We start from the raw sequence: 126,237 nt of genomic DNA on the forward strand, positions 1-126,237 counted from the left end.
CTGCATAATTCATGAGTCTAGAGAAAACCTTTCGTTTTCTAACAATGAGTATCTGCAAATGAAAAAAAAAAATTGTGCATTCACATTTTAGTAACTGCTCGTGCCTGTATTAGGCGTGACTTGCTTTCCTTTCCACCCCGAAAATCTTAATTTGGGGTATTAATTGATGTCGTAGCCTGAAATATTACTGATGTCTTCACTAATTTTATTAGATAGTGGAGAGAAAGTATTCCTTGATGAAATTGTATTTAGCAGAGAGGAAGTTGTCATTAGGGACATGCTTCTTAAAAATGGGAGAAAAAGTTGTAATGCCTTTTTTTTTTTTTACGATGATACGTGCTATTTAAACAAATAAAACATTCTTCATTAGTTATAAAGATCTTGTCCGCTGCGACCTACAACATTAGTTGATTACTAATAAATATCCAGAGTTTGTTTCACAAAAATATTCAAGAAAAGAGAAAGCATAATTAAAAAGATATGGCACAAACAAAATATTACATACTATGCACAATAATTTTATTTATTAAGAAAGACAAATTGCATGAATACAAACAAAGAAAATCTCTTGCATATCTCAAGAGATCTTACTAATTAAACTAAAACAAACTGGCATTCACGCGAACCATCGACTGGTAATGACAACGAACGGTGCCCACCATTTATTCAATTATTACATATAACACATCCAAAAGAGTAACTCTGTTTATATTTAACCAGCGTGATTAGGGTTCCCTCTATATTGAGAAATCAGAAGAAAATCAAGATTGTGATCCACAACCTCATCATCAGCAACACTTCCAAGATATGGGTCACCCCAACTTTCAGTCCAATCGTTATTACCTGAAAAGTTCATATTATAAAATACACGTATTAAAATAAAAATTATAAATGATGTTCAATTAAAAATGCATGGCCTATATATAAACCTGCGCAAGGAGTTTCCATGATCTTCAAGTCAGAAAGAGAAAAGATCTTTGCTAGCTTCGGGTGAACCGTATTCAAAACTCAAAAGGTAAGTAGTTGAGTTTGAGCGATTTCTAATTTCTGGTTTGATCTTATAGATAGATCAAGTAGCCGACACTGCACTGCCAACGTAGCATATATATATATATAATCCATGGAAGACTCTAGATAATGGATCAACGGCTCAGGTTTCATCCTACAATAAGTAGGTAAGATTAACGGCTAGAGTTATTGCATGTGCGCAACATGGTCCACAAAACAAATAATTGGAATAAAAAAGACGGACAAAGTTATAAATACCATTGAACTCATTAATTAAATACCATTATCAACTACCAAAAAGAAGGGAAGCAATAGTGCATGTATAGACAACGGACCAACGGTTGAAGTTTTTTCGCAAAATAATTGAGTAAGATTAACGGCTATTATCACAGTATAAAATTTCATCTCAAATGATATGACATTAATCAATTGAATAATAAAAAAATGTAACTAAAATTATAAACAAGTATTAAGTAATTGGTAAATATATGACACATTATTTCCCATACCATTCGAGATGCAATTTAAAATAAAGTTTTTAGATATTTATATGTTGTTTAAATGATTGCGACAAGTGTGAAACACATGATCTGATGTTCCCAAGATTATATTTGTCAAAAAGAAGACAAACAAAGCAATTGATGATAAACGATCATTACTTTACTGCAACAAAACATGATTCCCAAAATTATTTTGAAAAACATGATTAATTAATTAATAATCACTTAATTAATGTATGTATGTTATAAACATATTATTTTAAAAAATAACTATATAATTGATAGTTATATTTAATTGAACTACTCATCTTATAGATACATTAATTGAATATAGTATCTAAGGTTATATATATATATATATATATAAATTATGTTCTTGATTTTTGTCCTAATATCAATAGGATCGCCAAACCATTGCATGATAGGTTAAAGAAAACTCCTGTTGCATGGTCGGAAGAACATACAAAAATTGTTAAACATATAAAGACTATAGTTAAAAACATTCCATGTTTATTTCTTGCAAATCCTGCATTGCCTAAAATTGTTGAGACTGATGCATCAGACCTAGGTTATGGTGGGATATTAAAACAAGTTAATAATAATAAAGAACAAATAGTACAATATGTTTCTGCACACTGGAATGAATGCCAGAAAAATTATTCTACTATTAAAAAAGAAATTTTATCCATTGTTTTATGCATTTCCAAATTTCAAAGCGATTTATTAAATAAAAAATTTCTGCTTAGAATTGACTGCAAAGCTGCAAAACACGTTTTGGAAAAAGATGTTCAAAACATTGCATCTAAACAGATTTTTGCACGATGGCAAGCCATTTTAAGTGTTTTTGATTTTGATATTGAATTTATTAAGGGAGATACAAATTCTCTCCCTGATTTTCTAACCAGGGAATTTCTTCAAAACAGATAATGCCGCCCAAAAGATGAGACAAAGGGAAAGGGATCCTCACAGAACCCTTACCCAAATCAACCCCTAAAGCCTCCCAATCCTCTCCACCTAAAGTAAAATTGCTTTCTTCAGCAATGCCTATAAAGTCTTGGATTGACGCTATTGAAGACCAAGAAGCCTAATCCAAAGCCCTTGCCTCCTGGGAGCAGGTAAATGAATGGATGAAATCCATTTCTAAATCCCCTGAGTTTCTGCTCGCCTTACAAAGTTTTTCTCAAATCCAGATTTCTCCTAAAGAAGAAAAACCTATTTCTAAAGAAATTTATAAACCTCCTTCACAAAATGTAATTCTTTCTAGTGAAAGTTCATCTTCTCAGATTGTTCTTTCCCAAACAAAACTTTCAAAGAAAACATCGGATTGGTATGATAAAACTCATTTCCAAAATATTTTATCCATAGAAGATGGTTTTTACCACACTGATCCTTTTCAAGCAATTTCAAATTTTTTTCCCAAAGGCTGGTTTTTCAAACCTTGGGATTTGACAAAACCTCAGTCTTATTACCAAAGCATTTTGGAGTCTTCTGAGTCTGTAAAATTCAAATACTTCTTCCTCAGTGAAACCCATACAAAACCAGCTTACTCCACAGCCACCATTCTAAAAGTTTTGAGCCCAAAACAGTGGGGAGACCAACTTCACATACTAAAGCCTTTCCCCGCCAATTTTCAAATGCGTTTACCACACTACCTATCCTATTCCTACTGGGATTATCAACAGGCTTGGTTTAATACATTTTTTATACAAAACCCAAAAAAGACCCATTCTTGGTTATTTTTATTCAACTCAAAAATAACCGTCTAAAGTCTTCCAAACTGGTTCCAACAGTGGTGGAATTATTTTGGGCCATGCCCTGAAATCCTCACCCAAAATGTCATCCAGTGCCTAAATCTTTTTAAAATCCACTATGTACCTACAGAGTCTGAGAAACGATTTCCTCATTTTCTCTGCTTCTGTACAAATTTCTTTCTCCCTTGGGTTTGGATGTGGAACTTTCGATACCATCCACAAGATGCCCAATTAATTCTACAAAGAACCTTCAAAGTCAAATGGTGGTCAAAATTTTATGAACAGTCCAAATTGACTGTTAACATGATCGAAAATTGGCTCTCCTCTAAAAGCCTTCTACAACCAACCATCAAAGACATTAAAGCCCAAGGAACCTTCCTTACCCAAAAATCCAAAGCCCAATATCTTTTGGCCGATGCCAACACAGAAGAAGAATATTTTAAAGTCATGGAACAGCTTCTCGCTTCGAGATCTGAGCCATCAGTTGCAAGTTCCGGTTCAAGCTCTTCTGGAGAAGCCGAGCCATTCATTTCCCTTGGAGATGATAATGAAGATGATTGCTTCGGCATCTTCCCTCCTGTAAAGCATTGTTAAGTTACTTCGGCATCTTCCCTCCTATAAAGCATTGTTAAAAAAAAAAATAAAAAGAGTACTAATTTTCTATTTTTCTCTGTATTTATCATTTGTATTCAATTTTATAATTCCTGTAAAATTCTACTGTAAAAATTACCTTATTACTTGGAATACTTTGGGTGGTCCCCTGGACACAAGTGAGAGCGCACATGTCTCTTCACCCGATTTTTCCCCTTTTATAATTCCATGTAATTTTGTTTTGCAAAGCCACTGTTTCAAGCTACAGTTGTGAAGCTACAGACTCGCTACAGTTGTGAAGCTACAGACTCGCTACAGTATTGAAAGCTACAGTTTCGCTACAATTAAAGACCCAGTCTTTGTATTTAAATCGGGAGGAAGACTTAGACTCCTCAGATTTTGGGGGGCATTCTGAGAATTTTCAAGATGGGACTTACTAAAGACAGATTGTGTTATAAATCTTATCTTTAGAAACTGCATTTGTTATAAATCTTATCTTTATAAACCTTTTCCACGATCTCGGATCTGTGTTGTTGGTATCAGAACACAGGGAAAGTAGGTGTAATATTTGGTAAAGCATCTGTGTTGTTTATTTCTTTTATTAAAAATCAGTGTGTTTGCTGAATTCTTTACTGGTAGTAAGTCCCATCTTAAGATAAGGTTTTCCGCTTAGGGCAGTAATACCATACCTGTAGGCATTCATATAGGTTTTAATTTAAGTTTTAAATTGCATGGATTCTCTACTGCATAGAACATAATCTTTCTCTAGCTCTTCTTCCGAGAAGACTAGTGTTTCAAAGAACGTGGTGAATTCAGAAGAATTCATTATTGAATATTTTAATAAAGCAATTGACAATTGGGATTTGTCAAAAGTTTCTAAAGATAAGATTTATAAAATGAAAAAACTTGATTTTCTAAAGACAGATTGTGTTATAAAGACAGAAGAAAGAGATATCACACTTTCAAAACCTTTTGAAACAATTCACTTGTTCTCTGAACATTCTTTAAAGAAATTAAAAAAAAAGAATTTCAATTATATTCATATCGGTTTAATTCAAGTCGGCATAAAACCCTTAACTAAGGTAGGACTAAATACTTCCATTCTTGCTGTCCTCAGAGATGGGAGGTTCATCTCCTTTAATGATTCCTTACTCAGTAGTATTGAATCTAGTCTCTGTAAAGGACCCATTTCTTTTTATTGTTATCCTAACATAACGGTTTCTTTAAAAGATAAGAATATTTTGAAAAGCATGATTTTACAGATCAAAACGCATAATTATCACATGTTAGAAGGATATGTTCCAGTTGCATTAATTTTCAAAATATCATATAAAGCCATGATTTCAACGTTCAATACGCAACATAAATTCCAGTAAAAAAGAGATGAAACTCTTCTCTTGCAGACTGATATGTCTAAAGCCAACACCGTCATTCCAAAACCAATCCAATGGAAAGATATCAATCTTCCAGATGAATGGATTCTTGAAGGAGCCACTCAACCAGTGATTCCAAAACAACTTGAGCCAAATACAGAATTACAAAATGTGACTCAGTATTCAGATGGTAAAGTCAAACTGTCTTTTAGGAGATCTATATCCTCTAGATTCTCCGATAAAGATTCAATTCCTCATTTACAAAAGAAATTTTAAAGAATACCCTCTGTTATAAATCTTCCTTTCCAACCTGTAAATAGTCAACTTAGGTTTTCCACCTCGGATATACCTAGTTCCTCCATACATTCAGTTGACTATGCAACTAGTGTTCCCCATCCTATCTACACTAGTCGCCAAAGCTAGGAAGAGAAGGAACCTTCTCCTCCAACTTCTCCTACATTTTCTGCTGTTACTGAAAATGTAATAAATGTTCTTGAAAAAGACTTTGAATTAGATAAAACTCTTCTTCATAATGAATTTTATTCTAATTCCAATGAAGAAAAAAAACTTTGGTTTTTTAAACATTTCTTAAACCAAAGAAAAGAAATTCAACAAGTTTATTATGAATTTGTAAATTTGCATAAAGTTCATATATTGTTTTTTGATTGGTTTGAGATGTATGCTTCAGATAACAATATTAACTATCCTTTTAAAGAATCCAATCCAATTACTGTCAGAAAGAAAACTACTGAATGGAACCTTTCTGGTAGCGGAAAAATCATAGAATCTGAGTATCCACCTCTTAGGAGTCTGACCATTGAACATGGTGAACCTCCTGTTGAGATTAAAGCCTCGCCCTATAAGATCCATAAAGACCCAGATACGGATTTAGATAGCATCATTCAACAGAATAATTTCTGTAATGCTAATCTAAATACAATAGGAAAATAGTTGACCCGTATAGAAAGTCAATTCCAGAAGTCAACCGTTATTGTCCCTACTTCTACTCAAACAAAGTCTGATTCCTTGAAAAAGCTTAAAGAACCTATTTTCAAACCTTTTCAAGTTTCAAAACATAGCCAAAAGCTTGTTCAAGAATCTAAATCAGATTTTGCTAAAGCCATTAAAGAACAACTTCATAAAATAGAAGCATCTCCTTCTTTCGCTTCTACTTCTAAAGTCCAAATTGCTCCTGATAGTGCTCAATCTAGTAAGATTGGTGTACTAGAACAGGATCAATCTTCTATAGCCTCTTCTGACATAGAAGCTTTCAAAGATGAGTCTATTCCCAAAGCCAATAAAATCCATTGGGAACTTGCTCTCCCAACTGTAAGAACTCCTCCAGACCTTGCCATCGATAATAGACCAAGTGGTATATCTGAATACAATATCCTAGGGTTGTTGCAACAGATGACCATGGCAGCCAATGCCTATAAAACTTAGTCGGGAACTTCTGACAAAGCCATTGCAGAAATTCTCATCGCTGGTTTTACCAGTCAACTAAAAGGATGGTGGGATCATCGTCTCACTAAACAGCAACAACTAGACATCCTAAATTCTGTCCAAGTAGACAAAAATGGAGCCCCCATTCTTGATGAATTCAATAGTCCAATTCAGGATGCTGTTGCTACCCTGATTCTGACTATTTCTCTCCATTTCATAGGTGACCCTTCTCACCTTAGAGATAAGAATGCTGAGTTACTACACAATCTGAGATGTAGGAAACTTAGTGAATTCCAAAGTTACAAAACCACTTTCTTTACCAGACTCTTCCTTTGGGATGATGCAAATCATACAACCTGGAAGGAAAAATTCCTTGCAGGCTTACCTACTCTATTGGGAGAAAAGGTTAGAAATTTCATTAAAGCCCTTTATGAAAATCACATTCCCTATGATGAGCTTACCTATGGTGAACTTGTCAGTTTTGTCAATAAGGAAGGATTAAAGATTTGTCAAGACTTGAAACTTCAGAAACGTCTAAAATGGGAGCTTAGGAAATCTAAGTAAGAACTAGGCAGTTTCTATAAGCAATTCAATTATGACCCCTTTAAAACCTCCACTTCTAAATATTGTAATGGTAAGTGTTCTTCGAAACCTTACAAGAAACATTACAAATCAAGAAGTTATAAAAAACCCTTCCAAGAATTTAGAGATCAACTTTCTTATAAGAAACCCTCGAGGCCTTATAAGAAGCCCAGCTTCTCTAAAAGGAAAGATTTCAAACCCAAACAAAGAACCCCTTTTAACTACAAAGAAGCCACATGTTACAAATGTGGAAAGAAAGGCCATACTGTAAAATTTTACAGAATGAACAAAAACCTCCATGAGCTTGGCCTTGATGACGATATCCTCTCTAAAGTTGCCCCTTTACTTGTAGAATTTTCTGATTCTGAGTCTTCCATGACGGGAGACAGTGAACCCCTACAAGTTGATGAGTTGAATGACTCTGATTCTATATCTTCCAGTGATTCTGACACTAGTAGTGCAGAATCTTACTTAAAGAAAATATATGTGTTGACTAAAGACCAAAAAACTTTTCTTGAATTGGTTAAACACATTTCTGACCCAAACCTTCAAAAAGAATACCTCGATAAACTTCTAAAAACTTTAGAACTTAATAAAGCAGAAACTTCTAAAGCCCCAATAATAAAAAAGAATACTTATGACCTTACAGAAATCTTGGACAAAAAGAAAACAAAGAAAACAATGACTCCCAATATCCAAGACCTTCAAAAAGAGATTAAAGATATTAAACTCGAAATAAAAGAATTGAAAGAAAAACAAAAGAATGATTCTGAAACCATTCAACTTCTCCTACAAAGACAATTACAAGAAAATTCTGATAACGAATCAGAACCAGATAATAATAATAATAATGAAGAACAAAATCTTGAAAACATTAAATCTATACCTAATGATTTTCTATTTGTTTTAAAATAAATTACCACAAGAAAGTATTTGATTAAAATTACCCTGACCTTTTCTAAAGATTTTGAAATCGACACCATTGCTCTCTTTGAGAATTCCACTTCTCTCTTCCTTCTTCTCTCTCTCTTTGGGAATCAGGAATCGGAAGACAACAAGGAATTTTCCTGTCTTCAGATTAATTTCTCATTTCTTCTGTAATATTTTTCCCTTTAAAGAAGAACAAAGCAAGAAGAATCAAATGTAAGATTTGTAATTCATTTTAAAGTTTGTAATAAATTTAAAGTTCTGTATGTTTAAATTTCTGCAGTTTAATTTCCGTAATTTATTTTAAAGCATTTAAATTTCAGTAATTTAAACTTTATGTATGCTTTACTGACTGATCTGTATTAGATCTGCCATATAAATTGTTACGTTCCTCAGAAGCAAAGAGACCAGATCTCTGTCTTCTGTTGTATCTTCTCTTCTCCCTCCAATAATTCAGAGTATTATTTCTGGGATCCAGATCTAATACTGTCTATGAGCCTTTAGATCTGTTGCTAGGCTTGCTAAAGAATAATTTTCTAAAGAATTTGGTATATAGGCTGGAAAACAAAACGTGCGGAATATTGATCTGTTCTAAGTCAGATCTGGTTCCAAAGGCAGATTAAGTTCTACATCGATATGGTAATAACGCCACGTACCAATTAAAATCCACGTACCCATTAAAATTGTTCATTAAAATCTTTGATTTTGTTCCTTCTCGAACACTCACACACTTTCCACGATCCCAGTTCCTTATTGGTATCAGAGCCTAGATTGGGTTTAAATTTATTACAAACTTAGTGAATTCCAAAGTTACTATAAACGTAACAGTTTATAGGGCAGAAAATCAAGTTTTTTCATTTTATAAATCTTATCTTTAGAAACTTTTGGCAAATCCCAATTTTCAATTGCTTTATTAAAATCTTCAATATTGAATTCTTCTGAATTCACCACGTTCTTTGAAACACTAGTCTTCTCAGAAGAAGAGCTAGAGAAAGATGATGTTCTATACAGTAGAGAATCCATGCAATTTAAAACTTAAATTAAAACCTATATGAATGCCTACAGGTATGGTATTACTGCCCTAAGCGGAAAACCTTATCCTAAGACGGGACTTACTACCAGTAAAGAATTCAGCAAACACACTGATTTTTAATAAAAGAAATAAACAACACAGATGCTTTACCAAATATTACACTTACTTTCCCTTGGCTCTGATACTAATAAGGAACCGGGATCGTGGAAAGTGTGTGAGTGTTCGAGAAGGAACAAAATCAAAGAGTTTAATGAACAATTTTAATGGGTACGTGGATTTTAATTGGTACGTGGCGTTGTTGCCAGATCGATGCAGAACTTAATCTGTCTTTGGAACTAGATCTGACTTAAAACAGATCAATATTCTGCACGTTCTGTTTTCCAGCCTATATACCAAATTCTTTAGAAAATTATTCTTTAGCAAGCCTAGCAACAGATCTAAAGGCTCATAGACAGTATTAGATCTGGATCCCAGAAATAATACTCTGAATGGTTGGAGGGAGAAGAGAAGATACAACAGAAGACAAAGATTCGGTCTCTTCGCTTATGAGGAACGTAACAATTTATATGGCAGATCTGATACAGATCAGTCTGCAAAGCATACATAAAATTTAAATTACTGAAATTTAAATGCTTTAAAATAAATTACGGAAATTAAACTGTAGAAATTTAAACATACAGAACTTTAAATTTATTACAAACTTTAAAATGAATTACAAATCTTACATTTGATTCTTCTTGCTTTGTTCTTCTTTAAAGGGAAAAATATTACAGAAGAAATGAGAAATTAATATGAAGACAGGAAAATTCCTTGTTGTCTTCCGATTCCTGATTCCCAGAGAGAGAGAGAGAGAGAGAGAGAGAGAGAGAGAGAGAGAGAGAGAAGAGGGAAGAGAGAAGTGGAATTCTCTAAAAATGAAAATCTAAGGAGTCTAAGTCTTCCTCCCATAAACATACATTACTTTAAATTTATTAAACTTTAAAATGAATTACAAATCTTACATTTGATTCTTCTTGCTTTGTTCTTCTTTAAAGGGAAAAATATTACAGAAGAAATGGGAAATTAATCTAAAGACAGGAAAATTCCTTGTTGTCTTCCGATTCCTGATTCCCAGAGAGAGAGAGAGAGAGAGAGAGAGAAGAAGGAAAAGAGAAGTGGAATTCTCTAAAAATGAAAATCTAAGGAGTCTAAGTCTTCCTCCCACAAACATACAGAACTTTAAATTTATTACAAACTTTAAAATGAATTGCAAATCTTACATTTGATTCTTCTTGCTTTGTTCTTCTTTAAAGGGAAAAATATTACAGAAGAAATGGGAAATTAATCTGAAGACAGGAAAATTCCTTGTTGTCTTCCGATTCCTGATTCCCAGAGAGAGAGAGAGAGAGAGAAGAAGGAAGAGAGAAGTGGAATTCTCTCAAAATGAAGTCTAGTTGTTGCTTCTCCTTCTTTCGCTTCTACTTCTAAAGTCCAAATTGCTCCTGATAGTGCTCAATCTAGCAAGATTGGTGTACTAGAACAGGATCAATCTTCTATAGCCTCTTCTGACATAGAAGCTTTCAAAGATGAGTCTATTCCCAAAGCCAATAAAATCCATTGGGAACTTGCTCTCCCAACTGTAAGAACTCCTCCAAACCTTGCCATTGATAATAGACCAAGTGCATTAAACCAATCTCGTTTTAATGCATCCCCTGTCTATGAATGGAACATAGATGGTATGTCTGAATACAATATCCTAGGGTTGTTGCAACAGATGACCATGGCAGCCAATGCCTATAAAACTTAGTCGGGAACTTCTGACAAAGCCATTGCAGAAATTCTCATCGCTGGTTTTACCAGTCAACTAAAAGGATGGTGGGATCATCGTCTCACTAAACAGCAACAACTAGACATCCTAAATTCTGTCCAAGTAGACAAAAATGGAGCCCCCATTCTCGATGAATTCAATAGTCCAATTCAGGATGCAGTTGCTACCCTGATTCTGACTATTTCTCTCCATTTCATAGGTGACCCTTCTCACCTTAGAGATAAGAATGCTGAGTTACTACACAATCTGAGATGTAGGAAACTTAGTGAATTCTAAAGTTACAAAACCACTTTCTTTACCAGACTCTTCCTTTGGGATGATGCAAATCATACAACCTGGAAGGAAAAATTTCTTCCAGGCTTACCTACCCTATTGGGAGAAAAGGTTAGAAATTTCATTAAAGCCCTTTATGAAAATCGCATTCCCTATGATGAGCTTACCTATGGTGAACTTGTCAGTTTTGTCAATAAGGAAGGATTAAAGATTTGTCAAGACTTGAAACTTCAGAAACGTCTAAAATGGGAGCTTAGGAAATCTAAGTAAGAACTAGGCAGTTTCTGTAAGCAATTCAATTATGACCCCTTTAAAACCTCCACTTCTAAATATTGTAATGGTAAGTGTTCTTCGAAACCTTACAAGAAACATTACAAATCAAGAAGTTATAAAAAACCCTTCCAAGAATTTAGAGATCAACTTTCTTATAAGAAACCCTCGAGGCCTTATAAGAAGCCCAACTTCTCTAAAAGGAAAGATTTCAGAGTCTTTTTAAAAGCCTTAGATTATGAAATATGGGAAATAGTTTGTGATGGTTCATTCATTCCTAGGAAGAATGCTTTAAATGAGTCGGATAGGAAAAATATGTCTTTAAATTCCAAGGCAATGAATGCTTTATTTTGTGCCTTAGATAAAAAAGAATTTCATAAAGTTTCAAATTGTTCGAATGCTTATGAAATTTGGAGAAAACTTGAAGTTTTGTATGAGGAGACTACAAACGAGGAGGAATCTTATGAAATGTCAAATTTGGCACTTATGACAATTGGAGATGAATCGGATGATGAACATGATGAGGTAAGTGATCTTCCTACATATGATGAATTACATGATGCTTTCAAAGAATTGCATGATGAGTTGATAAAAATTGGTAAAAAGAATGTATGTCTTAAAAAGAAAATGGTGGAGCTCAAAAATGAAAATGAATATCTAAGTGCAAAGATTACATGCCTAGAATTAGAGAATAAAACATTGCATGATAAAGTTGTATTATCAAATAAGAAACTTGGCACTTCACACGAGCATCTAAAATCACATGTAGATGACTTGAAAAATGAAAAGGATACTTTACGAAAATACAATGATTCATTAAATGAAAAGGTTAAAGGACTAGAATTAGAGAATAAAACTTTGCATAATAGAGTTGCATTATCAAATGAAAAACCAAGCATTTCACATGAGCATCTAGAGCCACATGTAAATGATTTGAAAAAAGAAAATAAAATGCTCAAGAAAACGAACATTGAACTTAGTGATGTTATGTTAAAATTCACAAATGGGAAAAAGATATTGGATAATTTGCTTAATTCACAAAAAATGTGTGATTGAGAAAGAATGTATTAGCTATAAGCCAAATTTAAAACAAAAATATTATAAGAATTATTTTGTGAAGAGTAGCTTCATTAACAATCAAGTCGTATGCCATCATTGCCATCAAGATGGTCACATGAAGAATAGATGTCCAATTAAAAGAAATGCATATTGTGGAGTAAAATGTGTTTGGGTTCCAAAAGGAACCATTACTAACACTCAGGGACCCAAGAGTATTTGGGTACCAAAGGGCACAACGTGAATGTTTTCTTTGTAGGTACCACAATCAAGGAATGGTAGACAGTTTCTTAATAAAAGCTTATGAGGATAATCACTTGATCATGATCTAAGAGAAAATGATGAGTAAGATAATTTAATTACTTTGGTGACAATTTTGCCATATTGATTTTTTTGAATGGATCATGATGGATAGATAATAGCTTGAATTTGGGAAAGCATGCTAGTATGTTACATAATTGAATTATTATTGTGTGTAATCATGATGTATGGATAGATATATATGATGGTAGCATGTCAACTTATCATGATGCCTTTGTTTGATTTTGATAATTGTATGATCTTTGATTTCATCTTTTTAATTGTCTATCATCATGTTTTATGTCATTTATTCATTTTCCTTATTTGTTCATCACTTATGTATATATGCATATGTCATATATCACCTATGTGAGCATTTGTAATAATGGATTTGACCACTTGTTCTTTAGCTCATAATGATGGTTTTTCTTAATAGTTATGTTGATTTTGATGATCTATATATTGCCATATGTTGATTTTGATGATCTATATATTACCATTATGTACTTATGTTTTACTTAAGTTTTGATGATAAAGAATATGCTTTGATGATTACATTGTATTTGATGAAATTTGATCTTATGCAATCTATGATTGGTGAATGGATGCATTTTTTGTCCTTTATCGATGTATTATTGATTATGCATTACTTGTTTTAAATGATGCCGAAAGGAGGAAAAATACATATACTTCGAGACTTTTAAGCATATAAGATATTTTAAGTTATATTGAAATGGCACATTGGATCTTGATGAGTTTAGTTGTCTTGATTTCTAAAACGTGATTAGTAAGTATGGAGCTTGGATAGTTGATAATATGTTCTTATAACCTTTGCATGCCAGTTTGGTAAAAAAATCAAAACCTCTTTGCTAATAACAATTTTCAAAAATTCGGCATAAACTTGGGATGATGAAATTTACTAATATCTCTAATCATGTTATTAATACTATTAAAATTGATTTCTTAATGATTTTGATGATTGATGATTATATGTGTGTTCCTTGATAAATTGATGGAGTTGTTGGTTTGTTATATTTTTTTAAACTTATATGGAAGTGTTTTTAACCATGTTGCATATTTGAGGATTTGTTCATTTTTAAGGGGAGACTCTGCCGAAATTTTTGCTCGCACAAAATGGGTAATATCTTCATCGAATTATTTTTTATGATCTTGTTTCGATTGCATCTATCTATCTTTTCTTTTCTTTTTATGATGAAGGGAGAGATAAATATGATATTTTTTGGATAAAATTATTTTGGTTAAAATTTTAAATTAGCCATATATTTAGGGGGAGCATACAATATAATTTTGGATAATATGTATTTTGAACTTTTTTGTTGTTCAAAGGGGGAGACAAAGTAATATATCATTTCGATGTTGTCAAAAGGAGAAGAATAATATGCACTTTGAATATTGTTTTGATGATTGATATGTGAATATGGTGATGATTTTGATGATTTTGGGATGTGATGATGATTTGATTACACGGTTGTTTTATATGATAATTTTATGTTATGAGTTGTTGATTTGGTAATTGATGGAATAATGGTTCATGATCTTTTTATGGTTGATGGATTGTGCGATGATTTGTATATGGAGTTGACTTGTATCATGATTTATAATAATTTGGGAGTAATATTACTAAACTTGTATTTGAGGTGATGCTTGTTGTTAGGGGGAGATTCTATCCAAATTTCTACTCAGACAACATGGATAACAAATTTGCTACTCTTTTTCTTTTCTACTAAGTTTTCTTTTTTCTGATGAAGGAAGAGAAGAATACATGTATTTAAATTTGTTAATTTAGCTAATTGGTAAATTGTAAAAGAAGCTTACATTTAGGGGGAGCAATTTGTAGAATCATTCTTTAAATACATGAAATGTTTGTCATCATAAAAAAAAGGGGAAGATTGTTAACATATATGTTTCCATAATGTTGATTTTGATGATAACAAACAAGATTAAGAATGATTAAGTTTTTAAAAGTTCAAATTATTTTTTATATATTTTTAATAAATCATTATTTTCACATTATAAAAGTTTTTTATTTAATAGAAAAATGATTTTATGAAATTGGTTGTTTTTCAAGTTTATGGTTTAATTGAAAGAGTTTTAAAAACTTTAAAATCAACAAGTATTGCTTGGAATTTTGGAGAAGGAACTTATTTGAAAAGTTTCCTAGGGTTTTAGGTCATATCATAATTTCATAAAGTTTTGGGAATAACAAGCATTATTTAGAAATTTTGAAATTGGATATTTTTGTAAAGTTTTATGACTTTTTGAGCCATAGTATAATTTTATAAAGATTGGGGCAAACTGTAATTTTGGAAAAAAAATCATTGTAGCAAAGCGGCTAACCGGATTCATGAAAGTGGCATACCGGATGTGCAAAAATTTAAAATTTTGAACATAAAGGTAACATGAAGCGGCTAAGCGAATTCACAAAAGCGGCAAGCCGGTTATCACCAAAAAGTCAATAATGGCTAGTTTTCTTCCTCAACTATAAATTGGCTCAAATCAAACTCATTCAAGATGATGCAACCATTGATATTTTGAGCATTTTCTCTGCAAATCTAAAAGAATAAACGTTGTGTATTTATTTCATTTATTCACACATATTGGGCTTTCATTTGTATTCAAACACATTGTGTGAGAGAAATTTTTATAATCCTTTTTGTAAAATCAAATTGAGAGGTTGTAAGTGTTGGGATACACTTGGGTTAAGAGATTGTGGATAATCTCTTGTTGTAAAGGTCCATTGACACCTTGGAAGTCAATTGTAAGCGTTTAAAACCTTGGAAGGCTTGGATAATGAAATCCTCATGGATTTCAACTAAATTTGCTTGCTTCAATAATAAAATTTACAATTATATCGACATTATGTGTTAAAATGCTACATTTGGCTATTGACAACAACAACAAAAATTAATAATTACCAAAAATAAGCAAAAGCAAAAAATTTAAAAAGAAATACACAGAAAGGAATGAAAATTATCTTTGATTGATCAGGTCGTAGCTAAGGCGGCGATGGGCGGTTAAGTCCGGTGAAAAATCTGATCGTTGACGAGAAGGGGTTAGCGGCTAGCGGCAAAGCTTGCTCTTTGGCAAGAGGCAATATCGAATTTGATGGTGGTGGAGCTTGATTGTTGTTTGTTGTTCTTAATAATAATGGATAATGAACTGACAATGATTTAAATTGATGATGTATTGATGAACCATTGAATTAATATTGAGCGTTGGGGATGAGGAAGATGAAGATTGAGGTGGCAGCTAGGGCTTCTTTTACTCAATTTTTTTTCCCTAAGGTGGCGGCTGGTGTGTTTGTTTTCTTTTACTTTAGGGTTTCTAGGTTTGTTTTGTTTGCTTTTAAGCTTTGCAACAAAAATTAATTAATAAATGAATTATAAAAATAGTGTAGTCTGGGTCTGGGTTCTGGAAATTCGGGTTCACCCAAACCCGGAACCAGACCCGGATATGTCCGGGTTTTAAAAAAACAAACCGGATCCGCATTATTAATGCATTCGGTACGGGTTGAACCCAGATCGGATCGTTCAGGTATTTTCGAGTCCCAGCCGGGTCCAAAAACATTTGCCATCCCTAACGGCAGCACCACTGGAATTGGCAGCGAAAAGCATAAAGGAATAAGGGGTTTCTTTTGGATTTTTTTCATTAGACACCCTACTGTCTTACTAATTTATGTTTGCTGCCAAAGTTTGAAATTGTGTTGCATTTAAGTCCAATAGTATATGTTGGTGGCGGCTGGAAGAAAAATAAGTGATTTAGGGTTTTGGGTTTATACCCCATGGCACCCTACAATTTCATTATTTTACGGTTCCGCCTAAGTATTTTGGGTTTTGGGCAGAAAATTTCAAAATTATTTATATTGGATGCAAGCCCATTATTGACTATCAATTGGATAATATAAATAGAAATTTGATAACCCCAATTGTTATTATTTGTCCAAATTTATTTATATTGGTCCCAAGCCCATTTAAGGAATTTCAAAATTGGGTTATATAAATGAAAATTTGGTAGATCAATAATAAAATTTATTTGGCATACGAATTTTTGAAGATAAATTTGGGCTTATTATATTAAACTAATTGGGTCTGGATTATATTTATAAAAAAAGGTATTTAAAAATAAGACCCAATAGAATTTTTATTTAAAAGGTGGCCAAATTTAAATTTAAAAATTGAACCAAGGATAAAATTTTAAAAGCCTAAAAATCCCCAAGCCAATAATTATGGATAAGAACAATACAAGGAAAAGAAAGAAAGATGGATATTGTCTTGAAGCCCAGTAGATATTAGGCTTATAGATTAAGTCGATTTTTTCTTAGGAAAATCATGAATTGAGATTGTTTAATTACTTTTATCTATATGCTATGTTTGGTTGATAACATGCCATGATAACATGTCATATAGAACAGGAAGTGCCACTCTATGCACCATAATACTAGTATCATAAAATATATGCCATCTATAAATTATGAATGTAGATATATATATATATATATATATATATATATTTCCTTCTGGTATCAGAACCAAGGGGAGGATTGAGTAATACAGTTTAAAGTTTTTGTGTTTAAAATCTTGTGTTTTATTTTGAAGTTTTGTTGTGTGGTGAATTTTTACTGGTAGTAAGTCCCGTCATAGGATAAGTTTTCCGCATAGGGCTGTAAAACCATACCTGTAGCCATTCTGTCAAGACCAGAAATAGACCATAGGGTTTTACCCATGGATCCTCTACTCTGTAGAACATCGTCCTTTTCTAGCTCTTCTTCCGGGAAGACTAGTGATTCAAAGCGTGTTGTGAGTTCAGAAGAATTCATTATTGAGAACTTTGATAAAGCAATTGATTGTTGGGAACTTCCAAAGATTTCTAAAGAAAAAATTTATAAAACAAAAAAGCTTGATTTTCTAAAAAATGATTATGTAATAAAAACTGAAGAACTAGATATAACTCTTTCAAAGCCATTTGAAACAATTCATTTGTTTTCAGAAAAGTCTTTAAAGAAATTAAAAGAAAAGAATTTTAATTATATTCATATTGGTTTAATCCAAATTGGAATAAAACCTTTGACTAAAAAAGGCCTTGATACTTCTATCCTTACTGTCTTAAGAGATGGGCGATTCATCTCTTTTGACGATTCTTTGCTAAGTAGCATTGAATCCAGTCTATGCAAAGGCCCAATTTCTTTTGATTGTTATCCAAACATAACAATTTCCCTTAAAGATAAAAATATTCTAAAAAGCATGATTTTACAAATTAAGACGCATAATTATAAAATGATAAAGGGATCAATCCCAATTGCTTTGATTTTCAAAATTTCTTATAAAGCCATGATCTCTGCGTTTAGTACGCAACATAAATTCCAGTCAAAAAGAGATGAGACTCTTCTCTTACAGACTGATCTATCCAAAGCCAACACTGTTGTCCCAAAACCAATCCAATGGAAAGATGTCAATCTTCCAGAGGAATGGATTCTTGAAGGAGTTGCTCCACCAGCAATTCCAAGACAATTTGAGCCTAATACAGAGTTACAAAATGTAACTTAGTATTCTAATGGTAAAGTTAAACTATCTTGCAGGAGATCTAATTCAACCAGATTTTCTAATAAAGAGTCGTGCTCAAATATTCCTTCATTAGAAAGGAAATTTACAAAAATCCCCTCAGTTATAAATCTTCCTAGGTTTTCAACCTTGGATGTACCCAGTACCTCTATTCGCTCAGTTGACTATACCACTAGTGTTCCTCACCCTATCTACACTAGTAGTCAACAAGAACAAAGACAGAAAGAGAATGAACCTTCTCCTCCGACTTCCCCTACTTTCTCTGTTGTCACAGAGAACATTATAAATGTTATTATAAAAGATTTTGAACTGGACAAAAATCTTCTTCATAATGATTTTTATTCAGATAATAATAAAGAAAAAAGAATTTGGTTTTTCAAACATTTTTTGAACCAAAGAAAAGAAATCCAACAAACTTATTATGAATGTGTGAATCTTCATCAAGTTCATATATTGTTTTTTGATTGGTTCGAAATATATTCTTCTGATAATGACATCTCTTACCCTTTTAAAGAGTTAAAACCTATCACTATTAGAAAGAAGACTCCTAAGTGGAAACTTTCTGATAATGATAGAACTATAGAATCTGAGCATCCGCCTCTCCGGAGTATAACCGTTGATCACGGCGAACCTCCAGTCCATATTAGAGCTTCACCTTATAAAATCCCTAAGCCAAATGATTCTGATGCAAATTTAAGTAGTATTATCCAACAGAATAATTTCTGTAATACGAACTTAAATACAATTGGAAAGCAATTGGCTCGTATAGAAAACCGTTTTCAAACTTCTGCCATAGCTCTCTCCTCTGTTCCGTCAAAATCGGATTCTGACAAAAAGCTTAAAAAGCCCATTTTCAAACATTTTCAGGTTTCGAAAACTAGTCAAAAGCTTGTTCAAGAGTCAAAGTTAGATTTTGCTAAAGTCATTAAAGAACAACTAGATAGGATTGAAACTGCTTCTTCCTCATCTAGCAAAGTTTAAATAGCCCCTGATACTCCTCAATCTAGCAAGATTTGAGTATTAGAACATGACCAAATGTCTATAGCCTCTTCTGATCTAGAAGCTTTTAAAGAAGAACATATTCCTAAAACAAACAAAATCTATTGGGAACTTGCCCTTCCTACTGTCAAGTCTCCACCTGATTTGACCATAGACAACAGGCCTAGTGCATTAAATCAGTCTTGATATAATGCATCCTCTGTCTATGAGTGGAATATAGATGGAATGTCTGAGTACAATATCCTAGGTGTATTGTAGCAAATGACCATGGCAGCCAATGCCTACAAAACCCAATCGGGAACTTCTGACAAAGCTATTGCAGAAATCCTTATTGCTGGTTTTACTGGTCAACTTAAAGGTTGGTGGGATCATCTTCTCACCAAGTTGCAGCAATTAGATATCCTAAATTCCATACAAGTTGATGAGAATGGTGCCTCCATTCTTGATGAACTTAATAATCCAATTCAGGACGCTGTTACTACCCTAATTTTGACTATATCCCTCCATTTTATAGGTGAACCTTCTCACCTTAAAGACAAAAACGCTGAGTTGCTACATAACTTGAGATGTAGAAAACTTAGTGAATTCCAAAGCTATAAAACCACTTTCTTTACCAGACTCTTCCTTAGGGATGATGCAAATCATACAACCTGGAAAGAGAAATTCCTTGCAGGATTACCTACCCTACTTGTAGAAAAGGTTAGAAATTCCATTAAGGCTCTTTATGATAACCGTATTCCTTACGATGAGCTCACCTATGGTGAACTTGTCAGTTTTGTCAATAAGGAAGGCTTAAAGATTTGTCAAGATTTGAAATTACAGAAACGACTTAAATGGGAGCTTAGAAAGTCTAAGCAAGAATTAGGTAGTTTCTGTAAACAATTCAATTATGACCTAAGACTTCTACCTCCAAAGATTGTAATGGTAAGTGTTCTACAAAACCTTACAAGAGACATTACAAATCTAAATTCCGTAGAAAACCCTTTCAAGACTTTAGAGAACTTCATTATAAGAAACTTTCGAGGCCTTATAAGAAACCCAGTTTCTCTAAAAAGAAAGAGTTTAAAGCCAAACCAAAAACTCCTTTCAAAACCCCGTTTAATTACAAATAAGTCATTTGTCACAAATGTGGTATGAAAGGTCATACTGCAAAATACTACAGAATGAGCAAAAAGCTTCATGAGCTTGACCTAGATGAAGAAACCCTCTCCAAAATTACCTCTCTGCTCATAGAGTCTTCTGAATCTGAGTCTTCCATGACGGGAGATAGTGACCCACTTCAAGTTGATGAATTGGTTGACTCAGATGACTCTGCATCTAGCAGTAGTGATTCTGAAACAGATTCTTATTTAAAGAAAATCAATGTTTTGACTAAAGACCAAGAAATCTTTCTTGAGCTTGTTAAACATATTTCCGATCCAAATCTTCAAAAAGAATACCTTGATAAACTTCTAAAGACTTTAGATTCTAATAAAGCAGAAACTTCTAAAGTTCCAATTGTTAAAAAGAATTCATATGATCTCACTGAAATTTTGGATAAAAAGAAAACAAAGAAGTCAATTTCTAATATCCAAGACCTTCAGAAAGAAATCAAAGATATCAAAATTGAAATAAAAGATTTAAAAGAAAAACAAAAGAAAGATTCTAAAACTATTCAACTTCTCATACAAAAGCAATTAGAAGAAAACTCAGAAAAAGAAGTTGAATATGAAGGTGATAATAATCAAAATGTTGACAACATTGAATCTGTGCCTAATGATTTTCTGTTTGTCCTAAAATAAATCACCACCAGAAAATATTTAATTAAAATCACCTTGATTTTTTCCAAAGACTTTGCTATTGATGCCATTGCCCTTTTTGACATTGGTGCCGATCTAAATTGTATAAGAGAAGACATTGTCCCCAAAATATTTCATGAAAAAACTAAAGAAAGGCTTTCTGCCGCCAATAATTCAAAACTTAAAGTCAATTCTAAAGTTGAAACATCAATCCATAACAATGGTTTTGAATTTAAAACTTCATTTCTTCTCACAAATGACATTCACCATACTGTCATTTTAGGAACCCCATTCATAAATTTAATCACACTATATATTGTCAACTATGATGGTATATCTTTTAAAGCAAAGTCCAAAAGACTTATTTTCCCTTTTATTGAGAAACCAAAAACAAGAAATTTGAATATTGTTAAAGCTTGTTCTATTTACCAGAATCAAATCAACGCCATACTTAAATCTAAACAAAATGACTTGTTTTGTTTAAAAAAGGATTTAAATTTACAAAGAATTGAAAGCCAATTACAAAATGAATTTATACAAAGAAAAATCTCTGATTTTAAAACCCTCATTGAAAAAGAAATATGTGCCGATTTACCATCTGCCTTTTGGGAAAGAAAACAACATTTGGTAGATTTACCCTATGAAAAACAAATACCAACTAAAGCTCGTCCAATCCAAATGAACATAGAATTGGAACAACATTGTAAAAATGAAATAAAAGACTTGGAAACTAAAAAACTTATTGTAAAATCCAGATCACCATGGTCTTGTGCCGCTTTCTACGTAAACAAAAATTCTGAGATAGAAAGAGGAAAACCAAGACTTGTAATAAATTACAAACCCTTAAACAAAGCCTTAAAGTGGATTAGGTATCCTATACCTAACAAAAAAGATTTGCTCCAGAAACTTTGCTCTGCGTTCATTTTTTCTAAATTTGACATGAAATCTGATTTTTGGCAAATCCAAATTCACCCTAAAGACCGTTATAAAACTGCTTTTACTGTTCCTTTCAGACAGTATGAGTGGACTGTTATGCCATTTGGATTAAAGAATGCACCCTCATAATTTAAAAGAATAATGAATGACATCTACAATCCTTATTCTGAGTTTTGCATTGTCTATATAGATGATGTCTTGATTTTTTCTCAAACTATTGATCAACATTTCAAGCATTTAAAGACTTTTTATTTTGCCACTAGAAAGGCTGGCCTAGCCCTTTCTAGTTCTAAAATTTCTTTATTTCAAACAAAAATCAGGTTCCTTGGTCACTATATTTCTAAAGGAACTATTACCCCTATTGAGCGATCACTTTTGTTTGCAGAAAAATTTCCTGATATGATTCTTGATAAAACTAACTACAAAGATTCTTAGGAAGTCTTAATTATGTTCTTGATTTCTGCCCTAACATCAATAGGATGTCAAAACCTTTGCATGATAGATTAAAAAAGAATCCTGTTGCATGGACAGATGAACACACCAAGACTGTTCGACTAATAAAGAATTCTGTAAAGAACATTCCTTGCTTATTTTTAGCCAATCCTGCATTACCTAAAATAGTTGAAATAGACGCATCTGATTTAGGTTATAGAGGCATTCTAAAGCAAAAAGAAAATGATAAAGAACAGATAGTACAATATATTTCTGTACATTGGAATGATTGTCAGAAAAATTATTCTACTATAAAAAAGGAAATTCTTTCCATTGTTCTATGCATATCTAAATTCCAAAGTGATTTATTAAATCAAAAATTCTTACTTAGAATCGATTGCAAAGCTGCAAAACATGTTTTAGAAAACGATGTTCAAAACATTGCATCAAAACAAATTTTTGCACGTTGGCAAGCAATTTTAAGTGTTTTTGATTTTGATATTGAATTTATTAAAGGTAATACAAATTCTGTTCCTGATTTTCTAACTAGAGAATTTCTTCAAAACAGATAATGCCGCCCAAAAGGAAGGACAAAGGTAAAGCTGTTCTTAAAGACACCGAATCCAAAGCAACCACTAAAGAACCCCAATCAACCCCTTCTAAAGAAAAATTATTTTCTTCTGCCATGCCCATCAAATCTTGGATCGAAATGGTTGAAGAACATGAAGCCCAATACAAATCTGTTTCCTCTGATGACCAAGTAAAGCAATGGATGAGTTCCATTATAAAATCCCCTAAGCTTATGCTCGCTTTGCAAAGTTTTTCTCAAAGCCAAATTTCTCCAAAAGAAGAAGAAAAATCTTTTTCCAAAGAGATTTCAAAACCCTCTTCTCAAAATATTGTTGTCTCTGGTGAAAGTTCAACTTCTCAGGTTGTTCTTTCCCAACCAACACCTTCAAAGAAAACTTCCGATTAGTATGATAAAACCCATTTTCAAAATATTTTGACTATGGAAGATGGTTTTTACCACACTGATCCTTTTCAAGCAATCTCAAAGTTTTTCCCCAAAGGCTGGTTTTTTAAACCATGAGATTTAACAAAACTCCAGTCTTACTATCAAAGCATTTTGGAAGCCTCTGAGTCAGTAAAATTCAAACATTTCTTTCTCAGTGACACCCATTCTAAGCCAGCTTATTCTACGGCTACTATCCTAAAAGTCTTGAGCCCAAACCAGTGGGGTGATCAACTTCACAAATACAAAGCATTCCCTCCAAATTTTCAAATGCGTTTACCACATTGTTTGACTTATACCTATTGGGATTATAAACAAGCCTGGTATAACACATATTTTATCCAAAACCCTAAAAAATCCCACTCTTGATTATTTTTCTTTAATTCAAAAATAGCCGTTCAAAGCCTCCCAAACTGGTTTCAACATTGGTGGAACTTCTTTGACCCAATACCCCAAATCCTAACTCCAAATGCCACCCATTGTTTAAACCTTTTTAAAGCCGATTATACTCCTTCAGAATCTGAGAAAAGGTTTCCCCCCTTTCTCTGTTTTTGTACAAATTTCTTCCTTCCATGGGTATGGATGTGGAATCTCAGATTTCATACCCAAGAAACCCAACTCATTATCCAAAGAACATTCAAAGTAAAATGGTGGTCAAAGTTTGATGAACAGACTAAATTGACGGATACCCAAATCCGTAATTGGCTCTGTTCTAGGGGCTTTCTTCAACCAACCCTAGCAAATCCAAAAGCCCAACAAACCTTCCTGACCCAAAAATCCAAAGCCCAATCTCTTCTGGCAGGCGCCAAGACTGAAGAAGAATATTTCAAAGTTATGGAACAACTCCTCTCCACAAGATCAAAGTCCTCAGTTGCAGACTCCTCTGATGATGATGATCAAGATGAAGAAGAACTGTTCATTTCTCTTGGAGATGAAAATGAAGACGACTGCTTCGGAATTTTCTCTCCAATAAAGCATTGTAAATAATTGCTATGAAAAAAAAAAGAAGTATTTTCGTTTCTTGTATTTTTACCCTTGGGTGGTCCCCTGGACACAAGTGAGAGCGCATATGTCTCTTCACCCGAATTAAATTCAGAAAAGCCTATGCATTCCAAAGATTACTGTATACTCAATATATATAGTTTGACATTTGCATGTGCTTAATAATATTATATTGCTTCTAGATAATATTATTTTGAGAAGCATGCAATTAACAATATAGGATATAATCTGTATATGTTTGAAAGGAAAAAAAAACCTTTAACATATTGAGTGGGAGAGGGAAAATTCAAGATAATTTTTTCCACGGGCTTCATTGTTAGTTCGATAATAAAATTATATATATATACACCTCGACTTCATGATATAGTGTTACTCCCTACGGAGGGTATATATATTAGACGTTTTATTTGATGAACTTCTTTACAGATAAGATCGAAATATTTTTCAATCTGTTGATCACCCTAACGGTCAAATTCATGGATTTCAACTAAATTTGCTTGCTTCAATAATAAAATTTACAATTATATCGACATTATGTGTTAAAATGCTACATTTGGCTATTCACAACAACAACAAAAATTAATAATTACCAAAAATAAGCAAAAGCAAAAAATTTAAAAAGAAATACACAGAAAGGAATGAAAATTATCTTTGATTGATCAGGTCGTAGCTAAGGCGGCGATGGGTGGTTAAGTCCGGTGAAAAATCTGATCGTTGACGAGAAGGGGTTAGCGGCTAGCGACAAAGCTTGCTCTTTGGCAAGAGGCAATATCGAATTTGATGGTGGTGGAGCTTGGTTGTTGTTTGTTGTTCTTAATAATAATGGATAATGAACTGACGATGATTTAAATTGATGATGTATTGATGAACCATTGAATTAATATTGAGCGTTGGGGATGAGGAAGATGAAGATTGAGGTGGCGGCTAGGGCTTGTTTTACTCAATTTTTTTTCCCTAAGGTGGCGGTTGGTGTGTTTGTTTTGTTTTGCTTTAGGGTTTCTAGGTTTGTTTTGTTTGCTTTTAAGCTTTGCAACAAAAATTAATTAATAAATGAATTATAAAAATAGTGTAGTCTGGGTCTGGGTTCTGGAAATTCGGGTTCACCCAAACCCGGAACCAGACCCGGATATGTCCAGGTTTTAAAAAAACAAACCGGATCCGCATTATTAATGCATCCGGTACGGGTTGAACCCAGACCGGATCGTTCAGGTATTTTCGAGTCCCAGCCGGGTCCAAAAAAATTTGCCATCCCTAACGGCAGCACCACTGGAATTGGCAGCGAAAAGCATAAAGGAATAAGGAGTTTCTTTTGGATTTTTTTCATTAGACACCCTACTGTCTTACTAATTTATGTTTGCTGCCAAAGTTTGAAATTGTGTTGCATTTAAGTCCAATAGTATATGTTGGTGGCGGCTGGAAGAAAAATAAGTGATTTAGGGTTTTGGGTTTATACCCCATGGCACCCTACAATTTCATTATTTTACGGTTCCGCCTAAGTATTTTGGGTTTTGGGCAGAAAAATTCAAAATTATTTATATTGGATGCAAGCCCATTATTGACTATCAATTGGATAATATAAATAGAAATTTGATAACCCCAATTGTTATTATTTGTCCAAATTTATTTATATTGGTCCCAAGCCCATTTAAGGAATTTCAAAATTGGGTTATATAAATGAAAATTTGGTAGATCAATAATAAAATTTATTTGGCACAAGAATTTTTGAAGATAAATTTGGGCTTATTATATTAAACTAATTGGGTCTTGATTATATTTATAAAAAAAGGTATTTAAAAATAAGACCCAATAGAATTTTTATTTAAAAGGTGGCCAAATTTAAATTTAAAAATTGAACCAAGGATAAAATTTTAAAAGCCTAAAAATCCCCAAGCCAATAATTATGGATAAGAACAATACAAGGAAAAGAAAGAAAGATGGATATTGTCTTGAAGCCCAGTAGATATTAGGCTTATAGATTAAGTCGATTTTTTCTTAGGAAAATCATGAATTGAGATTGTTTAATTGCTTTTATCTATATACTATGTTTGGTTGATAACATGCCATGATAACATGTCCTATAGAACAGGAAGTGTCACTCTATGCATCATAATACTAAAATCATAAAATATATGGCATCTATAAATTATGAATGCAGATATATATATATATATATATATATATATATATATATATATATATATATATATATATATATATATATATATATTGTTTGACATTTGCACGTGCTTAATAATATTATATTGCTTCTAGATAATATTATTTTGAGAAGCATGCAATTAACAATATAGGATATAATCTGTATATGTTTGAAAGGAAAAAAAACCTTTAAAATATTGAGTGGGAGAGGGAAAATTCAAGATAATTTTTTCCACGGGCTTCATTGTTAGTTCAATAATAAAATTATATATATATATACCTCGACTTCATGATATAGTGTTACTCCCTACGGAGGGTATATATATTAGACGTTTTATTTGATGAACTTCTTTATAGATAAGATCGAAATATTTTTCAATCTGTTGATCACCCTAACGGTGGCTACATGATATGAAAGATACGTATATTGAAACAATGGTTATACACTCAACAAAAATTTGTTATTAGCCTTCCTAACGAAGCTCTGTTAACAAATTTTGGCCCTAAAAGATAACGATAATTATTTATCATGTTTTTGACATGAAAGTAAATAATCTAGTGGTTAATTGTGTCTAATAAGTGTAGACATTTCTTCCCCAACGACTATCTTGCCAAATCGGTACTAGATTATTGTTACAAAAAAATAAAATGCATTTATGGTTTTTTGCATTTTAAATTATTTATTGTGGACATTATTTGTTTCGAAGTGTTTATGCATATCTATTTTATTTTTCAAAAAATGTCTTTCCTAAGCCCACTCACCATTATTATGAGTCGAAATAAACTCACTGGCGAGAACAACATAGATTGGAAATGAAATCTATTTACAGTCCTAACTGCTAAAAATTATAAATATATCTTAACCCAGCCATGCCCTTCTAAACCAATAGAGGATCCTAGTAGAAATCAAAGGAGGCTTTATGAGAAATGGCAAAATGCTACATTTTATCCTCGATTTCTAATATTCTGCAGACCAAACATCAGAACATGGAGACAGCCGCTAAAATAATAGAAAGTCTCCAATAGATGTTTGGGCAGAGTACTTATAACTTTATGAAATGAGAGTTATCATGACACTTTTAGACTTAAATCAATAATACTTAGAGAGTAAATGAGGCGTTTTCATTGTATTTTTGTTATATTTTGCATAAACATTCATTTTAATTTAGTCTTAATAAATTTTGCTTGATTTAGAGTAATTCGTGCCTAAATTGTGTGCTTAACTGTAGGTGTCCAGAAGCTTATCTTTCACGGAAGGGATGTTGTTGCAACAGGCTTGCAAAAATGAGGAAGAACATGGCTACATAAGAATTGAAACAAAATCTAGAACAATGTGGTGTTGTAGCCGAACAAAATCAGAATTAACATTGGAGAAATCAAAGGGAAAAAGAGAACAAAATCAGAATTCACGGGAAAGCAAGTTTGCACCAGTGAAGATAAACCAGCAGAGCTTTGTGGATTCAATTTTCATCGTTCTTTACTTGTTTCTTTACTTAGTCTTTGATTGAACCGATGTATTTCATGGCTAATATTTTGCTGCTTATTTTTCTTTTTCTAGGTATGAACTAAATTTGATTGTAGTTGAGTGACAAACAATCTAAATGGGTTTTGATTGTTCTTATGAGTTGCTGCAAGATTGCTGTAGTGTTTTACTCTAATAGCTATTATTATAATCATTATTTCGGTTGACCACCCATTTAATGGTTCAAGTTAAGATAGAGCCGCAAAAGGGCATGTCTTAGTGGAAATTATTAAAGTAATACTTGATCTTAATTTAAGTTTCCTGGACTAAGATTACTTGAGTCCCAAAAGGGCTATATTTGAGTTAAGATTTGTAAAGAACTAGACATATGAATTCACCTTGTAAGATAGAAAGAGTGTATGCTCATAATGCCATACCGTATGTGGCTTAACAATTGGTCATTATTAGGGTGCTTAAGGGTATGAGAAATCTGATATGCGACAGCTGAGGATGCAAAATAATTATGCCCAGTGTCGTACGAATTGTTGTAGCAACTGGTGTTAATTTAGACAAAGTCCATCGAGAGAGTTTGATCACTTAACTACCTCATTCCCATTTAAATCTTTTTACGCAATTCATTTAATTTGTTTTATTACTGCATTGATTTATTTTATTTTTTCTTTTATTGTCTATTTCGGTAGTAATTTACTTTTAATTAGAATCTTTTTGGAACAAATGAAGTTTGCACTATCATGATTGTTGTAGCCTTTCTAGTAATATCAATCCCTGTGGAGACGATCTTGAATATTAATCACTTTATTACTTATTGTGTCCACTTGCACATTGATGTCAATAGCAATTGAGTTAAAAAATAACCAACAAGTACTCACTCTGCGAGACAAGCGATGCTGAAAGGTGTTATGAACTCCAAGATGGGAAACGGTATAAGAGTTCATGATCATGTCTTGAAAATGATGGACTATTTAAATGAGGCTGAGATTCAGGGTGCACAGATCGATGATAATTCAAAGATTGAGATGGTGCTAGAATCTCTGCTTGAAACATTCAAGCAGTGTAAGGTCAATTATAATATGAATAAAAGAAATATGACCTTAACAGAATTGGTGAACGAACTTCATTCAGGTGAAGAGATTTATCTTGCTGAAAAATCTCAAGGAAGCATTAACCTTACTAAAAAAATACTTTTTCTAAGCCTAAACCAAAAGGCAAAAAGAAGAAAGCTGGGAAAAATAATGTCTACTAAGAAAGATGGCAAGCCGAAAGGCAAGTGTTTCAAGTGTGGACAAAATGGTCATTGGCAAAAACAATTGCCCTAAGATTATAAAATCACGTATGGGAAATCTTTTAGTCATAGAGACCTGTTTTGTTTATAATCCTGTTGATGTTTGGGTCTTGGATTATGGAGCAACTAATCATATTTGTAAACCAGGAAACTAAGTGAATGAAGTGTCAAGTTGCAGTTAGGGACAGGCCAGTTTATTTCAGCGGTGAAAACTATATCTGTTTTATTATCTTTTAATAGTAAGACTTTAATTTTAAATAATTGTCTTTATGTTCCAGACATTAAGAGGAATTTAATTTCAGTAGCTTGTTTGTCTAAACAATGGTACACTATAAATTTTAGTTCCTCTCTTTCTATTTTGAAAAATAATAGACTAGTATGTTCTGGTACATTGGAAGATAATTTATATCATTTAAGTCCTCTGATCCATTCTATGCATGACACAATGATTGAAAATAATGAGCATATGCACTTATCTAAGAAAAGAAAAATTTCTTTTAACCAATGTTACCTCTTGCATATACTCTTAGGTCATATAAACCTAAATAGGATACAAAGAATGATCAAAGATGGACTTTTAGGTCCATTGGAAAATAAATCATTGTCATTCTGTGAATCTTGTTTAGAAGGAAAAATGACTAAAATGCCTTTCTCGCTAAAGGAATACATGCAACAGTACCACTTCAATTAGTATATATAGATGTATGTGGACCAATCAATGTACAAGTTTGAGGAGTTTATGTGAATTTCATCATATTCAGTGATGACTATTCAAGATACGGTTATGTTTATCTAATGCGTCATAAATCTGAAGCTCTTGAAAAATTTAAAGAGTACAGGATTGAGATCACCAGCACATGTGCTAAAATCAAAGGCAGACAAAATGGATTCACGTTCTGAGGTTTGTATGTTTGTTGGGTATCCCAAAAGAACAATAGGAGGTTTATTTTATAGTCCTCATGGCAGAAAAGTAATTGTGAGTACACATTTCACTTCTTTTGAAGAAAACTATATGAATAACTTCAAACCAAAGAGTAAGGCAATACTAGAAGAGTTATCAGGAGATAATGTTAATGCTCAGATTTCGGTACCTATTAATCAACAAGAAGAAGACCAATAATATGAACATCGCAATATTACCCCTGAACAGTAATCATCTATAGAACCTCGTCGTAATGAGAGGGTAATTAGATTACCAACACGGTACATGTTACTAGGAGAAACTTATACAACCATCTCAGATGGACAAGTACAGGATCCCACTAGCTATAATGAAGCTCTATTAGATGGAGATGCTGAATTATGGAAAAACACTAAGAACCAAGAAATGGAATCTATGAATTCCAATAAAGTTTGGAAACTTATAGAGGCACTAAATAGGTTTAAACCCATAGGGTGTAAGTGGATCTACAAGAGAAAAATGGGAGTAGATGGAAGGGTGGAAACATTTAAAGTAAGATTAGTAGCCAAATGGTATGCTTAGAAAGAGGGAATCGATTATGAGGAAACATTTTCACCTATTGGTTTGCTTAAATCCATTAGGATTCTGCTCTCCATCGATGCAGTGCTGGATTATGAAATTTGGCAAATGGATGTCAAAACTGCGTTTCTTAAGGGGCATTTTGAAGAAGACATCTATACACAGCAACCATATGGGTTCATTAAAAAAGGCCAAGAACACATAGTATGTAAGTTACAAAAATCTATTTATGGATTAAAGCAAGCATCTCGATCATAAAATATCAAATTTGATCAAATAATTAAAACATTTGGATTCATACAGAATATTGATGAGCCATGTGTATATAAGAAAATTTAGGGAAAAACTATAGTTTTTCTTATTCTTTATGTAGATGACATTCTCTTAATTGGAAACGGTATCGAAGTATTATCATTAATAAAGAATTTGTTGGCTAAATAGTTTGATATGAAAGACCTATGAGAGGCAAGCTATATTCTTGGGATTAAATTGCTTCAAGACCAGAAGAATAAAACTTTAGCCTTATCCCAAACTGCTTACATTGATAAGATACTAGCTAGATTTGGCATGGAATTACATTCTCCAAAGATCAGTCGCCTAAGACACCTGAGGAAAGAGAAAAAAAAAATAAAGCGAGTTCCCTATGCAAAAGTTGTGGGAAGTCTCATGTATGTCATGCTATGTACTAGACTAGACATTTGTTTTGTAGTACGGATGGTCAGTAGATATCAATCTAATCTTAGTCCTGAACACTAGACTGCAGTCAAGCATATGATTAAGTATTTGAAAAGAACTAAGAATTATATGCTTGGGTATTCTGGTGATGATCTCATTCCAGTGGGTTACACTAATTATGACTTCATGTCAGATAAAGATTTCAAAAAATCAACTTCCGATTATGTGTTTATATTATGATATGGAGCTATAAGTTGAAGAAGTGTGAAACAAAGTTGTATCGTAGACTCCACAACAAAAGCTGAATATATGGCTGCATCTGAAGCTGCTAAAGAAGCTGTTTGGCTCCGTAAGTTCCTACAAGATCTTGAGGTGCACCTTTTAAACTATTTTGTGATAATAGTAGAGCAGTGGCTCAGTCTAAGGAACCAAAAAACCACAGGAAGCAAAAACATATTGAAAGGAAATACCATCTCATAAGAGAAATAATGCAGAGAGGTGATGTAGAGGTTACCCAAATAGACCTAAAAAAAAATGACAGATAGTATCAGAGCAGCTCCTCGTGTCCTCTTGAGCGATATTGGGGCAAACCTCAGCGAGGACGCTGAGTCCCTCAAGGCGGTGTATGTAACACCCTAAGCGAATCCCACATCGGCAAATCACGGGAGAGATGTTGGGTTTATAAGGGTGATCCACACCTTAATTGGCAAGACGCGTACTGGGGTGTATAGGCGCCCCAGAAACAAAACCATGCGGGCCTTGTTAAGGTCCAAAGCGGACAATATCTTGCCAAGATTAGGTTGGGTCATGACACTAACAACATCTTCGAAGCTCAAAACCACTTAAAGTCTACTCCAGAGAGTATTATATCCTGCACTAACATATTTCAAGTGACCCATTGTTTTTATATTCTCCTAGTTCTTTAGTTTGTCTTCCTAGAAAAATCATAATAATGCCTATATATATACATATTAGTATACGAATGCTCTCTTCTCTAATCAAGCTAAAAACACTGACAAACAAGTCGTTGCTTCCTTGTTCTATTGTAAGTTGTAATTTGTTATTGTCGTGCCAAACTTGCATAAATATAATTTTGGAAAATATGTTGTTAAGCAAAACTAATAAAAGGTAGGTTCTTTATTCCTCTATTTCTATCGGCCTATTATTAAACATGATGTGAAACTAACTCATTCATTGGCTGAGTTTTGTCAATTCAAACTATCTTTTAATGTTTTTGCATAGATGAAATCCAATTTATCAATAGAAAAGAAACTTATAAACCAATTTTATAAATGACTTAACTTAAGTATTTCCAATCAAACAAGCTTAATTTTTATAAGTTAAACCCTAATTTAGAAATAAAAAGTAAATTGAGAATCAAACCTGCAGCTTGAAGATCCAAGAGCAGTATTCTTGCGCAGCGTAGTGATTAATGGGCTATGGTGTCTGACAGCGTAGTGTTAGCGAAATTGTGGTTCGTATGACAGGATGGTAATAGAGTTGGTGTGTCTCACGGCAAAGCCAGCTAGCGTGATAGTGATAGAGTAAAGCTAGCTGGCCAATTTTGTTGGCAAATAGAGATGAGCAGTGATCAAGTGTTTTTCTATTTTTTTCTTTGTTTTTGTTTTGTTAAATGGCAAGAAACATGTATAAACCCAACCCCCTATGGGTTTACTTTATGCAGGTTTTGCCACATCATAATGTTACAATATCTAATAAAGCCCAAACATGATATAGTAATTTATTAATACAATACAAACTCTTAATACAGCATTATGAGTGCTACCAAACATGCCTGTAGAACATTATATCCATCTTTATCTGTCAAAAACTTAAGAAGAGGAAGTGAATATCCACATTTGTAAAGTTGATTATCCATTATCACATACCTTGCAATTTGGTATCTCACCTTCTTATATTCATTCTTGTCCTTAGGTAAAGTTCCATTCATAAGCTAACTTATGATTGGATCCATCCAGAAAATTCAATGGTCAATGGTTACTTTTTCATTTTGTTCGAATTTGATTATGCTTGGCTTTGGGATGATGACTACTGGAACTAATCTTCGAAAGGTTTTCTCAGGCAAGAAAGCCAGTTGAGCCAAAGCATCAAGTCGTGTGTTTTCCTTCTAAGAAATTTGTTTTATCTTGTCGTTAAAGTCCCTTAGTAACTCATTACCTTCATCAAGATATGTAATCAAGTTGAAATCCCGAGCTGTATAGTTGCAATTCACTTGATTAACCACTAATTATAGTCACTAAAAACAAGCAAATCATTTGCATGCAATGCTCGAACTAACCTAAAGTTGGCAAGAAGAGCCTCATACTGTACCTCATTCTTAGTAACATTGATGCGATATTTAAAAGCACATCTAATCTCAATGTTGTTTAGGGTGATCGCTATAAATCCCTCACCACATCATCATTTCCTAGAGGATCTATTACCGTAGAGAGGCCATTTATCATGATGTTCTTTTTCAATATCAAGTGATATGATCACTTCTTTAATAAATTCAGCAATAAAGTTTGTCACTACTTGCTTTTTAATGATGTCCTACGATAATACAAGATATCAAACTCTCCAAGCTCAATAAGCCACTTCGTCATCAGGCTTAGCCAAGACTTGTCGAATTAGTTGATTAGTAAGAACAATTATGATATGAACATACAAGTAAGGTCTTGGCTTTCTTGCTAAAACAATCAAGGTTAGGACAATCTTATTAAGACTTATGTAGTATATAGGCCTTTGCACTCCATTATCTTCTCAGATAAGGATAAAGTTAGTGGTGTGTTTAGACATCACAAGATAGAGAAGAATGATTCATCTTGGATTAGCTTAACAAGCAAAAAGGGACTTCTTAAATATTCTTTAAGTTTTTTAAAAGCTTTTCCATATTCCTTTGTCTACTTCATCTCGTTTCATTTGCTAAGAGCCTTGAAGAAATGAAAGCAGTTATCTATGGCTCGAGAGACAAAGCAATTCAGGGCTGCTACTTGACCCGTCAACCTTTAAATTTCTGTAACATTCTTTGGAGACTTCATGTTAACCAATGCTTGAATCTTCTCAAGATTGATCCCAATACCTCTTTGATTTACCATAAAGCCGAAGATTTCTTAATGATATACAAATGCATATTTAGTTGGACTTATTTTGTACTTATTAAGAACATTAAAGGTATCCCATAAATCTTTTAAATGATCTTTAGGTGTAAAACTCTTGGTAAGCATGTCATCTACATAAACTTCCATAGTATGCCCAATTTGTTGAACAAAGGTAGTATTTACTAATCTCTGATAGGTGACCTCTCTGATAGGTGGCCCCAATGTTCTTGAGTCCAAACGACATAACTTTGTAGCAATAAGGACCTCGATTAGTGATGAAGGTGGTCTTCTCTTAGTCAGGTTCATGCATCATTATCTGATTATATCCTGAGTATGCATCTATAAAGCTTAGCGATACATGCCAAGTTGTTGCATCTACTAATTGATCAATCCTCGGTAAAGGAAAACAATCTATTGGATAAGCTTTGTTAAGATCAGTAGAGTCAATGCACATCCTCTATTTTCTATTAGTTTTCTTCACCACCACAATATTGGCTAAACACTTAAGATATCTTGCCCCTTGATAAAACCAAGCTTAAAAAGTTTATCTATTTCTTCTTTCACAGCTAAAGATCTTTCAGCATTTAGGCTACTTCTTTTCTATCAAATCAATTTTATCTTTGGGTTAGTACTTAATCAATGGACTATCACCCTAGGATCAATACCCAGTATATCTTTATGTATCTAAGTAAACACATCGTGATATTCTTTGAGAAATTTAACAAATTTTTTCTTCAATTGATCAGTCAATTGACATCTACTACCTTAGTTAGATCTTCACCAAGCAGAAAGTCATCTAAGTCATTAATTAGACTTGCTCATTGATCATCTTTGACTATTCTAGGATAAAGGCATTTGATCTGAAGAGTTTCATTGCCCATTCTAAATGATATATCATAGCACTCCTTTACTTCCTTTTGCTCACCTTTCAGAACTTCAACTTCAACTTTAGTTGGAAACTTCAATGTATAATGGTAATTCAAAGCTTTCGCTTTTATTATACAAAGATTTAGCGTTCTTAAGATGGAGTTATAGGAACTTGTTTGATCAACTACAATAAAATTAACTATAGCGGTTACATTGGTCAAACATTTTCCAAAGAAACTACGAGCTCGATAACTCCATTAGGAACTACATTTCCTTTGGTGAATTCATCAAGTGTAGCAGTGTAAGGTTTCAATTATGATCTTTCCAACCCTACTCGGACAAAGGTTGACAAGAATAAAATCTCAACTGAACTCCCATTATTCATGAGAATTAGATGGAGTTTGCTTGCCACAAAGAGGGTGATATCTAATGCATCACAATGAGGATGATGAACTCCTCTAGCATAATTCTCGAAGAATATTATTACTATGTCATCAACTATTGTCACTTCCCATTCCTGAGTAAATTATCCAGTTTCTTAGATAACTATTGAGTGCATTATTGTTTCCTCTGAAGTATCTCCTCATATGTAGTATTGCTCTCCAAAGGTTGCTATTTGCTGATTCATCGAAATATGTTGACTCTTCCAAAACGAAAATCAATCTTAAGATTATATAGGTAGCAATATAGATCGTGCCGTAATAGACTCGATCTAGGATAGTCTCAGTAGATTTTTAATATAAATATCATAATTCTAATTGGAATATACGTATAAAAGAAAAAGGAACATTGCATATATTATGGTGACTTACTGCATCTAGATAACAACTTATCGTTAATCAAAAGTTTCAACTTCATTTATCAAGTACTGCAGAAGTTGCTGCACTATGCGTATGGTTGCTTACCATATGATGAGTGAACTTCTGTATCGTTTGCATTGTATTTGTGTCTCCACTATTTGTGATTCAAAATTTTCTTTTGATGGGAGCACACTTGTGATTAGCAATTAAATAAATAAAAGATTATTAAATAAATTCCCACTAGAAAATGAGACACCGTAGATGGCTGTATATATTTTTTTACTAATTATGTGATCGTAAAAAAAAACAAAAATTGATGCCCATCATTCAAAAATAAATAAACTATAAGTGATTAAGTCTAATTTTTTTTATCATTTGCTAATAATGTCAGTGTTAATCTAAGTTTTGTACTGATCTTTTAAAAAAATGTGACAGTAGTTATTGGAGAATTAAATTTTAACCGTACATTAATATTGTAAAATACAGACATCACATAAGATTGATTATTAAAACATAAACACAACAAATTCAGTATCGAATCAAAATTTAAATGTAAAACTTGCTTCGAAATGATCAAACGAGGTACAATTCTTAGAATTAATGGGCATTCACAGGCTACTTATAGAACTCCATAACCCATAAATTACAAGTAAAACATTCAAATCTGATGCCACTAAATCCAGCTCCAGTAGCCAAGGTCATGAATTCATGCTTTGTTCGCTCCTTTCCTCCCGGATTTTGAGTCATCATCAGCACATCAATTTGGGAATTTCTTTTTGATAGAGTGCTAGTCTCAGGCAGATCTGGAAGTATTGACTCCACAACAATTACCTTTCCATCTTCTGGAATACTTTTGTAGCAATTCTTCAACAACTTCAAGCAATGTTCATCGCTCCAATCGTGCAGTATCCACTACAAAATGTGAAATATTATGAAATTTGTTTAATATCTGCAAAGTAAATTCAAATTAAACTTACCTTCATCAAGATGGCATCACCTTTTGGAACACTTTGAAACATATCACCCCCTGCATGCTCAACGCCTGTACTACACACAATTTAATTTCCTCTGTTAGAATCTGGCGTTACGGTGGACAGAGTATTCTTATGAGCATTGATATTCGGGCAAAAAGTTTAGACATAAAAGCAACAGTAAATCGGGCCTGATTTTCTCAATAAATTTCAAATACATAAATCGAATTCAGTTTAAAGTCTTTTTGTCGAAAAAATTTCAGCATTTTCTCTGTTTACCATGTTCTAATTAATAATTAATATATATTTTCTCATAACAATGACATTAAAAGAAAAAACGAAGACAGGATTTTGGGGAAAACCCAAATAAATTTTCTAGCCTTCAACCTTCTCAAGGATTTACAATTAGTTAGGCAGATTAAGAAAAAATTTTAAGAGTTACTAAGCCATGTCTCTCACATTATTGTAAAAATAAGTGATAATTCGTACCAGGATACTCCGGGGCATGCTGTATAACATGAGGCAAGTCGAAATTGATGCCCTTAACGTGAGAATACTTGGTAGTGATAGCTTTAAGTGTATTGCCAAGGCTACCACCGACATCGACCAGTTGCTTTATGTGCTTGAAACCATTGTAAGCCTCAAGAATTTTCTGGATGACCAAAGTAGAAAGGTTGTACATCGCTGTATTGAAAACTTCATTGAACCTGGGGTCCAGTCTCGGGTACTCAAAAGCGTGTGTTCCATGAACACGATCAAATGGAACTCCTCCTTCAATAATAGCTTCTTTTAATTGGGACCTGCACGATCAATTAATCAATCAGTCCAGAATTAGATTCGTATCCAAATCCTCTATTCATCAGATCAACATTTTACATTTGGCTTACTCTTTTTAGATTCATTGATTCGTGGTTGATAAAAACATATAGATACATATAAATTATAACTATGACGATGTATACGTATCGTAAAATTATTAAAAGATAAGATAAGTATGATGATGTATATGTATTGTAAAATCATTAAATGATATAGATACATATAAATTATAACTATGACGATGTATACGGATCGTAAAATCATTAAAAGATAAGATAAGTAGAGGATTCATTTCCTCCCAAAATCGCAAAGAAAGATAACGCATAGTTGTCACCTACGTCTTTATAAGAGGAAAAAAAAAGGAAATAGGGTCATGACATCTTCCGGCTGGGATATACTGAATTTTACAAAAATCACAAATTAGTTCATATCTAGTTTGTATTGACAGTTCATGTAGTTAGGTCCTACTTGTTGTGCGCAGAATGCAAAATCAAGCACACCAAATAATCACAGAAAAATAAATGATACAAAATTTAACGTGGTTCGGCAATTATGTCTATGTCCACAGGAGCAAGAGAAAATAATTGTATTACTAACAATTATAATAGTATAATATTTGAGTAGAAACCTTACTTCTCAAAATCTAAATACACCTAGTATTCTCACATACACTTGAAAAGAAAAAACCTCTCAATTATTCACACTCTCCAATTGCTCACTCTCTCAACAATTCTTCACTTAAATTATTGCTCTCAATTTGATAAGATTCTCTCAAATTTTAAGATGCTTTAGCTCTATGAATGAAGCTCTATTTATAGTTGAGCTTCACTGTAAAAAGTCTGAAAAGTAGTTGGCAAAAAGTCCTGCAATTTGGCGCCGAATTGAAAAAACAAAAAAATCCATGCGGCTTTGCCAATTTTTGTCAAGAAAATCACGCGGTTCAATATGTTCAAAATCCAACATGTGAGCCTCCTTCTTTACTTTGGCTTTTCAACACTGCTGTCTTAAAAAACCCCCCGGGAAAAAAAATCTTTTAATTGAGCAAAATTATACGGATAAAGTTAAGAATTTTTTCCTTTATGAATTTCTGTCAAAACTAAAGAACAGAATTCAATAAATGCTCTCAATAGAACTAAATTCATTGTCTTTTTCATACTACTCTCATTTTCTCTGCAAGTAAAAGACAAAAATTTCCCCGACGGAGAACACTTTTCTTCTTATCCTCTGCAAATAAAACACAATCAACAATATTTCATCTATTCTTGAATTGATTTGATTAAAAGTATATATATAGTAATGATTTATAAGTTTGCTAAGTGTACATTCTACATTTTAGTGCTTACTATTATAAATATACACTTATGCATCAAATATAGGGATTTAGTTCATTTTTTGTTTGTTTGTTTCTACGACGACTGAAAATGAATTTAGAAACAAGTTGAGCATGAGTTGGAGTATGATCGGAGATATGCATGATTGGATCTGAATGTTTAGAAAGATAGATGCATTATTAACCCATGTGATGTTATTATTCTAAATAAAAATAAACTACAGAGAATTAAAATGAGAGAGAGCAGGTATACCAGCTGTCCAGAAACACCTTGTCCTGAATTAAGGCCATTAAGGGGCCCAATGAGACACCATCTTCGTTAGGCACAAAGTATCTGGAAACATTACTCTGACCGTAGAGTCTCTGAGAACCATCAATATCATCTAGTGAGCATTCAACAACACCATGGCTAGCCAGAAGCCTGAGTATCCGGTCCAACATCATGGGTGCGTCTTTGTTCTTGGTGGTAGGCAACTGAGCTGCAATCTCTGAAGCTGAGAGCTTTGCTCCAGGACCAGCTTTGGCTATGATCTTGAAAACTCCCAGCTCAATTGCTGCTTGCATGGTCATGGGGAGCACTGAACCCGTCACCAATTGATTGGCATATGCAAAGCTTTCGTCTCTCTCTTCATTAGCCATATTTTGTTGAATTTCCTTATCTGTTTTGCTAAGAAACAATGCGATTATAGTGGTGTGAAGATTGATTGGCCTGTCCAAAAGGATATAGCTTATTATATATTGGTATATATGAGCTAGTTTCCGTTTTCTTTCCTCTAGCTATTGTGAAAATATTGAAGTGAAAGTTGTTGAATGTACAGGATCATTTGAGGGAGCCTGTACCTCCACAAATAATGTCAGTGTTTTCAAATTCAGAGAGTGTAACCTGCTGTTTATTTCTAAAATTTAAATAAAGAAATAGCTAACAAACTAACTTGGACTCTAACTACTCCAACAGCTAACTTGACTTATTCAAACAATGAAAGAAACAAATAAAATCAATTAACTGGAACAAAATCTAGAACATGTAACATAATGGTTCTCTTATTTTAATATGATAAAAGGACAAACAAAAAGATAGAAAAATATAAATTTTAATAAAATATAAAATAAAATTGTTTTCTTTTTATTTAGCTTATCTCTAACTTTATTAAAATATGAGATCATTTATTAAAAAATAAATAAAAAAGGATGAAAGAAGCCATATTATGTATAAAGTAAATTAACAATAAAGGAATTCCTTACTTTATTAAAATAAGGTATAATTTAAAAGATAAAAAATATAGATTTCAATACACTACATGTAACATTTCACATTATTAGCGAGAGTTTTGAGACTAGTTTATAAGTTATGGGTTCTTAACTAAGCAAACATGACGGGATATGTACCCAACGTGGATAGTATCTTCTTGGTTAATGGGCCTAGGGTATTGAAGTTAGTATCATAAACAACTCACGACCTAATGTATGGATGGATATGTTATTGGTATGATTGTATCTCATTCTGTTATGAGGATCAAGGGGAGAAACATTTAACATCTCATTGGTATGATTTCATTATGTCCCGTTATGAGGGTCAATGGGGGAAGCATGTAACATTTCACATTGCCAGTAAGAGAGTTCTTGAACTAGTTTATATGCCATGAGTTCTTCTAACTAAGAAGATGTATTTTGGGTTACAAGCCCAATCATAAAACAATAGTGGGTTGTATATCCAAAGCGGATAATATCTTTTGTTTAGTACGTTGTGTATCTATTATGATAAAATTTTAATGATTCCTAATTATTTTAATATTATCTATTCACACCCCACTAAAACTCGAATTAAACCTGAGCCCTAAGTAGACTGCTCTTCACCACATGAGCTGAACCTTAACTTTTTTATGTAACATCCCATATTGCTAGGGAGATAGTTCTCGGACTAATTTATAAGTGACAAGCTCTCCTAACTAAGCAAATGTGTTTTGGACTATAAAGTCTAATAACAAAATCGTGACGGATTGTGTGCCCAAAGCGAACAATATCTATTTGGTTAATGGGTCTAGGCTATTATAATTAGTATAAGAGCTGACTCATGAGCCGATGTGTCGATTGATATGTTAATGATACGATTTCATTCTATTCTGTTTCCAATGATCCTCACGAGAACGCAAGGTCCTTAAGGGGAAATGATGCATTGCTAACGAGGAGTTCTTGGAGCAGTTTATAAGCCAAGCACTCTCCTAACTAAGCAAACGCGCTTCGGGTTAGAAAGTTCAATAACAAAAAAAGTGACAATTGTGTGCTAAAGCTAATAATATCTACTTAGTTATTGGGCATAAACTCTTATATTATAAGATAAAATATACTATATTAAAATATGTATTTTTCTTCTTTTAACTTATTTCTTATTTTAATGAAATTATTTATTAAAAAATTACTACATAAAAACCTATTTATATATATAAATAGAAATTTTTGGAGGGAAACTTAAAATTTTATTTTCGTATTGAAATTTCTATCTTACTATATTTATAAAAGATATATCTAACGGCGTCCAAGTATATACTTGAGATAAAATTAATGGCTGATGCATGGAATGAGATTCAATTGCGGAAAAGGATCCTCTCCTAATCTGATCTTTTCTGAGCTTTTCAAGATTTTTAGTCATGTGTCTTTTAATGGTAGTGTATGGGTAAGATTCAACTTCTTTTATTTTTTTATTTATTAACTACCAATCAGTAATTGCGAAAAAAATTCATCTTCTTTTATTTGCTCAGGATATGATTAGATCAGGAGAGAATCATGATCCCTCAATTGTAGCCTCTAAGCTGACACAGTCACGTTTGCCAAAAGAAAAGTTGAGACAGTGACTTATAAAAAATAAAATTAAAAAAATTGAGACAGCGATTTTTTCATCATTTTTAATTTGATGCATTAATTGCAGTGGGCAAAGGTAAAAGGAGAACCATGTGTTGTGTCAGTATTCTCTTGTATTTTAGCAGTAAAAATTTAAGTAGTAATTAATAATTAATAAATAAAAAATAATTAATTAAAATTTACCTATTTACTATAATTAAAATAAGGGTCTTGTTGAGTTACGATCAATGTAATTTACGGCTCTTGTAATATAGTCCCATTACCTTATTATAAATTTTTGCATATTTTACATAGATTATAAGTTAATCTTTAAAATAAACATAATACAAAATCTTTAAACATTAAAAAAAATTTCTCATCGGCTGGGACCATGAGAACAGGCCAACCCATTTTGATTCTTACTTCTCCCTTTAGCTATTGACAAGTCACAAGACATAAGAGAGGGTTAGTAATGGAAGCGTGGATGACATTGTTGTAAATAAACATAATTCACGAAGTATAAAAAGGATGATGTTAATATTTCTTATGAGAATAAATCTCAATTTGGATGATACAATTATGCAAAGTGAGAATTTACTTATTTATAACAAGAAAAATGTTGTTACGGTTAAAATTTTGAAAAAATGCATAAAAATAATTAAAATATTTTGATAATAAAAGACTAAAATATCTTCGTTAGTAATGTCATGCTAGATGGATAACACAACTTAGCTACCTAATTTAGGTTGGCTATATCGCATTTGGCTTCGGCTTGTAAATTAGCACTTGATGGTTTAGCCTCCAGTCAATCCAAACGGTGCTTAATTAGGTAAGGCGTATTTCACAAAGACATGCCATCCATCTGTCACGTTAGGTGATGCGCATGTAACCAAAAACAACCGATATCAAAGTAGGCACATGCGAAGGCTTATTTTTCCAAGGGTAACAAGCTAATTAGCTAAGACTATCATTCATCCATCTGTCACGTTAGGTGATGCGCATGTAACAAAAAACAACCGATATCAAAGTAGGCACATGCGAAGGCTTATTTTTCCAAGGGTAACAAGCTAATTAGCTAAGACTATCATTCATCCATCTGTCACGTTAGGTGATGCGCATGTAACCGAAAACAACATTTATCAAAGTAGGCACATGCGAAGGCTTATTTTTCCAAGGGTAACAAGCTAATTAGCTAAGACTATCATTCATCCATCTGTCACGTTAGGTGATGCGCATGTAACCAAAAACAACCTTTATCAAAGTAGGCACATGCGAAGGCTTATTTTTCCAAGGGTAACAAGCTAATTAGCTAAGACTATCATTAAAAGTCTCTTTAAATGAGATTTTATTATTTATTTAAAGAGTCATATAAAAAAAAAGGTTTAAAAAAACTCTTCAAATGAGATTTTTCAAATAAAATAGTGTTTCTCTCTATTTAATATTTAAAAGAGAGAAGTATTATTTAATTTGAAGAAATTTATTTGGAGAATTTTCTAGTGTCTTTAATTTAATACTATATTTTTTTCTCATAATTCTTGAAGAGAGAGAAGTATTAGAATTACTATTAATTTTTTAGAGAAAAAATTTGATTAAAATAATATATTTATTTTTATTTAAAAAATCTTTTGAAAAGTAACTTCTTTTTTTACTCTTCTATTTATTATCTAGATAAATAAATAAGTATTTAAAAAATTACATTAAAAGAGTTAAACATATTTTTCATTCTTGTTTTGATTTGTTTCTACTGTTATGTAATCCATTTTAACTGACTGAAGTTGGTGCTTAAAAACGACAAGAGAGACAAAAGCATGAGCCGCGGCGGGGGAGGGGGAGAGAGAGAGTGAGAGCACGAAGAAACAATAGGAAGGAGAGTGATTGAGTGGGTCCACGCAAGAAGAGAGAAAAATTAAAATTATTTTGACAAATTTAATCTGTTGATTCATCTTCTATCCTAACGGGTATTAACAAATGTAAAAATAATACTATTTTTAAGGAGATCTTAACCATATTAAAGTCAATCATTAACCATATTAAATTTAAGAATAAATTAAAATACAAAAAAACACATATTTTTATATGATATAATACACTGCATTAAAATTTATATTTTTTATCTTTTAATTTATTCCTAACTTTAATATGTAAAAATTCTTGATTGGAACATATATTTCCAAATTAAATTTGAGTGAAGTATGTTTATAAAATTTTAGAATTACAAATGGCATGTTAGCAAATTAGTAACTACTAATGCTCGATGATAATTAACATTTTTATGCTAATGATAAACTGAGTCAATAAGGGAGCAGATCATTAGCCCTTTAAAAATACCCTTATTTTTACATTTGTTAATATATGTTAGATTAAAAATGAATCAAAAGATTCGATTTCTCAAAATAATTTAAGTTTTTTCTCACCGTGCGCGGTTCGAACTTAATCTCTCTCTCTCTCTCGTCATTCTTATCTCTCTCTTCTTTTTCAAGCGTTAACTTCAGCCAAGATGGATTACATAACAAAACAAACAAATAAAAAAAAAGAAAAAAGAAAAATCAAAACAAGAATGAAGACAAATAAATAGCACCAATTTAATTATGGCATGTGCATAATTAATCGAGTCTGAAATAAAACTTACAACAGACATCAATTTAACCTCATATAATAAAAAATATTTTTTTTAGAATAACTTATTTATTTATTTTGAGACACACTAAAGTTGCAACGGATGGAATTCCAGTATTAATAAGCCTCACATTCATGGTGATCATCAACAGAAAAGAGATGAGAGAGAGAGAGAGAGTATGTCAGAGTACATGAAAGTTAAAGAAAATATAGAAGGGAGAGTGATTGGATGGGGTCCACTTGTGGAGAGAGAAAACTTAAATTATCTTTAATCCAATAAATATTAATAAATATAAAAAGGGTATTTTTAGAGGGTTGTTCATATGCCCGCGTATATGGTGTGTGTATGTGTGCACAAACAGTCTCTTTTTAATACAAGGATTATTATTTTTTTATGCGAATATGTTTTTAAATTATGTAATTTAATATAATTAAATTTAAACATTATAAATAATATATTAATAAAATTATATTAAATTACAAAATTTAAGAGTATGTCTGTATTAAACAAATGAGTATGTCACTCCTGGAATATATTCTAGGACACCTACCATTATTGATAAAAAATAAAGACACAGACTAACCCAACATCAACATAATAAATGAAAGGGTAGTAAGTTACTCTCACCTCCTAGAGTCAATGCAAAAGATCAAACATTCATTTCTAATGGACACATTTAATTTCGACAGTAAGGTGCATATGCCACGATAACTTAAAAAAAGGAAAAATCAATTCCAAGTTTGTTGTTAATAAAAGAAAAGGTAATGCTAGATAACTCAATAATTGAATCTAATTAATGCAATATTTTATTTAGTGAATGATAAAATTTTAATTTTATTACTTATAAAATTTATTACTCAATAACTGAAGGACACATAATAGTTAGGACTCAAATTGAGAACCGGGCGAAGCCAAAAAAATTTTTTTGGGTAGGCTAAATTTTTTCCAAGTCCAAATATTATCGCAACTAAGAGTATAAAATTTAATGAAAAATTCATTAATGTGTAAGAAAATAAATTGAATCGTAAAAGTAATTCAATTACAATTAAAAACTACTTAAGTTGTGCGTTACGATACTTTCGAGAATTAAACTTATCTATTATCAAATTTGAATCGATAATGTCTACAATTCTCTTTTATTGTAGATAACCATACAATTTGATATAAACTTCTTCTCCATCTTATTTCGAAGTGGTGTCTTGATAACCCACTAAATCAGACCATTTGATTTAGCTCCTGGATTTCTTCTTTTCTTTCATGGAAATAACTATCTCTAATCTATGATCTATCAATAATCAATTTAAAAATTTGATTACTAGAATTCAATGATTTGACCTAAAAATAATTTGATGTTACGCAACAAAATTAGAACAAGAACTAACTAAAGTCTTTACTACCTTACAATTAATAAATATATTGTAAATGATTAAATAAAGTAAAGTTACTATATATTCTTACCAACAGAAGACGAATAACTAAAGAAGAAGTTGAGACGTCAGCACCAAGAATCCAAGAAACAAAGAGAGTAGGTTCTGAAAGAGTAAAGTAAACACTCATTTTTTTATTTTTTTATTCATATGAATGGTAAAGTTGTAAATTAATAGAATGATAAAGTTGTAAATAAATGTATAGAGTAATGAAAATTTTTTAAACTTTGCACAACGGAATTTTTGTAAATTTTCCAAAATTTTGGGCGGACTACAACCCATCGCAACCGACTAGTAGCTCCGCCCTTGGTTGAGAATCAACTAGTGAGATTTCAATCACTATTTTAAAATACTGTAGATATGTTTTCGATTAGTCTTAAAATAGGATGTCCAAAGTCTCTAAATTCTATTTTAATCAAATGAAAATGCTTTAACATCAATTATTTATTCTATGTGCAGAATCTTTATCTTCTCTAGTGGCCTATACCGACAATCACAAATTCATTCATGGCATTAAGTTTGGTGTCAATGGCCCATTTATCTCTCATTTATTTTTTGTTGATGACAGTTTGGTGTTCTCCAAGGCCACAGTTGCAGAATGCAGTTACCTTAAAGAGCTGTTTGACTTGTACAACAATGCATCTGGCCAAGTTATCAATTTTTAAAAATCATCTTTATTTTTCAGTCCAAACACTCCAGAGAACACCAGAGAGGCGATTTAAAAATATCTTCAACCTCTCTGTCGTCTCTCAGCATGAGCAATACCTTGGTCTTCCATCAATGTTGGGCCGAAGTAAAAAACTCTTCTTCAACACGTTGAAGGCCCGACTTTGGCATAAGTAAAAAACTCAAGGCGGTGTATGTAACACCCTAAGCGAATCTCAAATCGGCAAATCACGGGAGAGATGTTGGGTTTATAAGGGTGATCCACACCTTAATTGGCAAGACGCGTACTGGGGTGTATAGGCGCCCCAGAAACAAAACCATGCGGGCCTTGTTAAGGCCCAAAGCGGACAATATCTTGCCAAGATTAGGTTGGGTCATGACACTAACAACATCTTCGAAGCTCAAAACCACTTAAAGTCTACTCTAGAGAGTATTATATCCTGCACTAACATATTTCAAGTGACCCATTGTTTTTATATTCTCCTAGTTCTTTAGTTTGTCTTCCTAGAAAAATCATAATAATGCCTATATATATACATATTAGTATATGAATGCTCTCTTCTCTAATCAAGCTAAAAACACTGACAAACAAGTCGTTGCTTCCTTGTTCTATTGTAAGTTGTAATTTGTTATTGTCGTGCCAAACTTGCATAAATATAATTTTGGAAAATATGTTGTTAAGCAAAACTAATAAAAGGTAGGTTCTTTATTCCTCTATTTCTATCGGCCTATTATTAAACATGATGTGAAACTAACTCATTCATTGGCTGAGTTTTGTCAATTCAAACTATCTTTTAATGTTTTTGCATAGATGAAATCCAATTTATCAATAGAAAAGAAACTTATAAACCAATTTTATAAATGACTTAACTTAAGTATTTCCAATCAAACAAGCTTAATTTTTATAAGTTAAACCCTAATTTAGAAATAAAAAGTAAATTGAGAATCAAACCTGCAGCTTGAAGATCCAAGAGCAGTATTCTTGCGCAGCGTAGTGATTAATGGGCTATGGTGTCTGACAGCGTAGTGTTAGCGAAATTGTGGTTCGTATGACAGGATGGTAATAGAGTTGGTGTGTCTCACGGCAAAGCCAGCTAGCGTGATAGTGATAGAGTAAAGCTAGCTGGCCAATTTTGTTGGCAAATAGAGATGAGCAGTGATCAAGTGTTTTTCTATTTTTTTCTTTGTTTTTGTTTTGTTAAATGGCAAGAAACATGTATAAACCCAACCCCCTATGGGTTTACTTTATGCAGGTTTTGCCACATCATAATGTTACAATATCTAATAAAGCCCAAACATGATATAGTAATTTATTAATACAATACAAACTCTTAATACAGCATTATGAGTGCTACCAAACATGCCTGTAGAACATTATATCCATCTTTATCTGTCAAAAACTTAAGAAGAGGAAGTGAATATCCACATTTGTAAAGTTGATTATCCATTATCACATACCTTGCAATTTGGTATCTCACCTTCTTATATTCATTCTTGTCCTTAGGTAAAGTTCCATTCATAAGCTAACTTATGATTGGATCCATCCAGAAAATTCAATGGTCAATGGTTACTTTTTCATTTTGTTCGAATTTGATTATGCTTGGCTTTGGGATGATGACTACTGGAACTAATCTTCGAAAGGTTTTCTCAGGCAAGAAAGCCAGTTGAGCCAAAGCATCAAGTCGTGTGTTTTCCTTCTAAGAAATTTGTTTTATCTTGTCGTTAAAGTCCCTTAGTAACTCATTACCTTCATCAAGATATGTAATCAAGTTGAAATCCCGAGCTGTATAGTTGCAATTCACTTGATTAACCACTAATTATAGTCACTAAAAACAAGCAAATCATTTGCATGCAATGCTCGAACTAACCTAAAGTTGGCAAGAAGAGCCTCATACTGTACCTCATTCTTAGTAACATTGATGCGATATTTAAAAGCACATCTAATCTCAATGTTGTTTAGGGTGATCGCTATAAATCCCTCACCACATCATCATTTCCTAGAGGATCTATTACCGTAGAGAGGCCATTTATCATGATGTTCTTTTTCAATATCAAGTGATATGATCACTTCTTTAATAAATTCAGCAATAAAGTTTGTCACTACTTGCTTTTTAATGATGTCCTACGATAATACAAGATATCAAACTCTCCAAGCTCAATAAGCCACTTCGTCATCAGGCTTAGCCAAGACTTGTCGAATTAGTTGATTAGTAAGAACAATTATGATATGAACATACAAGTAAGGTCTTGGCTTTCTTGCTAAAACAATCAAGGTTAGGACAATCTTATTAAGACTTATGTAGTATATAGGCCTTTGCACTCCATTATCTTCTCAGATAAGGATAAAGTTAGTGGTGTGTTTAGACATCACAAGATAGAGAAGAATGATTCATCTTGGATTAGCTTAACAAGCAAAAAGGGACTTCTTAAATATTCTTTAAGTTTTTTAAAAGCTTTTCCATATTCCTTTGTCTACTTCATCTCGTTTCATTTGCTAAGAGCCTTGAAGAAATGAAAGCAGTTATCTATGGCTCGAGAGACAAAGCAATTCAGGGCTGCTACTTGACCCGTCAACCTTTAAATTTCTGTAACATTCTTTGGAGACTTCATGTTAACCAATGCTTGAATCTTCTCAAGATTGATCCCAATACCTCTTTGATTTACCATAAAGCCGAAGATTTCTTAATGATATACAAATGCATATTTAGTTGGACTTATTTTGTACTTATTAAGAACATTAAAGGTATCCCATAAATCTTTTAAATGATCTTTAGGTGTAAAACTCTTGGTAAGCATGTCATCTACATAAACTTCCATAGTATGCCCAATTTGTTGAACAAAGGTAGTATTTACTAATCTCTGATAGGTGACCTCTCTGATAGGTGGCCCCAATGTTCTTGAGTCCAAACGACATAACTTTGTAGCAATAAGGACCTCGATTAGTGATGAAGGTGGTCTTCTCTTAGTCAGGTTCATGCATCATTATCTGATTATATCCTGAGTATGCATCTATAAAGCTTAGCGATACATGCCAAGTTGTTGCATCTACTAATTGATCAATCCTCGGTAAAGGAAAACAATCTATTGGATAAGCTTTGTTAAGATCAGTAGAGTCAATGCACATCCTCTATTTTCTATTAGTTTTCTTCACCACCACAATATTGGCTAAACACTTAAGATATCTTGCCCCTTGATAAAACCAAGCTTAAAAAGTTTATCTATTTCTTCTTTCACAGCTAAAGATCTTTCAGCATTTAGGCTACTTCTTTTCTATCAAATCAATTTTATCTTTGGGTTAGTACTTAATCAATGGACTATCACCCTAGGATCAATACCCAGTATATCTTTATGTATCTAAGTAAACACATCGTGATATTCTTTGAGAAATTTAACAAATTTTTTCTTCAATTGATCAGTCAATTGACATCTACTACCTTAGTTAGATCTTCACCAAGCAGAAAGTCATCTAAGTCATTAATTAGACTTGCTCATTGATCATCTTTGACTATTCTAGGATAAAGGCATTTGATCTGAAGAGTTTCATTGCCCATTCTAAATGATATATCATAGCACTCCTTTACTTCCTTTTGCTCACCTTTCAGAACTTCAACTTCAACTTTAGTTGGAAACTTCAATGTATAATGGTAATTCAAAGCTTTCGCTTTTATTATACAAAGATTTAGCGTTCTTAAGATGGAGTTATAGGAACTTGTTTGATCAACTACAATAAAATTAACTATAGCGGTTACATTGGTCAAACATTTTCCAAAGAAACTACGAGCTCGATAACTCCATTAGGAACTACATTTCCTTTGGTGAATTCATCAAGTGTAGCAGTGTAAGGTTTCAATTATGATCTTTCCAACCCTACTCGGACAAAGGTTGACAAGAATAAAATCTCAACTGAACTCCCATTATTCATGAGAATTAGATGGAGTTTGCTTGCCACAAAGAGGGTGATATCTAATGCATCACAATGAGGATGATGAACTCCTCTAGCATAATTCTCGAAGAATATTATTACTATGTCATCAACTATTGTCACTTCTCATTCCTGAGTAAATTATCCAGTTTCTTAGATAACTATTGAGTGCATTATTGTTTCCTCTGAAGTATCTCCTCATATGTAGTATTGCTCTCCAAAGGTTGCTATTTGCTGATTCATCGAAATATGTTGACTCTTCCAAAACGAAAATCAATCTTAAGATTATATAGGTAGCAATATAGATCGTGCCGTAATAGACTCGATCTAGGATAGTCTCAGTAGATTTTTAATATAAATATCATAATTCTAATTGGAATATACGTATAAAAGAAAAAGGAACATTGCATATATTATGGTGACTTACTGCATCTAGATAACAACTTATCGTTAATCAAAAGTTTCAACTTCATTTATCAAGTACTGCAGAAGTTGCTGCACTATGCGTATGGTTGCTTACCATATGATGAGTGAACTTCTGTATCGTTTGCATTGTATTTGTGTCTCCACTATTTGTGATTCAAAATTTTCTTTTGATGGGAGCACACTTGTGATTAGCAATTAAATAAATAAAAGATTATTAAATAAATTCCCACTAGAAAATGAGACACCGTAGATGGCTGTATATATTTTTTTACTAATTATGTGATCGTAAAAAAAAACAAAAATTGATGCCCATCATTCAAAAATAAATAAACTATAAGTGATTAAGTCTAATTTTTTTTATCATTTGCTAATAATGTCAGTGTTAATCTAAGTTTTGTACTGATCTTTTAAAAAAATGTGACAGTAGTTATTGGAGAATTAAATTTTAACCGTACATTAATATTGTAAAATACAGACATCACATAAGATTGATTATTAAAACATAAACACAACAAATTCAGTATCGAATCAAAATTTAAATGTAAAACTTGCTTCGAAATGATCAAACGAGGTACAATTCTTAGAATTAATGGGCATTCACAGGCTACTTATAGAACTCCATAACCCATAAATTACAAGTAAAACATTCAAATCTGATGCCACTAAATCCAGCTCCAGTAGCCAAGGTCATGAATTCATGCTTTGTTCGCTCCTTTCCTCCCGGATTTTGAGTCATCATCAGCACATCAATTTGGGAATTTCTTTTTGATAGAGTGCTAGTCTCAGGCAGATCTGGAAGTATTGACTCCACAACAATTACCTTTCCATCTTCTGGAATACTTTTGTAGCAATTCTTCAACAACTTCAAGCAATGTTCATCGCTCCAATCGTGCAGTATCCACTACAAAATGTGAAATATTATGAAATTTGTTTAATATCTGCAAAGTAAATTCAAATTAAACTTACCTTCATCAAGATGGCATCACCTTTTGGAACACTTTGAAACATATCACCCCCTGCATGCTCAACGCCTGTACTACACACAATTTAATTTCCTCTGTTAGAATCTGGCGTTACGGTGGACAGAGTATTCTTATGAGCATTGATATTCGGGCAAAAAGTTTAGACATAAAAGCAACAGTAAATCGGGCCTGATTTTCTCAATAAATTTCAAATACATAAATCGAATTCAGTTTAAAGTCTTTTTGTCGAAAAAATTTCAGCATTTTCTCTGTTTACCATGTTCTAATTAATAATTAATATATATTTTCTCATAACAATGACATTAAAAGAAAAAACGAAGACAGGATTTTGGGGAAAACCCAAATAAATTTTCTAGCCTTCAACCTTCTCAAGGATTTACAATTAGTTAGGCAGATTAAGAAAAAATTTTAAGAGTTACTAAGCCATGTCTCTCACATTATTGTAAAAATAAGTGATAATTCGTACCAGGATACTCCGGGGCATGCTGTATAACATGAGGCAAGTCGAAATTGATGCCCTTAACGTGAGAATACTTGGTAGTGATAGCTTTAAGTGTATTGCCAAGGCTACCACCGACATCGACCAGTTGCTTTATGTGCTTGAAACCATTGTAAGCCTCAAGAATTTTCTGGATGACCAAAGTAGAAAGGTTGTACATCGCTGTATTGAAAACTTCATTGAACCTGGGGTCCAGTCTCGGGTACTCAAAAGCGTGTGTTCCATGAACACGATCAAATGGAACTCCTCCTTCAATAATAGCTTCTTTTAATTGGGACCTGCACGATCAATTAATCAATCAGTCCAGAATTAGATTCGTATCCAAATCCTCTATTCATCAGATCAACATTTTACATTTGGCTTACTCTTTTTAGATTCATTGATTCGTGGTTGATAAAAACATATAGATACATATAAATTATAACTATGACGATGTATACGTATCGTAAAATTATTAAAAGATAAGATAAGTATGATGATGTATATGTATTGTAAAATCATTAAATGATATAGATACATATAAATTATAACTATGACGATGTATACGGATCGTAAAATCATTAAAAGATAAGATAAGTAGAGGATTCATTTCCTCCCAAAATCGCAAAGAAAGATAACGCATAGTTGTCACCTACGTCTTTATAAGAGGAAAAAAAAAGGAAATAGGGTCATGACATCTTCCGGCTGGGATATACTGAATTTTACAAAAATCACAAATTAGTTCATATCTAGTTTGTATTGACAGTTCATGTAGTTAGGTCCTACTTGTTGTGCGCAGAATGCAAAATCAAGCACACCAAATAATCACAGAAAAATAAATGATACAAAATTTAACGTGGTTCGGCAATTATGTCTATGTCCACAGGAGCAAGAGAAAATAATTGTATTACTAACAATTATAATAGTATAATATTTGAGTAGAAACCTTACTTCTCAAAATCTAAATACACCTAGTATTCTCACATACACTTGAAAAGAAAAAACCTCTCAATTATTCACACTCTCCAATTGCTCACTCTCTCAACAATTCTTCACTTAAATTATTGCTCTCAATTTGATAAGATTCTCTCAAATTTTAAGATGCTTTAGCTCTATGAATGAAGCTCTATTTATAGTTGAGCTTCACTGTAAAAAGTCTGAAAAGTAGTTGGCAAAAAGTCCTGCAATTTGGCGCCGAATTGAAAAAACAAAAAAATCCATGCGGCTTTGCCAATTTTTGTCAAGAAAATCACGCGGTTCAATATGTTCAAAATCCAACATGTGAGCCTCCTTCTTTACTTTGGCTTTTCAACACTGCTGTCTTAAAAAACCCCCCGGGAAAAAAAATCTTTTAATTGAGCAAAATTATACGGATAAAGTTAAGAATTTTTTCCTTTATGAATTTCTGTCAAAACTAAAGAACAGAATTCAATAAATGCTCTCAATAGAACTAAATTCATTGTCTTTTTCATACTACTCTCATTTTCTCTGCAAGTAAAAGACAAAAATTTCCCCGACGGAGAACACTTTTCTTCTTATCCTCTGCAAATAAAACACAATCAACAATATTTCATCTATTCTTGAATTGATTTGATTAAAAGTATATATATAGTAATGATTTATAAGTTTGCTAAGTGTACATTCTACATTTTAGTGCTTACTATTATAAATATACACTTATGCATCAAATATAGGGATTTAGTTCATTTTTTGTTTGTTTGTTTCTACGACGACTGAAAATGAATTTAGAAACAAGTTGAGCATGAGTTGGAGTATGATCGGAGATATGCATGATTGGATCTGAATGTTTAGAAAGATAGATGCATTATTAACCCATGTGATGTTATTATTCTAAATAAAAATAAACTACAGAGAATTAAAATGAGAGAGAGCAGGTATACCAGCTGTCCAGAAACACCTTGTCCTGAATTAAGGCCATTAAGGGGCCCAATGAGACACCATCTTCGTTAGGCACAAAGTATCTGGAAACATTACTCTGACCGTAGAGTCTCTGAGAACCATCAATATCATCTAGTGAGCATTCAACAACACCATGGCTAGCCAGAAGCCTGAGTATCCGGTCCAACATCATGGGTGCGTCTTTGTTCTTGGTGGTAGGCAACTGAGCTGCAATCTCTGAAGCTGAGAGCTTTGCTCCAGGACCAGCTTTGGCTATGATCTTGAAAACTCCCAGCTCAATTGCTGCTTGCATGGTCATGGGGAGCACTGAACCCGTCACCAATTGATTGGCATATGCAAAGCTTTCGTCTCTCTCTTCATTAGCCATATTTTGTTGAATTTCCTTATCTGTTTTGCTAAGAAACAATGCGATTATAGTGGTGTGAAGATTGATTGGCCTGTCCAAAAGGATATAGCTTATTATATATTGGTATATATGAGCTAGTTTCCGTTTTCTTTCCTCTAGCTATTGTGAAAATATTGAAGTGAAAGTTGTTGAATGTACAGGATCATTTGAGGGAGCCTGTACCTCCACAAATAATGTCAGTGTTTTCAAATTCAGAGAGTGTAACCTGCTGTTTATTTCTAAAATTTAAATAAAGAAATAGCTAACAAACTAACTTGGACTCTAACTACTCCAACAGCTAACTTGACTTATTCAAACAATGAAAGAAACAAATAAAATCAATTAACTGGAACAAAATCTAGAACATGTAACATAATGGTTCTCTTATTTTAATATGATAAAAGGACAAACAAAAAGATAGAAAAATATAAATTTTAATAAAATATAAAATAAAATTGTTTTCTTTTTATTTAGCTTATCTCTAACTTTATTAAAATATGAGATCATTTATTAAAAATTAAATAAAAAAGGATGAAAGAAGCCATATTATGTATAAAGTAAATTAACAATAAAGGAATTCCTTACTTTATTAAAATAAGGTATAATTTAAAAGATAAAAAATATAGATTTCAATACACTACATGTAACATTTCACATTATTAGCGAGAGTTTTGAGACTAGTTTATAAGTTATGGGTTCTTAACTAAGCAAACATGACGGGATATGTACCCAACGTGGATAGTATCTTCTTGGTTAATGGGCCTAGGGTATTGAAGTTAGTATCATAAACAACTCACGACCTGATGTATGGATGGATATGTTATTGGTATGATTGTATCTCATTCTGTTATGAGGATCAAGGGGAGAAACATTTAACATCTCATTGGTATGATTTCATTATGTCCCGTTATGAGGGTCAATGGGGGAAGCATGTAACATTTCACATTGCCAGTAAGAGAGTTCTTGAACTAGTTTATATGCCATGAGTTCTTCTAACTAAGAAGATGTATTTTGGGTTACAAGCCCAATCATAAAACAATAGTGGGTTGTATATCCAAAGCGGATAATATCTTTTGTTTAGTACGTTGTGTATCTATTATGATAAAATTTTAATGATTCCTAATTATTTTAATATTATCTATTCACACCCCACTAAAACTCGAATTAAACCTGAGCCCTAAGTAGACTGCTCTTCACCACATGAGCTGAACCTTAACTTTTTTATGTAACATCCCATATTGCTAGGGAGATAGTTCTCGGACTAATTTATAAGTGACAAGCTCTCCTAACTAAGCAAATGTGTTTTGGACTATAAAGTCTAATAACAAAATCGTGACGGATTGTGTGCCCAAAGCGAACAATATCTATTTGGTTAATGGGTCTAGGCTATTATAATTAGTATAAGAGCTGACTCATGAGCCGATGTGTCGATTGATATGTTAATGATACGATTTCATTCTATTCTGTTTCCAATGATCCTCACGAGAACGCAAGGTCCTTAAGGGGAAATGATGCATTGCTAACGAGGAGTTCTTGGAGCAGTTTATAAGCCAAGCACTCTCCTAACTAAGCAAACGCGCTTCGGGTTAGAAAGTTCAATAACAAAAAAAGTGACAATTGTGTGCTAAAGCTAATAATATCTACTTAGTTATTGGGCATAAACTCTTATATTATAAGATAAAATATACTATATTAAAATATGTATTTTTCTTCTTTTAACTTATTTCTTATTTTAATGAAATTATTTATTAAAAAATTACTACATAAAAACCTATTTATATATATAAATAGAAATTTTTGGAGGGAAACTTAAAATTTTATTTTCGTATTGAAATTTCTATCTTACTATATTTATAAAAGATATATCTAACGGCGTCCAAGTATATACTTGAGATAAAATTAATGGCTGATGCATGGAATGAGATTCAATTGCGGAAAAGGATCCTCTCCTAATCTGATCTTTTCTGAGCTTTTCAAGATTTTTAGTCATGTGTCTTTTAATGGTAGTGTATGGGTAAGATTCAACTTCTTTTATTTTTTTATTTATTAACTACCAATCAGTAATTGCGAAAAAAATTCATCTTCTTTTATTTGCTCAGGATATGATTAGATCAGGAGAGAATCATGATCCCTCAATTGTAGCCTCTAAGCTGACACAGTCACGTTTGCCAAAAGAAAAGTTGAGACAGTGACTTATAAAAAATAAAATTAAAAAAATTGAGACAGCGATTTTTTCATCATTTTTAATTTGATGCATTAATTGCAGTGGGCAAAGGTAAAAGGAGAACCATGTGTTGTGTCAGTATTCTCTTGTATTTTAGCAGTAAAAATTTAAGTAGTAATTAATAATTAATAAATAAAAAATAATTAATTAAAATTTACCTATTTACTATAATTAAAATAAGGGTCTTGTTGAGTTACGATCAATGTAATTTACGGCTCTTGTAATATAGTCCCATTACCTTATTATAAATTTTTGCATATTTTACATAGATTATAAGTTAATCTTTAAAATAAACATAATACAAAATCTTTAAACATTAAAAAAAATTTCTCATCGGCTGGGACCATGAGAACAGGCCAACCCATTTTGATTCTTACTTCTCCCTTTAGCTATTGACAAGTCACAAGACATAAGAGAGGGTTAGTAATGGAAGCGTGGATGACATTGTTGTAAATAAACATAATTCACGAAGTATAAAAAGGATGATGTTAATATTTCTTATGAGAATAAATCTCAATTTGGATGATACAATTATGCAAAGTGAGAATTTACTTATTTATAACAAGAAAAATGTTGTTACGGTTAAAATTTTGAAAAAATGCATAAAAATAATTAAAATATTTTGATAATAAAAGACTAAAATATCTTCGTTAGTAATGTCATGCTAGATGGATAACACAACTTAGCTACCTAATTTAGGTTGGCTATATCGCATTTGGCTTCGGCTTGTAAATTAGCACTTGATGGTTTAGCCTCCAGTCAATCCAAACGGTGCTTAATTAGGTAAGGCGTATTTCACAAAGACATGCCATCCATCTGTCACGTTAGGTGATGCGCATGTAACCAAAAACAACCGATATCAAAGTAGGCACATGCGAAGGCTTATTTTTCCAAGGGTAACAAGCTAATTAGCTAAGACTATCATTCATCCATCTGTCACGTTAGGTGATGCGCATGTAACAAAAAACAACCGATATCAAAGTAGGCACATGCGAAGGCTTATTTTTCCAAGGGTAACAAGCTAATTAGCTAAGACTATCATTCATCCATCTGTCACGTTAGGTGATGCGCATGTAACAAAAAACAACCGATATCAAAGTAGGCACATGCGAAGGCTTATTTTTCCAAGGGTAACAAGCTAATTAGCTAAGACTATCATTCATCCATCTGTCACGTTAGGTGATGCGCATGTAACCAAAAACAACCTTTATCAAAGTAGGCACATGCGAAGGCTTATTTTTCCAAGGGTAACAAGCTAATTAGCTAAGACTATCATTAAAAGTCTCTTTAAATGAGATTTTATTATTTATTTAAAGAGTCATATAAAAAAAAAAGGTTTAAAAAAACTCTTCAAATGAGATTTTTTAAATAAAATAGTGTTTCTCTCTATTTAATATTTAAAAGAGAGAAGTATTATTTCATTTGAAGAAATTTATTTGGAGAATTTTCTAGTGTCTTTAATTTAATACTATATTTTTTTCTCATAATTCTTGAAGAGAGAGAAGTATTATAATTACTATTAATTTTTTAGAGAAAAAATTTGATTAAAATAATATATTTATTTTTATTTAAAAAATCTTTTGAAAAGTAACTTCTTTTTTTACTCTTCTATTTATTATCTAGATAAATAAATAAGTATTTAAAAAATTACATTAAAAGAGTTAAACATATTTTTCATTCTTGTTTTGATTTGTTTCTACTGTTATGTAATCCATTTTAACTGACTGAAGTTGGTGCTTAAAAACGACAAGAGAGACAAAAGCATGAGCCGCGGCGGGGGAGGGGGAGAGAGAGAGTGACAGCACGAAGAAACAATAGGAAGGAGAGTGATTGAGTGGGTCCACGCAAGAAGAGAGAAAAATTAAAATTATTTTGACAAATTTAATCTGTTGATTCATCTTCTATCCTAACGGGTATTAACAAATGTAAAAATAATACTATTTTTAAGGAGATCTTAACCATATTAAAGTCAATCATTAACCATATTAAATTTAAGAATAAATTAAAATACAAAAAGAACACATATTTTTATATGATATAATACACTGCATTAAAATTTATATTTTTTATCTTTTAATTTATTCCTAACTTTAATATGTAAAAATTCTTGATTGGAACGTATATTTCCAAATTAAATTTGAGTGAAGTATGTTTATAAAATTTTAGAATTACAAATGGCATGTTAGCAAATTAGTAACTACTAATGCTCGATGATAATTAACATTTTTATGCTAATGATAAACTGAGTCAATAAGGGAGCAGATCATTAGCCCTTTAAAAATACCCTTATTTTTACATTTGTTAATATATCTTAGATTAAAAATGAATCAAAAGATTCGATTTCTCAAAATAATTTAAGTTTTTTCTCACCGTGCGCGGTTCGAACTTAATCTCTCTCTCTCTCTCTCTCTCTCTCGTCATTCTTATCTCTCTCTTCTTTTTCAAGCGTTAACTTCAGCCAAGATGGATTACATAACAAAACAAACAAATAAAAAAAAAGAAAAAAGAAAAATCAAACAAGAATGAAGACAAATAAATAACACCAATTTAATTATGGCATGTGCATAATTAATCGAGTCTGAAATAAAACTTACAACAGACATCAATTTAACCTCATATAATAAAAAATATTTTTTTTAGAATAACTTATTTATTTATTTTGAGACACACTAAAGTTGCAACGGATGGAATTCCAGTATTAATAAGCCTCACATTCATGGTGATCATCAACAGAAAAGAGATGAGAGAGAGAGAGAGAGATAGGAACAAGGGGAGAGAGAGTATGTCAGAGTACATGAAAGTTAAAGAAAATATAGAAGGGAGAGTGATTGGATGGGGTCCACTTGTGGAGAGAGAAAACTTAAATTATCTTTAATCCAATAAATATTAATAAATATAAAAAGGGTATTTTTAGAGGGTTGTTCATATGCCCGCGTATATGGTGTGTGTATGTGTGCACAAACAATCTCTTTTTAATACAAGGATTATTATTTTTTTATGCGAATATGTTTTTAAATTATGTAATTTAATATAATTAAATTTAAATATTATAAATAATATATTAATAAAATTATATTAAATTACAAAATTTAAGAGTATGTCTGTATTAAACAAATGAGTATGTCACTCCTGGAATATATTCTAGGACACCTACCATTATTGATAAAAAATAAAGACACAGACTAACCCAACATCAACATAAAAAATGAAAGGGTAGTAAGTTACTTTCACCTCCTAGAGTCAATGCAAAAGATCAAACATTCATTTCTAATGGACACATTTAATTTCGACAGTAAGGTGCATATGCCACGATAACTTAAAAAAAGGAAAAATCAATTCCAAGTTTGTTGTTAATAAAAGAAAAGGTAATGCTAGATAACTCAATAATTGAATCTAATTAATGCAATATTTTATTTAGTGAATGATAAAATTTTAATTTTATTACTTATAAAATTTATTACTCTGAAGGACACATAATAGTTAGGACTCAAATTGAGAACCGGGCGAAGCCAAAAAATTTTTTTTGGGTAGGCTAAATTTTTTCCAAGTCCAAATATTATCGCAACTAAGAGTATAAAATTTAATGAAAAATTCATTAATGTGTAAGAAAATAAATTGAATCGTAAAAGTAATTCAATTACAATTAAAAACTACTTAAGTTGTGCCTTACGATACTTTCGAGAATTAAACTTATCTATTATCAAATTTGAATCGATAATGTCTACAATTCTCTTTTATTGTAGATAACCATACAATTTGATATAAACTTCTTCTCCATCTTATTTCGAAGTGGTGTCTTGATAACCCACTAAATCAGACAATTTGATTTAGCTCCTGGATTTCTTCTTTTCTTTCATGGAAATAACTATCTCTAATCTATGATCTATCAATAATCAATTTAAAATTTTGATTACTAGAATTCAATGATTTGACCTAAAAATAATTTGATGTTACGCAACAAAATTAGAACAAGAACTAACTAAAGTCTTTACTGCCTTACAATTAATAAATATATTGTAAATGATTAAATAAAGTAAAGTTACTATATATTCTTACCAACAGAAGACGAATAACTAAAGAAGAAGTTGAGCACGTCAGCACCAAGAATCCAAGAAACAAAGAGAGTAGGTTCTGAAAGAGTAAAGTAAACACTCATTTTTTTTTTTTTTTAATTCATACGAATGGTAAAGTTGTAAATTAATAGAATGATAAAGTTGTAAATAAATGTATAGAGTAATGAAAATTTTTTAAACTTTGCACAACGGAATTTTTGTAAATTTTCCAAAATTTTGGACGGACTACAACCCATCGCAACCGACTAGTAGCTCCGCCCTTGGTTGAGAATCAACTAGTGAGATTTCAATCACTATTTTAAAATACTGTAGATATGTTTTCGATTAGTCTTAAAATAGGATGTCCAAAGTCTCTAAATTCTATTTTAATCAAATGAAAATGCTTTAACATCAATTATTTATTCTATGTGCAGAATCTTTATCTTCTCTAGTGACCTATACCGACAATCACAAATTCATTCATGGCATTAAGTTTGGTGTCAATGGCCCATTTATCTCTCATTTATTTTTTGTTGATGACAGTTTGGTGTTCTCCAAGGCCACAGTTGCAGAATGTAGTTACCTTAAAGAGCTGTTTGACTTGTACAACAATGCATCTGGCCAAGTTATCAATTTTTAAAAATCATCTTTATTTTTCAGTCCAAACACTCCAGAGAACACCAGAGAGGCGATTTAAAAATATCTTCAACCTCTCTGTCGTCTCTCATCATGAGCAATACCTTGGTCTTCCATCAATGTTGGGCCGAAGTAAAAAACTCTTCTTCAACACGTTGAAGGCCCGACTTTGGCATAAGATTAAAGATTGGAAAGCCAAATTATTTTCAAGCGGCGGTAAAGAGATATTGATTAAGGCTGTCGCTCAGGCTATCCCCACGTATGCGGTGAGTGTCTTCAAGCTCCCTTTTAGCTTCTGTCACGATCTACAGAAAATAATTACACAGTTTTGGTGGAGTCAGAACTCATTCTCCAAAAGCTTGCACTGGTTGCCGTGGCTTAAACTTTGCCTGTCAAAGGAAGATGGGGGCCTCGGTTTTCGAGAGTTGAGCTCTTTCAATAGAGCTCTTCTTGCAAAACAATGCTGGTGATTAATTTCTTCTCCACACTCTCTAGTCTCCAAAGTTCTTAAAGCAAAATACTATCCGAGAGGCAACTTCATGGATAGTAAATTGGGTTGTAATCCTTCATATATGTGGAGAAGTATCTTGTGGGGGAGAGAGGGCATTGAAGTCGGTTCGAGATGGAGGATTGGAGATGGTAAAAATGTCTCTATTTATCACCATAGATGGCTTCCCCGCCCTAGCACTTTGAAGCCATTCTCTCCTCCGCTCCTGCCTTCTCAGTCTAAAATAGCCATTTTGATTGACGAAAACGGATGCTGGAAAGAACATTTGATAAGAAATAATTTTCTTGAAGACGATGCAGATCAGATCTTGAAACTTCCACTACCCAAAAAGCCGTTGGAGGATCAATTGGTTTGGTCATATGACAAGCGTGACCAATATCAAGTGAAGAGTGGTTACTACGTGGCTCTTCGGTTGAAACTCAAGGACTTGCCTTCAAGTTCTAGTCCTAATATTGGGTGGTGGAAGTTTTTTTGGAATTTGTCCCTACCATCTAAGATTAAACTCTTTTATTGGAGAGCCTTTTCCAATATCCTCTCTACTTATTTAAATTTGCACCAAAGGAAAATACCAGTTGCTCCTTCATGCCCTTATTGTGGCTTTGCTTACGAGGATCAATATCTCGCGTTGGTGGGGTGTCAACTAGCAAAGAAGGGATGGAAGCGCACGAGATTTTATTCATGCCTAAAGATATTAGTGTCCATGGAGTTTTCTAATTTGTCCATTCACTTATCATCAACTTTCACAAAAGATGAGTTCGAAGAATGGGTGGTCTTGTGTTGGTCAATATGGCTAGATAGGAATCATTTGATTTTTTGTCAAACTATCAGTGAGCCTCTCGCAATTGTCGCCCGAGCTGCGAATGCAGTGAATTCATATCGAGATAATGTTCTGCAACGCGGCACCAACAAGAGTATTAACCCTAAAACTCCCAGCCCGGGTTGGCAAAGTCCTCCCCTACCATGGTACAAGGTGAACATTAATGCAGCTGTTAGCTCTAAGGAAGCTCGTGCTGGTATAGGAATGTTATTCCGCAACTCGCAAGGTGAGGTTATGGCAGCATCTAATTGCAGGGAGATTTCTACCGACAATATAGAGTTTCTAGAAGCTCTTGCAATACAAAAAGGAATCCAATTGGCGAAGGATATTGGGTTGGTTCTAGCTATCATTGAATCAAATTCTCTCAATGTTGTTAATCTCATTAACAACAAAATCCACAACAGATGTGAAGTGGGATGGCTAATCTCCAATATTCAAGAGGCCTTATCTTCTTCCAAGAGCACTTTCCAAGTGAATCATACTCCAAGGTCTTGCAATGAAGCTGCACATCATCTAGCTAAATTAGCTATATGTAATTCCAAAGAGAGAGTGTGGTTAGAGGAAGCTCCAACTGACATCTCAGCTTATATATGTAGAGACAAATCCATGTAAACGCTTTCTATTAATAAATTTTTACTTAAAAAAAAATCAATTATTATTTTGATAAGTAGCTCGGACTACTATGTAGTCCCACTGTGAAATGCATGGTTGATATGAACTTAGACTATCGCTTGAAATAAAAATGAAGTATTGACGGAGTCGAACAACAAATAAAACCATGCATAATTAAACATACATAAATATATATATATATATATATATTCAATGAAAAACGTGATCCACAAGCTGAAATTCATGAGGCATAATGAATCCAACTAATTAACATTGAATATGATAAGCTCAAAGCATTGAATCAACCACTGATTATAAAAACTATAAATGATCATTTGAAGTGATAAAACAAGAAATTGATATCCATTAGAGGTTAGCCACTTCTTGTTTATTGATCTTTAGCGGGAAAAGTATCAACGATGTCTTTGGGCTTTGCAACATGAGGTCCTCAAGAGGAGAACTATGTAACATTTTACATCATCAATGGGAGAGTTTTAGACTAGTTTATGAGCTCTAAGCTCTCCTAACTATGCATGCATTTTTTTGTTGGATTTTTAATCAAGTATTGTTGGATCCTTAATTTAATATAGGGCTTATATGTGAATAATTATGTATTGCAAACTACCAAATAAGGGTAAGCCCAATTAAAAGTGATTGATTAAGGTTTTCAACAATATGAGCTTTAATATATCTGATAGGGTGTGGATCTTTAATGTGTAGAGACTTAAAGGTTATTTTTATTTTTATGATGGGTTGAAATAAAAATACTTAAAAACAATAAAAAAATGTTAGTCTATATAAGTAGTCATGGTCTCTAGGTCACACGTATCATTCTATTTTTTCTGACATCAAATCATCAGAGAGAGTACAAAGAAAATTAAAAGATTCTCTAGGAGAACGTGTTGATCTGGAAGACCAACAACATGACTCAAGAGCAATTAAGCATTTTGGATTCAAGTACGCTTTTGCATAATTTGTTATTGATTCTTAGTAATACAACATGAATGTTCCCGGATTATAGATGATGATTTTCACCAAAGGATTTCTTGTTTTAATATGTGCTATCAGAGCCTCTTCATGCTGAAGTCTTTGAGCATCAAATTTATTTTGGATTAATAAATAAAGTTTCGATTTTCTCGAATTTTGTATCATTGAATTTGATAAAAATTGTGGCTATTCTTTTGTATTTTTTAAAGGATTAATTAAAAAAATATGGGTTATTAAGGAACCATTACCGTCGACGTTAAGGCTTTCGCGTCAACAAGAGAGCCGCGACCACCATGCAAAAGAATAAAAGGAAAAAGGAAGATAAGGTTTAAAGTTTTGGGGCTATGGCTTCAGGCCCGACGAGGCACGGCCCAAACATCAAGCAAGCCAAGAAAGCGGCTGCTACATCAAGAACATAATATATATATATATTTGGCGCGACTGTTGGTTGCACTTGCAATCAAGCCGCGACGACCTGGCTACAACAGATTTCTTAAAAGCGGCTGCCACAGTCGTGGCCTAAGGATAGAAGAAAAGAAAGGCAAAAAAAAAAAAAGGGGGGTTAGGGTTAGGGTTGGACTGGGATCCAACCCTAATCCGAATGAAGAGTGGGGCTAATAGTCAATGGTCAATAGTTGATTGTTGACCATTGACCGTTAATTGAACTTTGATCTAGTTCTTTTAGGGTAAATTTTGGTGCAATTTTAAATTTAAAGATAAATATGTAAATATATATATATATATATATATATATATATATATATATATATATATATACCAGAAAGAAATAGGATCAAAGGATGGGTATGTATCAAGAAGAATTAATTTAAAATCAAATTTTAATAAAGCGAGATTATTTAGTACGTGGCGTTGTTTCCAGATCGATGCAGAATTTAATCTGCCTTTGTGACCAGATTTGACTTAGAACAGATCAATATCACGCACGTTCTGTTTTCCAGTCGATATACTAAAATATTTTAGTGGTCTTTTCAAGCCTAGCAACAAAATCTAAAGGCTGATAGATAATACTAGATCTGGATCCCAGAAATAGTATTCTGATTGATTGGAGGGAGAAGAGAAATTACGACCAAGGGGAGAGATCCGGTCTCTATGCCTTGGAAGAACGTACCAGTTTATAAGTTGCTTTAAATTTAAATTGCAGAAATTTAAAACATGCATTCGAAATTGAAAACTTTACATAAATGCTTACTTTATTTCCTTGAGGCAAATTGTATTACAGCTTTAGATCCAGTACAGCTTTTAAATTAAAGAAAGGAAAAATTTCAAGACAGGAAAATTTTCCTTGATGTCTTGATCCGATTTTCCAGAGAGAGAGAGAGAGCTTTCTATTCAGAGAAGAGAGAATACAATAAGAATTAAAATCAAAGTTATGTCCTTCTAGTGAAACAAAGCTTTGAATTTAAACTAGCTGAAGTTTGAACTGTGGCGAGTCTGTAGCTTCAACTGTAGCTTTAGAAACGTAGTTGGTGACTGGAGACAACATCATGGTGGAAGGACTTAGCTTTATCTGCTTTTGCTATAGCTTCACATGCATGGATGATGGAGCAAGACATGTGGGGGACAGCATCTTTTCTGCTTTACAATAATGAAAGAAAACAAAAGATGGGTGAAGAGACATGTGCACTCTCACTTGTGTCCAGGGGACCACCCAAAATATAAAAAATGAAGACAATCGTTACTTTATTTTTTTTTACAGGGATGTACAAGAAAAAGTAAATACAATAGTAAAATTAAAATTTCTTTATCGGGGGGAAAATGCCGAAGCAATCATCTTCATTATCATCTCCGAGGGATATAAAGGGCTCTGCACTATCTTGATTAGATGAGCTGGCTACAGATGGTTCTGATCTGGAAGCGAGGAGCTGTTATATAACTTTAAAATATTCGTCTTCTGTTTTGGCACTGGCCAAAAGAGATTGGGCTTTGGATTTTTGAGTTAGGAAAGTTCCTTGGGCTTTGACTTCTTTAATACTTGGTGTTAGTAGGCCTTTTGAGGAAAGCCATTTTTGGATGGTGGCTTCAGTTAATTTTGACTGTTCGTCAAACTTGGACCACCATTTGACTTTGAAGGTTCTTTGTAAAATAAGTTGGGCTTCATGAGTGTGATAACGAAGGTTCCACATTCATACCCAGGGAAGAAAAAAATTGGTACAGAAGCAGAGAAAAGGAGGAAAACGTTTCTCGGATTCTGTAGGGATATAATGGGTTTTGAAGAGATTTAGACAGTGAATGGCATTTAGGGTTAGAATGTCTGGACTTGGCCCAAAAACTTTAAAATTGCTTGGAATGGATCAGTGTGATAAAATCCGTCTTCCATAGATAAAATATTTTGGAAACAGGTTTTATTAAACCAATCTGAAGTTTTCTTTGTAAGCTTTGGTTGTGAAAGAACAATTTGAGAAGATGAACTTTCACCAGAAAGAACTACATTTTGGGAAGAGGCTTTAGAAATTTCTTTAGAAATGGTTTTTTCTTCTTTAGGAGAAATCTGACTTTGAGAAAAACTTTGTAAGGCGAGCATAAGCTCAGGGGATTTAGAAATGGATTTCATCCATTCATTTACCTACTCTTGGGAGGCAAGAGCTTTATACTGGGCTTCCTGGTCTTCAATTGTGTCAATCCATGACTTGATTGGCATAGCTGAAGAAAGTAATTTTTCTTTAGGTGGAGAAGATTGGGAGGCTTTGGAAGGTGTTTGAGATACAGGGTCTGTGAGGATCCCTTTCCCTTTGTCTCTTCTTTTGGGCGGCATTATCTGTTTTGGAGAAATTCTCTGGTTAGAAAATCAGGGAGAGAATTTGTATCACCTTTAATAAATTGAATTTCAAAATCAAAAACACTTAAGATAGCTTGCCAACGTGCAAAAATCTGTTTTGATGCAATGTTTTGGACATCTTTTTCTAAAACATGTTTTGCAGCTTTGCAATCAATTCTAAGCAAAAATTTTTTATTTAGTAAGTCACTTTGAAATTTGGAAATGCATAGGACAATAGATAAAATTTCTTTTTTTCTAGTAGAATAATTTTTCTGGCATTCGTTCTAATGTGCAGAAACATATTGTACTATTTGTTATTTGTTATTGTTAACTTGCTTTAATATCCCACCATAACCTAAATCTGATGCATCAGTTTCAACAATTTTAGGTAATGCAGGATTTGCGAGAAACAAACATGGAATGTTTTTAACCATAATCTTTATTTGTTGAACAATTTTAGTATGTTCTTCTGTCCATGCAACAGGGGTTTTCTTTAACCTATTATGCAGTGGTTTGGCAATTCTATTTATGTTAGGATAGAAATCGAGAACATAATTGAGACTGCCCAAAAATCTTTGTAATTGGGTTTTATCAAGGATCTTGTCAGGAAACTTATCAGTAAAAGCAAGGGACCTTTCAATGGGAGTGATGGTTCCTTTTGAAATGTAGTGACCAAGAAACCTGATTTTAGTTTGGAATAAAGAAATTTTTTAACTAGAAATGGCTAGGCCAGCTTTTCTAGTTGCAAAATAAAAGGTTTTTCAATGTTTGAAATGTTGCTCAATTGATTGACAAAAAATCAACACAGCATCAATATAAACAATGCAAAATGCAGAAAAAGGATTATAAATGTCATTCATAATTCTTTGAAATTCTGAGGGTGCATTTTTTAAACCAAATGACATTACTGTCCATTCGTACTGCCCAAATGGAACAGTGAAAGCAGTTTTGTAACGATCTTTAGGATGTATTTGGATTTGCCAAAAACCAGATTTCATATCAAATTTGGAAAATATGAATGCATAATGTAGTTTTTGAAGCAAATCTTTTTTATTATGTATAGGATACCTAATCCATTTTAATGCTTTATTAAGAGGTTTATAGTTTATTACCAATCTAGGTGTTCCTCTTTCGATTTCTGAATTTTTATTGACATAAAAAGCAACACAAGACCAGGGAGACCTAGATTTGACAATGAGTCCTTTAGATTCCAAATCTTTGATTTCTGTTTTACAATGTTGTTCGAGATCCATATTCATTTGAATAGGACAGGCTTTTGTGGGGATTTGTCTTTCATCAAAGGAGTTTTCATACAGCAGATCAACCAGATGTTGTTTTCGGTTCCAAAAAGCACTTGGTAGATCATCACATATTTCTTTTTCGATTAAAGTTTGAAAATCAGAAATTTTTCTTTGTATGAAATCATTATTCAATTGGATTTCAATTTTTTGTAAGCTTAAATCTTTTTGAAAACAAGTTAAATTTGTTTGTTTTGTTTTGAGCAAAACATTTATTTGGTTCTGGTAAACAGAACAGGCTTTAACAATATTCAAATTCCTGGTTTTAGGTTTTTCTAAAAAAGGGAAAATTAATTTTTCTTTTTTGCTTTAAAAGATATACTATCGTAATTGGCAGTACAAGGAGTAATTGTTAACATATATGTTCTCATAATATTGATTTTGATGATAACAAACAAGATTAAGAATGATTAATCTTTTAAGCTCAAATTATTGAAAAATATATTTTAAATAAATCATTATTTTTACATTATAAATGTTTTATATTTAATGGAAAAATAATTTTATGAAATTGATTGTTTTTATTCTTTTTAAATAAATCATTATTTTCACATTATAAATGTTTCCTATTTAATGGAAAAATGATTTTATGAAATTGGTTGTTTTTCAAAGTTTATGGTTTAATTGAAAGAATTTTGAAAACTTTGAAATAAACAAATATTGCTTGAATTTTTGGTAAAGGACTTATTTGAAAAGTGTCATAGCATTTTTGGCTATATTATAATTTAAGAAAATTTTGGGATTAACAAAGCATTACTTAGAAATTCTAAAATTGGACCTATTTGCAAAGTTTTATAACGTTTTAGGCCATACTATAGTTTTACTGTAGCATCCGGCTTACCGGATATAAAAACTGGAAAACCGGATATTGGGCAGAATGTATCCAGAACGAAAACGGCTTACCGGATTGCATAACCGGCAAGCTGGTTAGTCAAAATTCAAATTTTTTGCCTTAACGGTAACATAAATCCAGCTTACCGGATTCCATAAACGGCAAACTGGATACGCCCAGAATGTGCATAACGGCTAGTAACGGCTAGTTTTTGAGTTCAAACTATATAAACTCAAAACCAATTCATTTTTGGAATCCAAGCAAGCAAGAACAAGTGCACACAACATATATTGAGCTTCAACTTCGTGAATCATCATTCATTAAATCATCTTTGTTCTTCAATTTGTATATCCACTCTTAAAGAGAGATTGATTGTTGTATTTTTTATTTCACATCAAATTGTGAGAGTACAAGCGTGAGAAACACTTGGGGTGAAGAGATTGGAGATGTAATCTCTTGTTGTAAAGGTTCATTGACACCTTGAAGTCAATTGTAATCGTTTGAAGCCTTGGAAAGGCTTGGATAGTGAAATCCTCAAGCCCGGTGTGCTTGGAGGCGTGGACGTAGGCGGGAATTGCCGAACCACGTAAAAATCCTTGAGTTTGCTTTCTCTTCCCTTGCTCTTTAATTATTGTACTTTGATTGAACTTATTGCTTTTAATTTTTATTAAGACATTAGATTGCTTGTTGTGTGGATTTGCTAGGATAATTTTTAAAATTCCAATTCACCCCCCCTTTTGGGTTGCACACTTATATTTCAGTAATGAGGTTTATGAAAGGAGTGCCTAAAATAACAGCATGATGAATATCATTTGTTAGAAGAAAGGAAGTCCTGAATTCAAAACCTTCATTGTGAATTGAGGCATCAACTTTGGATTTAATGTTTAATTTTGAATTGTTTGCGGTAGAGAGCCTTTCATTAGTCTTTTCATGAAATTTCTTTGGAACGATAACTTCTTTGATACAATTTAAATCAACACCAGTGTCGAAAAGGGCAATTGTATCAATTTCGAAGTCTTTTGAAAATTTTAAGGTGATTTTAATCAAATATTTTCTAGTTGTAATTTGCTTTAAAACAAAAAGAAAATCATTGGGGATTGCTTCAATGTTTTCGAGTTGTTGTTCATTCTCTTAACCAGAGTTTGATTCTTTATCAGAATTGTCTTCCAATTGCTTTTGTAACAAAAGTTGGATAGTCTCTGAGTCATTCTTCTGTTTTTCTTTTAATTCTTTAATCTCAATTTTAATTTCTTTAATCTCTTTTTGAAGATCTTGGATATTTGGAGTTATTTTCTTTGTTTTCTTTTTATCCAAAATTTCCGTAAGATCATAAGCATTCTTCTTTATTATGGGAGTTTTAGAGGTTTCTGGTTTGTCTTTCAGATCTAGAGTCTTTAAAAGTTTATCAAGATATTCCTTTTGGAGGATTGGGTCCGAAATATGTTTTACAAGTTCAAGAAAAGTTTCTTGTTCTCTAGTCAAAACATTAATCTTCTTTAGAAAGGTTTCTGAATCGGAATCACTTGATATAGATGTATCTGAGTCAATCAATTCATCAACCTGTAAAGGGTCACTGTCTCCTGTCAAGGAGGTTTCTAATTCTAGATCAGAGTCAGAAGATTCAATGAGCAAAGGGGCTATTTTAGAAAGTGTTTCGTCATCAAGGCCAAGTTCATGGATCTTTTTGTTCATTCTACAGAATTTTACAGTATGGCCTTTTCTTCCACATTTAAAACATGTGGCTTCTTTGTAATTAAAAGAGGTTTTTGGTTTAGAAGAGAAAAAGGGCTTGGATTTAAAATCCTTTCTTTTAGAGAGATGAGACTTCTTATAAGGTCTCAAAGACTTCTTATAAAAAGGTTCTCTAAAATTTTTTGAAAATTGTTTGTAATTTTGACTGTTGGACTTGTAATGTTTTTTGTAAGGTTTAGAGGAACACTTACCATTACAGTCTTTTGAAGTGGAGGTTTTAAAGGGGTCGTAGTTGAATTGTTTACAGAAACTGCCTAATTCTTGCTTAGACTTCTTAAGCTCCCATTTTAGATGTTTCTGTAATTTTAAGTCTTGACAGATCTTTAAACCTTCTTTATTGACAAAACTGACTAGTTCACCACAGGTGAGCTCGTCATAAGGAATTTGATTGTCATAAAGAGCTTTAATAGAATTTTTGACTTTTTCTCCTAAAAGAGTAGGTAAACCTGCAAGGAATTTTTCCTTCCAAGTTACATGATTTGCATCATCTCTAAGAAAAAGTCTAGTAAAGAAAGTGGTTTTATAATTTTAAAATTCACTAAGTTTCCTACATCTCAAATTATGTAGTAACTCAGCGTTTTTATCCCGAAGGTGAGAAGGATCACCTATGAAGTGAAGAGATATGCTGAGAATGAGGGTAGCAACAACATCTTGAATCAGATTTTTGACCTCATCAAGAATAGGTATTCCATCTTCTTCAGTTTGGATTGAATTTAGAATGTCAAGCTGTTGCTGTTTTGTGAGAAGATGATCCCACCATCCTTTAAGTTGACCAGTAAACCCAGCAATGAGAATCTCTACAATGGCTTTGTCAGAGGTTCCTTGTTGAGTTTTGTAGGCATTAGCTGCCATGGTCATTTGTTGCAACAGACTTAAGATATTGTACTCAGACATACCATCAATATTCCATTCATAGACAGAGGATGCATTAAAACGAGATTGGTTTAATGCACTAGGTTTATTATCGATGGCAAGGTCTGGAGGAGTTTTTGTAGTTGGGAGAGCAAGTTCCCAATGGATTTTATTAGCTTTAGGTATAGACTCATCTTTTAAAGCTTCTATTTCTGAGGAGGCTATAGAAGATTGATCCTGTTCTAGTACACCAATCTTACTAGATTGAGCACTATCAGGAGCAATTTGGATTTTAGAAGTAGAAGCGAAAGAAGAAGATGCTTATATTCTATCAAGTTGTTCTTTAATGGCTTGTGCAAAATTTGATTTGGATTCTTGAACAAGCTTTTGACTATGTTTCGAAACCTGAAAAAGGTTTGAAAATAGGTTCTTTAAGCTTTTTGAAGGAATCAGACTTTGATTGCGTAGAAGTAGGGACAATAATGGTTGACTTCTGGAATTGATTTTCTATACGAGTCAACTGTTTTCCTATTGTATTTAGATTAGTATTACAGAAATTATTCTGCTGGATAATACTATCTACATTTTTCTCAATATCGTTTGTTTTTTGAATCTTATAGGGTGAGGCTTTGATTTGAACGGGTGGTTCACCATGATCAATGGTAACACTCTCCTTAGAGGAGGATGCTCAGATTCAATGGTTCTATCAGAGTCTGATAGATTCCATCCAGTAATGTTTTTACGAATTGTGATAGGGTTTGATTCTTTAAAAGGATAGGAAATGTTATTTTCCGAGGCATAAATATCAAACCAATCAAAAAATAATATATGAATTTGATGTAAGTTTACAAATTCGTAATAAACTTGTTGTATTTCTTTTCTTTGGTTTAAGAAATTTTTGAAAAACCAAAGTCTTTTTTCTTTATTGTTGTTAGAATAAAAATCATTATAAAGAAGAGTTTTATCTAATTCAAAATATTTCTTAAGGACATTAATAACATTTTCTGTGATTGCCGAAAATGTAGGAGAAGTTGGAGGAGAAGACTCCTTCTCTCCTTGTCTTTGTTCATGTTGACGGCTAGTGTACACAGGGTGTGGTACACTAGTGGTATAGTCAACAGAGTGTATAGAGGAACTAGGTATATCCGAAGTGGAAAACCTAGGTTGACTTTGAAAAGGAAGATTTTTTATGGAAGGAATTTTTGAAAATTTCCTTTCCAAGGAAGGAATACTTGAGGATGAGTCTTTATCGGAGAATCTGGATGAAGTAGATCTCCTAAAGGAAAATTTTACTTTACCATTAGAATACTGAGTCACATTTTGCAACTCTGTATTAGGCTCAAGTTGTTTTGGAATTACTGGGGTAGTGACTCCTTCAAGAATCCATTCGTCTGGAAGATTTACATCTTTCCAATGGATCGATTTTGGAATAACAGTGTTGGCTTTAGACAGATCAGTCTGTAAGAGAAGAGTCTCTTCTCTTTTTGACTGGAATTTATGTTGCGTACTGAACGCGGAAATCATTGCTTTGTATGAGATTTTAAAAATTAGAGCAACTAGGATAGATCCCTCAATCATATTGTAATTATGGGTTTTGATCTGTAAGATCATGCTTTTCAGTATGTTCTTGTCTTTTAAGGAAACTATTACGTTCGGGTAACAGTCAAATGATATTGGTCCTTTACAGAGACTTGATTCTATACTACTTAGTAAAGAATCATCAAAAGAGATGAATCGTCCATCTCTTAAGATAGCGAGAATAGATGTGTCAAGTCCTTCTTTAGTCAAAGGTTTTATTCCGACTTGTATTAAACCGATATGAACATAATTAAAATTTTTATCTTTTAATTTATTTAAGGAATTTTCTGAAAATAAGTGGATAGTTTCAAAAGGCTTTGAAAGGGTTATATCACGTTCTTCAGTTTTTATAACATAATCATTCTTTAGAAAATCAAGTTTTTTGGTCTTATAAATCATTTCTTTAGAAATCTTTGGTAATTCCCAATTATCAATTGCTTTATTAAAATCTTCAATAACAAATTCTTCTGAATTTACAACATTCTTATAATCTTTAGTCTTCCCGAAAGAAGAGCTAGAAAAGGAAGATGTTCTATGAAATAAAGAGTCCATGTATGCAGAAATAAAAATGACTTAGTTTTACAGGAATGGCAAATCAATCCTAGGCTAAGAATTGGTTTTATTGCCCTTCAACCAAATTGGGACTTATGACCAAAAACTACCAAGGCACCAAGAAGGTCACACCATCACCATTCAAGCAAAGTTTCAACCAAAAATTACTCCGTCATGCACAAAACTTTATTCTATATAACACTATCCTTCCCTTGGCTCTAATACCAGAAAGAAATATATATATATATATATATATATATATATATATTAAAGCGTCCTGTATGGATAAAGTTTGTCGACCAACATTTTCAAGTTAGGACAAGTAATATGTTAGTAGTTACATTATATTTACCTTGTGTTATAACTAATTTAATTATACAGAAAATGAGTCGTGTCAATAAGAACACGAGAGCTTTGAACAAGTGCAATCACCGCCTTAGTCGAAAAGGATACATTGGATTAATGAAAGAAATTGTATTAAATATTTAAATTGTTAATGAAATAATTTATATATCAGTTAAGTGTGTAAATTTTTTTCTTTGTTAAATATTTAGTAAAGGTTTAGTTAACTATTAAATTTTTTAACAGTTAACTAGTCTAATTTCTTTGTCGAAGTAATGTGCAGAATCAAGTCTTTTGGAAGAGTTAACTGACAAGAGTGAACTATGGAAGAGAGCTCGGATGCTAAAGAATGGAGGATACGACTTTGAAACCAAACAGATCATTAAGAAAATGGTAATCAAGTTTAACTAGAACAAACATTGTTATGACATTAGATCTATGCTCATTTAATAATATTAGTTTCTTTATGGTGGGCTATTAGGAAATGCTCTAGAAGGGAGGACAAAAAAGACTCATTCAATTCCATTGCAAGAAATGACTTACTTGCACAAGCATTGGGAAAGCTTCCTTGAACTGGTCATATGCAAGGCTTGGGCAAATTTATTTATCCTTCTATGTACTTTCACTGCCTACGTGGACCCATCCAAAATGAGAGAGAGGGGGAGCTGGATGCTTGGAAAAAATCAGTAGATGAACAGTTGTTAGAAATTTCCAAAGAATTGAAGAGGACACCTCGCCATTTAGATATTTGAAATTCCACTTTCCCACATAATATGGTCGATGATGACAGTGAGGGAGATGTTCATAAGGTGCTTTAGTTATCTATGTTACCCAAATATTTCCTAGTTTAAGTATTTTTCCTTGTATATCTTCCACTCATTAGAGTTTAATTTATTTACTATTTGTCGATAATGCTGACAGGAACTGGATAATCTAGGGAAGTCAGCTGTGAAGAAGAGGAAATGGATGTCTGGTCAAAGGGACGAACATCCTAAAGTATCAACACTAAGAAAGAAGGAAGGAGTTCGGAAGAAAGAAGAGACACTAAAAACTAAAACTACTGTCATTCTGATGAAGCCAAAAATGATGACAGTGAAAGAGATGCACATAAGGTTAGTTTATTCATAATAAATGGTTGTATTTTTCCTAGATTATGATTTATTGTCTTGTATATTTACTATTCAATCTAGTTTAATATACTTACTATTTCATATAATTAATCTTCATAGGAGGCAGATAATTTGGGCAAGCCACCAACAAATATCGCTGCTACCATTTCGTTGAAGTGAACAAAAAATGAAGGCAGTCAAAGAGATGTGCGCAAGATTAGTTAATAAAATTAACGATATTTAAGTTGTTTTTGTCTTTGTATGTGAGATTTCTTTTTTTTTGCCTAATTGTTTTAATTAATATAACTATACAAGTCAAGTACAATGTTTAAAACAAGGGCCAAGTTGCACAAGCTAGCTTTGCAGCCACAACATATTTATATATATTGTTGCATACTCTCTCTCTCTCTCTCTCTCTCTCTTTCTATATATATATATATATATATATATATATATATATATATATATATATATATATATATATTGCTGCATACTATATATATGTGTGTGCGCGTCTTATTAGAATTAATTTTAAAAATGCAATTGCAAATCACCCAGTGAAATGTGTGTGGCCCATTTTAAAAAAAACATCATTGGCATTAATGCTTGAATTATTCTTAGGAGTGAAAAGAAACTTATATTTACTTACAATTTCATATCATTAACATCCACAGGAGCTAGATGATTTGGGCAAGCCACCAAAAAACACTACTGCTGCCATTTTGAGGAAAAGTCCAAGACTCAATCCTTCAATCCCAAAGGATTATGCAAATGATGAGAGGAAAATAGTTGAAAGCAGTAACAAGCAATTGGATTTTGATTGTGTTGATGGTACAACTGATGGTATATAGGAGATGCATCCTGACAGCCCAACAAAAAACCCACTTTTGAAAAAGGATAAAGTAAAAACGTTGTAGTGTAGCCTATGAGGAACACAAGGAGTACAATATTCAAGCACTAGAACAGTGATCCTATGCTGCAACTATTTGAGAAATTGTGTGAGAAATACATGCCTGATGAAAATGATGGTGTTCTGACATAGATGATTGATGATAATGTATTCCAAAGACATGCTTGTGCTTATATTGGGAAGAAAGATTGCAATGAACTATTGTCAATGCAAGCACTAGGAGTAAATGCTATTAAAGTATATATGGCGTAAGTGGTTTAATGAATTTTCTTTACACTATTTTATATCAACTTAGTATATTTTTTTATTGATGCACTGATTTTCTATTCAGGATGTTGGATTCCACCATTCTACCAACCAGAAAATGAACAAAACCATTTGGATTCATGTGTCCAAGTTTGGTTTGCCCAACAAATCCAAAGGAAAGGCTGTAGAAAAATTTCGCTCAAACAGAGTTGAGCATATTCACGACCGCTTGTAAAAAGCCAAAAACGGACAACTCATTCTCATGCCATACAATCCTTCATAAGTTTGAATTTTCATTTAAAACTTTTACAGTTGTTTCTGAATTTATAGTACTTTTACAACTGTTTGTTAATTCATGGTTTTGTTTTCTGCTTTTTTTTCCAACTGCCTTCTCTGTCTTGTAGCTACCATTGGGTTTTAATTGTGTTTGACGTGGTGAAAAAGGAAGTGTTTTATGTGGATCCTGTGCAGTCAAGTCCTTATATTGATTTAGAACAACTCCTTAAAATGTATGTATGCCAATCTATTTCGTGCAATTGATATTTTAAGTTTTTTTCAATATAATTAAGAGATAACAGTTTACTTTTTTTTTATAGCACCATGACCCTCTTCACAACAGAGGATAGTAAGAAAAAATGGAATTATAATTCTAAGATGAGAATTGTGAAGGTATAAAAAAAAGTAACCCTACAGAAACTATATGCGCTATCGATTACATAACTAAAATGGATGAGATTTTGTAAGTTTGTTTTTGTGTGTGGCATGAACAAGCTCCGAAACAAAATACATTAAAATTGCAGTGTGGCTATTATGTGTTAAGGTACATGAAGGTAATAATAGCATATGTTAGTTTGTTAATGAACAATGTAAGTTGATGATGACATTTAGTTTGTTAATGAAAAATGTAAGTTGATGATGACATTTCTTAACTTTCTTTTATTCCATATACGTGATATTATTTTTGAAGTTTGAAATCTTAATAATCTTGTGATTAACAGGTTAATGGAAAGAAAGTACACACTCAGGACGAATTAAATGAGGTTCGTTTGGAGTGGGCTAACCATTTCTCTGACATCCTTGTTGCATCAGCAAAATGGTTAGTATGAGTATGAAACTATAAATATTAGTTGTAAAAATGCTGAATGTGTGTTGGGAGAGTTGTTGGGTAAGTGGCTATTGGAATATTGCCGTTAGAAGATGTATTACTGTTGGAGGTTTTGTTGGCTTGGTGGTTGGAATTTGACTTGCTTTTCTTGTAGTTTAATTGGATGAATGTGTTTTTATTTTTTTAATTTGGGATGTTGATTATATATGTATTGGTAGTGATGACAATATTAGATACTAGATGTATTTATTTTGAAATTAACTTATTGGAATGAATGAATGTTAATTAATATTAATTGTTTTTATTTTTTTCATGATGCTCATTTTTATTAATTAATTAAATTTGTAAACATGAATACAAAAATTAATTATAATCGTAATTTTTTTTAAAAATTTAACTTTATGATGGGAAATTCCCATCATAAAGTCTGTCATAACAATTTCCCGCCAAAAAAAATAATAATAAATTAACAAATGATAACATAATTTCCCGCCAAACCTTAATAATAAATTTACCAATGACAATAAAATTTCCCACCAAAATTTAAAAATTTGGCGCGAAATTTTAAATAAATTCAAATTTTAATTTAATTATATTTTCACATTAAAGTATTGTTTGACGGATATATGACTGTAAAATACCATCGTTAATTCATGATGGCAAATATTCTGTCATAAATTAATGACAGTGACATAGATGACATATGAATCGTCTATCATGAACTCTCTTTTATAACAGTTATTTCCTATCATTTATTGCATGTTTTCTTGTAGTGACCCAAAAAATATGGTTTACGAATTTAAGAAATCCATCTACAGACTTAAGTAAGCATCTTGACAATAGTATTTCAAGTTTCATCAAGTGATCTTATTTGGTTTTGAGGTGAGTTTGGTCGAAGAGGGCATATATCATAAGCCCTGTAAGAGTAGTATACTTTTCTAGTTTTATATGTCAATGAGATTTTGCTTGTCGGCAACGATATAGGCTTATTGCACAACACCAAGAGATTTCTAGTTAAGAATTTTGTGAATGTATTTTTGCAATTTCTCACCCTATTAAAGATCTCATGACACCCAAAAGGGAAAAAAAGTTAGAAAAAAGGTACTGCTATTTACAGTTATTATATTTTCAATACTCTAATTCTAATAAAATTTTATATCACTAAAATATAATATAATTTACTATTAAGAACATTAATATATTTTAAGAAAATTTTAATACCCTTAAAACTCATTTATACATATTATTGCAAGTAAAAACATTAAATATAAGGTTTTTGTCATTATTGAATTTAATCAATTGTAAAAACAAAATATTTAGGGTCCATTTAGGATTTCTTTTGGAAGGTTCAAAAGTGATTTTGAAAAGATAAATTTTAATTTTCGTATTTGGTAAATTTTTTTAGAAATTACTTTTGGCAAAATCGCCCTATCCTACAGCAAATTTGGAACATAAAAAAAGAGTAACTTTTCAAAATCAGATTTTGAGAGTCGCTTTTATACTCAAAACAATTACACATATATCCTCATATATATTATTAAAATCCACAATTATTCTTATTAATGAGAAAATAAAATCATTAACTTTAAAGAGATTATTATTAATACTAATTATATTGAGATAACAAAATAAAAAATAAGATATATAATATAAAGTATTTATTTTCGTTATTAATTATCTTATATACACAATTAAAAATATTGTGTGTGTGTGTGTTTATCAATGTATAAGTAAATTTTATTCAACGTTGTGTTTAATTCAATCATTTACATTCTTACAATTGTTCGACAGTAAGCTTTGCCGAACATGTACAACTGCTTTTAAAACTTATAGATCTTTCAAAAATAAATTTCATTAGATGTTTAACTAATTCTCTTCACAACTTATTATTTCTACAGCACAGCTAATAGTAATTATTTTAGAAGCCACAGTATTACCAAATTGGCCTTAAATTCTACGTGATCTAGGAAGTCATCAAGCAAGACACATACTCTTCTCTTCAATGAAACAAATTGCACCATTTATATAGAAGAACATCAAATACGAAGAAAAGCTGAGTCAATCGATTATAACATTCTTGGGCATTATGTGTTATAACTTAGAGAATGATGAAATAATTTGTGGGTGTATAAAAAATAAACAATTAATTATTAGTATGGGTTTAATAAAGGATTGTTTTAGTATTTGAAAAGTGTGCTAGTAAAAATTATATTTTAAAATTTATTAAATGAGTGCGCAGAGTAATAGAGTACTCAAAATAAACTTTAGAGTATAACTTTAGAAAGTTAAGATTATATGTAGTGCTTTATATGTTCATTAGACATTTTAGTGCGATCGTTCAATCTTTAATGAAATCATACTAGTTAATCACAATAATGATTGGTTAATTTTAAAATTAGATATATTTATGGGAAGATTTTATTACTTACATAAACGATGTGATAGACATGTTCCATTTTGCACATGCTGCGCGGAGTCTTTGGTTTTCATGGCTAATTGTGGCTACTTGTTGTTAGTAAGGTGCAAATTTTAGGGACTTACCAGGTGTACCGATTGATAAAAAGAACAGGGTAGCACTGATGTCTTACTTACCTCTTAATTAATTTTCACCATTAGTACTTGGAATTAATTAACTACATTTGCACTTAGAGTTAAAATCCAATTGCCACTAGAATATGAGCCTTCCTTCTTCAGTGCCTGCTATAAGGATGAAAGTTAATAATCGATGGACGAAACTTCCTTTTGAAATAGAGATTGAGAATGTCAAATTCAAGCATTTTGGAGCAGTTATTAAGGTAACTACGGGGATGTAAGATTTTATTTTATTTTTTGATAAATTAAAATATGATGATGAGTTAACACCTAGAAAAATGATTGAGGAACTAAAGTTTGACAAAAAGCTGGCAAAAACACACTCAAAACAACGTTGTTTTAGTTTTTTTTTTTTTAAATTAAACTCACTCAAAATGATGTTATTTTGATTATATTTTTGTCAGGCTTGAGTTTATAGCTGTACTCTAGTACTTAATATTGTCGTTTCAAAAATTTAATTCATCTCTCTTTCTTTTTAATTTTATTTTTTGGTGATCATTTATACATTTAAAATATAGGCGTTATGTTTGTGAAGAGGAAAATGACAATATTGATATAAGTATATCAACCAAAAGGAAAACAAGTCGCAAGGTAATTAACTAGTTAAGCTCCTTAATCCTTATTATCTTACAACAGAAAATTAATCATATGGTATTGTTCTTTTCTTTTTAATTAAGGGCTTATTATTTTTGGATTAATATTATATTCTTGAGTTTTATTTTCAGGAAAATGAAAAGTTCTTACTGCTGTGCCCTTCGGCTCCTTCCTCGGGCCCTCTTCTGGGCACTCAGACAGTCATTCTATATAAATGACCAATTCTTAAAAAAAAAAAAAAAAGTAAATTGTTATAAACTAATAGGTGAACTTTCACCATTTATCTCAAATTGGTAAATCATCATTTACCCCTTAGCTTTCCAACTCTATATATGTAATGTATTCATTCGCATTGTTAACAATAAAATTCGAAAGCTTATCAATTATAAGCTTAGTAATAAGGTACTTTTAAGTACTTTGTTTAATTCAAAATTTTTCTGTTATCTATTTATTTTATAACATGCTATCAACACAATGGCTGATTTGACGTGAGTAGTTGAATTTTTATTACTTGTGTTTATTTATGTTTATTTCTTTTATGTTTTGTCATCATTATTATGAGTTATTACTTGTGTTTATTTATGTTTATTTCTTTTATGTTTTATCACCATTATTATGAGTTTGTTATATTGTTTACTTTTATGAAATTTTTTATGGCTGGTTCTATAATACCGCCTATATTGTTATTATCTTTATATTAATATGTTATTATTCTAATATTGATTTACATGGTTGGTTCAACCGCCTGTCTTATTTTAACTTTTCTACTTGTATGACTTGTTCAACCGCCTACCCTATTTAATTTATTTGCTCATATGGCTGGTTTAATTACCTATTAAGTTATTTTAATTTCAATAAATTATAATTTGTTCTTGCATGTACTTGTCTTTGAATATTATTGTAATATTCTGAAGTCTACAACACAAATGAGGTGGTGAGAACTTGAAGTTCTAAACAGCTACATAAAGTTTCTACATATTCTATCATTTCTGTTTTTTTATACTTAAATATTTATATTGTGACACTTATTTCTATTTTCTTTAACCATTAATAATAAGGGTACTAGAGAAATGGCAACTCTCACGAATATGCAAATCCCTGCTCTTGAAGTTTGTGGAGGAAACTATCTTTTTTGGGTATTGGACGCCAAAATGCATTTGCAAGCTATGAGCCTGGAAGGCACTATAGTAGAAGGAAACAAGGCATCTCTCTGGGAAAAATCAAAGGCCATGGTTTTCCTCCGCCGCCATATATATAAGAGCTTGAAAGCTCAATATCTAATATTGGAGGATCCACTAATGTAACATATGCACTTTGATTTTTCCTAATTAAGTGTATGATTTAATTTTTTCTCTTCGATATTAATTTTAAAATTGTCACAACATTAAATCGAGATAAATTGAGCGCGATTAAAAGCTCGAGTAGTCGGATTTTATTTTCATCACGGGTCCGGTATAAGCTTAATTTGGATTAAGCTTAAGTGCAAAAAAAAGAAAAGAAAAGAAAAAGAAGTCAGTTTTTATAAATGGAAAGGGGAAGCTGGTTTCCAAAAAAGGAAAGAAAGAGGGGCACGTGAGAGAGAGAGAGAGAGAGAAAGAGAGTTGACCCGATTTTGACCCGGATTCGATGTGACCATCGACCTTGACCCGGACGGATCTCGCGATTCCAGCCACCTCACCAGCCGAGCTTGGTACCGATCTGAAGCTTGGAAGCCGGCCGTCATAACCCAGTCGACCCTGTTGCTGGAAAACGACTGGAACGCCGCCGTTTGAACCTAAAAAATTCACGGCCAAAAACCCATCACCATCACCGTCGATTTCGCCGGAGTTTGGGCACACCTCCAGCTGGGTTCTACTCCTCACGTCACCAGCATCATTTTCAACCAACCTTGTCACCTGAAACGGCCGGATTATCGACGATCGGCCACTTGGAAAGCTCGCGGCTTTGGGAGCTCGATCCACCGCCATCGCCGCGCGTGGTAGGTCACCGCCGGGACCATTGGACTCACCGAGGTCTGAACGATCAGACCTAAGCTTCTCGTCGTCGTTGACTAAAGTCTAGTCACCGTTGTCCGGCAGGGGTAATTCGGTAAATTCATAAACCTTTAGGGTGAATTTGTAATTTATGGAATCAGTGGATAATGTGCTAATTTTAGGTTAGGGCAGTGAGGTAATTTGAAATTACGAGGGTAATTCAGTAATTTAAGTCGTTAAGGACATTTTGGTAATTTTACGTGCCAAGGGTAATTTCGTAATTTCTGACATTGTGGTTATTTTCGTGATTTGAATTGAGGACAATTTAGTAATTGAAGATTCTAAGGATAATTTTGGTAAAATAATGAATTTTGGTATGTAGGGGTATTTCGGTAATTTTGTGCATGCGGGAATAGTTTATTGTTGATAGATATTCGTTTCGAGAATTATTATGTAAGATTAGTTGTATTTCAAATTTATGGAGAATGATTATGTCGTTTCCTTAATTAGGAGGATCCGCGAACGAGAATCAACCTGCGGACGTTGTTGATACCGAGTCTGGACTTTGTCACTGTGAGTGGAATATACAAAACCTATTTTTATAGTATATGCTGATTTTATGATACAGTGCAATATGTTTGCTGAATAAGTATTTGATGCTTTGATTTAATGATTTTCTAGAAAATTAATTTTTATCTATGTGTTGATATTTATTGTTATTAAGAATGAGTTTGATTAATGATTTTATTATCGATTTTGAGTAAACGCGTGATATTAGAATTGAGTGGATTTGAGATATGTTGAATAAAAAGAAACTGAGATTTCAGATGTGATTATTTGTTTATGTACATGTGTATAAATGTTGTTTGGAAAATCATTGGATAGTACTATTTCCCTCCAGATACAGAGATACAGATAATACGAGATGAATGCAGAGATACAGATGAGATGAGATGAGATAGAGGCCTTTGGGGCCCGTCTGAACACACATAGAGGCTTTGGCCCGTGTGTTTGGGCCGTGTGTTTGGGCACTTTTGCTTTTTGGGGGCTTATGCATGCAGTATGATGATTACAAAGATACAGATGTTGAGATACATGTGATATGAGATGAGATTTCCCCATCTATCCGTTGTAGCTCCGGGGCATGATGGTTTCCTGATTGCCCGTCCGTCGAGGTCCGGATATGATGAGATCATTCCCCTGGATACTTGTTTGATGATAGTTTTTAGTATTCAGTATTTGATATTATAAGTATTATAATTTCATTGATTTTATGCAGATTTATGTAATATTGTTATTTCAGTGCATGATTTGAATTGAATATGTTTATATAAGTTCTTATGATATTTTGATGAAATTGATTTGAGAAAGATTAAATTATTTTAAATAAATTTATTTTTCAAAAACTACTATCCACTCACTGAGTTCACTGAGTTTTATACTCACCTCATTTTTATTATATTTTCCCCCACCACAGGAGATTTGCAGGTACATCAGTCGACCCAACAACAATAGTTAGATTTGAAATTGTGGCCACGTGATGGTGCTAGGAGTCATAGATTTAATAGTTTGATATTTGGGATATTGTGGATTGTATTTATTTATTATATTTTGTAATTAAGGATAACCATTGTATTTTAATATTAGAATGATTTGGGTGATATTTGATATGTTGACTTGAGAAGTTGGTTATGAAGGATGGATGGATATTGAGTTATTTTTTGGAGTATTGTTTTGTAAATTGCAGGTTTGGGGATGTTTTATTTATAGGGGAGATTTTGCCGAATTTTTTATAGAATTCTTAAATATCATAATTATTATCGATTCAATTATACGAGTTTAGATAGACTCGCCCTGGGGGTGCGGGACGGGTCGTTTCAACTAATTTTATAGAGTAACCTCAAGGAAAGATTTGACTATCAGAGGGATATTTCCCTACCAAATGGCAAACACGAGTGGTTAAACTTGAGATTCCAAGATTATGCAAGAGTCTTTGATTACGACTCTATTTTGTTCCGCGTAAGCCTAGAACTACAATTGTGTGGTGTAGAAGTTACAGATAGAGATATGCTTGAAAAGACACTCATTACTTTTCATGCATCAAACATTTTCTTACAACAATAATACCGGGAGTGTAGATATAGCAAATATTCTGAACTGATAACAACTCTTTTAATTGTTGAGAAAAACAACGACCTCCTGATGAAAAACCATGAGTTATGTTCAATAGGCTCTTAACCATTCCTAGAAGTGAATGTGAATACATGTAGCAATCGTGAGCGTAATCAAGGAGGTAAAAGAGATCTTGGTCACTACCATCGTGGTGGTTATATGCATGAAGGACAACAAAACAACAAAAATGGATGCCACCAGAAGTTAAATGTTTATGAGAGACCTAAATCTAATGATGCAAGAAAGAATAATCTTAGAAATGATAATGGAGAAATATGTTATCGACGTAGCAGAAGGACATTGGTCACAAACTTGTCGGACTGAAAAAATTTAGTGGTCCTTTAACAGGCATCCAAGAAAGGAAAGGGAAAAATTGAGACAAATTTAGTCGAGAACTCAGATCTTGTCGATTTGACTCATTCGGATGCCTTTGATTTTTTTGAAGACATAGAGGGAAAAATGATAAATTAAGTAATAATAGAAATGTCCAGACTTTTATGCTAGTTGCTAATATGCTAACTTTTGTATCTGTTTGTAGTTTTATCAATTGTACTCTATGTTTATTTTGATGTCTAACACTTTTGTTTAATGTAAGGTTATGGATTTTAGAAATCAATTATCTATTTTAGAATCAAAAGCTTAAGATGTTTGCTTGGCTGACAGTGCAACCACACACACTATTCTTCAAGATAAAAAATATTTCTTAGAGATAAAATTACTTGAAGGAAAAATAAATATGATATCTAATCCTGTAAACTAAAATTACTTGAAAGAAAAGTAAATACTATATCTGGTCATGCAGACCTGATAGAAGGCTCTAGAAGTGCTATACTTTTGTTGGCAAGTGGAACAAAACTAATAATTCATAATGTTTTATATTCAGCAAAATCTAAAAGAAATCTAATGAGCTTTAAAGATATCCACTGAAATGGATATCATATTGAGAGTTCCAATGAAAATAATGTGAAATATCTCTACATTACTAAAAATGTCTTAGGAAAGAAATATATACTGGAAAAACACAAAGCATTCCCGGATTGTATTACATAATCATAAATGCAATTGAAAGTCATGCAGTGATGAATTAGAAGTTCACAGATCCAAGATATTTATGTTGCAGCACGATCGTCTCGGACATCCTGGATCTACAATAATGTGTAGAATTATTGAAAATTTTTATGGACATCCATTAAAGAACCAGAGAAGGTTCTATTGTCCAATGAGATTGTTTGTATCGCTTGTTCACAAGGAAAATCTATAGTTAAACCATTCCCTTCTAAGGTTGGTTATGAATCTCTAATGTTCTGCAAAGAGTTCAAGGATATATATGTGGGCCAATCCATCCACCTAGCGGACTGTTTTGTTACTTTATGGTGTTAATTGATGCATCTGCATGGTGGTCACATGTTTGTTTATTATCCATCCTCAACGTTGCATTTGCAAGATTACTTGCCCAAATTATAAGATTAAGGGCATAATTTCTAGATTATCCAATCAAAATCATACATCTAGATAATACTGGTGAATTTACATCTTAGACATTTGATGATTACTATACATCAGCAGGTATTGATGTTGAGCATCCAATTCCACATGTACATATACAAAAATAGATTGGCAAAATCATTTTTAAGCAGTTGCAGGTAATTGCAGGAACTTTGCTTATGCATACAAAATTACCAATATATGCATGGGGTCATGCTATTTTACATGTTGCAGCATTAGTTCGTGTTAGACCCACCGCTTATCATCAATATTCTCCATCATAGCTTGTACTTGGTTGACAACTTGACATTTCCCATCTATGCATTTTTGGTTGTGTTGTGTATGTTCTTATATTTATGTTGGCTTTAAATCACCTTTTATTATCGGATATCTTGAATCCTTGATGGGTGATCTTTTCACCACACGTTTTGCGGATTGTCACTTTGATGAGACAATTTTTCTATCATTGAGAAAAGGAAAGCCTCCTGAAGTAAGGCATGAATTTTCTTGGAAAGTTTCCACTTTGTCTCACCTAGATTCTCGTACCAATCAATGTGAAAATGCAGTGCGAAGGATAGTACATTTACAATAAATTACAAATAATTGTCAGATGCCTTTACATATATAGCGAAGGCAACCAAGTCATACATTCCAACTGCTAATACGTCAGTCCGGGTGGTTGTTCCTGTTGAATAATCAAGTGTAAAAGTGGTAACATATTTATTAGGCTACAAAAACGTGGTAGACCACTTGGTTCCAAAGACAGTGCTCCCTGAAAGAAGAGAATAAAAAATCAGGATCCTGTTGAAAATAAAGCTCGAGCTATAGACATACCCACATTATCTAACTACTAGAAGAACTTATGGTTCCTTAAGAGGCACATGTTCCTAAAGAGACAGTAACCCATGAAGAGGTAGGAGAATACAAAAATGAGGAAAAATCCATAAATTTTACTTATACAAAGGAAATATGGGATCATAATAAAATAAACATCGACAGTGTGTTTTCATTCACAGTAGTTATTGAAATTACAAAGGATTTCGAGCGTAAAATTGACGATGAATGTAGGCAAAGGCATGATTGGCCTCAATGGAAAGATGCGATTCAAGCAAAATTAAGTTCTCTGGCTAAACATAAAGTCTTTGGACTTGTAGTTCAGACACCTAAAGATGTCAAACCCGTTGGATACAAATGAGTATTTTTAAGGAAACATAATGAGCATAATGAAATTACCAGATATAAAGCGCGACTAGTCACACAAGGTTTCTCCTAGAGACCTGGTATTGATTATGAGGATACATATTCTCAGATGCTATTATGTTTCAATTTCTAATCAGCTTAGTAGTCTCTGAAAGACTTGACATGCGTCTCATGGATGTAGTGACCGTATATACGTATGGGTCACTCGGCATTTTTTTTTTTTATGAAAATCCCTAAGGGATTCAAAATGCTTGAAGCATTTAAATAAAAAAGATTGTCATCCATGTTCAGGCAAATTACCATGGTTATTATACAGATTAAAACAATCTAGATGCATGTGGTACAATCATTTGAGTGAATATTCGATTAAAGAATGATACAAAAATGATTCGATTTACCCATGAGTATTCATTAGAAAATCATAATCTGAATTTGCAATTGTAGCAGTCTATGTTGATTACATGAATTTAAATAGAACTCTTGAAGAGCTACTAAAAACTACTGAATATTTAAAGAGAGAATTTGAAATTAAATATTTAGGAAAAATAAAATATTGTCCGACCTATAGATCGAGCATAAAACAAATGAAGTGCTTAGTCATCAATCAACTAATATTGAGAAAATATTAAAACGGTTCAATATGGATAATGTTCATCCAATAAGCACTCCTATGATTGTTCGATCTCTCGATCTTAAAAATGATCCATTCCGGCCCAAAGAGGATGACGAAAAGATACTTGGTCCAGAAGTGCCATATTTAAATGCAATTGGCGCTTTATTATATCTAGCTCAATACACCAAACCAGTATTGCATTCTTTGTGAACTTATTGGAGAGATTTAGCTTAGCATCCACACATTGACATTGAAATGACATCAAACATATGTTTCAATACCTTCATGGAACGTCAAACTTGGGTTCTTTCAAACGAGCCAATAGAGAATCCTAGTCTTATCGATTATGCAGACACAGGTTACCTATTTGATTCCTATAAAGCCCGCTCACAAATAGGATATGTTTTCACTTACGATGGAACAACAATTTCGTGGCGATCTACAAAGCAGACTTTCGTTGCCACCTCTTCTAATCACTCAGAGATCTGTACATTGTATGAAGCAAGCAGAGAGTGTATTTGGATACGGTCTATTATCCATCATATTCAAAGCACATGCAATTTGGCCTTCGCAACAGATGTTCCAACAATTATACACAAAGACAAGGCTACCTATATTGCTCAAATCAGAGAAGGATACATAAAGGGAGATAGAACTAAGCATATCTCACCAAAGTTTTTCTACACTAATGAGCTGTAGCAGGACAAGAAAATTGATGTAAAGTAAGGACACTCCATTAATAATCTTGACGATCTTTTCACTAAAGTTTTTCCCACATCAACGTTCGAGAAGTTAGTTCACAATATTGGCATGCGTCGACTCAACAAATTATCAAACTGATACTTGACAGTTGAGGAGATATTTCATCTGGGGGAGCATATTTTGAAGATAGGAGTTCTTGCATCTATATAGACAAATGTGTATTATACTCTTTTTCCTTCGACCAGGTTTTGTCCCATTGAATTTTACTGGCGAAGTTTTAACGAGGTAGTATTAAACAAACCTAATTAAGTACATAAATGGTAAAGTTCAAGGGGGAGTGTTATAAACTAGTAGGTGAACTTTCACCATTTTGTAAGTGAAAAATGTCCCACATCGGCAAGTGATGATTACAAACATAATGATGAACTTCCACCATTTATCCCACATTGGTAAATCATCATTTACCCCTCAGCTTTCCAATTCTATATATATGTAACGTATTCATTCGTCTTGGTGATAATAAAATTCAAAAGCTTATCACTAATAAGCTTAGCAATAAGGTACTTTTTAAGTACTTTGTTTAATTCAAAATTTTTCTGTTATTTATTTATTTTATAACATAAATGTTTTAGTTCAGCTTTTTAACCTTTTTTTTCGTTGCTTGCCTTGTTAGGGACTCCTTTTTCTGGAGCTTGTCATTGTTTTTTTGGTCGTTGAGCATAAATAAACAGATATACGCTTATTATTGAAAAAAAAATCAACTCTATTTTTAAAGCAGTGATATCGAGTAAAATAAAATATTTAACTTGTTTCAGTATTTTGGAGATGACGCACTCGTGGAGCCTTGGAGTCGGAGATGTGCGAAGGATTTTGGGATTAACAAAAGAACGGAATGGAGGATTTATATATAGGAAAGAGTTGGGTATGGACTGTGGAATGGAAATAAAATTCTATGAAAGTCTGTTAAACGTAAAATGGAATGAATTTAATGATTGCTAATTAGATAAATACACCTCAAATCTCTTTAATTTTTCAATCAACCTTTTTCTTTTTTTATTATTACAGAAGACTATTAAATATACGTAGCACACTTCTATTTATTGATCCCCTGCTAAAATACAATTTAATACCGAATTAATTTGTTAATCCCATAACAATAATCTTGTTAATAATTAATTGTTTTACTTATTTATAACTGTAAACAAAGAAATTACATCTCCAGTGATTGTCCATGCAATCTTTGGCTTTGTTTGGTGATTTCTTTCCATTCTCGACCGGCTATTGCTTCCAAGTATATATAGGAATTTGTGTAGCTAGCTATATAAATAATTGTCTACCAATATTTACTGTTAACATAACAGTAACATGAAGCGGCTAACCGGATTCACAAAAACGGCAAGCCGATTATCAACAAAAAGTCAATAACGGCTAATTTTCTTCCTCAACTATAAATTGGCTCAAATCAAACTCATTCAAGATGATGCAACCATTAATATTTTGAGCATTTTCTTTACAAATCTAAAAGTATAAACTTTGTGTATTCATTTCATTTATTCACACATATTGGGCTTTCATTTGTATTCAAACACATTGTGTGAGAAATTTTTGTAAAATCAAATTGAGAGGTTGTAAGTGTTGGGATACACTTGGGTTAAGAGATTGGGGATAATCTCTTGTTGTAAAGGTCCATTGACACCTTGGAAGTCAATTGTAAGCGTTTGAAACCTTGGAAGACTTGGATCATGAAATCCTCAAGCCCGGTGTGCTTGGAGGTGTGGACGTAGGTGGGGATTGCCGAACCACGTAAAAATCCTTATATTTGTTTTATCTTCCCTTACCCTTTTATTTTTGTGATTTACTGAATTTATTGCTTTCGATTTTATTAAGGCATTAGATTGAATTATTGTGTGATTTGCTTAACTTAAATTTTAAAAACTCAATTCACCCCCTCTTGGGCTGCATAACTTATATTTCATTTGGTATCAGAGCAAAGTGCTCTTGTGTAGATTTAACTATCTAGAGCTAAAGATTCATAGCAATCGAAATTAGCTTTACCTTCATGAAGGCCAATCTACCACTGGACCTCTATTCTTTGATGGTAATGACTATCCTTATTGGAAAACTAGGATGAGTGTCTTTTTAAAAGCCTTAGATTATGAAATATGGGAAATAGTTTGTGATGGTTCATTCATTCCTAGGAAGAATGCTTTAAGTGAGTCGGATAGGAAAAATATGTCTTTAAATTCCAAGGCAATGAATGCTTTATTTTGTGCCTTAGATAAAAAGGAATTTCATAAAGTTTCAAATTGTTCTAATGCTTATGAAATTTGGAGAAAACTTGAAGTTTTGTATGAGGAGACTACAAACGAGGAGGAATCTTATGAAATGTCAAATGTGGCACTTATGACAATTGGAGATGAATCAGATGATGAACATGATGAGGTAAGTGATCTTCCTACATATGATGAATTACGTGATGCTTTCAAAGAATTGCATGATGAGTTGATGAAAATTGGTAAAAAGAATGTATGTCTTGAAAAGAAAATGGTGGAGCTCAAAAATGAAAATGAATATCTAAGTGCAAAGATTACATGCCTAGAATTAGAGAATAAAACATTGCATGGTAAAGTTGTATTATCAAATAAGAAACTTGGCACTTCACACGAGCATCTAAAATCACATGTAGATGACTTGAAAAATGAAAAGGATACTTTACGAAAATACAATGATTCATTAAATGAAAAGGTTAAAGGACTAGAATTAGAGAATAAAACTTTGCATAATAGAGTTGCATTATCAAATGAAAAACCAAGCATTTCACATGAGCATCTAGAGCCACATGTAAATGATTTGAAAAAAGAAAATAAAATGCTCAAGAAAACGAACATTGAACTTAGTGATGTTATGTTAAAATTCACAAATGGGAAAAAGATATTGGATAACTTGCTTAATTCACAAAAAATGTGTGATTGACAAAGAATGTATTGGCTATAAGCCAAATTTGAAACAAAAATATTATAAGAATTATTTTGTAAAGAGTAGCTTCATTAACAATCAAGTCGTATGCCACCTTTGCCATCAAGATGGTTACATGAAGAATAGATGTCCAGTTAAAAGAAATGCATATTATGGAGTAAAATGTGTTTGGGTTCCAAAAGGAACCATTACTAACACTCAGGGACCCAAGAGTATTTGGGTACCAAAGGGCACAATGTGAATGTTTTCTTTGTAGGTGCCACAATCAAGGAATGGTAGACAGTTCCTTGATAAAAGCTTATAAGGATAATCACTTGATCATGATCTAAGAGAAAATGATGAGTAAGATGATTTAATTATTTTGGTGACAATTTTGCCATATTGATTTTTTTGAATGGATCATGATGGATAGATAATAGCTTGAATTTGCAAAAGCATGCTAGTATGTTTACATAATTGAATTATTATTGTGTGTAATCATGATGTATGGATAGATATATATGATGGTAGCATGTCAACTTATCATGATGCCTTTGTTTGATTTTGATAATTGTATGATCTTTGATTTCATCTTTTTAATTGTCTATCATCATGTTTTATGTCATTTATTCATTTTCCTTATTTGTTCATCACTTATGTATATATGCATATGTCATATATCACCTATGTGAGCATTTGTAATAATGGATTTGACCACTTGTTCTTTAGCTCATAATGATGGTTTTTCTTAATATTTATGTTGATTTTGATGATCTATATATTGCCATATGTTGATTTTGATGATCTATATATTACCATTATCATTATGTACTTATGTTTTACTTAAGTTTTGATGATAAAGAATATGCTTTGATGATTACATTGTATTTGATGAAATTTGATCTTTTGCAATCTATGATTGGTGAATGGATGCATTTTTTGTCCTTTATCGATGTATTATTGATTATGCATTACTTGTTTTAAATGATGCCGAAAGGAGGAAAAATACATATACTTCGAGAATTTTAAGCATATAAGATATTTTAAGTTATATTGAAATGGCACATTGGATCTTGATGAGTTTAGTTGTCTTGATTTCTAAAACGTGATTAGTAAGTATGGAGCTTGGATAGTTGATAATATGTTCTTATAACCTTTGCATGCCAGTTTGGTAAAAAAATCAAAACCTCTTTGCTAATAACAATTTTCAAAAATTCGGCATAAACTTGGGATGATGAAATTTACTAATATCTCTAATCATGTTATTAATACTATTAAAATTGATTTCTTAATGATTTTGATGATTGATGATTATATGTGTGTTCCTTGATAAATTGATGGAGTTGTTGGTTTGTTATAATTTTTTAAACTTATATAGAAGTGTTTTTAACCATGTTGCATATTTGAGGATTTGTTCATTTTTAAGGGGAGACTCTGCCGAAATTTTTGCTCACACAAAATGGGTAATATCTTCATCGAATTATTTTTTATGATCTTGTTTTGATTGCATCTATCTATCTTTTCTTTTCTTTTTATGATGAAGGGAGAGATAAATATGATATTTTTTGGATAAAATTATTTTGGTTAAAATTTTAAATTAGCCATATATTTAGGGGGAGCATACAATATGATTTTGGATAAAATGTATTTTGAACTTTTTTGTTGTTCAAAGGGGGAGACAAAGTAATATATCATTTCGATGTTGTCAAAAGGAGAAGAATAATATGCACTTTAAATATTTTTTGGATGATTGATATGTGATTATGGTGATGATTTTGGGATGTGATGATGATTTGATTACACGGTTGTTTTATATGATAATTTTATGTTATGAGTTGTTGATTTGGTAATTGATGGAATAATGGTTCATGATCTTTTTATGGTTGATGGATTGTACGATGATTTGTATATGGAGTTGACTTGTATCATGATTTATAATAATTTGGGAGTAATATTACTAAACTTGTATTTGAGGTGATGCTTGTTGTTAGGGGGAGATTCTATCCAAATTTCTACTCAGACAATATGGATAACAAATTTGCTACTCTTTTTCTTTTCTACTAAGTTTTTTTTTTTTTCTGATGAAGGAGGAGAAGAATACATGTATTTAAATTTGTTAATTTAGCTAATTGGTAAATTGTAAAAGAAGCTTACATTTAGGGGGAGCAATTTGTAGAATCATTCTTTAAATACATGAAATGTTTGTCATCATAAAAAAAGGGGAAGATTGTTAACATATATGTTTCCATAATGTTGATTTTGATGATAACAAACAAGATTAAGAATGATTAAGTTTTTAAAAGTTCAAATTATTTTTTATATATTTTTAATAAATCATTATTTTCACATTATAAAAGTTTTTTATTTAATAGAAAAATGATTTTATGAAATTGGTTGTTTTTCAAGTTTATGGTTTAATTGAAAGAGTTTTAAAAACTTTAAAATCAACAAGTATTGCTTGGAATTTTGGAGAAGGAACTTATTTGAAAAGTTTCCTAGGGTTTTAGGTCATATCATAATTTCATAAAGTTTTGGGAATAACAAGCATTATTTTGAAATTTTGAAATTGGACATTTTTGTAAAGTTTTATGACTTTTTGAGCCATAGTATAATTTTATAAAGATTTGGGGCAAATTGTAATTTTGGAAAAAAAATCATTGTAGCAAAGCGGCTAACCGGATTCATGAAAGTGGCATACCAGATGTGCAAAAATTTAAATTTTTGAACATAAAGGTAACATGAAGCGGCTAACCGGATTCACAAAAGCGGCAAGCCGGTTATCACCAGAAAGTCAATAACGGCTAGTTTTCTTCCTCAACTATAAATTGGCTCAAATCAAACTCATTCAAGATGATGCAACCATTGATATTTTGAGCATTTTCTCTGCAAATCTAAAAGAATAAACGTTGTGTATTTATTTCATTTATTCACACATATTGGGCTTTCATTTGTATTCAAACACATTGTGTGAGAGAAATTTTTGTAATCCTTTTTGTAAAATCAAATTGAGAGATTGTAAGTGTTGGGATACACTTGGGTTAAGAGATTGGGGATAATCTCTTGTTGTAAAGGTCCATTGACACCTTGGAAGTCAATTGTAAGCGTTTAAAACCTTGTAAGGCTTGGATAATGAAATCCTCAAGCCCGGTGTGCTCAGATTCTTTGTAAGCCATTTACGGTATAGGAGTTCTTGTAAATATTATTTTTATTATAAAATAATGCAAAGAACATAAGAAAACAAAGAAAAGTTGGCGGTGGCAAACAGAAGAAGAAACAGGAGGTAGGGATGGTAAAATCCAGGTCCGAGTTTGCCTTTTTGGTTCCAGGCCCGGATGACAATTTATCTTCCCGGATCCAGATATAAACCCAGATTATTTAACTGCAGGTCCGGACCGGGTTTAACCCGGAAAAATCCTGGTTTCCGAATTGCGGGTTCTAAACCCGGTAGTTGGATGAAGGCAAACTTAGTGCTTGCCACTTTCGCCTCTTTGGAATTGCAGAAGTAAAAAATAGTAGGTCAAATTCATGGATTTCAACTAAATTTGCTTGCTTCAATAATAAAATTTACAATTATATCGACATTATGTGTTAAAATGCTACATTTGGCTATTCACAACAACAACAAAAATTAATAATTACCAAAAATAAGCAAAAGCAAAAAATTTAAAAAGAAATACACAGAAAGGAATGAAAATTATCTTTGATTGATCAGGTCGTAGCTAAGGTGGCGATGGGTGGTTAAGTCTGGTGAAAAATCTGATCGTTGACGAGAAGGGGTTAGCGGCTAGCGGCAAAGCTTGCTCTTTGGCAAGAGGCAATATCGAATTTGATGGTGGTGGAGCTTGGTTATTGTTTGTTGTTCTTAATAATAATGGATAATGTACTGACGATGATTTAAATTGATGATGTATTGATGAACCATTGAATTAATATTGAGCGTTGGGGATGAGGAAGATGAAGATTGAGGTGGCGGCTAGGGCTTGTTTTACTCAATTTTTTTTCCCTAAGGTGGCGGCTGGTGTGTTTGTTTTGTTTTGCTTTAGGGTTTCTAGGTTTGTTTTGTTTGCTTTTAAGTTTTGCAACAAAAATTAATTAATAAATGAATTATAAAAATAGTGTAGTCTGGGTCTGGGTTCTGGAAATTCGGGTTCACCCAAACCCGAAACCAGACCCGGATATGTCCGGGTTTTAAAAAAACAAACCGGATCCGCATTATTAATGCATCCGGTACGGGTTGAACCCAGACCGGATCGTTCAGGTATTTTCGAGTCCCAGCCGGGTCCAAAAAAATTTGCCATCCCTAACGGCAGCACCACTGGAATTGGCAGCGAAAAGCATAAAGGAATAAGGGGTTTCTTTTGGATTTTTTTCATTAGACACCCTACTGTCTTACAAATTTATGTTTGCTGCCAAAGTTTGAAATTGTGTTGCATTTAAGTCCAATAGTATATGTTGGTGGCGGCTGGAAGAAAAATAAGTGATTTAGGGTTTTGGGTTTATACCCCATGGCACCCTACAATTTCATTATTTTACGGTTCCGCCTAAGTATTTTGGGTTTTGGGCAGAAAAATTCAAAATTATTTATATTGGATGCAAGCCCATTATTGACTATCAATTGGATAATATAAATAGAAATTTGATAACCCCAATTGTTATTATTTGTCCAAATTTATTTATATTGGTCCCAAGCCCATTTAAGGAATTTCAAAATTGGGTTATATAAATGAAAATTTGGTAGATCAATAATAAAATTTATTTGGCACAAGAATTTTTGAAGATAAATTTGGGCTTATTATATTAAACTAATTGGGTCTGGATTATATTTCTAAAAAAAGGTATTTAAAAATAAGACCCAATAGAATTTTTATTTAAAAGGTGGCCAAATTTAAATTTAAAAATTAAACCAAGGATAAAATTTTAAAAGCCTAAAAATCCCCAAGCCAATAATTATGGATAAGAACAATACAAGGAAAAGAAAGAAAGATGGATATTGTCTTGAAGCCCAGTAGATATTAGGCTTATAGATTAAGTCGATTTTTTCTTAGGAAAATCATGAATTGAGATTGTTTAATTGCTTTTATCTATATACTATGTTTGATTGATAACATGCCATGATAACATGTCATATAGAACAGGAAGTGTCACTCTATGCATCATAATACTAGTATCATAAAATATATGGCATCTATAAATTATGAATGCAGATATATATATATATATTGTTTGACATTTGCATGTGCTTAATAATATTATATTGCTTCTAAATAATATTATTTTGAGAAGCATGCAATTAAAAATATATGATATAATCTGTATATGTTTGAAAGGAAAAAAAAAACCTTTAAAATATTGAGTGGGAGAGGGAAAATTCAAGATAATTTTTTCCACGGGCTTCATTGTTAGTTCAATAATAAAATTATATATATATATACCTCGACTTCATGATATAGTGTTACTCCCTACGGAGGGTATATATATTAGACGTTTTATTTGATGAACTTCTTTACAGATAAGATCAAAATATTTTTCAATCTGTTGATCACCCTAACGGTGGCTGCATGATATGAAAGATACGTATATTGAAACAATGGTTATACACTCAACAAAAATTTGTTATTAGCCTTCCTAACGAAGCTCTGTTAACAAATTTTGGCCCTAAAAGATAACGATAATTATTTATCATGTTTTTGACATGAAAGTAAATAATCTAGTGGTTAATTGTGTCTAATAAGTGTAGACATTTCTTCCCCAACGACTATCTTGCCAAATCGGTACTAGATTATTGTTACAAAAAAATAAAATGCATTTATGGTTTTTTGCATTTTAAATTATTTATTGTGGACATTATTTGTTTCGAAGTGTTTATGCATATCTATTTTATTTTTCAGAAAATGTCTTTCCTAAGCCCACTCATCATTATTATGAGTCGAAATAAACTCATTGGCGAGAACAACATAGATTGGAAATGAAATCTATTTACAATCCTAACTGCTAAAAATTATAAATATATCTTAACCCAGCCATGCCCTTCTAAACCAATAGAGGATCCTAGTAGAAATCAAAGGAGGCTTTATGAGAAATGGCAAAATGCTACATTTTATCCTCGATTTCTAATATTCTGCAGACCAAACATCAGAACATAGAGACAGCCGCTAAAATAATAGAAAGTCTCCAATAGATGTTTGGGCAGAGTACTTATAACTTTATGAAATGAGAGTTATCATGACACTTTTAAACTTAAATCAATAATACTTAGAGAGTAAATGAGGTGTTTTCATTGTATTTTTGTTATATTTTGCATAAACATTCATTTTAATTTAGTCTTAATAAATTTTGCTTGATTTAGAGTAATTCGTGCCCAAATTGTGTGCTTAATTGTAGGTGTCCAGAAGCTTATCTTTCACGGAAGGGATGTTGTTGCAATAGGCTCGCAAAAATGAGGAAGAACATGGCTACATAAAAATTGAAACAAAATCTAGAACAATGTGGTGTTGTAGCCGTTGCTGGAGCAGCCATTGCTGTAGCAATCCTGGAACAACGACAGAGAAAATTTAGCGCGGGATATATGCAAAATCGATATCTGCAGTTTCCTAATCTGGCTTATGCTCGCCCTAGGCTTCTGTTTACCCTAGTTTTCAGATATAAAAAGAGCACGCATCATATGAAAAAAGGGCGGCAAATTAACATTGGAGAAATCAAAGGGAAGAGGAGAACAAAATCAGAATTCACGGGAAAGCAAGTTTGCACCAATGAAGATAAACCCGCAGAGCTATTGTGGATTCAATTTTCATCGTTCTTTACTTGTTTCTTTACTTACTCTTTGATTGAACCGATGTATTTCATGGCTAATATTTTGCTGTTTATTTTTCTTTTTCTAGGTATGAACTAAATTTGATTGTAGTTGAGTGACAAACAATCTAAATGGGTTTTGACTGTTCTTATGAGTTGCTGCAAGATTTTTGTAGTGTTTTACTCTAATAGCTATTATTATAATCATTATTTCGATTGACCACCCATTTAATGGTTCAAGTTAAGATAGAGCCGCAAAAGGGCATGTCTTAGTGGAAATTATTAAAGTAATACTTGATCTTAATTTAAGTTTCTTGGACTAAGATTACTTGAGTCCCAAAAGGGCTATATTTGAGTTAAGATTTGTAAAGAACTAGACATAGGAATTCACCTTGTAAGATAGAGAGAGTGTATGCTCATAATGCCATACCATATGTGGCTTAACAATTGGTCATTATTAGGGTGCTTAAGGGTATGAGAAATCTGATATGCGACAGTTGAGGATGCAAAATAATTATGCCCAGTGTCGTACGAATTGTTGTAGCAACTGGTGTTAATTTAGACAAAGTCCATCGAGAGAGTTTGATCACTTAAACTACCTCATTCCCATTGAAATCTTTTTATGCAATTCATTTAATTTGTTTTATTACAGGATTGATTTGTTTTATTTTTTCTTTTATTGTCTATTTCGGTAGTAATTTACTTTTAATTAGAATCTTTTTGGAACAAATGAAGTTTGCACTATCATGATTGTTGTAGCCTTTCTAGTAACATCAATCCCTGTGGAGACAATCTTGAATATTAATCACTTTATTACTTATTGTGTCCACTTGCACATTGACGTCAATAGCAATTAAGTTAAAAAATAACCAACAAGTACTCACTCTGCGAGACAAGCGGTGCTGAAAGGTGTTATGAACTCCAAGATGGGAAATGGTATAAGAGTTCGTGATCATGTCTTGAAAATGATGGACTATTTAAATGAGGCTGAGATTCAGGGTGCACAGATCGATGATAATTCAAAGATTGAGATGGTGCTAGAATCTCTGCCTGAAACATTCAAGTAGTTTAAGGTCAATTATAATATGAATAAAAGAAATATGACCTTAACAGAATTGATGAACGAACTCCATTCAGGTGAAGAGATTTATCTTGCTGAAAAATCTCAAGGAAGCATTAACCTTACTAAAAAAATACTTTTTCTAAGCCTAAACCAAAAGGCAAAAAGAAGAAAGCTGGGAAAAATAATGTCTACTAAGAAAGATGGCAAGCCGAAAGGCAAGTGTTTCAAGTGTGGACAAAATGGTCATTGGCAAAAACAATTGCCCTAAGATTATAAAATCACGTATTGGAAATCTTTTAGTCATAGAGACCTGTTTTGTTTATAATCCTGTTGATGTTTGGGTCTTGGATTATGGAGCAACTAATCATATTTGTAAACTAGGAAACTAAGTGAATGAAGCATCAAGTTTCAGTTAGGGATAGGCCAGTTTGTTTCAACGGTGAAAACTATATCTGTTTTATTATCTTTTAATAGTAAGACTTTAATTTTAAATAATTGTCTTTATGTTCCAGACATTAAGAGGAATTTAATTTCAGTAGCTTGTTTGTCTAAACAATGGTACACTATAAATTTTAGTTCCTCTCTTTCTATTTTGAAAAATAATAGACTAGTATGTTCTGGTACATTGGAAGAATTTATATCATTTAAGTCCTCTGATCCATTCTATGCATGACACAATGATTGAAAATAATGAGCATATGCACTTATCTAAGAAAAGAAAAATTTCTTTTAACCAATGTTACCTCTTGCATATACTCTTAGGTCATATAAACCTAAATAGGATACAAAGAATGATCAAAGATTGACTTTTAGGTCCATTGGAAAATAAATCATTGTCATTCTGTGAATCTTGTTCAGAAGGAAAAATGACTAAAATGCCTTTCTCGCTAAAGGAATACGTGCAACAGTACCACTTCAATTAGTATATATAAATGTATGTGGACCAATCAATGTACAAGTTTGAGGAGTTTATGAGTATTTCATCATATTCAGTGATGGCTATTCAAGATACGGTTATGTTTATCTAATGCGTCATAAATCTGAAGCTCTTGAAAAATTTAAAGAGTACAGGATTGAGATCACCAGCACATGTGCTAAAACCAAAGGCAGACAAAATGGATTCACGTTCTGAGGTTTGTATGTTTGTTGGGTATCCCAAAAGAACAATAGGAGGTTTATTTTATAGTCCTCGTGGCAGAAAAGTAATTGTGAGTACACATTTCACTTCTTTTGAAGAAAACTATATGAATAACTTCAAACCAAAGAGTAAGGCAATACTAGAAGAGTTATCAGGAGATAATGTTAATGCTCAGATTTCGGTACCTATTAATCAACAAGAAGAAGACCAATAATATGAACATCGCAATATTACCCCTGAACAGTAATCATCTATAGAACCTCGTCGTAGTGAGAGGGTAATTAGATTACCAGCACGGTACATGTTACTAGGAGAAACTTATACAACCATCTCAGATGGACAAGTACAGGATCCCACTAGCTATAATGAAGCTCTATTAGATGGAGATGCTGAATTATGGAAAAACACTAAGAACCAAGAAATGGAATCTATGAATTCCAATAAAGTCTGAAAACTTATAGAGGCACTAAATAAGTTTAAACCCATAGGGGGTAAGTGGATCTACAAGAGAAAAATGGGAGTAGATGGAAGGGTGGAAACATTTAAAGTAAGATTAGTAGCGAAATGGTATACTCAGAAAGAGGGAATCGATTATGAGGAAACATTTTCACCGATTGCTTTGCTTAAATCCATTAGGATTCTACTCTCCATCAATGCAGTGCTGGATTATGAAATTTGGCAAATGGATGTCAAAACTGCGTTTCTTAAGGGGCATTTTGAAGAAGACATCTATACACAGCAACCATATGGGTTCATTAAAAAACGCCAAGAACACATAGTATGTAAGTTACAAAAATCTATTTATGGATTAAAGCAAGCATCTCGATCATAAAATATCAAATTTGATCAAATAATTAAAACATTTGGATTCATACAGAATATTGATGAGCCATGTGTATATAAGAAAATTCAGGGAAAAACTATAGTTTTTCTTGTTCTTTATGTAGATGACATTCTCTTAATTGGAAACGATATCGAAGTATTATCATTAATAAAGAATTTGTTGGCTAAATAGTTTGATATGAAAGACCTATGAGAGGCAAGCTATATTCTTGGGATTAAATTGCTTCAAGACCGGAAGAATAAAACTTTAGCCTTATCCCAAACTGCTTACATTGATAAGATACTAGCTAGATTTGGCATGGAATTACATTCTCCAAAGATCAGTCGCCTAAGACACCTGAGGAAAGAGAAAAAAAAAATAAAGCGAGTTCCCTATGCAAAAGTTGTGGGAAGTCTCATGTATGTCATGCTATGTAATGGACTAGACATTTGTTTTGTAGTACGGATGGTCAGTAGATATCAATCTAATCTTAGTCCTGAACACTGGACTGCAGTCAAGCATATGATTAAGTATTTGAAAAGAACTAAGAATTATATGCTTGGGTATTCTGGTGATGATCTCATTCCAGTGGGTTACACTGATTCTGACTTCATGTCAGATAAAGATTTCAAAAAATCAACTTCCGATTATGTGTTTATATTATGATATGGAGCTATAAGTTGAAGAAGTGTGAAACAAAGTTGTATCGTAGACTCCACAACAAAAGCTGAATAGATGGCTGCATCTGAAGCTGCTAAAGAAGCTGTTTGGCTCCGTAAGTTCCTACAAGATCTTGAGGTGCACCTTTTAAACTATTTTGTGATAATAGTATAGCAGTGGCTCAATCTAAGGAACCAAAAAACCACAGGAAGCAAAAACATATTGAAAGGAAATACCATCTCATAAGAGAAATAATGCAGAGAGGTGATGTAGAGGTTACCCAAATAGACCTAAAAAAAAATGACAGATAGTATCAGAGCAGCTCCTCGTGTCCTCTTGAGCGATATTGGGGCAAACCTCAGCGAGGACGCTGAGTCCCTCAAGGCGGTGTATGTAACACCCTAAGCGAATCCCACATCGGCAAATCACGGGAGAGATGTTGGGTTTATAAGGGTGATCCACACCTTAATTGGCAAGATGCGTACTGGGGTGTATAGGCGCCCCAGAAACAAAACCATGCGGGCCTTGTTAAGGCCCAAAGCGGACAATATCTTGCCAAGATTAGGTTGGGTCATGACACTAACAACATCTTCGAAGCTCAAAACCACTTAAAGTCTACTCCAGAGAGTATTATATCCTGCACTAACATATTTCAAGTGACCCATTGTTTTCATATTCTCCTAGTTCTTTAGTTTGTCTTCCTAGAAAAATCATAATAATGCCTATATATATACATATTAGTATATGAATGCTCTCTTCTCTAATCAAGCTAAAAACACTGACAAACAAGTCGTTGCTTCCTTGTTCTATTGTAAGTTGTAATTTGTTATTGTCGTGCCAAACTTGCATAAATATATTTTTGGAAAATATGTTGTTAAGCAAAACTAATAAAAGGTAGGTTCTTTATTCCTCTATTTCTATCGGCCTATTATTAAACATGATGTGAAACTAACTCATTCATTGGCTGAGTTTTGTCAATTCAAACTATCTTTTAATGTTTTTGCACAGATGAAATCCAATTTATCAATAGAAAAGAAACTTATAAACCAATTTTATAAATGACTTAACTTAAGTATTTCCAATCAAACAAGCTTAATTTTTATAAGTTAAACCCTAATTTAGAAATAAAAAGTAAATTGAGAATCAAACCTGCAGCTTGAAGATCCAAGAGCAGTATTCTTGCGCAGCGTAGTGATTAATGGGCTATGGTGTCTGACAGCGTAGTGTTAGCGAAATTGTGGTTCGTATGACAGGATGGTAATAGAGTTGGTGTGTCTCACGGCAAAGCCAGCTAGCGTGATAGTGATAGAGTAAAGCTAGCTGGCCAATTTTGTTGGCAAATAGAGATGAGCAGTGATCAAGTGTTTTTCTATTTTTTTCTTTGTTTTTGTTTTGTTAAATGGCAAGAAACATGTATAAACCCAACCCCCTATGGGTTTACTTTATGCAGGTTTTGCCACATCATAATGTTACAATATCTAATAAAGCCCAAACATGATATAGTAATTTATTAATACAATACAAACTCTTAATACAGCATTATGAGTGCTACCAAACATGCCCGTAGAACATTATATCCATCTTTATCTGTCAAAAACTTAAGAAGAGGAAGTGAATATCCACATTTGTAAAGTTGATTATCCATGATCACATACCTTTCAATTTGGTATCTCACCTTCTTATATTCATTCTTGTCCTTAGGTAAAGTTCCATTCATAAGCTAACTTATGATTGGATCCATCCAGAAAATTCAATGGTCAATGGTTACTTTTTCATTTTGTTCGAATTTGATTATGCTTGGCTTTGGGATGATGACTACTGGAACTAATCTTAGAAAGTTTTTCTCAGGCAAGAAAGCCAGTTGAGCCAAAGCATCAAGTCGTGTGTTTTCCTTCTAAGAAATTTGTTTTACCTTGTCGTTAAAGTCCCTTAGTAACTCATTACCTTCATCAAGATATGTAATCAAGTTGAAATCCCGAGCTGTATAGTTGCAATTCACTTGATTAACCACTAATTATAGTCACTAAAAACAAGCAAATCATTTGCACGCAATGCTCGAACTAACCTAAACCTGGCAAGAAGAGCCTCATACAATACCTCATTCTTAGTAACATTGATGCGATATTTAAAAGCACATCTAATCTCAATGTTGTTTAGGGTGATCGCTATAAATCCCTCACCACATCAACATTTCCTAGAGGATCTATTACCGTAAAGAGGCCATTTATCATGATGTTCTTTTTCAATATCAAGTGATATTATCAATTCTTTAATAAATTCAGCAATAAAGTTTGTCACTACTTGTCTTTTTAATGATGTCCTACAATAATACAGGATATCAAACTCTCCAAGCTCAATAAGCCACTTCGTCATCAGGCTTAGCCAAGACTTGTTGAATTAGTTGATTAGTAAGAACAATTATGATATGAACATACAAGTAAGGTCTTAGCTTTCTTGCTAAAACAATCAAGGTTAGGACAATCTTATTAAGACTTATGTAGTATATAGGCCTTTGCACTCCATTATCTTCTCAGATAAGGATAAAGTTAGTGGTGTGTTTAGACATCACAAGATAGAGAAGAATGACTCATCTTGGATTAGCTTAACAAGCAAAAAGGGACTTCTTAAATATTCTTTAATTTTTTTAAAAGCTTTTCCATATTCCTTTGTCTACTTCATCTCGTTTCATTTGCTAAGAGCCTTGAAGAAATGAAAGCAGTTATCTATGGCTCGAGAGACAAAGCAATTCAGGGCTGCTACTTGACCCGTCAACCTCTAAATTTTTGTAACATTCTTTGGAGACTTCATGTTAACTAATGCTTGAATCTTCTCAAGATTGATCCCAATACCTCTTTGATTTACCATAAAGCCAAAGATTTTCTTAATGATATACAAATGCATATTTAGTTGGACTTAATCTCATTTTGTACTTCTTAAGAACATTAAAGGTATCCCATAAATCTTTTAAATGATCTTTAGGTGTAAAACTCTTGGTAAGCATGTCATCTATATAAACTTCCATAGTATGCCCAATTTGTTGAACAAAGGTAGTATTTACTAATCTCTGATAGGTGACCTCTCTGATAGGTGGCCCCAATATTCTTGAGTCCAAACGACATAACTTTGTAGCAATAAGGACCTCGATTAGTGATGAAGGTGGTCTTCTCTTAGTCAGGTTCATGCATCATTATCTGATTATATCCCGAGTATGCATCTATAAAGCTTAGCGATACATGCCAAGTTGTTGCATCTACTAATTGATCAATCCTCGGTAAAGGAAAACAATCTATTGGATAAGCTTTGTTAAGATCAGTAGAGTCAATGCACATCCTCTATTTTCTATTAGTTTTCTTCACCACCACAATATTGGCTAAACACTTAAGATATCTTGCCCCTTGATAAAACTAAGCTTAAAAAGTTTATCTATTTCTTCTTTCACAGCTAAAGATCTTTCGGCATTTAGGCTACTTCTTTTCTATCAAATCAATTTTATCTTTGGGTTAGTACTTAATCAATGGACTATCACTCTAGGATCAATACTCAGTATATCTTTATGTATCTAAGTAAACACATCGTGATATTCTTTGAGAAATTTAACAAATTTTTTCTTCAATTGATCAGTCAATTGACATCTACTACCTTAGTTAGATCTTCACCAAGCAGAAAGTCATCTAAGTCATTAATTAGACTTGCTCATTGATCATCTTTGACTATTCTAGGATAAAGGCATTTGATCTTAAGAGTTTCATTGCCCATTCTAAATGATATATCATAGCACTCCATTACTTCCTTTGCTCACCTTTCAGAACTTCAACTTCAACTTTAGATGGAAACTTCAAAGTATAATGGTAATTCAAATCTTTCGCTTTTATTATACAAAGATTTAGCGTTCTTAAGATGGAGTTATAGGAACTTGTTTGATCAACTACAATAAAATTAACTATAGCGGTTACATTGGTCAAACAGTTTCCAAAGAAACTACGAGCTCGATAACTCCATTAGGAACTACACTTCCTTTGATGAATTCATCAAGTGTAGCAGTGTAAGGTTTCAATTGTGATCTTTCCAACCCTACTCGGACAAAGGTTGACAAGAATAAAATCTCAACTGAACTCCCATTATTCATGAGAATTAGATGGAGTTTGCTTGCCACAAAGAGGGTGATATCTAATGCATCACAATGAGGATGATGAACTCCTCTAGCATAATTCTCGAAGAATATTATTACTATGTCATCAACTATTGTCACTTCCCATTCCTGAGTAAATTATCCAGTTTCTTAGATAACTATTGAGTGCATTATTGTTTCCTCTGAAGTATCTCCTCAAATGTAGTATTGCTCGCCAAAGGTTGCTATTTTCTGATTCATCGAAATATGATGACTCTTCCAAAACGAAAATCAATCTTAAGATTATATAGGTAGCAATATAGATCGTGCCATAATAGACTCGATCTAGGATAGTCTCAGTAGATTTTTAATATAAATATCATAATTCTAATTGGAATATACGTATAAAAGAAAAAGGAACATTGCATATATTATGGTGACTTACTGCATCTAGATAACAACTTATCGTTAATCAAAAGTTTCAACTTCATTTATCAAGTACTGCAGAAGTTGCTGCACCATGCGTATGGTTGCTTACCATATGATGAGTGAACTTCTGTATCGTTTGCATTGTATTTGTGTCTCCACTATTTGTGATTCAAAATTTTCTTTTGATGGGAGCACACTTGTGATTAGGAATTAAATAAATAAAAGATTATTAAATAAATTCTCACTAGAAAATGAGACACCGTAGATGGCTGTATATATTTTTTTACTAATTATGTGATCGTAAAAAAAAACAAAAATTGATGCCCATCATTCAAAAATAAATAAACTATAAGTGATTAAGACTAATTTTTTTTATCATTTGCTAATAATGTCAGTGTTAATCTAAGTTTTGTACTGATCTTTTAAAAAAATGTGACAGTAGTTATTGGAGAATTAAATTTTAACCGTACATTAATATTGTAAAATACAGACATCACATAAGATTGATTATTAAAACATAAACACAACAAATTGAGTATCGAATCAAAATTTAAATGTAAAACTTGCTTCGAAATGATCAAACGAGGTACAATTCTTAGAATTAATGGGCATTCACAGGCTACTTATAGAACTCCATAACCCATAAATTACAAGTAAAACATTCAAATCTGATGCCACTAAATCCAGCTCCAGCAGCCAAGGTCATGAATTCATGCTTTGTTCGCTCCTTTCCTCCCGGATTTTGAGTCATCATCAGCACATCAATTTGGGAATTTCTTTTTGATAGAGTGCTAGTCTCAGGCAGATCTGGAAGTATTGACTCCACAACAATTACCTTTCCATCTTCTGGAATACTTTTGTAGCAATTCTTCAACAACTTCAAGCAATGTTCATCGCTCCAATCGTGCAGTATCCACTACAAAATGTGAAATATTATGAAATTTGTTTAATATCTGCAAAGTAAATTCAAATTAAACTTACCTTCATCAAGATGGCATCACCTTTTGGAACACTTTGAAACATATCACCCCCTGCATGCTCAACGCCTGTACTACACACAATTTAATTTCCTCTGTTAGAATCTGGCGTTACGGTGGACAGAGTATTCTTATGAGCATTGATATTCGGGCAAAAAGTTTAGACACAAAAGCAACAGTAAATCGGGACTGATTTTCTCAATAAATTTCAAATACATAAATCGAATTCAGTTTAAAGTCTTTTTGTCGAAAAAATTTCAGCATTTTCTCTGTTTACCATGTTCTAATTAATAATTAATATATATTTTCTCATAACAATGACATTAAAAGAAAAAACGAAGACAGGATTTTGGGGAAAACCCAAATAAATTTTCTAGCCTTCAACCTTCTCAAGGATTTACAATTAGTTAGGCAGATTAAGAAAAATTTTTAAGAGCTACTAAGCCATGTCTCTCACATTATTGTAAAAATAAGTGATAATTCATACCAGGATACTCCGGGGCATGCTGTATAACATGAGGCAAGTCGAAATTGATGCCCTTAACGTGAGAATACTTGGTAGTGATAGCTTTAAGTGTATTGCCAAGGCTACCACCGACATCGACCAGTTGCTTTATGTGCTTGAAACCATTGTAAGCCTCAAGAATTTTCTGGATGACCAAAGTAGAAAGGTTGTACATCGCTGTATTGAAAACTTCATTGAACCTGGGGTCCAGTCTCGGGTACTCAAAAGCGTGTGTTCCATGAACACGATCAAATGGAACTCCTCCTTCAATAATAGCTTCTTTTAATTGGGACCTGCACGATCAATTAATCAATCAGTCCAGAATTAGATTCGTATCCAAATCCTCTATTCATCAGATCAACATTTTACATTTGGCTTACTCTTTTTAGATTCATTGATTCGTGGTTGATAAAAACATATAGATACATATAAATTATAACTATGACGATGTATACGTATCGTAAAATTATTAAAAGATAAGATAAGTATGATGATGTATATGTATTGTAAAATCATTAAATGATATAGATACATATAAATTATAACTATGACGATGTATACGGATCGTAAAATCATTAAAAGATAAGATAAGTAGAGGATTCATTTCCTCCCAAAATCACAAAGAAAGATAACGCATAGTTGTCACCTACGTCTTTATAAGAGGAAAAAAAAAAGGAAATAGGGTCATGACATCTTCCGGCTGGGATATACTGAATTTTACAAAAATCACAAATTAGTTCATATCTAGTTTGTATTGACATTTCATGTAGTTAGGTCCTGCTTGTTGTGCGTAGAATGCAAAATCAAGCACACCAAATAATCACAGAAAAATAAATGATACAAAATTTAACGTGGTTCGGCAATTATGTCTATGTCCACGGGAGCAAGAGAAAATAATTGTATTACTAACAATTATAATAGTACAATATTTGAGTAGAAACCTTACTTCTCAAAATCTAAATACACCTAGTATTCTCACATACACTTGAAAAGAAAAAACCTCTCAATTGTTCACACTCTCCAATTGCTCACTCTCTCAACAATTCTTCACTTAAATTATTGCTCTCAATTTTATGAGATTCTCTCAAATTTTAAGATGCTTTAGCTCTATGAATGAAGCTCTATTTATAGTTGAGCTTCACTGTAAAAAGTCTGAAAAGTAGTTGGCAAAAAGTCCTGCAATTTGGCGCCGAATTGAAAAAACAAAAAAATGCATGCGGCTTTGCCAATTTTTGTCAAGAAAATCACGCGGTTCAATATGTTCAAAATCCAACATGTGAGCCCCCTTCTTTACTTTGGCTTTTCAACACTGCTGTCTTAAAAAACCCCCCGGGAAAAAAAATCTTTTAATTGAGCAAAATTATACGGATGAAGTTAAGAATTTTTTCCTTTATGAATTTCTGTCAAAACTAAAGAACAGAATTCAATAAATGCTCTCAATAGAACTAAATTCATTGTCTTTTTCATACTACTCTCATTTTCTCTGCAAGTAAAAGACAAAAATTTCCCCGACGGAGAACACTTTTCTTCTTATCCTCTGCAAATAAAACACAATCAACAATATTTCATCTATTCTTGAATTGATTTGATTAAAAGTATATATATAGTAATGATTTATAAGTTTGCTAAGTGTACATTCTACATTTTAGTGCTTACTATTATAAATATACACTTATGCATCAAATATAGGGATTTAGTTCATTTTTTGTTTGTTTGTTTCTACGACGACTGAAAATGAATTTAGAAACAAGTTGAGCATGAGTTGGAGTATGATCGGAGATATGCATGATTGGATCTGAATGTTTAGAAAGATAGATGCATTATTAACCCATGTGATGTTATTATTCTAAATAAAAATAAACTACAGAGAATTAAAATGAGAGAGAGCAGGTATACCAGCTGTCCAGAAACACCTTGTCCTGAATTAAGGCCATTAAGGGGCCCAATGAGACACCATCTTCGTTAGGCACAAAGTATCTGGAAACATTACTCTGACCGTAGAGTCTCTGAGAACCATCAATATCATCTAGTGAGCATTCAACAACACCATGGCTAGCCAGAAGCCTGAGTATCCGGTCCAACATCATGGGTGCGTCTTTGTTCTTGGTGGTAGGCAACTGAGCTGCAATCTCTGAAGCTGAGAGCTTTGCTCCAGGACCAGCTTTGGCTATGATCTTGAAAACTCCCAGCTCAATTGCTGCTTGCATGGTCATGGGGAGCACTGAACCCGTCACCAATTGATTGGCATATGCAAAGCTTTCGTCTCTCTCTTCATTAGCCATATTTTGTTGAATTTCCTTATCTGTTTTGCTAAAGAAACAATGCGATTATAGTGGTGTGAAGATTGATTGGCCTGTCCAAAAGGATATAGCTTATTATATATTGGTATATATGAGCTAGTTTCCGTTTTCTTTCCTCTAGCTATTGTGAAAATATTGAAGTGAAAGTTGTTGAATGTACAGGATCATTTGAGGGAGCCTGTACCTCCACAAATAATGTCAGTGTTTTCAAATTCAGAGAGTGTAACCTGCTGTTTATTTCTAAAATTTAAATAAAGAAATAGCTAACAAACTAACTTGGACTCTAACTACTCCAACAGCTAACTTGACTTATTCAAACAATGAAAGAAACAAATAAAATCAATTAACTGGAACAAAATCTAGAACATGTAACATAATGGTTCTCTTATTTTAATATGATAAAAGGACAAACAAAAAGATAGAAAAATATAAATTTTAATAAAATATAAAATAAAATTGTTTTCTTTTTATTTAGCTTATCTCTAACTTTATTAAAATATGAGATCATTTATTAAAAAATAAATAAAAAAGGATGAAAGAAGCCATATTATGTATAAAGTAAATTAACAATAAAGGAATTCCTTACTTTATTAAAATAAGGTATAATTTAAAAGATAAAAAATACAGATTTCAATATACTACATGTAACATTTCACATTATTAGCGAGAGTTTTGAGACTAGTTTATAAGTTATGGGTTCTTAACTAAGCAAACATGACGGGATATGTACCCAACGTGGATAGTATCTTCTTGGTTAATGGGCCTAGGGTATTGAAGTTAGTATCTGTTAGAGTGCAATTTATGCACTAGTTTTGCATTGTTTACTTCCCTTAATATCGATGTTTTGCATTTAATAATAGTGATTTACCTGTGATTTACTTTTGTAGGTGCAATTCTATTGATTGGTGATAAAATTGAGCTACAAGATGATGTTTAGGGATGATTGTTCCCTTGGAGAAATTATGAGCGGCAGAAGAACTTTGTTGATAAGGCGTGGGCGCGTGCTGTCAATTGCGGACCTGCAGTTTTTAGTTTAACGTGTTTTATATTTTTGGCTATTTTTGTAATTACGAATTTAATATTTTAGATATTAGTATTTTATTTTAAATAGAACTCTAAAAGAGAAGAGAGAGAGAGTATTTAAGGGAGGAATCAATTGTGAAAAAGGGGGATTTTTGGATTGGAGAAAAAGAAACCCTAGATCTAATTTTTCTCTTCTCTCTATGAGGAACTAAACCCATTTTTCTGGTTGAAGGTTAATGAAGCTTTGATTCATCACTACTGTGAGATCTTTCTTGTGCTTTAATTGTTTTATTACTTTTTGGGTATTTGTTTATTCTCTGAATTATTTTCATGATTATGTTTGTTAATTAGGTAATTGGCCACTATTTTATTATCAACTTAATCTATTGTCAATTAAAGGATTCATCGTATGAAGAATTTAATGTTTGTGACAAATAACATAGCAGAGAGTTGTGTTGTGAGAATAAACAATCTAATTTAAATGAATCATCATATGTGTTGATTAGGATTTGGGTCTCTCTGGTTTTTCAAGCTGTCAATTGATTAAATTCTATGATCGTATCTAGGGTTGTCTATTGATTAGGGAAATAACCAACGGTCGTACCTTGGTTATCGACTAGTTAAGGAGAGATTGGCTATTAGAGGGTCTCAGTAGCTATAACCGGTCTATTCATGAGTAATAATAATCTATATTTGAATCAATGATCAGTAGTCGAATCAAGCTGAGTTAATTCCTTCAACCAGAGCTTTCTCCAATTTGAATTACAACTTTAATTTGCATTCTTGTTATTTTTAATTTGATTTTTATTATTGTCAACAATTCCCCCATTTTACGTTTTACGTTTCAAAAGGATTTAAATAATTACCGATCTCTGTGGACACGAACCTGCTCAATCACTATACACAATTTATTTAGAGTAGGAATTTATTTTTGTTGGCTTCGACACCCATCAGTATCATAAACAACTCACGACCTGATGTATGGATGGATATGTTATTGGTATGATTGTATCTCATTCTGTTATGAGGATCAAGGGGAGAAACATTTAACATCTCATTGGTATGATTTCATTATGTCCCGTTATGAGGGTCAATGGGGGAAGCATGTAACATTTCACATTGCCAGTAAGAGAGTTCTTGGACTAGTTTATATGCCATGAGTTCTTCTAACTAAGAAGATGTATTTTGGGTTACAAGCCCAATCATAAAACAATAGTGGGTTGTATATCCAAAGCGGATAATATCTTTTTGTTTAGTACGTTGTGTATCTATTATGATAAAATTTTAATGATTCCTAATTATTTTAATATTATCTATTCACACCCCACTAAAACTCGAATTAAACCTGAGCCCTAAGTAGACTGCTCTTCACCACATGAGCTGAACCTTAATTTTTATGTAACATCCCATATTGCTAGGGAGATAGTTCTCGGACTAATTTATAAGTGACAAGCTCTCCTAACTAAGCAAATGTGTTTTGGACTATAAAGTCTAATAACAAAATCGTGACGGATTGTGTGCCCAAAGCGAACAATATCTATTTGGTTAATGGGTCTAGGCTATTATAATTAGTATAAGAGCTGACTCATGAGCCGATGTGTCGATTGATATGTTAATGATACGATTTCATTCTATTCTGTTTCCAATGATCCTCACGAGAACGCAAGGTCCTTAAGGGGAAAGGATGCATTGCTAACGAGGAGTTCTTGGAGCAGTTTATAAGCCAAGCACTCTCCTAACTAAGCAAACGCGCTTCGGGTTAGAAAGTTCAATAACAAAAAAAGTGACAATTGTGTGCTAAAGCTGATAATATCTACTTAGTTATTGGGCATAAACTCTTATATTATAAGATAAAATATACTATATTAAAATGTGTATTTTTCTTCTTTTAACTTATTTCTTATTTTAATGAAATTATTTATTAAAAAATTACTACATAAAAACCTATTTATATATATAAATAGAAATTTTTGGAGGGAAACTTAAAATTTTATTTTTGTATTGAAATATCTATCTTACTATATTTATAAAAGATATATCTAACGGCGTCCAAGTATATACTTGAGATAAAATTAATGGCTGATGCATGGAATGAGATTCAATTGCGGAAAAGGATCCTCTCCTGAGCTGATCTTTTCTGAGCTTTTCAAGATTTTTAGCCATGTGTCTTTTAATGGTAGTGTATGGGTAAGATTCAACTTCTTTTATTTTTTTATTTATTAACTACCAATCAGTAATTGCGAAAAAAATTCATCTTCTTTTATTTGCTCAGGATATGATCAGATCAGGAGAGAATCATGATCCCTCAATTGTAGCCTCTAAGCTGACACAGTCACGTTTGCCAAAAAGAAAAGTTGAGACAGTGACTTATAAAAAATAAAATTAAAAAAATTGAGACAGCGATTTTTTCATCATTTTTAATTTGATGCATTAATTGCAGTGGGCAAAAGTAAAAGGAGAACCATGTGTTGTGTCAGTATTCTCTCGTATTTTAGCAGTAAAAATTTAAGTAGTAATTAATAATTAATAAATAAAAATTAATTAATTAAAATTTACCTATTTACTATAATTAAAATAAGGGTCTTGTTGAGTTACGATCAATGTAATTTACGGCTCTTGTAATATAGTCCCATTACCGTATTATAAATTTTTGCATATTTTACATAGATTATAAGTTAATCTTTAAAATAAACATAATACAAAATCTTTAAACATTAAAAAAAATTAAATTAAAAAAAATTTCTCATCGGCTAGGACCATGAGAACAGGCCAACCCATTTTGATTCTTACTTCTCCCTTTAGCTATTGACAAGTCACAAGACATAAGAGAGGGTTAGTAATGGAAGCGTGGATGACATTGTTGTAAATAAACATAATTCACGAAGTATAAAAGGATGATGTTAATATTTCTTATGAGAATAAATCTCAATTTGGATGATACAATTATGCAAGGTGAGAATTTACTTATTTATAACAAGAAAAATGTTGTTACGGTTAAAATTTTGAAAAAATGCATAAAAATAATTAAAATATTTTGATAATAAAAGACTAAAATATCTTCGTTAGTAATGTCATGCTAGATGGATAACACAACTTAGCTACCTAATTTAGGTTGGCTATATCGCATTTGGCTTCGGCTTGTAAATTAGCACTTGATGGTTTAGCCTCCAGTCAATCCAAACGGTGCTTAATTAGGTAAGGCGTATTTCACAAAGACATGCCATCCATCTGTCATGTTAGGTGATGCGCATGTAACCAAAAACAACCGATATCAAAGTAGGCACATGCGAAGGCTTATTTTTCCAAGGGTAACAAGCTAATTAGCTAAGACTATCATTCATCCATCTGTCACGTTAGGTGATGCGCATGTAACAAAAAACAACCGATATCAAAGTAGGCACATGCGAAGGCTTATTTTTCCAAGGGTAACAAGCTAATTAGCTAAGACTATCATTCATCCATCTGTCACGTTAGGTGATGCGCATGTAACCAAAAACAACCTTTATCAAAGTAGGCACATGCGAAGGCTTATTTTTCCAAGGGTAACAAGCTAATTAGCTAAGACTATCATTAAAAGTCTCATTAAAATGAGATTTTATTATTTATTTAAAGAGTCATATAAAAAAAAAGATTTAAAAAAACTCTCCAAATGAGATTTTTCAAATAAAATAGTATTTCTCTCTATTTAATATTAAAAAGAGAGAAGTATTATTTCATTTGAAGAAATTTATTTGGAGAATTTTTTAGTGTCTTTAATTTAATACTACATTTTTTTCTCATAATTCTTGAAGAGAGAGAAGTATTATAATTACTATTAATTTTTTAGAGAAAAAATTTGATTAAAATAATATATTTATTTTTATTTAAAAAATCTTTTGAAAAGTAACTTCTTTTTTTACTCTTCTATTTATTATCTAGATAAATAAATAAGTATTTAAAAATTAAATTAAAAGAGTTAAACATATTTTTCATTCTTGTTTTGATTTGTTTCTACTGTTATGTAATCCATTTTAACTGACTGAAGTTCGTGCTTAAAAAAGACAAGAGAGAGATAAGCATGAGCCGCGGCGGGGGAGGGGGAGAGAGAGAGTGAGAGCACGAAGAAACAATAGGAAGGAGAGTGATTGAGTGGGTCCACGCAAGAAGAGAGAAAAATTAAAATTATTTTGACAAATTTAATCTGTTGATTCATCTTCTATCCTAACGGGTATTAACAAATGTAAAAATAATACTATTTTTAAGGAGATCTTAACCATATTAAAGTCAATCATTAACCATATTAAAGTTAAGAATAAATTAAAATACAAAAAAAATACATATTTTTATATGATATAATACACTGCATTAAAATTTATATTTTTTATCTTTTAATTTATTCCTAACTTTAATATGTAAAAATTCTTGATTGGAACGTATATTTCCAAATTAAATTTGAGTGAAGTATGTTTATAAAATTTTAGAATTACAAATGGCATGTTAGCAAATTAGTAACTACAAATGCTCGATGATAATTAACATTTTTATGCTAATGATAAACTGAGTCAATAAGGGAGCAGATCATTAGCCCTTTAAAAATACCCTTATTTTTACATTTGTTAATATATGTTAGATTAAAAATGAATCAAAAGATTCGATTTCTCAAAATAATTGAAGTTTTTTCTCACCGTGCGCGGTTCGAACTTAATCTCTCTCTCTCTCTCTCTCTCTCTCGTCATTCTTATCTCTCTCTTCTTTTTCAAGCGTTAACTTCAGCCAAGATGGATTACATAACAAAACAAACAAATAAAAAAAAAAGAAAAAAGAAAAATCAAAACAAGAATGAAGACAAATAAATAGCACCAATTTAATTATGGCATGTGCATAATTAATCGAGTCTGAAATAAAACTTACAACAGACATCAATTTAACCTCATATAATAAAAAATATTTTTTTTAGAATAACTTATTTATTTATTTTGAGACACACTAAAGTTGCCACGGATGGAATTCCAGTATTAATAAGCCTCACATTCATGGTGATCATCAACAGAAAAGAGATGAGAGAGAGAGAGAGAGAGAGATAGGAACAAGGGGAGAGAGAGTATGTCAGAGTACATGAAAGTTAAAGAAAATATAGAAGGGAGAGTGATTGGATGGGGTCCACTTGTGGAGAGAGAAAACTTAAATTATCTTTAATCCAATAAATATTAATAAATATAAAAAGGGTATTTTTAGAGGGTTGTTCATATGCCCGCGTATATGGTGTGTGTATGTGTGCACAAACAGTCTCTTTTTAATACAAGAATTATTATTTTTTTATGCGAATATGTTTTTAAATTATGTAATTTAATATAATTAAATTTAAATATTATAAATAATATATTAATAAAATTATATTAAATTACAAAATTTAAGAGTATGTCTGTATTAAACAAATGAGTATGTCACTCCTGGAATATATTCTAGGACACCTACCATTATTGATAAAAAATAAAGACACAGACTAACCCAACATCAACATAATAAATGAAAGGGTAGTAAGTTACTTTCACCTCCTAGAGTCAATGCAAAAGATCAAACATTCATTTCTAATGGACACATTTAATTTCGACAGTAAGGTGCATATGCCACGATAACTTAAAAAAAGGAAAAATCAATTCCAAGTTTATTGTTAATAAAAGAAAAGGTAATGCTAGATAACTCAATAATTGAATCTAATTAATGCAATATTTTATTTAGTTAATGATAAAATTTTAATTTTATTACTTATAAAATTTATTACTCTGAAGGACACATAATAGTTAGGACTCAAATTGAGAACCGGGCAAAGCCAAAAAAAATTTTTTGGGTAGGCTAAATTTTTTCCAAGTCCAAATATTATCGCAACTAAGAGTATAAAATTTAATGAAAAATTCATTAATGTGTAAGAAAATAAATTGAATCGTAAAAGTAATTCAATTACAATTAAAAACTACTTAAGTTGTGCCTTACGATACTTTCGAGAATTAAACTTATCTATTATCAAATTTGAATCGATAATGTCTACAATTCTCTTTTATTGTAGATAACCATACAATTTGATATAAACTTCTTCTCCATCTTATTTCGAAGTGGTGTCTTGATAACCCACTAAATCAGACCATTTGATTTAGCTCCTGGATTTCTTCTTTTCTTTCATGGAAATAACTATCTCTAATCTATGATCTATCAATAATCAATTTAAAAATTTGATTACTAGAATTCAATGATTTGACCTAAAAATAATTGATGTTACGCAACAAAATTAGAACAAGAACTAACTAAAGTCTTTACTGCCTTACAATTAATAAATATATTGTAAATGATTAAATAAAGTAAAGTTACTATATATTCTTACCAACAGAAGACGAATAACTAAAGAAGAAGTTGAGCACGTCAGCACCAAGAATCCAAGAAACAAAGAGAGTAGGTTCTGAAAGAGTAAAGTAAACACTCATTTTTTTTATTTTTTTATTCATATGAATGGTAAAGTTGTAAATTAATAGAATGATAAAGTTGTAAATTAATGTATAGAGTAATGACAATTTTTTAAACTTTGCACAACGGAATTTTTGTAAATTTTCCAAAATTTTGGACGGACTACAACCCATCGCAACCGACTAGTAGCTCCGCCCTTGGTTGAGAATCAACTAGTGATATTTCAATCACTATTTTAAAATACTGTAGATATGTTTTCGATTAGTCTTAAAATAGGATGTCTTAATCAAATGAAAATGCTTTAACATCAATTATTTATTCTATGTGCAGAATCTTTATCTTCTCTAGTGGCCTATACCGACAATCACAAATTCATTCATGGCATTAAGTTTGGTGTCAATGGCCCATTTATCTCTCATTTATTTTTTGTTGATGACAGTTTGGTGTTCTCCAAGGCCACAGTTGCAGAATGTAGTTACCTTAAAGAGCTGTTTGACTTGTACAACAATGCATCTGGCCAAGTTATCAATTTTTAAAAATCATCTTTATTTTTCAGTCCAAACACTCCAGAGAACACCAGAGAGGCGATTTAAAAATATCTTCAACCTCTCTGTCGTCTCTCATCATGAGCAATACCTTGGTCTTCCATCAATGTTGGGCCGAAGTAAAAAACTCTTCTTCAACACGTTGAAGGCCCGACTTTGGCATAAGATTAAAGATTGGAAAGCCAAATTATTTTCAAGCGGCGGTAAAGAGATATTGATTAAGGCTGTCGCTCAGGCTATCCCCACGTATGCGGTGAGTGTCTTCAAGCTCCCTTTTAGCTTCTGTCACGATCTACAGAAAATAATTACACAGTTTTGGTGGAGTCAGAACTCATTCTCCAAAAGCTTGCACTGGTTGCCGTGGCTGAAACTTTGCCTGTCAAAGGAAGATGGGGGCCTCGGTTTTCGAGAGTTGAGCTCTTTCAATAGAGCTCTTCTTGCAAAACAATGCTGGTGATTAATTTCTTCTCCACACTCTCTAGTCTCCAAAGTTCTTAAAGCAAAATACTATCCGAGAGGCAACTTCATGGATAGTAAATTGGGTTGTAATCCTTCCTATATGTGGAGAAGTATCTTGTGGGGGAGAGAGGGCATTGAAGTCGGTTCGAGATGGAGGATTGGAGATGGTAAAAATGTCTCTATTTATCACCATAGATGGCTTCCCCGCCCTAGCACTTTGAAGCCATTCTCTCCTCCGCTCCTGCCTTCTCAGTCTAAAATAGCCATTTTGATTGACGAAAACGGATGCTGGAAAGAACATTTGATAAGAAATAATTTTCTTGAAGACGATGCAGATCAGATCTTGAAACTTCCACTACCCAAAAAGCCGTTGGAGGATCAATTGGTTTGGTCATATGACAAGCGTGACCAATATCAAGTGACTCTTCGGTTGAAACTCAAGGACTTGCCTTCAAGTTCTAGTCCTAATATTGGGTGGTGGAAGTTTTTTTGGAATTTGTCCCTACCATCTAAGATTAAACTCTTTTATTGGAGAGCCTTTTCCAATATCCTCTCTACTTATTTAAATTTGCACCAAAGGAAAATACCAGTTGCTCCTTCATGCCCTTGTTGTGGCTTTGCTTACGAGGATCAATATCTCGCGTTGGTGGGGTGTCAACTAGAAAAGAAGGGATGGAAGCGCACGAGATTTTATTCATGCCTAAAGATATTAGTATCCATGGAGTTTTCTAATTTGTCCATTCACTTGTCATCTACTTTCACAAAAGATGAGTTCGAAGAATGGGTGGTCTTGTGTTGGTCAATATGGCTAGCTAGGAATCATTTGATTTTTTGTCAAACTATCAGTGAGCCTCTCGCAATTGTCGCCCGAGCTGCGAATGCAGTGAATTCATATCGAGATAATGTTCTGCAACGCGGCACCAACAAGAGTATTAACCCTAAAACTCCCAGCCCGGGTTGGCAAAGTCCTCCCCTACCATGGTACAAGGTGAACATTAATGCAGCTGTTAACTCTAAGGAAGCTCGTGCTGGTATAGGAATGTTAATCCGAAACTCGCAAGGTGAGGTTATGGCAGCATCTAATTGCAGGGAGATTTCTACCGACAATATAGAGTTTCTAGAAGCTCTTGCAATACAAAAAGGAATCCAATTGGCGAAGGATATTGGGTTGGTTCTAGCTATCATTGAATCAAATTCTCTCAATGTTGTTAATCTCATTAACAACAAAATCCACAACAGATGTGAAGTGGGATGGCTAATCTCCAACATTCAAGAGGCCTTATCTTCTTCCAAGAGCACTTTCCAAGTGAATCATACTCCAAGGTCTTGCAATGAAGCTGCACATCATCTGGCTAAATTAGCTATATGTAATTCCAAAGAGAGAGTGTGGTTAGAGGAAGCTCCAACTGACATCTCAGCTTATATATGTAGAGACAAATCCATGTAAACGCTTTCTATTAATAAATTTTTACTTTAAAAAAAAATCAATTATTATTTTGATAAGTAGCTCGGACTACTATGTAGTCCCACTGTGAAATGCATGGTTGATATGAACTTAGACTATCGCTTGAAATAAAAATGAAGTATTGACGGAGTCGAACAACAAAATAAAACCATGCATAATTAAACATACATAAATATATATATATATATATATTCAATGAAAAACGTGATCCACAAGCTGAAATTCATGAGGCATAATGAATCCAACTAATTAACATTGAATATGATCAGCTCAAAGCATTGAATCAACAACTGATTATAAAAACTATAAATGATCATTTGAAGTGATAAAACAAGAAATTGATATCCATTAGAGGTTAGCCGCTTCTTGTTTATTGATCTTTAGCGGGAAAAGTATCAACGATGTCTTTGGGCTTTGCAACATGAGGTCCTCAAGAGGAGAACTATGTAACATTTTACATCATCAATGGGAGAGTTTTAGACTAGTTTATGAGCTCTAAGCTCTCCTAACTATGCATGCATTTTTTTGTTGGATTTTTAATCAAGTATTGTTGGATCCTTAATTTAATATAGGGCTTATATGTGAATAATTATGTATTGCAAACTACCAAATAAGGATAAGCCCAATTAAAAGTGATTGATTAAGGTTTTCAACAATATGAGCTTTAATATATCTGATAGGGTGTGGATCTTTAATGTGTAGAGACTTAAAGGTTATTTTTATTTTATGATGGGCTGAAATAAGAATACTTAAAAACAATAAAAAATGTTAGTCTATATAAGTAGTCATGGTCTCTAGGTCACACGTATCATTCTATTTTTTCTGACATCAAATCATCAGAGAGAGTACAAAGAAAATTAAAAGATTCTCTAGGAGAACGTGTTGATCTGGAAGACCAACCACATGACTCAAGAGCAATTATGCATTTTGGATTTAAGTACGCTTTTGCATAATTTGTTATTGATTCTTAGTAATACAACATGAATGTTCCCGGATTATAGATGATGATTTTCACCAAAGGATTTCTTGTTTTAATATGTGCTATCAGAGCCTCTTCATGCTGAAGTCTTTGAGCATCAAATTTATTTTGGATTAATAAATAAAGTTTTGATTTTCTCGAATTTTGTATCATTGAATTTGATAAAAATTGTGGCTGTTCTTTTGTATTTTTTAAAGGATTAATTAAAAAAATCTGGGTTATTAAGGAACCATTACCGCCGACGTTAAGGCTTTCGCGTCAACAAGAGAGCCACGACCACCATGCAAAAGAGTAAAAAGAAAAAGGAAGATAAGGTTTAAAGTTTTGGGGCTATGGCTTCAGGCCCGACGAGGCATGGCCCAAACATCAAGCAAGCCAAGAAAGCGGCTGCTACATCAAGAACATAATATATATATATATTTGGCGCGACTGTTGGTTGCACTTGCAATCAAGCCGCGACGACCTAGCTACAACAGATTTCTTAAAAGCGCTACCGCAGTCGTGGCCTCAGGACAAAAGAAAAGAAAGGCCAAAAAAAAAAAAGGGGGGGGGGGGGGGGGGGGGTAAGGTTGGACTGGGATCCAACCCTAATCCGAATGAAGAGTAGGGCTAATAGTCAATGGTCAATAGTTGATTGTTGACCATTGACCGTTAATTGAACTTTGATCTAATTTTTTTAGGGTAAATTTTGGTGCAATTTTAAATTTAAATAGTAATATGTTAATATATATATATATATATATATATATATACCAGAAAGAAATAGGATCGAAGGATGGGTATGTATCAAGAAGAATTAATTTAAAATCAAATTTTAATAAAGCGAGATTATTTAGTACGTGGCGTTGTTTCCATATCGATGCAGAATTTAATCTGCCTTTGTGACCAGATCTGACTTAGAACAGATCAATATCACGCACGTTCTGTTTTCCAGCCGATATACTAAAATATTTTAGTAGTCTTTTCAAGCCTAGCAACAAAATCTAAAGGCTCATAGATAATACTAGATCTGGATCCCAGAAATAGTATTCTGATTGATTGGAGGGAGAAGAGAAATTACGACCAAAGGGAGAGATCCGGTCTCTATGCCTTGGAAGAACGTACCAGTTTATAAGTTGCTTTAAATTTAAATTGCAGAAATTTAAAACATGCATTCGAAATTGAAATCTTTAAACATAAATGCTTACTTTATTTCCTTGAGGCAAATTGTATTACAGCTTTAGATCCAGTATAGCTTTTGAATTAAAGAAAGGAAAAATTTCAAGACAAGAAAATTTTCCTTGATGTCTTGATGCGATTTTCCAGAGAGAGAGAGAGAGAGCTTTCTATTCAGAGAAGAGAGAATACAATAAGAAATAAAATCAAAGTTCTGTCCTTCTAGTGAAACAAAGCTTTGAATTTAAACTAGCTGAAGTTTGAACTGTGGCGAGTCTGTAGCTTCAACTGTAGCTTTACAAACGTGGTTGGTGAGTGGAGACAACATCATGGTGGAAGGACTTAGCTTTATCTGCTTTTGCTGTAGCTTCACATGTGTGGATGATGGAGCAAGACATGTGGGGGATAGCATCTTTTCTGCTTTACAATAATGAAAGAAAACAAAAGATGGGTGAAGAGACATGTGCGCTCTCACTTGTGTCCAGGGGACCACCCAAAATATAAAAAATGAAGACAATCGTTACTTTTTTTTTTTACAGGGCTGTACAGGAAAAAGTAAATACAATAGTAAAATTAAAATTTCTTTATCGGGGGGAAAATGCCGAAGCAATCATCTTCATTATCATCTCCAAGGGATATAAAGGGCTCTACACTATCTTGATCAGATGAGCTGGCTACAGATGGTTCTGATCTGGAAGCGAGGAGCTGTTGCATAACTTTAAAATATTCGTCTTCTGTTTTGGCACTGGCCAGAAGAGATTGGGCTTTGGATTTTTGAGTTAGGAAAGTTCCTTGGGCTTTGACTTCTTTAATACTTGGTGTTAGGAGGCCTTTTGAGGAAAGCCATTTTTGGATGGTGGCTTCAGTTAATTTTGACTGTTCGTCAAACTTGGACCACTATTTGACTTTGATGGTTCTTTGTAAAATAAGTTGGGCTTCGTGAGTGTGATAACGAAGGTTCCACATCCATACCTAGGGAAGAAAAAAATTGGTACAGAAGCAGAGAAAATGAGGAAAACGTTTCTCGGATTCTGTAGGGATATAATGGGTTTTGAAGAGATTTAGATAGTGAATGGCATTTGGGGTTAGAATGTCTGGGCTTGGCCCAAAGTAGTTCCACCAGTGTTGGAACCAATTGGGTAGGCTTTGAATGGTTATTTTCGAGTTAAAGAAGAATAACCAAGAATGGGTCTTTTTAGGGTTTTAGATAAAAAAATGTATTGTATCAGGCCTGTTGATAGTCCTAGTAGGAGAAAAATAACCAATGCTTTAGTTTTTGTTGGAAATTGGCAGGAAAGGTTTGGAACTTGTGGAGGTCATCGCCCTACTGTTTTGGGCTCAAAACTTTAAGAATGGTAGCCGTAAAATAGGCAGGCTCAGAATGAGCATCACTAAGGAAGAAATGTTTGAATTTCACTGATTCAGTGATTTCCAAAATGCTTTAATAATAAGACTGGGGTTTTGATAAATCCCACGGTTTAAAAAACCATCCTTTGGGGAAAAACTTTAAAATTGCTTGGAATGGATCAGTGTGAAAAAATCTGTCTTCCATAGATAAAATATTTTGGAAACAGATTTTATTAAACCAATCCGAAGTTTTCTTTGTAAGCTTTGGTTGTGAAAGAACAATTTGAGAAGATGAACTTTCACCAGAAAAAACTACATTTTGGGAAGAGGCTTTAGAAATTTCTTTAGAAATTGTTTTTTCTTCTTTAGGAGAAATCTGACTTTGAGAAAAACTTTGTAAGGCGAGCATAAGCTCAGGGGATTTAGAAATGGATTTCATCCATTCATTTACCTGCTCTTGGGAGGCAAGGGCTTTAGACTGGGCTTCCTGGTCTTCAATTGTGTCAATCCATGACTTGATTGGCATAGCTGAAGAAAGTAATTTTTCTTTAGGTGGAGAAGATTGGGAGGCTTTGGAAGGTGTTTGGGATACAGGGTCTGTGAGGATCCCTTTCCCTTTCTCTCTTCTTTTGGGCGGCATTATCTGTTTTGGAGAAATTCTCTAGTTAGAAAATCTGGGAGAGAATTTGTATCACCTTTAATAAATTGAATTTCACAATAAAAAACACTTAAGATAGCTTGTCAACATGCAAAAATCTGTTTTGATGCAATGTTTTGGACATCTTTTTCTAAAACATGTTTTGCAGCTTTGCAATCAATTCTAAGCAAAAATTTTTTATTTAGTAAGTCACTTTGAAATTTGGAAATGCATAGGACAATAGATAAAATTTCTTTTTTTATAGTAGAATAATTTTTCTGGCATTCGTTCTAATGTGCAGAAACATATTATACTATTTGTTCTTTGTTATTGTTAACTTGCTTTAATATCCCACCATAACCTAAATCTGATGCATTAGTTTCAACAATTTTAGGTAATGCAGGATTTGCGAGAAACAAACATGGAATGTTTTTAACCATAATCTTTATTTGTTGAATAATTTTAGTATGTTCTTCTGTCCATGGAACAGGGGTTTTCTTTAACCTATTATGCAGTGGTTTGGCAATTCTATTTATGTTAGGACAGAAATCGAGAACATAATTGAGACTGCCCAAAAAATCTTTGTAATTGGGTTTTATCAAGGATCTTGTCAGGAAACTTATCAGTAAAAGCAAGGGACCTTTCAATTG

General features: G+C 32.5%; 2 protein-coding genes and 2 long non-coding RNA genes across 16 annotated transcripts; 1 reads left to right on the top strand and 3 right to left on the bottom strand.

Moving 5' to 3' along the window:
• Positions 1–495: 495 nt before the first annotated feature.
• Positions 496–1,076, bottom strand: LOC127901147 (uncharacterized). The gene is made up of 2 exons (XR_008053262.1): positions 930–1,076; positions 496–843 (listed from the first exon to the last, which is right to left on the bottom strand). It is a non-coding gene; the product is annotated as an uncharacterized LOC127901147 (long non-coding RNA).
• A 35,894-nt stretch (positions 1,077–36,970) lies between these two features.
• On the bottom strand, positions 36,971–104,563 carry LOC102622352 (anthranilate N-methyltransferase-like). Of its 13 annotated transcripts, none has more exons than XM_052437616.1 (6): positions 104,373–104,561; positions 46,528–46,601; positions 39,871–40,284; positions 37,958–38,268; positions 37,475–37,539; positions 36,971–37,409 (listed from the first exon to the last, which is right to left on the bottom strand). In XM_052437616.1, the coding sequence occupies exons 3-6, from the start codon at positions 40,254–40,256 to the stop codon at positions 37,113–37,115; spliced, it is 1,059 nt and encodes a 352-aa protein (XP_052293576.1). In that variant the 5' UTR covers positions 40,257–40,284; positions 46,528–46,601; positions 104,373–104,561; the 3' UTR covers positions 36,971–37,112. The 13 variants fall into 13 exon arrangements, with proteins under 13 accessions (XP_052293576.1, XP_052293571.1, XP_052293575.1 ...); XM_052437611.1 differs by having other exon boundaries at positions 39,871–40,326; positions 104,373–104,560; XM_052437615.1 differs by lacking the exon at positions 104,373–104,561 and adding an exon at positions 48,115–48,285.
• Positions 83,123–85,340, top strand: LOC127901148 (uncharacterized). Its single transcript, XR_008053263.1, has 3 exons — positions 83,123–83,738; positions 84,134–84,196; positions 85,101–85,340. It is a non-coding gene; the product is annotated as an uncharacterized LOC127901148 (long non-coding RNA).
• A 3,735-nt stretch (positions 104,564–108,298) lies between the features above and the next one.
• Positions 108,299–111,552, bottom strand: LOC127901145 (anthranilate N-methyltransferase-like). Its single transcript, XM_052437620.1, has 4 exons — positions 111,139–111,552; positions 109,225–109,535; positions 108,742–108,806; positions 108,299–108,676 (listed from the first exon to the last, which is right to left on the bottom strand). The coding sequence occupies exons 1-4, from the start codon at positions 111,522–111,524 to the stop codon at positions 108,380–108,382; spliced, it is 1,059 nt and encodes a 352-aa protein (XP_052293580.1). The 5' UTR covers positions 111,525–111,552; the 3' UTR covers positions 108,299–108,379.
• Positions 111,553–126,237: the final 14,685 nt, after the last annotated feature.

The sequence above is a fragment of the Citrus sinensis genome, chromosome 3, assembly GCF_022201045.2.
Source record: "Citrus sinensis cultivar Valencia sweet orange chromosome 3, DVS_A1.0, whole genome shotgun sequence".
Taxonomy (NCBI): domain Eukaryota; kingdom Viridiplantae; phylum Streptophyta; class Magnoliopsida; order Sapindales; family Rutaceae; genus Citrus; species Citrus sinensis.

Bases quoted from the DNA above. Each gene is read 5' to 3' on its own strand.
- LOC102622352 (XM_052437618.1), bottom strand. From the start codon at position 40,256: ATGGCTAATGAAGAGAGAGACGAAAGCTTTGCATATGCCAATCAATTG. The intron at 38,269-39,870 runs GTATACCTGCTC...TTGATCGTGCAG, and splicing joins AAGGTGTTTCTGGACAGCTG to GTCCCAATTAAAAGAAGCTA. The intron at 37,410-37,474 runs GTAAGTTTAATT...CACATTTTGTAG, and splicing joins GTGATGCCATCTTGATGAAG to TGGATACTGCACGATTGGAG.
- LOC127901145 (XM_052437620.1), bottom strand. From the start codon at position 111,524: ATGGCTAATGAAGAGAGAGACGAAAGCTTTGCATATGCCAATCAATTG. The intron at 108,807-109,224 runs GTATGAATTATC...TGTGTAGTACAG, and splicing joins GCATGCCCCGGAGTATCCTG to GCGTTGAGCATGCAGGGGGT. The intron at 108,677-108,741 runs GTAAGTTTAATT...CACATTTTGTAG, and splicing joins GTGATGCCATCTTGATGAAG to TGGATACTGCACGATTGGAG.